Below are 128,574 nucleotides of genomic sequence, written 5' to 3' on the forward strand. Positions count from 1 at the left end.
TCGCCAGGCTTCAGAAGCTCAGGACTTCTCTGGCAAGTGTTTGCAGCTGGTGTGTGGATGTAATCTTCCCTCAGCGTGTGGAGGGTGCTTCCACATTGATTGTCTTGGTGGAGAAACAAGACCACCCCGTGCAGTTTGTCACACCTATGGGTCAAAACTCCCCCACAGAGCTCTGCACAGGGTCCACGATATCGGAGGAGTATCTGCCTGCCTCCGTACCAGACCAGTCGGTGATGTTTGTCCCACGTATCATTGCTGTTCTTCATAGTCAGCTGGGCAGAGCCGCATTTGTGGGTGGTTCTGTGTGAAGAAGGTTCTACCTGCACAGGACATCTCCACAGATGGTCTAGCGGCGTGCATGGGACCTGGATGAGCCCAGGTGCCTCTCCCCTGCCTCGAGCTGTAGGTTAGTCTTCTCCTACAGTGCCCAAGGGAAAGTGGTCCTCGGAAAGGTCTTTGAAGTGTGCTGGTTTGACTGCTGGTAATTTTGCAGATGTTTTGCAGCACTTCCAAAATACACCAAAACCTGGTTTGGAAAAGGAAATGTTTCACTGTACAATTGATTTAAAAAAAAAAAAAAAGAAGATGAAAAAAAGAAAGAGAAACCACATGCTCGATATATTTTGAGTACTGTGTTCTGTATTTTTGCAGCTTATATTTTCCAGATGAGCAGTTTAGAAATATGTGATGTGAAATACATACTGTAAGTTTGCTGTAAATGATATTAAAACCACTATTTTCATTCTTCTCCTGTCTCACTGGATGATCTCTTTGGTTCTCCCAGCTTGGCTGGCTGGGCTGGTACTCTGTCTCTGCCAGAAAGTTTTCAGTTTCAGTAAAAGCAGAGTTGAGGGTTCGGATTGGAGGTTCGATGTTGAGGTTGAAAGTTTGCTAGAAATGGCAGTGGGGCTGAACGTGTTCCCGTGCATATGCAGTGCCTTCAGAGGAGAGGTCCCGGTGAAGAAGTGGTTGTGACAGAGAAGGTAAGGCAGATTTTTGGAAAGGGCAAGACGAAGTTTAATTAATGTTTGTAGAAAAGCAGAGGGAGAACCAGGACATCTTAGATCGTTGCAGAGGGGGGGAACTTGAACACCTGGAAGACAGTAAGATGAGGAGGAGCTCAGAGGGAACATGAGTTGAGCAGTTGGGAAAAATGCTGGATGTCTCATTGGTAACGAATGTGTCTGACACTCTTTGTGTCATTTCAGCTGTGGAGGCAAAAAAAAAGAGCTTTTAGCTAAAATAGCAACAGCTCAGTGAAGTGGCTGAGCCCTGCAAAGCACCCTGAGCCCCTGCAGCTGGTTTTGCTCCAGGAGCTGCAGAGGCTTCTCCCTTCGTCTCCATCAAAGCACCCAGTGCCACGGGGTCGGGCCAGCAGAGCGACATGTTCGTGAGAATGTGATGCTATCCATTTCCACTTGTTCTAGCTGCTGCATTGGTCAGAATAAAAGTAAGCACTTATTTGACCCATTATTTTTAAATGTTTCAAATCTGTTGTATGAAAATAAAATCATTTTCTCCTGAGCTTCTACAAAATGATGCTAAATGAGGCAATTACATTCAAACTGAGTTGAATATTCAGTTATTCCTTGTTGTTTCATTTTTTATCCTTCCCTGTTCCAGTTCCCTCTTCTGGAAGGCAGAGGGCAAAACAAAGATTAAAAGTTAGAAAAAACCCTTACCTTTTACTGCATATAACTTGAATCCAGCCACTGTTGCTGTCAATTCGCTTTCAAACAACAGAAATTTTGGACAGCGGTTCAGAGGGAGGGAGGGAGGGAGGGAGGAAGGCTGGAAAAAATGTTTTGCTAAATGTCGACAGCAAAGCATCTTTTATTTATGTCATTGTATTGCTTTCCCTCAGCCTAGCTACTGCTGGTGTTGGAGACTACACAGACGCCCTCTGAAGGCATCACTCCTGCATGCTCCACTGGCTGTTCCTTACAGGTTCCCCGCTGTCCCCCCAACTGGTGTGCAAACCAGGACACATCACACCCAGCTTTCAGGGCCTCCCTTCAGCCATCCTAGATCTTGCATTTTGCTGCCGCCTCTGACAGAACCCGGTTAATTGGGTATTTACCGAGCTGGATTCTGTTTTGGATGCAGATTATTAACCTTTATGTCACCTAGAAGATATTATACCTGGTAAAGTTAATGTTTCAAGACCAGGAGGTTAATGTGTCAGTGCTCAGCCCTCCCTGATTAGCAGCAGGGCTGCGCGTGTGGCTGTGCTGTGAGCCCGGCTTTAATTAGAAAGGACGCACAGATGGGTCACATCAACACCATAAGTTTACCTGCCTCCTTCAGCCCTCTCTGATGCATCTCCTCCTTGCTGTCCCTGGACCTTGGGTGAGTCTTGCTGATATGGTGGCTGTCCTCCCCAGCCTCAGGGGGGGTGTGCTCCTGGCAGCCTTCCTAAGGCTAGCCTGCCTGCGGTCTTCTGAGCCTGGGCTCAGTCAAAGGCAGCAATTGGTGATGAAGTCTGGGGAGCTCCAAGCTGAGAAGGTTGTGTATGCAGGAATGTGCTTAGCAGAACGTCTTAGCTCTGCACCAAGTTTGCTCAGCTCCTGAAGCCTCAGGTGATCTTTATGGTGCCTCTGAGCTGGCTGAATGGCATGAAGTAGTTGTTAGGGCTTAAAAGAATTTGTTTGGGTTTTGTGTTCTGGTGTTCCTGTGCTTGCAACCAAAGCATGCTGTAGGATGTGTGCTTACTGCAGTAAAGATCATGCAAAGAGCAATCTGGAGGTCAGGAATGGAGAATATTGGAAGGATAAAACATGTCATTGGAATTGTGAACTTTTGTACCAGAAATCTTGTTTGAAGAGCCGTGCTCAGCCAGTCAGGGAAGACAGACAGATGTTGTTGTATTCCTTACAGGTCCCCTGCTGTCCCCCCAACTGGTGTGCAAACCAGGACACATCACACCCAGCTTTTCAGGGCCTCCCTTCAGCCATCCTAGATTGTTGAATGTTGTTCATGGCAGGGCAAAATTATTTATTCCTTGTCTCTGGTTTCCCCTCCCTCCCTCCCGTGACAAATATGGGCCAGGCAGGAGCATGGGTTTGTGCCTTGCAAGACCAAGAACTGCCTGTCTTCAGAGAGCTGTCTGCAGCTTGTGTCCTGGCTGACCCTGAGCAGCCCTGGACCATACTGTCTCCTCACTGCAAATCCATAGAGGTCTCGTTACCAGGAGAAAGGGTTTTTCAGCAAGAGGCAGCTGCCTGCTGATCCACGGCTCTTCCATTCGTACCTCCTGCTGTCTGTCTCTCAGCTCTGTAGGGACAGATCCTGGCTCATGTGGCTAGAACGCGGTAATGAGATCAGACAGGTACTTTCAGCAGGCTAGGAGCCTGAAGGGTTCTCTTTCAAATCTTGCTTTTAAACAGCAGGTATGTTCCTGACAGCCGCGTGTTGAATCACATTCCTGTGCCTCAGATGCTGAGACAAAGGGCTTAGGCACACGTGCATTTTGCAGATACCTACAGGCCTTCAAAATGCTACCTACCATTTCATTATTGTGGTACTATTGGCCATCGCTGCTTCCATAAGTGAGCTAAATTCCTCCCCATTCAATGCTCCCAAATGGGCTCATTGCTTTCTGTACGGCAAAGGACATTTTATGTCATGCAAGTGGCAGAGAGACGCGCACGTGGAGCTCAGTAAATACAGGCACCTGGCGTAAGGCTGCTTTTGTACAGGGCAGAAGGAAAGTGCTCGGCACGTTCCGAAGTGATGCTGTTACCCGTGAGCTGTGCTGCAGTAATACCTCCCGTCCCTGACGCCGAATGAGCCGTAACTGAAACAAGCGCTCTGCAAACTTTGACAACAGAAGTGCCTGTGACCCACACAAAAGATAACCAGATGGAGGCTGATAAATGAGGGATAGAGGGGGAAAAGGACTAATCTTTTCAGCCTGCTTGGCAGAGGTGCTGCACACCAAGACCTACCCTGGTTTTATGAGTCAACCTTCAGCAGCACGAGGAGGAATCTCGGTCCCTGGCAGGTATCTCCTCTGTAACGTGGTGGATTTCAGCCCCTTCATGACGTGGCACTTCTCCTTCCACACAAACGCCTTTGAATTGTGCAGGCGAAGTGTGAAAAAAAAACAGCTAAATACAGCCGGTCAGAATATTCCCCATGAGGAAAGAAATTTAACTTCCCTCAAAAATTATGACTTTTTGTGGGAATATCTCCATTTCGGTGGCATTTCATTCAAAAGAAATCTTTCGATGAGCTCGCAGTGTCTTGCTGGAATTGGATCATTCTGAGTTTTCTTTGGGAAACTGTAGCTTGAATTCTATCAGGATATGAAATAAACTAGAGCATTTGGACTCTATCAAAATGAAATGTTTTGATTGCCATCAAGCAATTTTTTCTGCTTAACACTACACTTCTGTGGAAATTTTGAAATTCAATATTTTGTTCTATTTCGAAATACAAGTGCATACAGACCTGGAATTTTTCACAGATGCTTCTCACCCTTCCAGACCCCACCGGTACCTACGTTTAGTACGTCACCAGCCTGATGGTTACCTGGGACATGGGAGCAGGCACAGCTGCTGTGAGGAAAATGCAAGTGCATGCAGTCACCCAACAGCAGGCCATGCTCTTGCCAGACAGCGTGAGGATAAATCCTATCCCTAAGCAAGTACAGGGTTATCCATCACTGTTTCCTTTTTCCATTGATTCAGTCTTTGAGAGAAGAATTAATGCATTTAAAAATCAAAGCCAATGGTGCATTTTCCCTGTTAGTCTGAGGCCAACATTCATTTTAAAATTGGCTTTGTGTCTGCTCCTTTGCAAATTTGCATCTCCCCCCTGGTGCTCCCAGCAGGGTCCGGAAAGATGCTGCCAGTGCTGCCCTGCCAGCACGATGCTTGAGCTGGGCTCATGTTCTGACCCAGAGCACCGAATCTGGGGGCAGATGTTGCTCGAGTCCCACTGCCTTTGTGCACGGGTGGGAGGAACACAGCACTGGCTGCGAAAGACTACATAGCTGTAGCTGATATTTTGCAGAATACAGAGGTCTCAGTGGGAAGATCCTTATTTTAGAGGTGAAAAATCCATGAAGGTGAAGAGCAGCTGTAGAAATCTGGTTTCACTGGCCTTGTAGGTAGGGAAAACTGCGTATGAGCTTGAGGAGGACAAAGTGCAGATCAGGGGGGTTTGTTCCCTGTCTGAGGTCCACAGGGCTTGCTGGCTGTTGTGAACATTAGGTCAGCACATGGACCTTGCTGGCTGCCACAGTGCTTTTCAGCAGAGCCATTCTTCCACCTCTCTGGCTGTTTAGTCCATTAGTCACCTCCCTGCCTTAAACAGAAGGAATTTCAGGTTTTCATTAAAAGCCTTGAGCCTGGGATAATGTTGCGCAGCAGAGGTCTCATTTTCACCTTTAGGAGACGGCCAGAAGGAATAAAAATGGTCTCATTATACAGCAAGTTAGGAAAATTTCTACTGAAAGGTGGGAGAGAAAAGGGGACAGAGACGTTTACCTTATTCTCAGATGGACTCAAGATGGCAGTGAGGAGTGAATGTGCCCCTAAAGGCTGCAGGATGGCCTGTGCAAAATTAGCAGGGGTCCTCAGGCTTCTTCCAGCAGGCAAGTGCAGAAATTTGGCAAATTCAACAACCAGACATTCAGAAGGCTAAGAAATGCTCAGGCTGGAGTGGAGCCTCATCCTGCTTTTCTCTCTTAGAGACGGTTTCTGGGATTAAACTTGTTATGTCTTCAGCCGTCTCTTCATATGCAAGAAGAAAGGGACTGCTGAACCGGTGATATGAATGATTGATACGATGATGATGATGTCGTGGCAGCCCTTACAGGACACTGAATGCTACCCTTCCCCTTAGATTAATTAGGAATGCCTTTACCTGAAATCCTGGAGACCTCTTTCCTGCAAGCCTTGGGTGTATACAAAGCATATCTTCCCCATTCAGAACATGTACTAATTCCCCACTGAAGTCAGTGCTCATCCAGAACGAACACCCACACAACTTCTAAATGCCTCTGGAAAGGAGAAGAGCAACTTGAAAGACATCTAGATTTCTGGATGAAGCCAGAAGTCAGAACACAACCCGGCCTTTGTTGAAATGACATTTGAACAAAAGGTGGGTGTTTTGTTTTGTTTTTTCCCCAATATTGTAAGCATGCCGCTGAACCACAAATGCACGTGGAGATGCAGAAGAGGGTACTGAGCTGCAAACCAAAGCCTGCTCATCACAGGAATGCACTTTGCAGCTGAAGACGAGGTTTGAGGGGACTCTCTTTGCCCTTGCATCATGTCTAATCTGTTTTCACTGCGGGTCATAAAGCCTGGCGTGCCGAGTTTTTCAAGTGCCATTAGTTTATGGGCTTGTTAACAGAAAGGATTTTGTAACCTTTCAGGGTCTGATTCTCAGTGAACCAGAGATACCTCGGTGTAATTTTGATGGCAGAGGAGAATCAGGCTAATAACGTTTGGGATTGTCTTTTCAGCAAATATTATTTGAGCTGGTTCCTTTTTAACCTCCTTCCTTTCCCTGCTCAGTTGTTGCCATCACTGGAATTAGCTACCTGGTATTATTGTAGCTGTATTTCAATGTTGTCATCGCTTGGGTTGAGGCTTTAGAAACAAGTACGGCAGCAGCCTTTTGGGGGCTGCATTCAGAAGAAGGTGAAGGTGTCTGCAAAATGCATGTTTATTTGTCTTTGCGTGTGTATCCCTATACAAAGCTGCAAAAGGGAATGCAAGGGTATTTAAAAGCCAGGGGAGACAGAACAAGTTAGAATTTTAAAGTATTGTTAGAGAATAGCAGGCTGTATGATAGTGGAAACATGAGACAATAAAAGGGGGCATCAGTTAATTATATGTTTAGTTAATATACTGCTACAATCAAAACTATTCTACTAGCAATGCTGCCTTCCAGTGTGAATGAAGTAATTGTCAGAGACATCTGAGAAGGAAGGAAGTGTTGTGGGGGTCGGGAATAAAGCTGCATGTTTCAGCAAGGGCAGGAAAAAATATCCAGAGGAAAGTCTTCAACAGTGTTTGCACCTTCTAGAAGGGCTGGAGTTGGTAGGTAGCTCTTGATCCACATTATACGTGCTGACTTGGACTTTTTGTAATGCTGCTTCCGCTGGAGAAGCCTTTTAATGGTTAAAACTCAGACAGCCTGGCCTGGCATCATTCACCTTTTATCGCCTCTTTTCCAGTTTCCTAGTTAAGTGCAAAGCTGGAATGCACCAGGAAGGAAAGCTTTGGGTTATTTCTGGGGAAAACAGACTAAGAACCTACCACCCGCTTTCATTCATCAGCTTTGTCATACGATGGAGAGAGCAAAGACCTTGCTGATTTCAGTAAGACATTTCTCTTAAAAGGTAACAACCTTTACAGCAGCCCGTGTTTTGATGGGACATTCTTAAGATCTAATGCACTGATATCTAAGACCTTTCCTTTCTTTAGAAAGGTGAAAACGAGTTTTTACCTTCTGGAAGCTCAGTATAACTAAACAACCTATTGACTTCCCTGCTACAAGATGTCTGCTTTCTCAAGATGCATTGAACATGACAGATACTCCTCTAGTCCCAGGCAGTGCGTCATTAACCCTGTCTGTGCACCGCCTCTACTGCAGGATGCTCTTCCCGATGTCCAAACTGATGTGAAGGAAGAGAGAGATGCTGTAGCTACACACGCTGGAGAAATAGGTCAAAAATAAATGCTTTCAAGAACACAGTAAATGACTTCACTCTCAACTATACTCCCTGACACACCACTAACTCATCAATATCTTCCTCTCTGTGACAACCCTGAGAAAAGCAAGACAATTGGAGAGCGAGAGAGGTTATTTAAACAAGTATGCCAAGTGGCTTTCAGAAGTAGCTCTTGTTTATTATAGATCTGCTGGGATTTTTTGGAAGCACTCTGTAGAGCAACAGCTTTAAAAAAGAAAAAAAAAAAAAAATCCAGCTCAGGTTGATCAGAGCTGCAAGTCGCTATAGAGGAGCTGACTGAGATGCGATGGTGGGAACAGTCTGGGGTAGGTGTGTAAGGGTGTATCTGGAATCATTAGAAATGTCTTTTAGACCTCTTCCAGTGCAGATTTTATTCCATCTTTAACTGTTGCTTTTGGCTGGGCGTGAAGGTGTTGTCTTTCTAAGAGCTGTTGTCTCCCCAGTGTTAGGTCAGAGTGGCTTTGGCAGAAGGGTCCCGCGGAGCTGCTCTCCATCCCATATAGGAAGTGCCTCTGCAAATCAAGACGTCTCTGCCCTGAGCTCATAACTTTTCTGTATTAAATGCTATACTCTCACTAAGCCTAAACCCCACTTCTGGAGAAGGCGATTCTCTCTGGCGGTGGGCTGTGCTGCTGCCTTCTGACATTTTGGCCATCCTGCTGGCAGGTTCAGCTGTCTGGGATACCTTGGGGTCCCCTTGGTGGCCTAGTCCCAAGCTTGGGCACCACGGACAAAATCATCACTGACGATGCGCCTCACCAGCAGAACAAGGTGAAAAGCCCCCCCCGAAGATGTTCCCCAGCTTAATAATGTGGAGGGCTCAGCCCAATGGAGGTCACGTCCCTGGCTCGCGCCCCTGTGCATGAGGGCAGGAGTGCACTACTCCGCAGTAGCGAAGTTCCTCTTTAGCTTAAGCAACTTCATCTTTTCCTTTTTTTGTTTAAAGGGCCTAGGTTGAAACACTGCCGCAAGCCTAGACAGGTGGCCATTTCATAGTTATAGTAAATAATTTACATGACAAATTCAGACCTGTCGCTTGGTCCTGTATTATTCATGAATGAACGGGCTTGGTTTTTATGACAATGTTCCTTATTCAAACACGGTCTGTGATGTATTTCAGTCCTCGAGTTCGTTTCAGTTGCGTCTGGTTGTTTGCCAGCCTTTTGTTGCTATTTTATGTTTTGCAAAACATATTACCTAGATTGTATTACTTCTATTTGCTTCCTGAGGGACTGAAACTTTTATATGCAGCAAAGAGGTTTCTGCATGGCTGTATAAGTGCCTTTGTAGTGAAGCTTTACTCAAATGCATATTTCTGAGCATTTCACCTTGCACAATTGTTCTTGCAAACAAAAATATCATTTGTATGAGCATTCATGGCAAAGGTCAGAAATATCTTCAAGGAAAACACTCAAGCATCATTTATATAAATCTTCACAAACACTTCACCGTTGTTTGCTCATTTTGGCTTGCATGAGTCTCACCCACGGGGTTTATGGATGTGAGGGTTTGGCTCCCTGGTGACCTCTAGGACACCTGTTATCTTCTAAATCCTATTTGTTTTGTTGGAGGTGGCGAGGGCAAAGCTGCAGTTTCCCAGCTGCTCGCTGAATTTCTGAGGTGTAGAGCTTCTCAAGAAGACGTAAGCCTTGTGACTCAAGCACAGTGCGCTGAAAAAACAGGATTCACTTCTCAGTCCCTTATACGCTTTCCACTTGCCCTTGCTTCCTTAGGCCTTCACTTTTCACCTGTAAAATGGGAATAATAATAACGCCTTCTTTCCCAGGTACCGTTTCCTTGTCCTGCAAATGCTACGAGCCACAGATCCAGTGTCATCTTTATGCCCACTCATACAAACGAACCCTCATCCCAACAATGGCAAATAAAGATGCCGTATCTACATAACATCTGGCAACTGCAAGAGCACTGAACTATGAATCCATCCTTTTGTATTCATTTATATACTGCTGAAATATCTTATATAGGGGGATAACTGACCCTGGCGCTCGTACACAGCTGATTTGCTGCATCTGTGCTGGATTGAATAATTGATGGTGTTGACTGTTTTCATTCATTCCCTGAAATAGAAGTGTGTATAAAAATAATTTATATCTGCTTCATCCCCTAAAAAATAAGCCCATATAAATTAGTGAGAAATTAAAGATAATATCTATTTCTTCTTCTGTGAATGTGTGGTCACAGCCTTGAAAAAGTTGAAATCCAAGTGAGAAAACTGACTGAGCGTGTCGTTAATACCCTCTATGTCTTAAAAAAGGATTAATTTGCTGCTAAGATCCCTTTGGATGAAGAGGGTCATGGGTTATTTACAAAAAAGTGTTATTTCTCTAGCAATCATTACTCAAAACTGCGAGGGGAGGGGAAAGACTTCATTGTCCTTATATTTCTTTCTGCATTCAGGGAGGCTCCAGTTTATCAGATCTCTGGTTTTAATACAGAGTTCCTTTAAAAGCCGGAGGATATACCAAGCCCTCTCAGGAGGTGACAAGACTGCTGATCTAATTAGGAAAGGATTCGGAGCATTGCAGCCTCCTCGGATGACTTCACTGGAAGTTGTGGGTGCAGAGACGCTTTTGAAATTCAATCTGCACATCCTTTACATGTGCCTGGTCCAGGGACCTCCAAGGAAGCCTCAGGACCCTGCAGAAAGTGGTGGTGTCAGCACAGAGCTAGGGGAATTGATTGTTTCTGAAGATAGTTTCAGCTTTCATGTGGGACCAAATGAAATGCCTTGATCGTTGACGATCGTGAGCCGTCCTCTACCATTTCTGACAAGTGCCAGGTGCTAATTCTGGAGTCCTGGCTTAAAATGCCCTGCAGTGGCATCTGAATAATTTATCTCCTTGTACATGATGTTCTTTGTGCTTTTGGGCAGTGAAGCTACTTCGGTTACAATAGTGCCAATGTTTTTTGGCCCATGGAGCTACTTTCCAGCAATGGACAAGGTTTGTAAGGTTTGTTGAGTATTTGGGGTCCTTGTACAAAACATCTTATGTAAATCCCAAATCCGAGCTGCAAAAGTCAGATGGGGCATCCTATCCATTTAGGTATTTTGCAGATCTATACTGCCATGCAGCTTAGCTGAGTTCAGCAGCACTCTTCTTTTGGGCTTTGAAGGGTGGAAAGGATAATGCAAGTCAGGACCAAAGGGCAGCAGTAGAGACTCGGAGAATCAGGTCTGGAGCAAGGCTGAGGTGCACTGATAGTGTTGGTTTGGGATCTTGGAGTTGAATAAATATAGCAAATAATTTTGCTTCAAGCTTAGATGAATGAACAGAGCTCTGTAGTGCTCCAGGACTGGAGGAGAAAGGCAGCTCAGGCACTGTCAGACCAGAGAGCACGGATGATAGCAGGAACAGCCAAAGGGTACATGTTAGGAGTGAAGTACATCTGCAAGCTGTGGCAAGTGGATGATTTTGCACAGAACTCTATATATTCCAGCCTGTGCTATTTCTCCTTTCATAAACAGCATCCAAGCAGCAAAGTCAGCAGGCATGTGTGTTTGCTCAAGGCCAAATACAGCTCTGCTGTCATCACTGGCAATAAGGACTACCTGCCTAATTCATACCCAGCCGTATATCCACAAAACCACTGAATTTTCAGGAGCCTTGAGTCCTTTCAATGCTCCTGTGGACTCAGCACCAGAAATCAAAATCCAACACTGTACACAAACATCTTGTGCTTTCTGCTGCTGGTCTGCTAACCAGATTAGGTTCCCCTGCTACCTTATTCATTTTGCACTCGTTAAAGCTAAATTTAGAAAAGAAGGCAACTCTTCTCCCCTCTGGGAAAGGTAGTAGGGAGAGTCCTTGTTGCAACAAGCCATGAGGAAGCAGAAATAGCGTCTAGATTTTGTCTCCTTTGAGATGGAAACATGCATGGTTCTGCTGAGACACAGAAAGAAATTTGCACTCAGTTTCCTTCTGCATAGGACACTCATTGGACCCTGGGTCTAAAGAAATTTGTGCAAATCGTTGTTGAAAGTATGCAGAAAAAGGTTTCTTTGACCCAAATCACAGGCATGCAGCAGTGGCAAGAGATATTATTTGCACTGGCCAGGTCTAGTGGAGTGGTAGCTTGCTGCTGGGTTTGGACTGTGGGCTTATCTCCAGCATTACCCTGGCAGTTGGGCAGTAGCTCCCAGATTTCAGCTAAAGAGACTAATGCAAAGAGGTTTCTTCCTCTCATGGACCTTTATGCTCAAAGATGTCAGCTTTTTATGAAAAAATAATAGTGGTGTAAAATCTGCCATCAGATTCCTATGAGCAGGAATCGGCGGGCAAGAGGCCCAAAGAGAGCTGAGCTCAGTGTGCAGGATCTGCTCCTCTGATACCCAACCCCACTGGGCATCCCTTCAGCTGTGCCTTTGCTAGCAACACAGCTGGAGTGAGAAGGAAGAGCTCAGGTCTTTGGGGCAGTCAAATGCCATCATGATAGTGGGGAACCTCAGAAGGATCTCAGAAAACTGAGTGAACAGGTAAATCTGAGCTTTGGTGTAACTGGCCGTAATGAATCTAGGGGGAAATAATCTGATCCATCTCTACGTGCGCTGAGCTTGGACTGGGCATAGTTGGATTTCACTCTTGACAGTTCTCCAATATCATTAGTTCAATGTGCAGTGGCAGCTAAAAAAAGCTTGTAAAATATTGGACATCATCAGGAAAGCTATTGAGAACAAGACATTTTGTCTTTTTGCCTCCGTATGAGACCTTGGGATACCCCCACCCTGGGCGTGGGATACCCCTGGATGGGGGTATGGACTCCAGGTACTTAGCTTTGCCTTGCAGCTGCGTACAGCTGCTGTGTCCTGCTTTCACACAGCAAATTGGGAAAAGGATGCGTTAATCTTGGCTTTGAGAGAGAGGGCAGCCAAGCCTGGAGATGATACCGTAGCTTATGGCATTCACAGAGGCTCTGACCAGGAGCGATGGGCTGTCACTAGCTGTTAAACCTCAGAAGGTGGAAGAAGCTTGTCAAAAGGCAAGCTCTGTGTCTGCATCTGTACGAGATCCCAGAGGCCTGGTGGGAAGTGCTGCTCCTTTCCCGAAAGATGCAGGCTGAGAGCCAGACCCTGGGCCACCGCTGAGGCTTGTGCGATGCAGCTGTGCCGTGCAGAATTGCAAGCAACATCTTTTAGGAGCAAAAATGACATGTTTGACCATCATGGGGGAAAAAATAGTTAGGAGGTCTGTCAGCACTCGATTAGCGAAGTATTTCCCTGTGGAGAGATCTGTGCACATCTTCCTGCCAGGGACCCTGGCAATGCCAAGAATGAGACATGGGATCAGCACCTCTTCCAGAGCTGAGAAATACAAATCCAGCAAACAAACAGAGCCAGCTTCACTGATAACTTCCAAGGGAAATTGCACTTATCAGCACAACTTGTTAGGCAGTAAAAGTTAGAGCAAAGAATATTGTTGGGTGAATAGTGTCTTAAGCCCAGGTTTTAACAATAATTTCCAGTTTATTTCGTGGCCGGGGCGAGGAGGCCAGTGCAGACCCTCTCATTCAGCTTGTTCCAGGTTAGCCTGAAGGTGCATATTTCGACTGATGTGTAACAGCGGATTTAAGTCAAAGGCAGCGGCTGGGACCACCTGAGCCTTGTGCCCACCCTCCGTGGGAGGCTGTGTCCCTCCAGGCAGGGACAGCAGATCATCTCCCAGCACACCATGGCTTTTGGCCACGTGCTCGTGATTCACTGATCACAGTTTCAGTTCAGCTTCACCGCAAGGCTGAAAATTTCCCTGGCTCAGGAGCTGGGTCACAATGGGACAGGCATCCCTGGCTTAGCGCTTGATGGCTGGAGAAGTAGCGGATTCCGACCATCTGGTTTTGATCTGCTGCCGCAAGTTGCCTGGAGCCTTTCGGCAGCCTGAAGTTTTCTCACTGTGTGATGAACTTCCTCCTGGTCCATTTACACTTGGTTGGCACTGGCCTCCAAGATGGGCTGTGAGTGCCAATGAAGCTCCTTTTGTGTGTGGGGGGGAAATCTGCTTTGACTTCCAGGCAGAGATAGTGATTTTATTTCTAGAAAATAGAGCTATAAACCCAGCTTCTGCCAAACAAACACTATGCAATGTCAGTATTAAGCTGGGGTGTGGGGAGTTATGTCAAAAGATGATATTTGTCAGTCACCTGTCTGAGTGCTGGGAAATGCTCTTTTCTTTGCGTATTGAATGCTTGATTTTCATCATGCCTGCATCCTGGCCTCACTTTTTGCTCAGATGAATTCTGATCTCAAGCCTGCAGAGCTCAGTAGAAAAATATTTCCTTTTCAGCTCAGCACATAGGTCTGTAGCAAGAAAGAACTGTTGGCAAAGTTGCCTAACAGGCAAATATAGGAACATGTTTGTGATAGTTTATGCTCTCAAAAGAGCATGTATAGCAAGAAAGAGCAAGCTAAAAAATCATGTCTTTAACTGTCCATCTACCTTAACCGCACCTAGATAGGCACATTAGAAACCTGATGGATAAAATAGACAAGACAGAAGTAGCAGGCTGCTAAATTACATAAAGTGCAGCCACAAATTGCAGGCACAAAAAAAGGAAGGACAGCTTAAAAAAAAAATGATAGCTTAAGTATCCATTTCTAGACCAGCACTTGTGATGCTTGCAAACAGATATACCATTTGAGTCCAAAAAGAAATGAACTATTTATTTAGCCCCTGGCAATTGTGAATCGAAGGTTATCTAATGTCTTTGCCATAGGCTGTAAGCGTCTGGACAGTTAGCATATGCAAGGGAATTACTCACAGATAAGCATCCAGTAATTTATACAGAGCATTCCAGATAGAAACCTCTTCCATATCAATTTCTGCCTGCTCTGTAAACTGCTCCCATTTATCAAGCCAGACAAATTCACAGGGGGGCAATGAGGATGTGCCGAGATCTGTGTATACTTTATCAGTTAATATTCACTGAGGTCCCTTTGACATGATTGGAGTAAATCTTTCTCTCCTTTTCGTTGGTTATGACCAGTCTATAATCTTCCAGGCTAAACACCATTCCCATGAATGAAGAAGAATAATACTGAGACATAGAGGAAAAAATAATACGTAGAGAAAATGCATTTCATCTCACTTTAGAGGTAATGAGACAGTTTAGCATGACATGTCATTTAAAACCAGGTTTTTCGTTTTAATAGATTCAGTATCTCTGAAGAATTGACTGACAGATCAGTGCACGACACGAATTTCTCCCAGGAAAAGACATCTGAGGTTGACACAACCGGGGAGGCAGCAGAGTCGCGGTGATCTTCAGGAAGTCAAAGGGGTGAGTCTTTCTCCATCAGGTAAATAACACAGACCTGAAGTTATGCAAATTAAGCTAAAAGTTTCAAAACCAGTGTCTGTTAGATCAGGAGGTGCCTATGGTGCCTATGTCCTTTAGCTGCAACCTGTAAGAGGTTCCCTGCCCAGCTCTGCAGTGGAGGCAGCCCCAGCAGTGCGTCCCGAGCAGTAAAATACCCCAGGCTCCGTTTGTCCTTTCTGCGGGCTTTGTCTGCAACATGCCACCACTTGCCAGAAAATTCCTACTCCGTGCCCCGTTTTCCCTGTGCTGTGGCAGCCATGGGAATCTCAGCTGAGGGAGCGTTTGAGGTCTCCTTCGGCTGGGAAAATCTACCGAGACTGGGAGTCTACCGAGGACTGCATGGATCCCGGCAGCTTCATTTTGTGTAGGCTGCCAGCAGCCCACCCCAAGCTATCCAAAATGAATGCACAGCTGTTTACTCAAACCAGACAGATGCTTCGCTCCTTTTGAGTGTGAGTGAAGACTTCAGAGTGCATCGCAAATGGAGACAGCTCCTTTCTTGTATAACAAAGGTGTATCACCATGATCCCAGATGTGAGAGATGTTGCCACATACTTGGATAGAGTCCACACACAGCTCCAAAAAAAAAAAAAAAAAAAAAAAAAAAAAAAGCAAGCGCATAATGAGTCCTGGCACGTGTGTACTCAAGGCCATCTGTTAATGTGATCTGTTGCCAATTTGTAGAGCTAGGAACCAGTCTCTGCAGGTCACAGATGCCAAGATGAGATGGGATTAGAAAAGGCACTTGCAGAATGTGCTAATGGCCACTGTTTATCAGAAAAATCTTCCTAGCGATGAACACCATCAAAGAAGGACCGTGCTGCTATTTGGTATTTGGGACCACATCAGCTGATACTGGTGGAGCGTTCCTGCCATTTCCTGATGTCTCTGCCCCTGCAGTGAAAACCAGAAAGTTACAGTCTTTTGTAAACACAGCAAGAAGTGAACTTCTAAGCAACCTACTCTATAAGTTACTTCAGTATTTTTCCTTCTGCTGCATGACTGGATTCTCCTTCATGGGGCGAGGCTGGAGAGGAATTAGTGTATACCTGAGCATCCTTAGGAGCAAGAACAACACAGCTTACAGGGTGGATAAAGAGCCATTTTCGCCTGTGGCAAGCACCAAAGCCACCCTGACCTGTTCATCGGCCATGTCTGGAGTCTCACTTGCAGGGCACCCTCGGAGCAGGAGCCTTCCCTCCCCTGCTAATCTCCAAAGTACTGGACCTAACCTGAGGGGACAGCCAAATAAGGAGGAATGAGCCAAGGTTACAGCTACCAGATACCTTAAAAAAAACTTATATTGTTGATAAAAAGGGCCCTAAGCAAATCAGATTTATTTCCTAATCAGTGCCTGGTAATGTCATCATCATACATTTGCATAAGCAGGATGTTTTATGCATTGTTTTTCTTTGAGCAGGTACCTACTCATTTGTGTGCGCTTGCTGATGTGCTCTTTTAACCTGCCACAGGCTTCCCCAAAGCTAGTGTCTGTGAATGCTTCTCAGATAATAATTAGGAGTATTCACCCTCTCTACATTCTTTTTCCAACAAAGACTTGAAAAATGCAGCCTGATTTTCATATATTCTTTTTCCAGTTTTATCTCTTTTCTTCCTTGTTCAGGTACGGGCTGCATGGAGGGCAGGTGCCTTGTATCAAAAGACAAGGAGTCGTCTTCTCCTTAGGAAATGTTTATGTGCCTTCCACAACACCAAATTGAGAAAACAGATTACCTCTCAGAAAGCCATCTGTTTCAGCATCATGTGAACTCTCAGGTTGGTTCTTGTGTTTTATAAGACATTTGAATCCTCCTGTGATTTCTCCCTTTCACCTGTCTGCCTGTCATAAAAATTATTCCGAAGGTTCAGTGCACCCATTCAGACACGTCAGCGCCTGAATTTCAAATGTCATTTTAGGGTTGCATTATTAAAAAAACCAAACAAAAACAAAACCACCCAAACCCCTCCCTCCCCCCTTCCTATTATGCTTTAAGATGGATGAGCACAGATTAATGGAAACCGGATGAGAAAATGAGGAGAGGTGGAAATTTGGGAATTTTTTTTTTTTAATTACTTGATAGTAAACCAACATTTTCAGTCCCTAAACCACGAATTATGAGAAGAAATTGGTTTCCATAGACAAAACTATAGCTTTCCAATGAAAAATTGAAATTTTGGGAAGGATATGCTTTGCTGAGAACACAAAGGATTCTTCAGAGAAGGGCTCCAGCCTGCCCCAGCTCCCGTGTCTTGCTTGCGTACACACCGCTAGCTGCAGAGCTACGGGCTTTTTCTTGGAATAAGTTGTTATTGGGGAACGTGAAGATTCTCCAAACTCCAGAGTGGTTCTTCTTACAGTCCCCTTGCTGTCTTGGAAAGTTCATTCACTCCAATTACACTTTCTTCAATTTGCTCACCCTCCTCTACTCATTTCAAAGCCGCTCAGTCTCTCCTTAAAATCCAAGTGGCCATAAGATGGACTAATGCCAAAAAAGCACTCATTGTATACCAAAAATACCCAATAAATAGCTTTCCCAGCTTTAACACAATACATTTTTTATGGTAAAATACGGAGCGTTTAAAGAGCATATGCTGAAAATAGAGTTGTCACAAAGCACGTAGAAATTACTATTAATTTAAACATGTTGCTTATTTTTGGAGTCATTAGTTGATGCAAGGGATATGATAATGGGATACAAAACTTTCCCACTCTGGATCGTGGGTTACACTGTAATCCAGAGAATTAGTGACTAAAGTAATTAACAGCTGCTATCTGTTCAACAGCGTAACTGAAATAAGATTAAGTTTGTCCATCCGACTCCAAACAGACCGGTGTCTCCATTACCCAAAGCCACCAGCACAATTAGCACTAATGGACATCTCCTGAAGAGATATGGCATGTGCGCAGCAATTTTCTCTGTAGAAAAGTTAGTTAATTGGTAAATTTTCATCCTGGGATCTAATTGGGTCACTTTTCACTGAAAGAAAGGCTGGGAGTAACGCTCTGTAGTGCTGTGAGGAATATCGCAGCGTGGATGAGGGAGATGTGGAGAGGTTTTGTGATCTGGGGGATGGCCTGTCCTCCCAGGAGAGCCGGACACTGTTCCTACCCCTAGTGCAGAACCCTGGGCAAGCTTCGTCGTCCCTCTGGGGCTATTTCCCTTCGTAGCCTTGCTCTCCTCACGTCAGACCGGCAGCTATTTGCAAGGGAGACCCTTATGCCCCGCACACCCTTGTTCCCAACAGGAGACGTTTGCAGTTCACCTTCCTCCTGCCCAATTCAGCAGCGACCGCCTAACGGGGCCATTATTTTCATCTCTAATTGAATGATTTCTCTCTCTTCCTTCCTCATTTTTTTTAAAGAAGTGTCAGTGAAATCAGCACTTTAAAAAAAGAAAAATAGATGGACTGAAGCATCCTGAGCAGAAGTGCCAGTACTGTTATTTTTAGCAGGGCCTCCCGTGGCTCAGAGCCGCAGGAGGTCCTGGGGGGTGACCCACCAAATCCCGGGGGTGGGCGCAGGCTGCTAGCGGTTCGGCAGGTATGATGACCACCAGTCAGACAACGGCATTTTACTTTGCCTCAGATAAAAAAAAAAACCATCGTACCTCTGCAGCCCTCTCAGCCAGGGAGATGCCAGCACTTCGATTAAGCCACACTGGGTGGTGCCCACGTTATTATCTGCTTTACGGGCAGAGAACCCAAGATGCAGGGAGATTAATTGACTTGCTCGGATGAGGTGAGACCGGAGAGAAACCCCAGAAGTGTAATTGCCTGCGCTAACTCTAATTGCCAGCATGTACAATCACGTCTGGGAGAGGCATCTGGAGGAGCGGGGGATGTAGAGGCATCCCCAGAACAAAGCAAGAAGCCATGACTGAGGGTACCAGCGAGGTAGGAAATGAGGCTCCTCTTTCTGTATCATGCTATAAGCCTCAGCAGCCTTGTTCTGAGACTGCCTGATATCCCGAGCGTTGTTTGAAGTATGGGGATAGCAAAAAACAGATTTATTTTTCTTTTAACCAAAAAAAAAAAAAAGCCATGAGCTGAGCAGCCAGCCCTTGGCCCCATCCCGAGCCCATGCTCTCCAGGATGGAGGCACTGCTGCATCGCTTCTGCACCTCCGGAGCAGCTTCAGAGCTTCGTCAGAGTTAATCCTTCAACTTAAGTGTTTTGCCTCCTCCCAGGTAAAAGAGAGGAGGTTTTGTTATACTGTCAGGATCCCACTGAGCCAAAAGTAGCATAAAACCCACTCGCCTTGTAAACACGGCACAGCAGAAGCCGGGCGTCTTTGGGAGAGAGCCGTCAGACACGCAGCGTTGCTGCTGCCCACCCGGCCCTTTGTGCAGGGGAGGCGTTAATGCCGCTTTGGCAGGATAAGGAGCTTTTGTCACCGTTATTAAGCAAAGCCAATCACCGTGCTGCCAAGCATCTCTGCAGGCTGCAAACACGCCTCGTAACCAATGGGATATCTAAGCTTACACTTTCACTTGGGGGAAGCTTTGTTCTCCATTGCTGAACTGAGGTAGAAAGAAAGGAGAGAGGTTTTCTCTTCCCATTCAGAGCAGATGATGGAAGAGGCAAAAGTGAACATCAGTCCCTTGTCCACAGCAATAAGAAGTGATGGATGGTGGCCCCTCGTATCCCAGGGGAGAGCTGAAATCGCTGGGAGTTTCACGGAGGTTTGTCCCCATCTGAAATCCTGAGCTTTGCTGTGCAAAATGGATTTTGCAAGAGCTCTGTTGTTGTTGCTGCAGGGGCTGTGACAATGCAGGAGTGTTGGTTTTCATTGTACAGTATTATAATGAATGAATAAATCAATAGCAATTAGGGCAGATATTTTATTGATTGACATCCCAAGGCAAATGCTACATTTATTGCCAGGAGTAAAACATACTCCACCATATACCCCAATAACCACAGAGCCATAATTTGATAGCATTAATATATGACATGGTTGATCATGGCACTGCCTGCCCCCGTGGCCCAGCTCTGCACACAGTAGTACGAAACCTCTGAAAATATGACATTTGTCTATCTGAACGCAGCAGCTGGAAGCGCTGTATGAAGCCCTCAGGGACTTTCCCAGAGGCCAAAACATTTCATTATGTGATTGATCATGGTTTTTCAATACAAGATTTTGCAGAGGAACTTGCTCTTCCCTTTCACCCTTGCGAACCATTCCCCCTTCCCCTCTGTCAGCAGTCCCCTTCCCTTTCGCTGTTGCCGTACAGGATTTTGTCCCCATTCCCTTCAGCTTCCCTTTCCACTGGTTTCATGGTTCCTGATTTTCAGTCATCATTTGGTTTGGACAATTCTCATCTCTCTTCTCCATTCCCCCAATTTCCCCTTTATTCCCCTCAAAAGCTAACACTCAAATCTGTTGCTTTTTTGGTATAGCCTCTAGTATATCACTCTGACACCTCATACTCAGTGTATGCTATCTTTTTTTCCCTCTGCCCACTATCTTTCTTCACTGTCCATTCTACTTAGCAGGATATATCCACTTGGCAAGAAAACTGAGTTCTTAACTCGGGTTTTTTAGTTGGAATTAGCCAATCTTGGTTTTAGTTCAGGTAAGCAAGCAGTTTTCAACTCCAGGTTTCTCTGCAGGTGTCTCTACCACTCTCTCGTATCTTTTTTTCTTCATTTTTTATTAAAGTGAGTCCTGGCTTTTTTTGCTTCTTACCGCAGCTTCCCTTCTATTTAGTGAAATCCCTTTTCCTGCCTGACAATACCCTTCACTTCCCACAGAGCTTTTCCCCAGAGACCATTCCTCGATCTGTTCTTCCACCATCCTGCATCTTCCTTGCATTCCTGGTCCTGATTTCTGTCTTCCTCCATGGATGACAGCTTTGTAGAGGGACACTCCTTGGAGGTTTGCACCATCTTATGTCTGTGCAAGCCGCTCTAGAAGTGGTCAGTGTATAGCTGGAGCAATCACCAGCTCTTCTTGGCAGTGACAAGATGAAGACTTTTGGACACCACCATCTGCAGGGTTATCTTTGCTAGGAGCATTTGCAATACCTGTCAGGGAATTAGTTTGTTGTAAGTCACGTTTCAGCAGGGCTGTGGTGGAAGCACAGGACACGTGCCAGCTGCTTGGCACAGATCGGCAGAGGAAAGCTCCTCTTGCCAAGCCCTAGAGCCTCCCGCCCAGGTCAGACGCCAGCTAATTGCTCTGTGACCTACGGAAGAGATGCAAGAGCATCAGTATTTTACAGTGCTGTATCCCAGGGCGAGCCGGGTCTTTGCACTGCTGATTTTCCTCTTAGGCTACTCCTCAGAAGCCGGGAGGTGGAGGACATAAAGCAACAGAAACAAAGGGAAGAAGTTGGGAACCTGATCAGAAGAGGAGCAACAGAAGAAGGTGCAGATGGCCTCTGAGAGACAACTCCAACAGCTCCTTGTAAAAGCACACCCTCCCCTGCACGAAGGCACATCTGAGAGCAATAGTCCCTTTATCATGTTGAAGCAGTAGGGTGTGGGGGGGTTTAATTAATTTTTAATGGACACGTTTTGTTTCTAATTTACTTCCATAGCCTGGTGACTCAAAGATTTTTTTTGGTAATTTCTTGTGTTGTGGCCTCACAGCTGTGCACTTGAGAATGGTCCTTATTGGATGTACATGAGGGTTGTCATCTGTGGTCCCACAGCAACTCACAGCTGTATTGCAGAGACTGTATTTAAATAGGGTACCAGCAAAGAACAGATGTAACATACACACCAGTGAAACTCTGTTCTCCCTGTCCATCTTCTCTCCTATATGGGTAACCCAAGCTCATCTGCTCCTGGCTATATTTTGGTCTACTGTCCCAGATCAGGACAGGGGTCCTCCTTACTTTCCCATTTCAGCAATAAAAATTTAGAATAAATGGCTGCAGTATCTAATCCTGTGTAATTACCTTAGCTGGTTCTCGCTCAAAGCCACAGTGAGGGGGCGGGGGGGGAAAGTGCATTTCATAAGCTTAATGCCAGGTTTGATGTGCTCCAGCAGCAAACCCCACCTTGAAAGTTAATTCCAGTCTCTGTCCAGGGTATCCTTTCAAGTCTTGGTTGAACAACTCCAGCTGTGAATTTGACTCCACCTCTCTGACGCAGACTGACTTCTGAGCACTTGTTAAGTTATTTTAGATCAAAATATCAAGTTACTCATCCTACCCTTATGTCTAAACATTGATCAGGTTGTAAACAGATATTCTGAGAGTGTTCAAAAACTCTGTTGGAATAGAAATAGGGCATCGCAGTAGAAAACCAGTCAAACATGAACTACCAGCACAAAGCTGTAGCTAAAAGCACAAATATGAGCCATGACTGAATAAGGAAAGAGATTATAAGTAGTGCAGAGACGTTACATCTAAATGCAATGTCAGTGAGATCAGTTTTAGTACTTTCTTCAGTTTGGGCATCTAAAAATCAGAGAAAGACGCTGGAAAAATTGGAGAGAGTTCCAGGAATGATTTAAGATCTCAAAAACCTGCTTTATTCTGAGAGGCTTAAACCCTAATCTATTCAGCTTATCCACCAGAATGCAAAGAGCTCACTCAGTCACCATCTGCAGCTTCCCACTTGGGTTAGAGATTGCTCACATTTACGGCTCTTTAATCTTCTCACAGTGGGAACTGATCCTGGATACACTCAGACTAGCAATATGGTATACTTTAGCAATGCAGGTAAATAAGCCTTTCGACAGCTGACCTACAGATGTGATGAAGTCTCTGTCACTTGAGATCTTTAAATCAAGACTTAACATCTCTTTAGAGGGTATGCTGTAGCACAGACAGGACTTATAGGCATGCCTGCAGTGTAGATACTGCTGGAAGAGGTTCTGCGGTCTGGTTAACAAATGCTATATAAATAAATTAGCACAGTCATTGCTTCAGGCCTTAAAAATCTATTAATACTTTCAATACCTGATTTTTGAAATAATCATGCCTTCCTCTTACAAACCACAAGCCTGAAACTGCAGTCAGATGATGAGTTAATTATGCTTGCGAACAGCTCTGGATTGTACAACTGAGAAATCCGAGGCAACAAAAACTTAATTGGCTTTTCCAAGGGCATCCAGCAAATCACTGGCAAAGCCAGGCACTGAACCCAGGGGAGCTGGGGCTTCCTCCCTGCACTCGCTGCATCTCACACTTCTAGCTGCTAATAAAAGCAATAGCATCGAGTAAGAAGTCAGGGCCTTTGAAATCTCCTGAAGGGCATGGTTTTGACTCAGCATTATCTGATTCTGTGCCAAGGGGGATATCTCCCCGGTGACAGTCCATCAATGGTAATTGATGAGCCTGGCTCCTGACACAAACGTGCCGTATCTGATCACCCCACCCCTGAACTCCTGTTCTGACGGACAGCCTTTTATTTGGATGGAGGAGAGAGGGTCACGTCCTGGCCCCTTGCACCTCAATTTTAGCAGCTGAATGGACCTGCCATCTCATTCTGCTTCTTTTTGACCATATAATTCGTTGTGTTTAAGATTGTTCGATTCATTTCCCAGATCCACTCAGTCACCAAAGGTTAAACAGCCCTTGGTTTATCTATTAAAGAAAGCAGCAATTAGTTCCCCCATGTTGACTCTAAGTGAGAGTCGGGAGGGGACGAGGTAACCTTGTCCCCAAAACTGCTGCGAGAGGATGGCACAAACGCCCCAATGCCTTCGTACAGCTCCACAATGATCGCCCACCTTGGAGAAAGGGATTTCTTTCCACCGTGCAAGCAGTTGAGTGAACATCCCCAGGGGGCCCAGCTACACATCTGCTCTGAATAAAAGCTGGGGGAAAAAACTGCAAGGTTGGCAAGCATCGCTGCAGCCCGGGCAGGTGCCCGGGGGTTGCTTTGTGGAAGGACAGTGCTGGGGCCTCAACTAGCGCATGTCACCTCTGCCTGGCAAACCCGGCGCAGGAGAAAATGTCATAGAATTGGCCTGTCAAAATGATGAAGCTGAAAAAGCTTCCACGAAGCCAGAGTGGTGCAGAAATTCAAGCTGTCGACAAAATGCTTGAAGGAACCTGCTGGGACCAGAGCCCATGAGCGCGCTGAAACCCGGGCAGGGAAAACACTGGTCCCAACCCACAGCATTTCTCCTGGTCTGGCCAGGAAAGTCCCTCCTGTATATTTGGGGTTTTGTTTGCTGGTTTGTTTCCAGACTGATTATTAAAGTGAAAGTCTCACGTTAGCTCCTCTGACCCCTATGGAGACCATTCCTCATCTTACCACAACCTCCCCGCTGAGGAGGTAGTTTTGCCAGTGGGTCCACAATTTTCCCTGGCACACTGCCATGCACCCACCTGAAAGGTTGATCTTTGCCCTTGATATTTTGTACTTTTTCAAAGAGATTTCCCATTAGCACCTTCTTGCTTAGTTATCATTTAGCCAACGCAGGTAGCTCTACCTCATCTGTCAACGTAAATCACCTCCTCCAGACCTGAATATTTTTCACTCCCCTTCTGTGAGCTCTCCTCAGTTTATCAATATCTTCTGAGACTGGACTTTAACCATGTTCTAGTCTCCACTACAGCCACTGGGGATTACTTTGAAATAGTTTGGGGAAAAAAACCCAAACAAACAAACCAAACTTGTGACTGTTGCAAACAACCCCTAGGTTGATTGAATCTCTTAGGATTTTGAAAACCTTTGAAACTAAACCCTCAAAGAGTTCCTCTTGAGGGTAGGAAAGGGAGCTCAGTGTGGCATTTCTGACCCAGAAGCCCTAGTTTGAGTCATTAGGAACCCAGACCATATTCAGGTCCTCAAAAACTTTAGGTGCTTAAAGCCCACTGAATCCTACAGTAAAAGGAAAAGCCTAGTTGCTTTTGCAGATCGTGGCTTCAGGCTCTCTGTGCCTCAGCCGTCCAGCTTGGAGCTGAAATCAGATATGCATTGATTTGAGATCAAACACAGTTTTCCAGGAGGTCAACCAAAAGCAACAAGCTCTCCGAGGAGTCTCCATTGCTTGGTGGTGGGATGGGGTACCATGGGGAAGGAGGACAGCAGTCACACACAAAGAATTGAGGCAAGCGATGAAATGTCCCAATCTGTGTTAGGTTGGATGATGCAAAGTTCCCTTCTGGCTTTAAGCACTACTTCTCTGCGAATCTGTAAAATGGCGCTAGCAACAACCCCTTCCCCACGGGGCTATTCGAAGAATAAAGACTGCCAGGCAATGGATGGTAAACTAATCAGGGCTTCTCTAGATGCGTGATATAGATAGTTAGATTGACTGTGCCCCCACGAAAGGAGCAGAATCATTTTGTGCAAGACTGGTGATAAATTGAATGAGAAGGCTCATGCAGCCCATCTATTAACAGCTGGCCTCTGAAAAGGCTCCAGCAAACAAATGCTGCAAATGAAGTCGCAAGATGAACTCTTTTCATGGGAAAAGAACTTCTCTCTTTCCCTTTTCCCCTCTTTTATACCGAGGTCCATCAAAAAGCAAATGTACTGGCAGCTTTTTTAAAGCGGTTGTTTTTCAGAAATGCTAGCTCGCTTACCTGTTGGGTCTTCAGCTTGTTGGAAATGGGGTTAAATCTAGGAGGTGAAAAACAAAAAAGCAACCTGAAAGTGCTCTGACTATACGCCAGGATGAATGAGGAGCATCAGATGGCAAAACAGACGACATCCGATGTCGGCTCTCCCCTCCATCCTCTTTCTGAGCCAACCAATTCCCTCCAAATGACAAAAATACATGCTATTTTTGCCTTCCTGATTAGTTTGTTTCAGTAAATCCCACTTCACAGATAGACCCAGCTCGCTTTAATTAGCTTTGGCACATTGACAACGAGAGGGAAGAAAACACCGCAGGACAGTGCTGTCCGGACACACATCGCCAAGCAGTGACAAAAATAAACCATTTTGCTACATAACAGCTAAGTGCTTCCTGACTGCCTGCTTTTATCCCTGTAAGCCTTCTACCTAGCTGGTGAAATTAGTCTGACCAATCCAACACTTTACTGAACAAAATCTATTTTTCATCTCTTACTAGTAAAATTTTCTAAGCCCAGCAAAATGAGTGGCCATTCGGAGTTGGTTTTTCTTTGTTTTTTTTTTTTTTTTTTACCCTTCACAGTCTCTCCTCGGTTCCCGCATCCCATAGTATATTTTATCTCCTGCCTGTTCAGGGCAATCTGGTCATTGCTAGGCAACATGTCATCATAAATATTTCATCGGCAGAGGAGTGTTCAGAGCTGCAGCCGAAAATCTTTATCTGGAGCCGCCTCCCCGGTCCCTTTTGCTCGCGTACCCTCAGGGATGCACATGTGCAGCAGCACAGACTGGCTCTGGATGCCATGTGGTGAAGGGATGACCGGGGCTAAAGCAAGCCAGGAGCATCGCTGGGAAGAGGCGTGGGCTTCTTACCTAGCATCATGCCCGACTCGGCGCATGGGAGTTGTTGCAGGCTGCCCTTTATTTGCAGCAGCTGGAGAAAGCTGGTGCACCCTGCCCTGTGCAACGTCCCGGGGCTCAGACTGGTGATATTGGCCTTCGGAAGCAGGTTTTGGCAATTTGATGACAATTTTGTGCCTATGTATGCATAGTGGGGAGAGCTGGGGTGGGAAGACAGAGGGTGGGTGCTTGTAGATGAACACCGGGTTCCTGACGTCGCTGAGAGAGCACTCAGCATCTTGCAACAAAGCAAAATACAAACCCAGCTGTGCAGTGCCATGGGCAGGTTTGTCCTTACTTCGAGGACTTCCAGAGCTCTCTATCCCAAAATAGGCACATCTCTCATAACTTTCACTCCCTTTCCTCCTCGGAGAAGAATCCCATCTGAAAGGTGTCACCTGAGAAACACCAGCAGCTAAAGCTGTGGAGATGACTGAGCAGCTCTTGCTGGGAAGTTGCATCATTTTGTCAGTAGAGCCTTAACTGTGGAGAGAGACTCCCTCATGTAGCTGTCTGTCACGCTGTCATTTTTTCATGGTTACCTTATCTAAAATGAACCTGGCCTGCCTATCTTTCTGTGGCTCTGTGGCTGATTATTGCTGCTGTAAGAACTACTGTATCAGTATTGGGATAACAGTGGGACCGTTCTACCTGGTGGGCTGCCTGGACCCCTGTTTCTCAACCATGCATGGAGAATGTGGGTCCAGAATCCCTGGTGACCCCCAAAAGGGTTTGTGTTGGCTGGTCTCCGTTCAGAGGCTGTCTGGGACTATGGCAATGGATGGCATTACAAGAAAGCAGCCACATGGTGACTTCTTTATAGCAGAGGTTACCTACACGTGCCAAAGGAAATGCACTGAGGGTGCCTTTGGGTGGCAAAGAACAGCCGGGGGGTGAGAATTACAACATCTTGGAAGACATGTCAATAAGATGCAGCTGTTTCCAGTTTGATTTTCGCAAGCAGCAAAGGGATCCAACTTGGGTCCCAGCGGGGTCCAAACTCGGGCTGAGGTACGACCCATTGCCTTATGGAGGTGTCCTTTATACTGTATGTAAAGCAAAGTCCTGCTGCCCTAAAAAGCAACGTATCTATCCATTCACACTGGCATTAGCAGCTTATCCACCACTCCTTTAATTGATGATTTGGAAAAGGGTTTTGTGGTAATGGCACCCTGAAAGGTCTCAGCCCAGCTCCAGAGGAAGATGACCACTCTTCTCCTCTGCTTCCAGAGGAGACCTGCCACTCTCAGCCAGGACCTTTTCTGCAGGCTGCTCTGCAGTAAAGCCCCTACATCAGCCTCTCTGCAGGACTGAGCTACGCCTTCGAGGCACCAGCTCATCCAAGATTTGTTCAATGCATGGAGGAGCAATGGGAACTTGTCGGATTAACGGAGTACTCTTCTGTCTAGACTCCCTGTCAAGCCAAATACAATCTTAAAACAAATGACCTGCTGCAACAGACTAAAGCTCACACCTGGATGTTAGCAGGAGTAAAGACAAGGGCAGGGAGGTGTTTTGAGTTTATCTATTTGCTTTCTTCTTGCCCTATGAAGTGAACTTGCAGCTGTTTCGGTAGATCTGATGGAGCAGAATTTTGCCCACTAGAAGAGCAAGCTCAGCACTTGACACGTGCTGCCTCCCATGGGGGTGGGAAAACCATTACTCAGGCAACAGTGTTGTATCTCTGATTGGGATGTTTTCATCACATCTGCCTGCGATCATAAATCAAGACTTTTATTTCTTTGCAAGCCAAGAAATAGGTGAGGTTGGAAGAACTCCTCTGGAGACAGTTAGCTGAAAGAAGCAAGCAAGAAGGATATGAATATATTTCTAAGCATGTGGGAAGCGTAATGATTTCTGATCAAAACCTCAGCATTTTGTAGCTCTGTGATTTTTTTATTTTAAATGCTTTAAGGGAATTTTATTGCCAGACAAAAGTGCCCAATACTTAGGCATATGGAAGGGGTCTGATACAAAGCCACGTTTTCATTAAGTGAAAGATATAGAGACAGGGAATTCATCCTTTCCCAGTCTTTCTCCTAAGCTCTCAAGGACAGTGCTAGTGCAGTGGTACCTATTGGATGTCCCTAGCTAAATGGCACCAGCTGATTTCAGTCTAGCTAAGAAGAGCTAGCTGGTTAGTGAGAGTATTTCACCCTTGCCCACAGGAGGTCAACCTCTTGAAATGGCAACACCACAGCGAGCATAAGTGAGAGACCTGTGGCTGCCCCAAGACATGATTCACCTATGCTGCAGACAAAACATCTCCAAGTGTGGGCTTCTGATATGGTCGGAAGGTGCCCGCTGGACCACCTGGGACCTGCATGGCACCAGGCAGGCTGGCAGGGCTCTTGCAGACTGCTGAGGAGGTGGCTGTGCATGCAGAAACCACGAGGGACGTGCTGCTTGCCCTGCTAACCTTCACTCCTGAATTTGATGGTGCTGTGCTAACAACTGAAGCTGTAAGTCTGTACTTCTGGTGCATTGTTAATTCTGCTAGTCTTCCTCCTTACCTCCCCAAGGCCGGCAGGGAGTGCAGTAAGATCTGTCGAGATGGCACAGCCCAATATGGCTGTTCTTTGCAGTCTTTTGTCTTCACAGTTTCAGTGATGAGCAAAGGGGAAGCTCGACCTCATCACCATGTGCTTAAAATTAAGCAAAGGTGTGTCTCCATGGTGCAAAGGTGCAAGAGACAGCAAAGTAGCCCTGTAGGTGAGAAATAGTATATGTTGACTTCCAGGGAGCTCCATGTGCATGCAGCTCAGATGCCAATAGTGCAGATGCTGCCTGACACAGAGCTGGCTGGTACAGCTCTGCAGCGCACAGAATTATGCTGTATAGATGTGGCCACGGTGACAGCAGTAAAATGTCAGAGACCCAGGCAGCTGCAAAGCTGAGACAGGCTCCTCTCTGTCTGCTGGCTTGTCCTGAGGGACAGAGGAAATGAGACCCTGAATGTGAAGAGAAGCATGCGACACTATCCTGACTGCGTAAGGACATGGATGGCATTGCTAACATGGGGTTCATCTGTCCTGGAGTGCTCTGGTGGTGGGAAATCACCTTTAGGAGTCATGGTAATCCATTAGGCTACAGGACGACGTAAACCATGACAAGGGACTCTTGGGATTAATTGCAATCAGCTAACAAGACAGTCCTTGTCCAGCATCAGTCAAAGGCATATTTGATTATTTGATTAGTTTCCAAAATTTTTCAAAATGATATCTGGAGATTCTGAACTTCCCCAGAAAGGACAAGTCCATGAACAGAACTTTTTTTTTTTTTTAAGGATGTAAGAATGGTTGTATTCAGCTGAACCAAGCATCTGGTTTGCTCTGGCTTCTGTCTGTAACTGTGATCAGCAGCAGAAGCTTTTAGTATAGGAAGAGAGGAAACATCTCTCTGCGTCCTTTCACCTTTAGGCAGTAGCAGTGTATGCACTTCTTTGGGCAATGTTTAAGTCTTTATTTTTAATGGCTCTTGACAGTTTTTTCTGGCCATGAATATTTTTGGACTCCATGTATCCTGTGGCAATATATTCCACAGTTTGAATATGTGTGCAAAAGTACTTATTTTTTTCTTTGCTTAACTCTGCAATTTGAGAATTTCATTTGATAATCCCTTGTTCTTCTGCAAGAACAGTGAATAATTGTTTCTTACTCACCTTCCTTCTGGCACACTTTACAATTCCAGTTCTCCCCTGATTTTTCTGTGTAGCTATATTGCCACGTGGGCCGGTTGATCTAGCCACACTTAATCTACTTCGTGCAGGTACCAGCAGCAGTGACGGTGGAGGGATGTGGATGTTGCCATGAGTCAGTAGACCATGAGTTTGTATAGCTTACACAACTGTCTATTCCATCGGACCTCCACTATCATTGTTGTCTGTGCTGGATATGCCATCAAACTTGGCATAGATATGCCTCCCAAGACTACAGTCTATCTCCATTAGATAGGACAGGACTCCAGTTCAAAGAGTCACTCTTTTAGTGGTGGTGGCTGAGATGTGAATGTCTATTAGTGTGACATAAAGGTATGCTGAAGGCCCAGCTGATATTTGAAGATTCAGACTGGATATTGACTGCTAACAGCATCTCAACGTGGGAATTGTACGCTTTGAAAACCCCTAATTTTCAGAAGTCCCTGATGACTCTGTGCTAACCTTTAGCTGACTTTAAAAATTAATCCAGCCTGGAAGTATTCTGCAAGCACGCAGCCTATTATTGCCACCACTTTTTTTTCCCTGTACAATACCAAGAAGAATTAAAGACACTGGTAGTTTTTTGCCTCAAGCAATCATATATAATATATAGTGCAGGGTTGAATCCCTGCTTGCCTACTTTTGTATTGTCAGAAACTCAGCTGAAGTCAACACTTAGCTTTGCAGAGCAGAGTCAGCCTCAAAATACCGACAGCAATCTGTATGTTGTCACCTCCGGAGTTAAATGCCTCCAAATAGTGAGGGCAATTCAGTGCTGAACCCATCCTGTGTCTCAGCTGGAGAAGCCAGTCATGAATCATCACGGCTTAATGAATGCTGTGCCGAGGACTGTGCATTGATGCAGGAGGTAGCATCCAAATTCTCCGCCAGAGATGAACTGATTGCTTTGATTTTTCATTTTTCTTGAAAGATGCAAACGAAGGGAGTTCTCCCTGCCCCCAGAGTTCAGGGGAATATTTTTGTGTCAGGATTTCGGTTATGTTACAACATTTGATTTGGGAGGGCAGTCTCACCTGCTGCTAACTTTCTGAAATAGCAAAATACAGACTTACATGAGGTCACTATCCACTAAAATTTCTGTTTAAATTGTCACCTTTAATTAAATCATTTCAGGTATTTGGAGAACTTGCCAGTTCCAGTACAGTCTCTTTGAAGGGATTTTTTCCAAATATTAGACCATTAGACAAATGGTTTCATTTTATGCCAGCTGAGCTCATCTCTCAGAAGAAACACAAGAGAGCTTTGAGTTTCACCTAATTATGGGACATGGGAAGGCACTGGGAATGGCGTGGTATCGCTGAGCAAGGCATGGCATGTGATGCAGGCACCTCAGGAGAGGGTGTTGGGGAAGGACATGGTCTCTAGTCGTGTAGCACGTTTTCCCTTTGAATAGGGGAGAGCAGAGAAATTCTGGATGGAAAAGCGCCCATTGGTTCTGTAGTCCACCTTTATTCTGTCTGGTCTGGAGTCACCCTGATAGAATCTCCAGTGGTTTTGTCCCTTCCAGTTGCAGGGTTATGTCCATTTCCATCAGTTATAAGAATATTCCTTCATTGACTTCTCCCATTCAGCTCAGATTCATTTGATTTCATCTCACCCACCAGTGATTTTCTTCCTTTCTCTAAATAAAAATCCAAGCAGGGCAGTTTAGGAGCCTATATCGGCAGGGAAGAGATGGGATAAGAAGGGCATTAAAGCACTGAAATAATTGGGGAGAGCTCAAAGCTAATGTCGGGGGAGCGGAGAGCTTATTCCTGTGACCTTGTCTCAGGCCATCTTTGTTGTCAGTATTTCCCAAGCTCCTCCTGCTGGGGTGGCTGGGTCCCTCATCACTGCCTCAGCAGACCAGCAATGTTTACCAAGGACCAGTGTCTCAGATGGTTGACAAAAGGCAGGTGGTCTTGGATGTAAAACAACTGCCCTCCATTGCTGCAGCACCATGAAGGAGGGGTGGCATCCTCCGCTGCTAAGATGAAGTCAAAAAACACTTGGAAAACAAACTGACTTCCACCAGGAGAAGAACATCCTTATTTGTTACAAGAAAGGAAAAACCTTTTTAGCCACATCAGTGAAGTGATGTCCAAGTGTTCTCTTTAATCCTCCTTAATCATGGTGTTGCTGATTAACATTTGAATAGAGCTTCTAATTAGAAAGAAGAGACACACACACAACCTCACCCTGCTGAGGAGGTGAATTCTCAGCTCCTACCACTCATTCCTGCATATGCTGCGCTGATTAGGGCTTGAATGGGACAATGATTAAAGAGGCCACTGCCACTTTGCAACCTCTCAATAGCATAGCTACATTCAAGGATTTATTTTCAACTAAGACGTGAATAAATGTTTTGCAAATGTGAGCCACTCCTGCCAAATGGGAAGAGCTTTTAAACACTCACGAAGCACTATTCCATCTTGTTCCTTGCTTTATCGCACTGATCTCTGCCTATGTAGAACATGCCCTGTTTGACCATAATGTATTTCAATTAGGATCGTGGTTTAAGCCTATGTATTTCACTTGTTCATCTATTTCATTATTCAAAAAGCAGCCGAAGCCTGGTGAAAACCTGAAAAGTGTGCTATTGAAAAATAACTTCTACGTTCTTGGGCAGAAGTGTTTTGTTCAAGTTCTTCCATCCATTATATAATTTATTACACTTATTATTTTGCAGTAGGCCTAACCAAAGTCAGGGCTCTGTTGTGCTAGGAACTATCCACATTCAAAGAAGACCATAGTCCTAATCTCCTAGGAGTCTTTGATCTCTGCTTGAGTCAATTATATCAATCCACTTAGATAGCTTTTCTGTGCCCATCCCCATTACAGAGCTAGGGAACAAAATGATCGCAATTGACCTAAGCCTTGTTGGAAATGGGTGTACAGCCACATACTCATTAGGACCTCCTGGTTGCAGAGCGCTGGCAGATGAATTCCTTCTGCAACAGCTTAAGAAATTACAGCCTCCAGCCATTTTGCTGCCTATCTGCCAAAGTTTCTCTCCCCTCAGCTTAGTACCTCAGCCTCTTCTGCGCACAGGTCTGTATCTTGCAACACGTGGTGATGGTGGCTTTGAAGAAGGATGCCAGAACCTGCTTGGGTGCAACTGAGGTCCAGGTCCATGTTCCCCTCTGAGGAGGAGGCAACATCTTAAACCACGGCAGCAACATTCACATAAAGCCATCTTTCATGTACCTTTCTCTCCCAAAGATGCTGACTTAGGACACTGGGAGACCTCCTGCAGCACAATGCATTGTGGGCCTATTTTTTCCTGTAGACATTAAGTTAGCTAAAGAGAGATGGAAAGTGTTTTGTGGCCTGCAGCATGTGCAACAGATACTTTGTGGACCCTTCTGCACTAAATTCCCTTCATTGTCCTCATTTTCCTAAATGGAAGTGCAAAACCATCCTTCTCTCAGAACTAAAGACATTTTCATAAATGGGACCTTGACAATATTTTCCATCCAGGTACCCAAAATTAGGCTTTGTGATACAAGTGGACTCATCATGACGAGGCACTGAGCTATTGTAGCTTGAAATCATTACCAGGCCATGTGGAACAGAGGCAGAAGCAGGTGAAAAGGGAGAGGCAAAGCTTGCAGTGTAAGATCAATAGATCTGATTCAACTGTGCGGGAGAAGTAGAGATGTTTTACATAGAGCTAGGGAAAGAAACAACCTCTAAGGGATCCTTCACTTCAGAAGTGTCTTTTCTGTAGACCTGGGCCATAGGCACCTAAATAGGCGAAAAGGCAACTAGCCAGCTGTCATGGTTTAATCCCAGTCCGCAATTAAGGACCACACAGCCGCTTGCTCACCCTCCCCGCAGCCGGTGGACACCAGCTTTTTTTTTTTTTTTTTTTCCCCAGCCCATCACAAAAGCAACTTTGTAATAGATGTTTGGTGAGTGGATTGCAACTGGTAGCACTTGAGAATGGATATTCAGCTTGCACTGTGCTGGAACTACCAGCTGTGCCTGCTCCATGTGAAAGCTCAGCAAAAGGACGGTCAGCTCCACATCTCACCCGCTCCCCGTTCGTAGGCAGACGCCTGCAGTAGATAGACCTCCAAGGTATGTCTTGGGGTGCACTAACCCCTGAGCCTGCTCTGAAAAACTCATCTGTGGCTGCACATCCAGCGCCTCTCTTTTGGCTCTGCAACAAGTTCTGGTCTTGAAGGTGCCAGCGCAGCTGGACCCACCAGACAGCAAAGACCTCGACAGTAAATAATGGTGGTTCACCTCTTTGCCATTTATTTTATCTGGCATCCGGAGTGGTTTACTGAGCATCACTCTATTTCTGAAAGCAGGAAAGTGAATGTTGTCTGGATCTGAGAGCCTGTATCGCCCAGATCAGGCTAAATTCAGAGCCACAGCCCTCAGCTACAAATCCCTCCGAGGAAATGTCCTAAGCTGACTAGGAGGTGGCCTCTATGGCAGAGAGACTCCTCTGCCACGGTGCTCATCAGGACCTTCCAGCCACACCACTGAGGCTCATTAGAGAGGGAGATGGCGCTCCCTTGGCCTGGCCCATCTCTTGGTTCCACAGGAGCTCCAAGTGGCCTCAAATATCTGCAACTGTCAGAGCAAAATGGAAAACTGTTCAATTGACTTGACGTTTAATTTCCCACAGCAGCAGCACAGGAGGAGAAAGAAGGAGAGAAGAGAAAGGCAGGGGAGGAAGGGCACAATTTTTTGAAAGACCCTTTTTGATGGAAGAAGCAAAAAGCAAAATCAGGTGGCACCCACCCACATTTAGAGCTCATCTGCAGAAGCCTGAGTTCACACACTCCAGTAATGACCATCGTATAAATGCAAAGACATCTCTGCCATTTAGCAGCTGTTTCCTGGATTTCAAGATAGCTTGTTCCTATGGGCTAGAGAGTGACAAGTGCCTGCACAAGTGCAGCAGAAAGACATGCAAAAAGGCTTCTTCTCGGTCTCTCTCTGTCTCCTGAGAGCCTCCCAGCCCTGCTAACTGGATTTGCATCCAGCCTTCCAGCTCTGGGACTGCTCATGCTCAACAGCCAAGTCAAAAAAGGAGTTTAGAGAGACCACAATACACTGGAAACGCACTAACATCTTCCAGATCTGCTCTTGGGAAGCTAGCACTCATCAGCACCCTGCCTTATAACCTGCTAGGGGCAGGTGAATCGCCACTGTGATGTCTTGTGCAAAGGCAAGAGCCTGCTGAGTCCTGTGCTCAGTACATTACCTCTCTCAATATGCATGGCTTTGGGGGTCCTGGTGTCCCTGATTGAAATTCAAAATTCCCAGTGACTTCTTTCCCCTTCCGTTAACCTCCTAATGTCCCAGCTATTCTGGGATTATGCCCTGTCAGGACCAAGGGCTATTCTTGGACCACTCTGCTTATCACACCCAGCAACAGCAGTCTTCACTGACAGCTCCTGCTGTTGCAAAGCAAGAAAGGGCAGGCAGGAATAATTTCCCAAGGCAACGTGAGAAGAGCTGTGGCTCTGTTTGGACGATCTAGGTCCAGAGAGCAGCAGCTGAGATACAGCAGCAAAGTAGGGAAAGAGAGTTTGGAGTTTAATGCCTCTGAAGGCAACATCACCAGCAGTTGAAAAATTGATGGAGCACTGAAAAGTTGCTTGCTTCCAACCAGAAATAAGGAGAGTACCAGGCGTGTGACGAGGTGGAAGGTTTCTGTCTTAACCGTTCTGCACCCACTACGCATACAAGGATGCTTTTAGTGACAAACTCGCTATCTTTAGGAAGGAACATGTTTCCAGCCCATGCTAACAAGGGACCAAATTACTGCCCACTGGCACTGGGAGGAGGTATGAAATAAATTGATTGGGGGAACCCTTACTTTTAAAAGTCCAAAATAACGTGGCGTATAATGTAAAGGACAAAGTTGAGCATTGAAGACTAGTGGCTTGTACGCAATATAAATTCAAGTGTTATAACAGAGCAATAGCGGAGCAAATTGCTGCAAAATGCAGGACCTGGTAGGTAGCAGCAGGATGTTGAAGACAAAGCTCACATAGTGATTTTAACAGGTTTTGAAACCTGCTGCCATAGCTTGTTTTTTATTGCTGTGATTTTATTTGGGTTCATCAGAGTGTCAGATGCTCAGGCTCTCTGTGGAGGTGAGGGGTGTATTCAACTTATGCTCATTGTACAACCAAATCAACAATAACCTAATAAATAATAACTAATAAAACCAAGGTTTAATTATGTGAAACCCTGAGCATGTTATTAACAGAGCAATCCTCCCAGGAGCAGAGGCAGCCAGAGGAAGGATGAAAGAAGAGGACATGCGAGAAACTAGTGTTAAAATAGCTGCTTTGCTGCCATTTCATTGAGCTCTTTAGGTATGTGCGTGCCACGGTCAACTTGGCAAATCCCTCAGTACAAGACATTGAAAACACAACAAAATGCCTTAAAATGTCTGGAACAGGATTACAGGTACCCCAGTGAGAGAGCAAATGGGCGCATCTCAGTACTAGGGAGCATTTTTGGTTAAATCCAAGCGCAGCTGGTCAGAAATCCCTGCACAAGGGCTTTTCTCTTGTCTCCTAGCTCTAGGCAGGCTTGGATGGATAGAGGGAGGATATGTTTATTTTGCTGGAGGCACGCTCCAGGACGGAGAAGGGCAAGAGAGGTCATGTCTCCAAGTCCTGGCCTTGGAAACTGCAATTCTCAGGCACTGGCATTTCAATATAGCCTGTTATGAAGAGAAAAGTGATTAGAGAAACCCCAGTAGGTCCTGCCTGTCACTAAAGCTGGATCTAATGGCAGGAGAAGACGGAGCTAAAGTTACTGTGGGTGACCCTATTGCACATGGGATCAGGTTTTTCTCTCCCACCCCTTTCGTGCCATCGGTTGAGCTTTGTGCGAGCAAGAAGTAGCAGCTCTGGTTCTCACTTCATCACAGCCAGGACAGTGAGTGGTCCAGGCTCTGCCCAGCCCCGCTGCTCGGCTTCGATGCAAGAAGGTAACGTTTTTATTCCACACCACTTTACCAGGCACGCTTTCAAACTAATTAAGCTTAGCGTTATCATTGTTTTTATCACATTAAGATCCCACTTGGCTCTCAGCAGCACAGACCACAAAGTCAACACTGCATCTTTAAACAGAAACAACAGATTTTGGTTCAATTAAAAATTCATTAAAATGTAAATTAGTTTGTAGGGCTTTTTCCTTCTAATGCCTATTCAGTGTGGCACTCTAATGGTGCAAAGCATTAAGGGGAGGTTAACTCACAGCACAGAGACAAATTGCTCTCCATATACTCACCTGCTTAAGCGATCTTGGAAAAGAACTTAACCCTTTTCCCTCATCCACCAGGGTTTCCACCTTATTCCAATTGGGTTTTATGATCTTTCTTTGCCATGCTTTCTTAAGTCTAAACTGAATAATTGACCTTATCCTGCAGCTTTCCTTTCCCTTCTCCTTTGCAATTCTCCTACAGTTCTCGGGGAATTCTTTTTCCCAACAAGACCTATCCTGAAAGCCAATTGTTTCCTCCCAGACGCTGTTAGATGTGCCAGAATAGGTTTCCTGGTTGTTTCCCTTCCAGCGGCTGCATGAGATACAGTGATTTAACCACATACTTATTAAATCATTTGTCGCTTCTAATGCACTATGAAACCACGTGTGAGCATTATTATTATTATTTTCCTTATCATTGTAAACTCAGTCGCTATTGCAAGTTCATTAGGTGTCGTTAATTGCTAACAACACATTCAGAACGTATGGTAAACGCAATTTAATTGAGAACTAATTAACTTGTTATAGTTATCTCATTACATGCCAATTAAACTTTTTAACATTCCTTTTCAGTAGATAAAGGAACAGTTAAAATCCCAGGGACCAAATTCAGAGCCAGTGTAAGGGGGGTAGCTTTGTTGCCTTCCTCTGTAGCGCGTTTGCTGACAAGGAGTTTGTTTTGCATCTTGCATTTTTGTAAGATTAAGGGAAACCAAGGGAGTTCAGGTTAATTTAGTGTGTCTCTGAAGAGGCTGAGAACTTGGAAAAAAATGCCTCTGACGGTGGTTTTATGTTTCATGAGAGGAACCGAAGGACAGGGGACAGGAATTTCTGTTCTGCGGCTGAATCAATCTACAGGTTTTGGTAAACCAGCCTCCAGCTTTTCCCACATCTGCAAATTATATGAGGGAATATTTACATACTATGCCCAATTCAGAGTCTGTGCAAAGGCATCCCTTGATCGTGGGCTTTGGATCAGCATCTTTGTGCTACATAATTTCAGGGGACTCTGTGCAAACAAACTCCAGCTGATCTCACACAAGAGAGTTCAAGGCAGTGTGATTGACTGTACTTGCCCCCTACCAGCTCTGTGATCAAATCACATTTGCCTAGTTTATGTTTCTCCCCTTTCTCTGCATGAAAGTGTCAAGCAAACAAAGGAGAGAGAAGTAATGGAGAAAAAAAGCAAAGCCATGTGAGTACAAAGTGCTTCCCAAAGACACAAAACAAGCAGCTGGAAAAAATTGGGAACAATATTGCCTTTAATCTCTAAGATAACCAGGTTCAGCCATCTTAGGTGTTACTAGTAACATCTGTGGCTTTAAAAAAAAATAGAAATATCAACCTGTAGCTGAGCCGTTAAGTTCACAGTGTCACTGTAATATTGGCTTCAAAACCAAAACAAAATCTTTGAAAGTGAGAAGAATTCAAGAGGCTCTTATTAAAGTGAGAGGTAGCTATTCTGGCACTATTGAAGTGAAGGATAAAGTTGCTGAAGGGACTGATGATTAATTTCCGTTTTATTTGCTCACTGAAATAACTGTGTGAGAAACTTGGAAAATATGTGAAGGGACAAGTGGGCAGGTTCAGTGGCCAGCTACACAAGGCTTTGACCTAAGCAACTTTCCCCAGATAAAGGAGTTGCTGCTACATGGGGTGGGAAAAGAAGTCCGAGAGTGCTACTACTCCGCCACTGATACCTCAATGCAACACAGCGAGAGTCATCTGATATGAATCAAAACAGTTTGGGTGTAAAGCAGAGTTAGCATGGACCGGTATCTTTTGTCAGGGTGCAGAATCATCCCCCAGTCCAGGTGCTATTGCAGGTTCAGGGTGTTGATTCATCTACAGTGAGAGCAAACCATGCTCTGCCAGAGCAAGGATATATGAAAAAGTGTCAGGAAAATGAAACTAGAGCAGGGAGGCAGAGCGAGCTGTTTGCGTCCTTCAAAGTAAAGCAAAGGAGTGCCTGTGAAGATGAACTTTAATTTAAACCACAGGGAAGAAGAGTGTTAATACGACACCCATCTCATGCAGCTTTTCCAATAAGGGCTGTAATACAACAAAAGTGGCTGAAGAGGCTTTTCTCGCAGAATTTTCTAACCAACTTCATAAAGCCAAGAAGGCAAAACTCTTCTGGAGACCTTTCATGTTCTTAGTTTGCTGAATCCAAACGTTTACGTGGATCTTCCGTAACCGTTGTTGTTTACATAGATAGCACTCCTCGAGTGGAAAGGGGGGGTGTGATGTGGTGTTATGGAGGTTACTAGTACATACCAGAAGTCTCAAGAACGCTTCAGCATTTCTATCCAGGATGTGCTAAGATGGCAATGCTTGCATGGTGAATGTATTTTTACTGTGTGTTTTTATGATGTTTTCATTATGTGCTTTTATTATGTGGTTATAAGCTGCTAGAATGGAAACAGGAGCGATAAAGCTTGATTGATTATTCTATTCCCATATATAAATGGAGATTATTTTTTTCCACTAGGAATCTATGAATGACAGACAAGTTTGATTGGGATGCAAGCCCAAGCATTAAGTCCACTCCTGGAATAATTAAATCCAGTTCCTCAAGTCAAGTCAACGCTGATGCTTCTGAGCCTTCTTCAGGTCATCACACCCTCAGCTTTGCACAGCTGGAGAGGCAGCTGGGACACTTGGTGCCCTGTGTCCCCACAGATCTCCAGGAGCCTCAGGCCACCAGGGTTACCTCCTTCTGAAATCCCCAAAGTTGAAGCAGAAGCTAAATTCAGAAACAAAATTAGGTGGCCCAGGCTTTTGTTTAAGATCTTGTTTCTGATGAGATCTAATTTAGACATCAGAGTCAAGAGCTCTAAAGTGAGACTGTGTCCTCATTTAGGGCTTAATATTTGGTGATGTGAAATGTCTGACGACTGCTAGCGAATACCCTGTGTTCCCCCTTGCTCTTCCCCCAGCACAGTGCAGCCTCCTGCTATGCTGCTGCAGGTCCCACTTGTGACTGCACCATCCTGGTGAAAGCTAGGGTTTGCTCCAGTCCAAAGAGAAGTTGAACCACTTTGGTGACATCTGTTTATGGTGGCCACAGTAATGGACTCTTCATCAGGAGCTGCAGGGACTCAGAACCTCGCAGAATCAGGCCTTTCAGTGAGTTCAGAGTTAATCTTTGTGCAGTTCCCTCATGCAATACTGTACTTTATAAACGTTCCCATCAGCCAATGCAAGTATTCATCAGCCCAATGAACACTGCGACTGGTTTCAGCTGACACAGATTCTGCCTTTTTTTGTGCTATATCGGAGACCTATTCTCTGCAACGCTCCTTTCATTGTTCACCTACCCTGGAGACAGCAGCTCACTGTGAAATATATCTCCCAGGCATCTCGTTGCAAACAGAGCCTTTTCTCTTACAGACCTGAGATGGCTATCAGTATCCAAAATTCCCTGCAGAGGCCCTTGAATGAGCTGGCCAGACCAGGAGGAAAGCGTGGTGAGGTGTGCACTGGGAAGGGAAACACCCTGGCTTTCAATGAAGCAAAACCAAGAATCTTCTTGTAATTTATTTATAGAAAGAAGCAAGGGAAATCTTTCTTGTTCCTCCAAATAAAACTCTCTCATTTCCTGACACTAATCATTCAATAATCTCACAAGGAGTGGAAGCATTTCCCCATCGTCTGTAGATTTTGTGCTTTGTATTGTTGCTTGCTAAATATATGCGGGCATACCACTTACTGCAGCACGCAGGCTCGTGATCTTTGCATGGCTTCTTCCCCTCCAGGAATGCCATAAATAAATCACTAGGTCAGGAAGGCTGTTACATGCCTGTGGTCTCTCTCCCCAACCCTGGCTCTTTTTCTCTCTCTCCTTACTCCTTCTACATTTGTACAGACCACTTAAACCTGTCAGGAGTGTTATGTGCAGTCTCCTCCTTCTGCTGGTATCTCACTGTGCTAGGTGCAATCTGGCATGCAGATCCATCATTCATATTCCTCACCACAGAGGACACTAATGATCTAAGATCAGAGCAAAAATCACATTTAGGCACAAGCTGCACTAAAGTCTTCCTTCCCGAGGAACGTGCTCGCTGAACTGACAAATCAGGTTTCCAAAGAGGTGGGTTTTCAAGTGCGTGGAGCTGCACAACGAGGGTCATGTGTTCAAAAATATTAACTTAGCATCCAGAAGGGGAGTATGATATTGAAAATTTCCTGTCCCGGCTGCTCCTACTGTGATTGGGGTGTTTGCAATGCCCTAAGAGCTTTTTGGATCAAAAGTAGGTGATTTTTCCTTGGTGTTGGCCACCAAGAGGCAAGCTCTAGGCAAAGAAGTTCTGTACTTGCTCCCACAGGAGGAGCTAACCTGGGGGCCATGCTCTCCCTGCAGCTTCTGGCTAGACCTCTTTGGGGGAAATCCCTCTGCCATTCTTTACTCTTTCAAAATTCCCTCTATTCTGAAGCCTAAGCAATTCGCTCAGCAGCTCTGCCCACCACAAAGGACACGAAAGATGAGAAATATTAGTATAAAAGAGGAGAAAAAAGCATTTATTATTGATGGGGGGCAAAACGACAGTCACTGTAGACAGAAATCAAGTGCCTTTCTAGAGCTGAAATGAGGTTTTGCATTAAAGACCTTTTGCACAGCAGTTTTTTAGCTGTTAGCAAGAGGTGGAGAGAAGAAAAAGTTACATTCTTTACCTTGCCCCTTAAGATTTTGTCATTTTTGCTAAATGGAACATATTGTTGCATCTCATGTTTTACTTGCAGAAAAGTTCTCATTTGCAAAGGACCATGTGTGCATGCGATTTTTTTTTTCTTTTTGTCATTTTAATCCCTGTTGTAATCTGCACATTTTGCAAAGATTTAGATCAAAATTTTCCCAAGGACCATAAGAACACCAGGAAAAAACAAGACAGCCTTCTTGCAGGTTTTCTCAGGTGTGCTCATCACTGAGGTCATAGATTTTTTGAGTGGTTAGCAGCTCTGACTTCTTTATTTGGATGGCCCCAAAAGAGGGTCGTAAAGATTTCCTCCTCCTTCTTTATCTATTCTTGCGTCATCTTCTCCAGCCCTCTTTTTCACTCCAACTTCTCACAGGCAGGAACAATCTGAAGTCTCAAGTTAATCTTGCAAGAAACCCCCTCCCATACTTCGAGGTGCCCATAACATAGCTTATTTCTTCATCCTGCATGTAGGATTGTTTATCCAAACTAGGTAGATTTACCTCCTCGACACAGGTGTGGAGAGTAATTGGGTTTCTGTCAAGTATAAGACAAGATTAATCAAGCCTGCCAACTTGAAACAGGCCAAAACTAGAGTCAAATATGACCTCTGCTTTAAGGGCCATGAAATGCAGACAGAAGTACCGTGATGAAGGTGTACTGCAGAAACAAACCTAAAAGAAATGCCACGTCTTAGCAGCTTTGAACTGAGATAAGAGACAAAATTCAAAACCCGATGAGGTCTCAGTTTGGCATCTGAAACCTATATCTGTTTATCAGACGCTTACAATCTACCATTATAAGTGAGAAATACTTATCAGTTTGGAATTACCTTGGGGGGATGTGTTGTCAAATTCAAATCATTGCTGGTTGTATGCAAGAAATGTGCATGCTTCATATGCAACCGAGCACATATGCGTATTCTGAGTCATTGAAAATACGGCCTTGCTGAGTTAATTATTTCTCTATGGGGTGGGAAGAACAAGGGCGACGTGTGTGAGTTAGGGTAGAGGCAGGGAACAAGGCAGGTAACTCGTGTCTTTTCTGTTTCAGGACTGTCAGCAAAGGGCTGCTTTGTTCCTCTGATGACAGGGCAAGACAAATGCTGCAAGTGCAGGTCTGCAGGCAAGGCTGGGACAGCTCGGATCAGCCCGGAGTGCCAACACTGGGATTGACCCTCGGGCACTCACTCCTTCTGGCTGTGGAGTTTCGCACAGGTCGATGGAAATGCGGCAATCATCTACGCTCTTCAAAGCTGAAGCATCTTTCAGCCCTTTCATCCCCTGCCTTCTGCCTTGGGCACCGCGGTGGCCTTCAGCGTATCAAGGATGAGGAAAACATACCCAGGTTTGAGACACCCCCCCAAAACAGGGTGTCCCCCCCCATTATGTGTGTGTATATATACACATGTGCGCACACAGCACTGCCACCCAGTGGCTTTGCTAACCACAAAGGGGGGGGGGGGGGAGGGAACTTGTTTTAGGGTTTTTTTTTTCCCCCAAATGCCATTAATATTGTATCAATACTTCATACAAGCACGTACTCAGCTCTGCCTTCCCAACCTGGAGGTGCCTGGCTTGGCACACACACACAGCCAGGCTGTAAAAGCGTGCCAGCTGTGCAGCCGCAATTGGAAATATCAATACCTTAGCATCGGGTTCAGATAACAGGCAATTTGCAATTGTCACACATATTCTACCTTTTCCCTTTTTTCTACCTTTTCCCTTTTTTGTGTGTGCGTGGTTAATTGTGAGGGGGAGGACGGCAGACCTTATCTCTTGCGACTAGTGGTGGCAAAACTGAAAAATTGTTTTCATTACCAGGTGGAAGGCTTTTCACATGCAAATTATCAATATCATTGTGAATGTGGCATTTTTATTAATCCAAACCAGCTTATCTGACCAAAAAGAAAGAAAGATCATTCTTGTTTTATATCAAACATTTTGCTCTGACAATGGCAAGTTGTATTTGATGAAATGTTGCATGGATCACACCATTTTTGCAATTTACTGCAGGAGAGAAAGAAATAGAAAGGACTAATGGATGGGGTTGGATCCGGGGATTTTTGGGTGGGTTTTGGGGTGGGTTTTTTTGCTTTTGTTCTTTTTCTCTTTAGGACACTTCTCCTAAATGCCAGTCAAATGATGCCAGTCAAATGATGCCAGTTTATGTAAGCTTTTTAACTTCTCTTCTTCAACATCAAAGAAACTGATCTGGTTTTATAGATGTGAGTATTTTTGTGTCTCTATTGTGTGCACTTCCCCTTCAGACACTCGGAAAATAAGGTCACGTTCCCTACTGAGTTCATCCTTTTCTATTGATTTTACTTTCTTAAAATCCTAATAGAGCTTGAAATTAATACAGTTTAATTTTCTTCTCCCTTTCTTTTGAACAACCGAAGGTTTCTTGTTGCTGCTACACCACTCTGGGTATAAAGAAGATGGAGTCCTCCTTCCAATGGCAAAAATCCCTGAGAAGAGAAAATCAGGAGGGTTTTGGCTCTTACTCCAAGGAAAGCAAGGGCTCTCCCTTCCAGCCTAAGAGATGAGGAGCAGGGATGCTTCTTCACTCAGTTCAACAGGGGACAGACCACAGAAAGTTACGGACCCCTCTGATGTGGCTAAATTCACATTCACCGACATTAGGACATACCTAAATGCCTCTGCTAGGGTTGTATCTCAGTGCTGTCTGCTTCTTAAAAGCAAACCATATTCCTATCACCCTGCCTATAACAAACGCTAATTTGTCCAGCATTTGGAGTCCTTTAGTAAGACTCACAGCTCTTCCGGGAGGCAGGTGAATGCGCTTTAGTACTGGACCTAGCCACTTCGGGATCCAGCTGGAAAACATTTACCCAAGGGTAAATAAAGCCAGGTGAGGAGACTGAGCTGCTTGGTTATTACCAGTGTTTCTCCATCCATGAGCAAAGAGGCTGTGGACTCCTGATGCTGGACTCTCTGATCCCTTGCTCCATGCAGAGACCGGCAAGAGCATTCAGGAGAAGATGGAGGGCATCAAACCTACTGAATCAGCATCCTTCCTTCCTGCTAATGAACTTACTGAGGAGGAAAAGACACTTCATGCCCCTTGGGAGTCGCCTGACTTTTGCAGGATGGACCAAGGGTTTCATTGGAGAAAGCACCCAGAAGCAGGTTCGTTGTCAATAATGAGGCAATGAAATGTCACGACCCTGGTTAATACAGGCTCCCATTTGTCATGCCCGTTCATCACATCAGAGTACTGTTTAGCTGTATAAAATGGGCTGTAAACTTTGTTCATTTTGGCTGACAGATATGATAAAGGTTATGTGCGTTTTACAGCATTACGAATTTGATGGGGAAAGGTCCCCTGAGACCTCTCGCTGCACTAGGTCTCATCATTCGTCATAGCATGGCAAAGACTTCATGGGTCATCTTCTCCATCCCTCCTTTGCTTGTTCAAGAGCCACTACCTTTCTCAATGATGCTTCTCACATAGATTAAAAGCATTTTAAATATGTATTATTTTTGCACTCTCTGTGTATCTGTGCCTTTCATACCCACATCTTAAATTCATCACCTCTCTGCCAGTTGTTTGTAAATGTCCCTAGGTGTTTAACTCTTATTCTCTGAACCCTCTGAGCTATTGTTGGCAAATATGGGTATTACATATTCCTGATATTTCTCAAAGGTCAAAAGAAAATGTAAAAATGCCATTTCTTTTCTCTTCTCCCTTCAAAGCAGCAAAATGCAATATTGTTCTGGTGCAGTTACTTTTGCCGTTATGCTAAGATAGTTTTTTTTCAGTACACCTCATTGTATTTACTGCAAATGTTCTGGATACAAAATTATTTCCTCAAATTATTAGGAACTAGAAGATATAATAGCCTTTTATTCTGTTTCAGAACATATTACTCTACCACAACAGTCTATTCGTGACAGTTTGCTCTCGTCTTCCTGCAACCCATCTTACAAATGAGACATAAAATTGAGGCTCTGGACGCTTACGGACCCAATCCTGCAACATTTATGCACCTGGTTAAGCTGAATCATGTGAGGATTCATAGCAAATTGAATGTGCAGAATGACTAACGCTTGAGGAACTATAGCAATTGCTCCAAAGCAGTTTGCAGTTTTTCAGGATAAAGAGGAATGCATGAAACTAGGGTGCATCATTTCCTCCTCCCCCAAATCTGGCCAGGATGCTCTAAAGGACGGACTCAGAGCAAATGCAGAGTAAAATGTCCTCTCCTGCAGTCAGTACCTATTATATTCATTTCTTTCTATCGCTACGGTAAGACTCCTGATCGTGCAGAATTTAGCCCTCAGTAGTGCAACAAGATCTCCAGGTTTTCATCAGAGAGTCATGCTTGGTGATGTTATACAGCCTTGTTAATTGATTAAAAAGTAATTCGGCAAGCTGCACTGCTCCTGCATCTTCTATATAGCTTGCTGCCTCCTCATTCAAACCCGGCTGTACTTCAAGGTCCTGGTCCCCATGTTTGAAGCCTGATCAGCTGAAGAATGACCTTTCTCTCCAACTTACATCTTTCAGAGGAATAAAACAACAGATGACACCAAGTACAGGATTCACACAGCTCTTTGTGCAAGCCCTTAGCAGTGGAGCTCTCCAGTGAAGGGCATCAAGCTTAACTCCCAGCTCACCCTGCAAGGAGGGGTTTTTTTTTCCATTTCAGTTAATAGCAGCATTTCCATTGACTTACGCAGGAGCAGAGTCAAATCCCAGCATGTCTGTTAAGACAAGCTGCTCCTCGGCAGAAGAAACATCTCAGCAGATAGGACATCCCTGCCCCTGCGAGAGTCCTCAACCAGGCAAACCAACTCCCACCATGTACTGAACAATGCCCCCACTTATTGCTCGGCCTCCACCGAGATTCCTGTTCTTGCACATCGCCACCGTGATTGGCAACTGAAAGAGAAAGATCAGACAAAAGAAGCTGAAACACCACCTGGGATGGAGCTGAAAAAGATGCAGGAGCAGATATCTCCATCTGTATTCTCGAGGATGTGTAAGATGGGAAGCCAGCTGCGGTGTGGTGTTCCCGAATCACAGGGGACTGGTGCTCTGCCCCGCTGCATCTCGGGAAACCCCGATGTCAGTCTCTGCACCAGCAAGGTCACCTCGAAGCCTGTTTCCTCATCCTCAGGCCAGTCACACTGCTGTGAAACTCCAGAATAGGGTGAGCAAAAGGAGTCCAAGAAGAATAAAGCAGAAGGAAAATGAGGCTTTTCTTAGATTTATGCAGAAGGTAAATTATGGGGCTACTTACACCATCTAAAATCACTTTCTCCCCAGGGGCCTGAATATGCTCTATTATAAAAGCTGTATACTGGACTGTAAATTTGCCATATATACTACAGTGTAATTGTACCAGACTCACCTATGTTGTATTTTTTTACCTATAAATGTAACAGTGATTTGTTCGTCTCCTCTTTCTACAAGAGCTTCAGAATCCCCAGGAAAGCACATGGGCCATAACGGGCTCCTTCCACCATTTAATCCAGATCAAGAGAAAAGTCTTCTGCTGAGTATGCCTTCCCGTACGCAATACCGCTGTTATGCATCCCCGTACGTATGGACACGCTTACCCCCGTGCAAAGCACCTCCGCGTCCTTGGTAGAAATCACACATTAACAGCGTATCACGCCCTGAGCAACGTACTTTTGTATTGATGCAAAAAGCCGTGCACAGAAGGGAAAATGGCAGCTTTCCAAGTGGCCCCAGTTAATAGCTCTGTTTTGCTTAATGGTGCCTCCCATTCAGACTAAAGATGCTGTTTTAAATATGTAAGCAATTAGTATCTCTCTCTCTCAACACATCTGTGCTTCTTCTATCTGCTGCATTATAAATCCACTGTGTCCCTCTCCAGCTTGACGGTGCATATATCACCAGATTTTCTGATTTTCAGCAACTTTCTGGTCCGAAACAATTACTCTTGGATTTGGAGACACTCTGCCAGGCCAGCCTTGCCTAACCCCCGGTACAGCCAGCCTCTCCTTTCCAGGGCTGGCGCTGGACTAACAGGTAACAGGGAGGTAGGGAAAGGACCTCTTGGTCTTTTTTTTTGGCCGTTCTTTGGTCCAGCCAGTCCCTTTTTCCTTCTTCCCAACTTTCATATCCCTTTCCGGATAGAAACTGCAGCCTTTTCTCCCCACCACAAAATCTAAGGGCATGCCTCTAGCCTGCAGGAGGCTGCTGGCAGGGGCTGGAGTGTGGCAGAGACCCATCCAAGTGCCTCAGAAGCGGAGCCCCTCGCGTGGTTTCTGCTTAACGAATTCTGCCTGTTCCAACTCCAGCGAGATTAGAGTCATGGCAGGACTGGTGTGGTTATGACGGTCAGTATTTATGGTAATGTAAAGAATTATTGTTACCAAAACGGGTATTAATAGTAATAGAGATAGGTGTGATTAGTTATTCATCGTCTTTGTTTACAAAGTGCTTTTCATCCCGAAAGATCTGCTTTATTGCACGCATCTTGCAAGAGAGGAAAAGGTCCAGCCACCGCCATCGCAAACAGTAGTTACCTTTGTCTTATTTTATTACAGCTTTTGTCCTTTCGGGGAGAAACCGCCCGCCCGCCCGCGCGTACTCCTCCCCAGCCAGGACCGGCCCTGTCAACGCCGCGCCGGTGCCCGCAAGGGAGGGGACGTGCCACGGCCGCGCAGGGGAAGCGGCAACGAAAAGCGAAGCCCGCTCGCAGAGGGCACCTCCGAGGGCGGGGAGGCGGCGGCTCCCCCGCCACCCGCCCGCCCCGGGACGAGGGGCAGCCGCTGCCCGCCGCTCCCGGGACGCCTCCGGCCGCGGGGACGCGCCGCAAACTTTAGCGGCGGGGGGCGGCGGGGGCAGAGCCCGCCCCGTCCGCCCCCTCCCCGCGCCGGGCGGGGCGGGACGGGCGCTCCGCGGGCGCCGAGGGGCGGAGCGGCCCCGCCGGGCGGCGGCGGCGGCGGCGCCGAGCCGGGACGCGGCGCCGCGCTCCGCACCCCGCGGAGCGGCGCGGAGCGGCCCGGCCCGGCCCGGCCCAGCCCAGCCCAGCCCGGGAGCCATGCCGCTGCCGTGCCGGGGCTGGACGCTGGCGTTGCTCACGCTGCTTGTCGGTTTCCTCATCTTCGCCGATATCTCCGAGATCGAGGAGGAGAGCGGGTAAATACCCCCTTCCCCGGTGCGGAGGGGCGCGGAGGGGCGCGGAGGGTAGGGGTGCTGGAGGCGGAGGAGGAGGCGGCGGCGGCGGCGGCGGCGGCGGGGGGGGCCCGGACAGTTTCTTTGTCTCCGGCTCTCCCGGTTTCTTGCCGCGCCGAAGTGGGAAGGGAGCTCGCTCCGCTCCCGCGCAGCGCCGCGGAGCCGGCGGCAGCCCCGGGCGGGACCGCCCCGCTGCCGGGCAGGACGGGGTGCGCCGGGGCACGGGGCCGGGGGGCAGCTATGCCGGTCCGGGCAGGGGTGCGGGAGCTGGTACCGCTCCCGTTAGAGACGCTGAGGTGCCGGTCCGGGTAGGGATGCTGGAACAGGTACCGGTCCCGTTAGAGACACTAAGGTGCCGGTCCGGGTGGGGATGCTGAAGCAGGTACAGGTCTGGGGAGGGATGCTGGAGCGGGTACCAGTCTGATTAGAGATGTTGGAGCAGATACTGGTCTGGAGAGAGGGGTTTGGGCGCGGGCAGTGCTGAGGTGTTGATGGACTGATGGAGCAGGTCCCTAAGCGCGATATTGGTGCAGGCAGTTTGCTGGCCGGGAATGGTGGGGCAAGTTGCAGCCCAGAGGGCTTGGGTGCCAGTGCTGGACTGGATGGGCACAGTGGAGAGGGCTCCAGCCCTCAGGGGTGATGGATCTGCAGGGTGGGAGAGATTGAGCAAGGACCAGCTGGGTGGGGGTGATGGAGCAGGGTGGGAGAGCTCAACCCACTCATCTGTCCCCACGGGCTGTGCCATGGGCTTCGTGATCACCCCTTCCCGGTCACCTCCAGAGTGGGTGCTTACCTGCAGGTGCCCTGCATGGCAGGGGCTAAAGCAGCCCCTAAGTCTGAGGAGAGGAGCAACACCCTGCCCACCCCATAAACCCCATCTCTGAGGGCTGCTTGGAAACTTGGAGGATGAAAGAAACAAATGCAGAGAGGAGGGTTTCCATTAACTTGAGGAACTCACTATAGCAGTGTGGAAAGACAAATCAAATAATTCAGTAATGTGGGGTGCACTCATAGTGCCCAAATGGCACAAGGTCTTTCTGTTTAGGACCAGGTGGCATTGCCTACTGTGTTACATCAAAACAAATACCTGGCACTTGGGGCTGAAACTGTAAATGAAACGCAGTGATGTTTGTCATTGTTTCATTGTTATGTTATATTGGGTGCCACAGGCAAGAAGTGCTTAAAGGTCAGTAGCCTTGGCCAGAAACATCCAGCACCAGACTGTAGGTTACCAGGCTAGATGAATTGTTGCTCTGCAATGAGCTGGCATATCTATATAATAATAAAGGAAATGAAAAGCTACTGAAGCATCCCCCCCATCGGACAGGCTGCTCCGATCCCCTTGTTTTCCTCCCATCTTCTTTTCCGGCTTCTGTTCTTTCTTCTCTCTCCTCGTCTATCTGCTAGATCTGTCGCTAGAACTTGCTGTGCCCTTATTGAAAATCTATTGTGTTTTTTTACTTGCTTGTCCTGTTTCTCACCCTGGTTCATTAGGGATTCCCAGTGTTTGGGTTTTTTTTTTCCCTCCACTCTTTTCTGTACATTGTATGGAAATTGGATGTTTGCTGGCTGCTTATCTCCAAGCCCTGGCATCTGAGTTTGTTGCTGTAGTTCCTCCAAGGAAGTACTGCCAAGCAGTGCAGCGGCAGACGGCAACAGGGTCAGACGAGTTCTGTAGAAACAGCAAGCAGCTTGTTTCATACAGCATTTCAGAAATAACAGTGCACAAGATAACTAGCAAAAGAGAGGAGCACCCTACACCCCAGGGAGCGAAGGATGGGTCCTGCAATCCGATGCCCTCTGACATGCGTTAGTCCCAGACTGTTTTTTCATAGCTAAGTTCCCACATCAGCTGTGCTTCTGATACAGGGATGCACAGAGCAAAGGTGGGACCCTGCTATATTAAGAAGTAATCATGAAGTAAGGCAAACTGACCCTTTCTCTTGCTTTGCCCTCTCCCACCCACTTCTTTTCCCCATTGCATCTCCAAAGTGGTTTGGGTTTGATGAGCTCCTTCATCCCAAACTCAGCAAGGGGTCGAACACTGTTCATCTTACACCCTAAGCTCTTAGCACAGGAGCCTGGCGCAAAGAGCACTTCATCCCCATGTGCTGCCGTGGTACCAGGGATGGTCAACACGATGCTCTGACCTGGCTGAAGTATATTGCTGGGGAGATGTGGAAAAGCTGAGTGCCTGATCTGCAGCAGTTCAGGGGATGATAAAGGGCTTTCAACTTTGAGGGCCACATCATAGCAGCATCTTTTGCAAACAGGTCCTGTAGGGAAGGGGGACTGTGTGACAGCAAAAGTGCACAACAGTGTGGAGACCCTTCCAAAGTTTTCCAGGAGCTCTCTGTGTGTCCAGGAGGGAACAGCTCCCCTCCATGAGAGGTTTGGGAGGTCCTGGATATTTGTGCAGCTCTTCCCCAGGTCAGGAATATTTGGCTGATGGATCGTGTGGCTCAGCATCCTCTTCCACACCCCCATAGAGCACCTTTGCTTTGGTCAGCGCAGCCCAAACATTAAGGAAAGCAAAGAGCCAGCCAAGTGTCCCCTGGCAGGCTCACGGCACTGAGGGGGGCTGGGAAATGCAGGCAGGTGCAACTCTTTTCTTCTTTTCCCTTGGCATCGAAACACTCTCTAATTATTGTGAGGAGCGAACAGCTTGCCCACTTTTACACATACCCTGCCCCCTGCCTGTGATTTGGATTGTCTTTGGAAGAATATGCCTCATATGGGTGGGAGCAGAGGGGAACATATTTCTCTTACCTACAAATACTGAGAAATCGCAGAAAGAACAAAATGTTCATTAGGTACAAAGTAAGAGTATAATATTTCTGGCAAAAGGACAAAAAAAAATAATCATGCTGTTTCCCCGGACAATAAGTTCCCAGCATCACAGGTGAAGGGAGGTAGGAGCTGAGGGCGGCTGGAGCTGCTCTGCCTGCCAGAGGTTTCTGAGAAAGATGTTTGGTCCTTAAGCAGTCCTGTCTTGCTCCTCCAGATATTCTTATACCACCTCCTGCAGACGGGAGATACTGAAACAAAGAGATGTCAGGGCAAGGATGAAAATTCAGCAGTTTCTTGCTTCCGACGCTGTGTCGCTCTCATTAGCACGTTCCTCCCACCTTGCAGCCACCTCTGCGCGCAGGTTTTCATCCCTGTCGTTATATATACGTGTCACCTATACATGCATCGCTTGAATTGCGTGCTCGGCGGTGCTGCGGGATGTCAGCAGGCAGGCAGGCGCGCTCGTCCTGCTCGCCTTGGCTCGCTCCTCGCGCTCGCCGGCGTGTACTGCCACGGTGAAGTATTGTCGTTGCGAACGGTCTTGGCACTTTGTTTCCGAACAACCGCCTGGTTCCGGGCTGCTGAACTTTTCCTGCAGCCCAGTGGCGCCTATGTCTCCCTCCATCGCTCCAGCTCCGGCTCTTTGTTTCCCTGGAAGGAAACAAAAGACACATTCACGTCTGTCTTGGGGAACACTAATGCAATCACAGCCATTTCTTCATCCACCCCAGGACAGGGGAGCGGGCCAGACCTCTCGCCGCGGAGGAAGACAAAGGACTCGGCGTCGAGTGGAATAATTATTGCCGGTGACGAGGAGGAAATTCTGCTCCTTGGTGGCAGTTTAAAGGGACTCTTTGTTATTATGCGTCTGCTGTAACAGTTCTGCAGGGGTCCGGCTGTGTCCTGATTGTCTGTAGAGGGAGCTGGTGACCCGCTGCCACCAGGTGACTTCTCAAATTAGCGCTTGAGCCATCTTAGGGAGCACTTGACACTTGGTAATGGGTTGGACTTAATATGACTCAACCTTTTCTCTGCTAGTCCAGACCACATGCCTTTCCATCCTGATTACATGAGAAATTATATTCTGCTCTTTGTAAGTGATGAATTGGAGTATCTAATATTGCTGGCCTGACTGGAAGCTTGTCAGTAAATTGCCACTTTTTCCTCATGTGCCCTTTTCTAATGCCTGCCTTTCAAAGGCTCAGGAATGCCACAAAGAGATTTTGTGTCCTTTATGGTGGCTGATGTGCTTGCTCTGAGTGGTCTGTAGTGTGCTGTAGTCGTAACACTTCTTGTCAAGGTTGGTCCATGGAGTATAAATGTCCTGCTTAGGTCTTTTAGGCTGTGATTTACTGCGCCTGACCCAGAGTCAGTCTAAGACTTGCTCTCCACCAGAAAGTTTTGTTGAAAAAAGTGCTATATTCTACCAACATACACTTTTGTGTGCTCACACAGTGGGTGCACACGAGCCAACAATTATCCAGGTTGCTCTGGAGGAGTAATACCTCTCTGCAGGACAGAAGCCCACAGGCACCCTGTAACCATTCATGTAAATGGAGCCAGTGGAGCAACCTTTGTTCTCGTTGGGTAGGGCAGGGCTCTAACAAAAGCGCCATGACGCATCGGGCTGGAAAATAAAAGCAATGTTGGAGCACTGATTTGAGTAAGAAAATACTTGGTGTAGGCTTTGATTGCAACTCTTCTGACGATAACTTGAGCTCAAGCAGCAAATTTCAGGTTGGCAGCAGAGCTCCCCTTCTTCCCTGTAAAGCGCCCCTTCATCTCCTGCTGCCCTGGCAGGGGCAGGGGTGGCTGCCACAAAGATGTATCCAAAACCCCTGTGCTCCTGCCTAGAGCAAGTTAAGGAGATGAATCTCCATAGCTTGTTTCCCTGAGCTCCGAGGGAATGGCAGGAGCAGTGGTACCTGCAGGGAAATGGTGTCCGTGTTGTGGTTTAACAAGGCAGGCAGCTAAACACCACACAGCCGTTCGCTCACTCCCTCCCCCGCCCCAGTGGGATGGGGGAGAGAATTGAGGAAAAAAAATAAGAGTAAAATTCGTGGGTTGAAATAAAGGTAGTTTAATAGGACAGAAAAGGAAGGGAAAACAATGATAAAAGAATATACAAAGCAAGTGATGCACAATGCAGTTGCTCATCACCCGCTGACTGATGCCCAGCCAGTTCCCGAGCAGTGGTCAGCCCCCTCCACCAACTGCTCCCAGTTTATATGCTGAACATGATGCCATATGGTATGGAATATCCCTTTGGCCAGTTTGGGTCAGCTGTCCTGGCTGTGCCCCCTCCCAGCTTCTCGCTGGCAGGGCAGGAGAAGCTGAAAAGTCCTTGACTAGTGTAAGCACTACTTAGCAGCAACTAAAACATCGGTGTCTTATCAACATTATTCTCATCCTAAATCCAAAACACAGCACTGTACCAGCTACTAGAAAGAAAATTAACTCTATCCCAGCCGAAATCAGGACAGTCCGGCAGGAGGGCTGGGAGCAGCAGGATGGAAAGCACTAGCAGACCCCCGAGCAATCCAGTGGAACAAAAAGAAAACCCAGCACCGTGAATGTAACCAGTCCCTCTAACGGCTTTCCACTACAGTTGGTGAAAAGTTACTCTTCGGTCCAGTCCTGATTGTCAGCAGCTTGCAAGACCCCCAAGGAGGGAATTTCTGAGCTTGCCAGCGAGGAGGGCAGTGGCTGTGATAGGAGGATGCACTTCATCAGCCAGCGCTTCTTGGGTGCAGGGTTGCCAAAGCCATGGCCAGTCCCACCCCCAGCAACCAGAGCAATGAAGAGAGCAAAGCAGCTCCCACAAGTGCTCCAAGTTTCCCTTTTGCCCAGGTGGTCTTTTTGTTTCCCGTGTCTAACCCCGCAAATGCACTATTCCAGTCTGGAAGGCAAAGGAAACCTTTTTCTCCCTGCAGAGAACAAGGAGTTCCAAGTGTTGGTTCATTTAGCGAAGGCTTGTTGAGCAGCTAACGGTGAGGTTAAGTGATTCAGCCGTCAGCAGTACGGTGCCTGCTCCTCCGTGCTACTGCCATACTTGTGGGCAGAGAGTGAAGCCCTGGGACCGTGGCCAGCAGTGACACAGCAGATCCCGCTGCTGCCATGAGCCCTCCGGGCCTCTCCCGAACATGGATAAAGGGGTCAGGTTTTTTCTTGTATCCTCTGCAGCAACTGTGGTTATTCTGCTTGGAGATCTGTTCATCACTGCCTACTTGCATGCCAGACATGCTTTTTATCTTCCAGGAAAGCGTTTAACAGGAGCTCCCTTATCTTTCCTTGGGCTTTCAGGCTACAGGTATTTTGTTTTTTCATTCCTGAGACCAGCACTATTTAAATACATCTACAGGCACAGTTGCTATAAAACCCAGTTGTTCCAAAGACAGACTTACTCTAATTGCCTCCATCATTTGTTTTCCCTGGGCCTGGGTCATCCTCAGCAGCAAGAAATAAGCCCAAACTACAATATTAGACAATAATTATTTTGCCATTTCTCTGGTTTCCGTCCCCAGGTGCCTCTGGAAACAAGGGAGTTCCCTGACACAGTAAATTCACTGTGGGAGCAGAGTTTCAGGTGTCCTTCAGCAAACACCATGGCAGAGGCAGCTGGCGTCAGCAGCTCTGCCCCTTGCAATGCAATAGAGAAAAGAAAAACAAAAAGAACAAAAAACCCCCACATCTTTACAGCTCCTTTTTCTTTGTGCTCCCACTGTAAATCTAAACAACTCCTTGTCTTGGCTGAGCAGGAGCCTCGATGGTGGTGGTGGCCTTGGGAGATGCATCCTCATCAACAGCAGCAGCGCTGGCTCCAATCGGGAAGCGAAAGGGCTGATCCAGGGAGAGGGGCACGGGGCTGCCAAAACCCGCCGGGGTAGCGGCGATGGTGTGGGGTGAGAGGGCAGGCTGGGAGCGGGAAGGAAGATGAACTGGGAGGGCAGCACACGGTAAAGGTGCTTGGTGTGTGGGTGGTGGGACCAAAACAGTCCTCCTGAAGCAGCGAGTGATGCCACAGCACAAATGCCGTGTCCTGCCATCAGGTAACCCCGTTAGGAGGAGTCCCTGCACCAGCCCAGGGATGATCGTCACTCTTGGGGGTGACACTACAAGGCAGAAATGCCGTCAGCTTTAGGGACACTCCCCTTTGCCAGGCAGTCAGCAGCTTCATTGCCCTGATCCTGCTAACTCTGCTGGCCCCGCTATTGACCCTTCTGAGGTTCCCTGTTTGCACAGCATTTGATTCATCGAGCTGGCTGCTCATGCATAGGGTCAGCTCTTACCAAATTTAAGCGCTGGACTCTTTCTTATTGCTTCTGCAAATAAAGTCTGTGTTCTTGCATACAGAAATCCACTGGGAATATCGCAAACGAACAAAAAAAAAACCCCAGGCTGGCCATCTGCATGCTGAGCATGCCGTCCCTCCCCGTCCAGTGCTCTCCATGGGCAGGGCTGCTTTTAAAAGCACATATTGTCACAGTCACGACACAGTTTTGAAGTGCTCTTTCAAGGCCTCCCTCAGACAAACAGCATCACAGTGGGCTCCAGGTATCACCCACGTGTCTGGCAGCTCTGAATCAAAGGATGGTTCTTCCACCACCACCCATCACCTCCCAGCCCAGACTTTACCAGCATCCTCAGGAATATAATTCAGCTCTCAGCCAGTGGCTACAATAGGGGATATGTTTTCCCTGCGAAGGTTAAGCAACGTCATAAGACATCTCCAGCACCTTTTCAGACACCCAGAAGCACACTCGACTGTCAACCAGCAGCTGCTCAGTTGATAATTAAACTTCTCCTTCTTACTGCCGCCTGGATTTCCATGGTGTAGCTTTATGGGCCAGGGGAGGAGAGAGGAGGCCGAGCTCTGAAACCAGTAGTGACTTTTCAAGATTTGGCATCTGGACATGGTCATCTGGGGACTAAGTCCCTGCGAAGGTCCTGGGACAACTCCATTGCCGGTGAGTGCCTGTGATGGTGGGCAAATAGCTCAAGGAGTTGCTGGTTGTGGGATGCAGCTCTCATCCAGGCGCTCCCAACCCTCTTTGTGTAGGCACACAATGTTATTTTGAGGATGCTCATACAGAAGAACCACCCCAGGAGGATGTCACTGCCCAGGAGAGGTCCTCAGCGTCCACATCAACAGTGGAAGAAGAAACCACATGAGACCTCAAGTATTCCAAGGGGCTGCGCAGAGCAGTGGGAAAAACAGGCAAGAGACGGGTGTGGGAGGATGAGCCCGAGGACCCACAGCCCTTCAGCCACGATATCTTTTCATAATGCACCACTCCCATTTCCCAAGGTACGTGGCATGCAAGATGCTGCAGGAGCCACTGGGATTTCTACCTTTTGGGACACGAATGCTTAGGGTGACAGGATCTGCTGCAAGACTGATGCTCTGCTGTTTGTGCTCCCTGACAGCTCTGCTCTCTTGGCTGAAAAAATTATCTCAGGAAAAATGTATAGTGTAGACATGTTTTTTTAAGCAGTGAGGCTTTTGTCTCAGCTCCTTTCTAGGTCTTCGCTGGGCTCTTGGGGTTTTTTCCTTCTCCCTTCCAGAACAGGAAAGCTAAATACACAAACACACACACACACCCCCCAGTCCCAAGCCCCTCACTGGATCCTTTTTGCCTGCTTCAATGTCTTTTTCTCTGCTGGCTGTTTCATTAACACAGCCAAAGAAACTGAACCGATGCCAGGAATAAACTTCTAATGGAAGACCTGAGGTGAAGGAAGGAATAAGGTCCTGCCAGTACGCAGGATAGGAGAGGTGAAGTGTGTGACATTTGAGCCCTGTGAGCCCGTGAGTATTTTGTCTTTAAAGCAGCAATAAAACAAGAGCATCACGGGGTGATCGAGTCAGGCCGTGCTGACGTTATGGTGAATGCATGTGGATGTGAGACCTAACACACTACAGGTGCGAAAGAGGCTTTTCTGGCTCAGAGAAAGAACATGCTGGCTTGGGGGCAGAACCTGAAAGTCCTGGACCATGGCTCCCTCGCGGGCAGCAGTAACCATCAGGCTGCTCCGAGCATCCTCTTGCCTTTTACAGGTCCTTCAGAGCAGGTGGCTCAAGGCAGGGACAGGGATTTGGTTGTGGTGCTCTGGTTACCCCAGTGCAAAGTGATCCCCAAGCAGTGTCCTGGTTGCCTCGTGTCCTTTAGTTGTCGGAGCTGCACCGTTCCTGCTGATTCTTCACCAGTTTTGTCACATAAGCGTTTCAGCCTAATTGGCTTATTCCCTATTAAGCAATAGGTGTCTCTGTTTTGCAAACTCGTGGGTCTTGATTCCTGCATCCTCAGCGTATGCTTGCAGTGATTACACACAGTGATTTGCAGCCAGGCAGGAATCTTGGGGCCAAACCCTGCTCTCATTTACATGGGAGCTGATATGGAGTAACTGCCTGACAGGTACGGATGCTGAGCACCTCCGACCTTCCCATCTTGTTGTGGTCCCTGGGAAGGAGCCCACAGGATGAGTGACATGATGGAGGTGGGATTAGGACATGGGAGGAAGCGACCAAATTAGCGAGGCTGGTTTGCATGAGACTGACAGATCTGCGTTTCCCGTGGCAGGTAATAGCAAGTGCCGTGAACAACAGCGAGGCCATCGGCTGGTGCTTTTACACTGAGTCTCCTTGGCTCGCTGGAAGATGCTACGCCGCTAGCTAGGCTGCACAAGCACTGCCCCCGCAGCTCGTATACGAGAGCTGCAGCGGGACCCCAGCGGGGCAAGGTGATTTTCCTGAAAGCCATGATACGGGCACACTCTCCCAAATGTGGTCGTATGACTCGATAGAAAGAATGAAGCTTGGAGCAGTAAAAATAGCACCTGATATTTAGGAATTTTTTGACACTCAGACTGCCAAGCTGTGACAATATGAACAAGTGAGATTTTAAACACATCGAAGTGCGATTTCAAACATCTCATCAAGAGGTATTGCAGGATCTTTCATCCTAGCAGACAAACGTTTTAGAAATGTCTTCCAAATTAATCCCTATAGAAGGAACCTTGCTCGCCAGGAGAGTGTGGGTGCGCAAGGCTGCCCAACAGACACCGTTTCTCTTAATTGCAATCTCCTCCACACCCGGGATGAAAGCCTCAAAAACAACTGGTGAAATGTCACGGGGAATGATCTGCAAGTGTCCGATGTCCTGGCTCCTCCCGGTGTGTTATGAAATGTGATGCAGGAAGGCGAGATGAGAAACGAGCCTGTGAGAGCTGCGTTTCTGGATGAGGAAGACCGGCATTAGGGAGGGTGCGCAATGTTGTGTTCAGGAACTTGATCTCCGGGGTTAAAAATGCATCTCGGATCTCATCACTTCTTGCCTGGCTTTGGCTTTTTTTCCTAATTTGCAAGTTGGTTTACATGTGGGGCTAAGAGCAGTGAAGCCTTTCCTCTCCATATTTTCTATCTTCTGTGATAGCAGAGCATTTTATGGATGTGGGTGGGCTTTGACCTAAACCCCACAGAAACCACTTGAGTGTCTAGTGAGAAGCCCACAAGGGGACTTGCTGATGAACATGGCCTTCTCCCGTCTTTTCAGCGAGACTCTGATGTGCAGATGGAGAGCCAGGATGCTGTCCCTGGGTAATCCTGGTTTCCAGCCTCCGGGCTCAGTTCCTGCTCAGTTCAGGCTCCTGGGACACCTTTGCTTCTCCACCCTGTAGGACAGGCTGGACAGGTTGGCACTTGGAAGCCAATTATTACCCTTTCGTAGACAACTTGGAAATGTGGCAATTTTTCCCCCAAAGCCCTGGAGTCACATTCACTGCTCTGCCGGTCTCACCACAATCCCTGAATTTCAGGGAAGAGGAGGGAGGGTTGAAACCTGTGTCACGATGCACATTTCAGGGCTCTGGCCAGAGCGAATCCTGCGCCTTCCTTGAGGACTCGGGGAGCACATGGCTTATCTTAATGACTGCACTGCTCTTAGTCAGCAAAATGAATTCACTCACTTAATAGGGCAGTCAGTGCATCCAAGCCCATCTCTAACGAGGCGGCGTGCAGGTGCCAGCTAGTCCCTGACGTTGCAAGGTCTGGCTTATGCCCGTGAATGCACATGGATTTATATATCACTGTGAGCATCAGCAGGAGCAAGGCTATCAAGTTTGGGAGGAGGGGGGCGATCTATGTGTTTGTATTTCATTTTCAGTGGCTGGGCAGTGTCTCCCTTTCCCCAAAACTCTTAGTTACAGTGACTGCGTCCATCTGGCCACGAAGCAGCATCCTGCAGAGGGTCTGTGAGCATCCTGCTCTGTGTACCCTCTCCACCCAGCTGCCTCAGGGACAGCCCGTGGGTTGGGAGGGCAGTGATTTTGGGAGGGTGGTCCCTGACCGGGCCTGGCATCTCACTTGTGTGCTCTTCAGATAGAAAATAGCAATTCTGGTCTTGAAGACAACATCAGAGCAACCCTTAGAAAACAAAGTAAGTATAGCTGGCAATTTATTTTTTTTTTTTAATAGATGTGGGCTGCCTTATGGGTACAGCCTGCAGCCATTTCAGGAGACTGACGGCTACATGTGTTTTTCAGGCCAGTGAGACCTTTTCAGATCGATTCCCGTGGTCCTTTGGGTGACACGTCCTACCCTTTCACACAGCAAGAGCTGTACTCGCTCTCAGCAAGTAAAGAGCAGTGTTTTCGAGAGGACAGGTCTGCTGTAAGCCCATAGTGCCTGCTCCTGTCCTGGCTTGTGGGACTGTCATTTTTGGTGTTGCGGGCTAAGCCACTTCACCCCCACTGTCCCAGCTGTGAAACAAGGATCATAAAATGTGCCTAACACAAAAGCAGGTTGTGAAAACTTAATTAGTAGGTGTTAATCATTTGAACTCCTCAGATAAAAATTGTGGCACTCTGAACTCTCTTTCTGAGGAATTCAGATGAATAAATTCTGTTTAACAATCCCCCAAGGGATTACAGGGATGTTATTATCTCTCTTTTATGTGGAGGAGGGAGAAGAGGAGGACTTGGGTTGCCCAAGGTCAGGAAGAAGCAGAGGTTTTGTTCCACCAGGAATGGGCTCCACAAATGTGGCTAAATGGGTGATTGGGTACGGCTGAAATTTCTGGCTGGTTCATGCTTCTCCTACCCACTTCCCATGTGTATTCTCTGCCGCAGAGGCTTGGGGGAAGCAGGAATTGGAGGTGGGCATTGTAAAATATCCACGGAAAACACATTTTTTAATTTGTAAGCCTGAGAATACGGATGCATAATGCCTGCTTTTAGAGATCCGCTCGCCCAAAGAGGCTGTGTGACCTACTTGTTCAGTCAAAGCAGCTTTGATTTCATGTATCAAAATTGCTCGAAGCAAGACCGAACCGTACCTAGCAACAATTAAGAGAATCATTTAAGAAGTGGGAAATGATGAAAAGGGAAGCAAAAACCCTAAACAGCCCATTCATAGTGGGTGAATAGAAAAGTGTTCACGTACCTGATTTGTCAGAAATTATTCATCCAAGAAAATTTGGACCTGAACCATAAGACAATTTTTCTTTCTTATCCTCTGATATATGAATCAGTGTCACTTTACATCTGAGCACAGAATGTTTTGACCTATATAATATCTTAGATAGTGGAAATTCAGCTTGAAAATCTCAAAGCAAAAATGAGAAAGGATGGCATAAGCCAGTAATATGGCATTAGCACATATAGATGTGACTTATCACTGGAAAACATCCCAACAGAAGTCAAAAGAAGAGCATTTTGTAAATAATAGGATTAGGAAGCAGGTTGGTACTTTGTGGAGCTGGCTATACAATCAAACTGATAACAACTAGATTAATAAGGCAATTCAATCTAAACACGGTGTAGCACTAGAAAGCTTTTCAAAATCAATGCCTATCTGTGCAATTTTAATCGAGGTTGGTCTTTGCCTTTTGAAGCCAAGAGATTTGAAACTCCAGGTCAGCAAGGTATAACAAAATGGGCTGACTTTTTTTTTTTTTTTTTTTTTAACTTGTGCCTCTTAATTAGTGCCTTCCATTTCTTGTTTTCCTCTTCCCAGGTGGGAGAAGTGAAGCAGTACAGTGATATTGGCTTGCCTGTGTTGGTAATGAAGTATGGCAGACCTTGGAAAATACCACGCTTGGCTAAACTACAGGTGTTTTGAGCAGCTGGTTTGCCTGGCTGGTACCCCTCGGTGGGCTGAGCTGAGCAGGATGGCTGGACAGGGCAATACACCCCATGGTATCACATTCACAGCACACATTGTCTTCGGCCGCACAAAGGGAGATTGTAGGGAAGGTGTCCAGAAGTTGCAGTGTAGGACACAAAGGGCCCCACAGGAGCATTTTAGGATTCACTAAGCCAGCTGAGACCTTCAGCCAAGTATCATGTCCCAGCTTCAGGCAATCTCCGTGGCTCGGAGAGAGAAGCCAAGCCTGGTACAGGGAGAGCAGTGTCTCTGCCAGCATCTCAGGTGTCCACCGAGAGCATCCTGGATGCTGTTGGGCTGGATGCTGCCCTGCAGCAGTGGCTGTGGCTAGCAAAGCCCAGTGCCACAGAGCAAGTCATGGGAAGATGGCTAGCAGAGCCCTGCTCTCTCCTCCACCAATGAGCCACCCCTTCCATGCTCATATATGACAGCAGAACATTTCGTGCTCTGTTTGCATTACAATATTTTGAAATCTTTGCTTTTCACAGTGTGTGCAAGGGAGAGAGTAACCCCTGAAACAGCCCTTGAGGGGCTGCTCAGCAGGGGATCCGGGCAGCCAATCTCCTTCCCTACCACCTCTGTACACAGCGAGCTGGGAGATGTGCTCTCAACTTGTCTTTCTCATGTCCAGCATCTCCAGCCCCGATGCCTGCCTTAATTTCAGGAGGAGACATGCACAGACCTATCACTGGGGGCATGTAAAGCTAGATTGGATAAATGCATTTGAATAATAAGTTGTGATGCTTCGGATCAGTCCTGCTGTAGATGCAAAACATGGATGAGGTGGGAGCTAACAGGTCTTCTCCACTTCCTAATTTCTGGGAATTATTTTTTTTTTCTTTTCACAGAGGTTGTGAACAAGCACTTATTCAGGGAGCAGCATTTATTTTTCTAAGTCCTTACTCCAGTCCCTATCTGTCTTACAGCAAGTGTGAAGGAGTGTGAATCCCATTTGGAAGGCTCCTTCAGAGGAGACGTCTCTGAAAGGATGCATGGTTTGCACACTAATCCAGTCTACTCCCACACCCCGCGGTGAACCCCATTAAAGCAGAGGCTTGTTAAATGCCAGTAGGCTTTAGGAATAAGCTAGACCTGCTGTTCCCTTGATGCACCAAAAAATGAAACAGCTCGCTGACTCTCAGGTTTGTCAAAGGAAAGAGGAGAGTGTCAGAGGAAGAATTGCTCTGACTTGGCCGTAGATGGTCTCCAGCAGTAGGGAGGAAAGGGACAACCGTCACAGCATTTCCAAAGGTTTGATGTTATGCGGTGCTGAGGGCTGTGCTTAGCCTAATGAAGGGCTTTACATCACATCGTGCAAGTCTGAAAAATCTTTTTTGATGGCACCAAACATTCACGCGCTCTATTTCTTTTTCATTTATGTCTAATGCATTTGGGATTTTTTCAGGACTGGCAGAAATACGTGCTCCTGAGATACGTTTTCATTAAGGTGTATATTTCCAGGTAACAATATTTCTGCTGGAGGAGAATTTGGTTCTCTTTATGAGCATGTTCATTTGGATATCTGTGCAATGGAAGCAATAAAACAGAGCAATGAGCACGTGGCAGTTAAAATGTGTTTGACTAGGAGCCCAGCTCCCACTGAGCATCACAAAGTGGGTGACTGATTCTTTGTGAGCCCTTTGAAAATAGCAAGCTAAAGCAAGAAGGGGCTCTGCAGCCAACTAGATGCAGACCAATACTTGTATGTATTTATTTTTAACTGAGGATTGACGGGTCGTATGAGTGGCGTTGGTTTCTGAAGGGGCTTGGTCCCACCTATTCTTCATTATAGAATCAGTCTAGCGCCTGGTGCTGGGAACTTTGGCTCTTCGTTCCCACAGGTCTTGCTCAGGCAGGTCTGGCACCCATCCTTATGCAGTGGTGTCAGGCCATGGGAGTGACAAGGCTGTTGCTTGAGGAGGTCTCAGCTCCAGCATGCAAGTGACTGCGCTGAGTTGGCCTCATAGCTTCAGCCAGGTTACGCCACAGGGGGGACAAGGGGCTTCAGGGCATTCATGGGATCAGAGAGGGCTGGAACAGGGCCCCAGATCTGGCCTGGGTCACTGGGAGCCGGGAGAAGGCACACTGTGAGGATGAGGTCTCCATAAGTCACCCAGGAGGCTGGTGGCACGGTCTGGTTAAAACAGAGGTGTTGGGTGGTCTCAACAGAAAGCCCAAGATGAAGACAGTGGTGGGAATCCTGTCCAGATCATTCAGCTCAGTCCCCACCTGAGAAGGACAGGGGAAGTCCCTTGGCAACCTGGAGATGGAGGAGACCTTCTCTATGCACTGCTAACACCTGACTCGTAAAAAAAAAGTAGAGATGTATTTAATGCAACCTGTAGGCTGCATGCTGCTTTGATGATGGAGACCAGATGTCTTTGACGGCTGGTTAGATTGCGCAGGTATTATTAATTGGGTTGGTTAGGAGCTTTTTTGCCGGAATGATTTTACTGTCACAGTAGGGCAGCAATGACGATGGATGTGAAAAGCCCTTCACAGGCATCAGGACATCTCCCTTCTGGATGGGGTGGGATGCGAACGGCGCAGCAGTGTCTCCGTTCAGAGCCCTTCAGAGCAGGATCTCTTGACTGTTGAACAATGCTTGGCAAAGAGGAGCTGGGTTTATAAATAATGCATTTCCTTTGTCTTGCAGGAGTTCTGGAGGCAGAGGTACAATCAGATCAGCTGTGAACAGCTTACATAGCAAATCTAATAGGTTTGTAAATTAGATTTTGTGTTCATTTGTTTTTGCTGTAAGGCAGCTATTAATCTGCTTCTCCTCTTCGCTGGATAGTGCTGCTCTTATTTAGCAAATGTATCTGTTTCTTTTCACTTCTGCTTTGCATTTTCTTAATCGTTTCTCCCCCTCCTTCCCCCAGCTCAGTGCAATAATCATTTGCAAATAACCAAGGATCTGCAAGTTGCGGTGATTGAGAGAATGAGAAAGAGAGAGTTACTTATTGGGAAAATAAGTCAGTGATAGAGTTGCCATTTTCGTAGTTTTACTACGTTTTATTAGAAGAGCAATCGCTGTCTTTGGCATCAGAACTTCATTCGGTTTTATCGTAATGCACTTCAGTAACATCGCTCCATTGCAGACTCATTTCATGGCACCGCAGCTTCATTCAGTGTCTCTCTCTCTTATTTTTACAATAATTTCATGTCAGCCCAGCATTGCCAAGTGACATGGTTGCAAAGCCTGGTGACACCACACGAGAAAGGAAGGGTGATGTCATTCTGTGATGATGTCACCACAAATGATCAAAACACAGAAAATGGGCAAAACCAAAAAAGTTGTAGTTATTCCCAAGATTTCTTTACCCTATTCCCTTTATGATTTTTGACACCTTATAAGTAAGCTTTGCAAGACACGAGGTGATACGGCAAAATGCAAGATGCAAACAAATCCAACAGGCTCGACTGGCAGCCTCTGGAGAGGTACTGTACAAACACACACAAGGACACTGGCAGCCAGCATTTATAAACACATTTCCTTGCCTTTCTGAAACATTACATAGTGTGAGCCACAGTGGGTCCTCAGGAGCTCCTGCCCTGGGCTGGAGATGTGCTCCTGGGAGCTGGATGTTGTCCATGTGCTTGGGCCGCCAGCTCCGCCTCATCTCTCACTCTTCTCCCTCCTTGAGGTTTACATGCTTTTTATAAACGTATTTATTTACAAACCATTTCCCAGCTGGAAAAAGCCCTTTGCACTGGAGAGGGAGATTCCCTTTAACTGATAGCGAATGCTTTGGCTGTGTATTTTTCAGAGCGCTCTGAAGTGTGAAGGGTTTTTTGGGGCTGCAGACACATGCGCAGCTTCTTGATGAGATGCTTGGGTATTCTCTTTGGAGGGCGGCTGGCTGGAATCAAATATTCGGCGTCTCCCTTAATTCATGTCATTTGATGTAAATGGCACTGGAGTGCTGGGGCTGATTTGCTTCTTAGAGCAGGGATTAGAAGCTGGGGTCTCCCAGTAATCATCTCCAACCCACAGCATCTGGCTGTTGCCCATCCCCCTGCTCATTTCTGGGTCCGGAGCAGGCAATACGGATGCTGAAATCCTCATGCTCTCTTCTAACGGGGGAAAAGTTATCAGCGAGCCAGTCTCCCCCTGTCCAGTACGGGATGCTCATAGCCCAATCTCACAAGCAGCACCCAACAGCTCAGCTAAATTAATTTCTCCTTTGGGTGAAGTGAAGGTTGCACTCCTCTGATGAGGATTTTAACCTGCTCCAGGAGCTGAGCTGGCTCCACTTTGGGGTGCTCGTGTGCGACCATGAGGCAGCAGGTCGGCAACCTTGGCTGCCAATGTAGGAAATGTCTCGGTGAATTTTGGGGGCTCCCTGGGGCTCTGGGGTGCCTTGTCTGTGAGTGTGCATCTGCCAGCCTGTCCTTGCAGAGCCTGCTTGTGTTTTTGTGTGCATGCATTTCAACAGCTAGATGTGTAAGATTCTGTCTTCTGTAGAGCTGTGCTCGGCTGTAAGTCTGTGTTCGTGTAAGCGAACAGGTATTTAAGGATTTGTGTCTGTCTGCTTGAGTGTAGCAGAATACAAACAGGCTTTCAGTTCTTGTTTAGCTAATAACTACAATTTTGCTTTTCTGATGAAATTTGAATTCCAGCAGCCACAGCCAAAGACAGTGATTAGAAGTGTCATTGGGATGCTAACGGATCCTGTCTCTCTTCCTCTCCCTGTCTTTCTTTTCTCTAGAGCTGAAGTAGTAATAAATGATTCTTCGTCTCCAGCTGTTGTTGATAGAAGTAATGAAAGCATTAAGCACAACATTAAACCAGCCTCATCCAAATGGAGACACAACCAGACACTCTCTTTGAAGATCAGGTACTGGTAATTACCTATAGGACAAGAGACAGATTTGGTCCTCTCCAGTGCAAGCTGGCAAATTGCCTCTGTATATCATCTCAAGAAGTCGAGGAAGAAATAAAAGGCTTATCTCCTGCTGAGCTAGGCTTCATATCTGTAAGCGATCACTTGGAAATGAATTCCCGGCTGAACCAGCTGGCCTTGCAATGACGAAAGAAGGAGCACTTGAGCCCCCATTTTCCAGGCCAAGTGGAATTAGTGTGCGCTGGCAGTGGGTTGTGGAGGGGAGAAGGAGACCGCGTCCCCAGGGTAAATGCAGGGACCCCCCACTAATGGGCTGGCCGTGCTAGCCTGCCCCAGGAAGGGATGGGTGGAGAAGGAGCAGGTGTTAAGATGGAGATATCTGTTTGAAAGCTGTTCCTGGAGAGCATCAGTCAGAGCGAGGGCAGGCAGGAGGCAAGAGTTCGTCTTATGTACGACCCAATTTATCTCTGTACCTCACCTGATGGGGCTGTTTTCTTCCCTGTCCTCAGGAAACAGATTCTGAAGTTCCTGGATGCAGAGAAGGACATTTCGGTGCTGAAGGGGACACTGAAGCCGGGGGACGTCATCCACTATGTCTTTGACAGGGACAGCACCATGAATGTCTCGCAGAACCTGTACGAGCTGCTGCCCCGTACCTCGCCCCTCAAGGGCAAGCAGTTCCCCACCTGCGCCATCGTGGGCAACTCGGGGGTCCTGCTCAGCAGCGGCTGCGGCCCTGAGATTGACGCGCACAGCTTCGTGATAAGGTAGGGGCCCACGCCCTGCCGCACGATGGGGCTGGGAGGGTTTGGGGAGGGTTTGGAAAGGTGGAAAGTCCCAATCCATATGGTACAGCGCAGCCTTGCAGCCCCGTGTGCACACATAGAGTTCACCGATGCGAATGTCCTGCTGCAAACTCTTCTACCAACCACCAAGTGCTCCCCCACTGTCCTTGCAGATGTACCCCATGTGTTCTCACGGTGCACCGTTAACCCCCCAGGGCACCATTAACCCCCAGCACCCCCAGACCCAAGCACTCACTCCTCTTTTCCCACATACTTACCCTTTGCAAATAAACCCTGTCCTGGACTCTCCCATGGACACAAGCTCGATCCTTCCCCAGGTCAATTCTGCCCTCAAGCACCAGGTGCACCATGCGGTGCCCTGGCACCACACTTGTGCACGCCTGGGTCTGATGCTCCCCTGTGACCACTCCATCCCCAGCACCGATGTCCCCGCAGAGGCACTGTCCCATGGACCTGCAGCAGCAGATCCTGACCCCCACCGGGGCACACACCGAATTTGCTACAGAAGATGCTTGAAGTGGAGAGGAGGAGTGTGCCTGCCCTCCCATCCCCGACACCTGCGTACATCTGTTAGCTGAGGGGCTGTAGGAGTCCACTGATGATTTATGTATGTGCAGACATTTGCTTTCTGGCGAGTCTATTATGAAGACAGCCCAATCCATCAGCGGCTCACAGAGGCGGTCCCTGGCATGACGTGGGAACAAGGATAATGTCACCTCTGCCCCCCACTCAAGCCCAGCTGCTCCAGCCTGCCTGGCTGCTAGCAGCTCTGTCCTGTCCGTGGGGAATGGGGCGTTATCGTTTGCATCCTTAAGTGTAACCAGAGTGAGCAAAGGGAAAAATTGCTTATTGCAGTTCTGGCAAAGTTTAGGGAGGGGCTTTCATGTCAGGCAGCAAATTTGCAGGAGGAAAGCGTTTCTGGATGTAAGGATTGGGATTTTGAGCAACCTCTCCCCAGCCGTGTATGCTAGTGCAGGTCTGGCATGGATGTGCTCTTCCCACCATAGGTTATCTGAGCCATCACTTGAACCTGCATCTTCCTGAAGAAGGTTTGCTCCATCCAGGCAGGCTTTTCAGCGGGGTTGGCAGTGACCAGTGATGGGCACTGTGTCCAGGGTACAGCTTCGCTCTTCAGATCCAATGTTTATTTTCAGCGATTTTACTCCTGTGATGAGTGAATCAGAAGGTCCCCGCGTGCCAGTAGCTGGATTTTCTTTACACCATTGTCTTAGTTTCCCCATCCGTAAAGTAGGGAAAACAGTAGTAATGGCTGATTATCAAGGCAGATGGTTAGGATGCAATTCCTGCTCATTAAATACTGTAACTTCACTGTAAAACGCTGCAGGAGAGCACACAGTGTGCAAACACACGGGTACCCTCTGGTTTTCATCATGCTGGGGGAGCATCTCTCTGCATCCCCCCATCAGCTGGTCCCCAGTGCCATTTACCCAGCGCCATGTGCATGGCACGGCCACAGCTTAACGGCCGTGGATCCCCCCTCGAGGAGCTGTAGGAAACCACCGTATAACAAGGGTGATTTGTTGGCAGTTTATCCCGCAGCCCCTCAGTCCTCATCCCTGGCGTGACACAGGAGCTCGTGGCACGGGAGCTCCCGGGGGACCATGTGTGCCCATATCTGCATGCACAGCCTGAGAAGAGGCACCAATTAATACTGCAGAAAGAGATGTTTTTTGAAGGTCACAGCCTCCAGACAGCCAAATCCTGTGGAAACCATGTCCTGGCATCCACCTCCCACTGGTGTCATTATCGCTGCTGGTGCCACCGGGTCTGCTGTTAGCAGAGACTCACCAGGGTCTTAGAGATAATATTACCCCAGCAGGACTAGAATTAAGAGGCAAGCGCTTTCCTTGCGTGGGAAAGGCCGTTTCATTTCAAATCTGCCATGGCAGCAAAAACGGGAGGTTTGTTGCTACATGTTATTTTTGAACCGCACCAGAAGAGATACCGATCCGTACAAACCCGCCCACCAGGCACCAAAGTTATGTCTGTTATTAGCATGGCCCTAGAGGAATATGTGCACACGTGCCAGCATGTTGAGGAATGATGACCTGATATTAAGATGGCTTATTGTTACCAGGTCAGAGCCTCTCTAATTTATTGCAGAGACTCATTCTCCCTCCTCCTCCTCCCAAAAGCGAGGGCGAACAGGCACATCTGTCACTGGCCCCGGCTTTTGGCATCAAACACCCCTCACGTTTGTCACTGCCCTCTCTCACGTCCATTGTAAAGGGCTGTTCAGTGTTTCCCTTCGCAGGTGCAATCTGGCCCCTGTCCAAGAGTACTCACAGGACGTGGGCATGAAGACAGACCTGGTGACTATGAACCCCTCGGTCATCCAACGGGCCTTCGAGGACCTGGTGAATGAGACTTGGAGGGAGAAGCTGCTGCAACGCCTCCACAGCCTCAACGGCAGCATCCTCTGGATCCCGGCATTCATGGCCAAGGGGGGCAAGGAGCGAGTGGAGTGGGTGAACGAGCTCATCCTGAAGCATCACATCAACGTCAGGACTGCCTACCCCTCGCTGCGCCTGCTGCACGCTGTCCGAGGGTGAGAGCGTTTCTGGTGTGCTTGGAGCCAGGATTTCGTGAGCTTCCTGAGCTGGAGAGCGATCAATGGGTTTGTGCTGAGGCAAATGGCGTGAGCTGTTTCTTTCTGCAGACTGTGAGGAGGACTCCACGGGTGGTGGCTGGTCCCTAGATGAGAATTGGAGACCACCTCTCAAGCAGGGGCTCCCTGCTCTGCTCTTTGAGTGTGAGGTCTTTTAGCCATGCAATATAGTGAGCCTAAGTCTTCCAGCACTTTGCTGGCTGTAAGCCTGGGTGTCACCATGATAACTCCCCAACCTACAGTTAGGGCTCTCCTTGGAGAAATGTGCATGTATTGTGGTTTGCTGAGCTAGTGACAAGGTTTGTCACCTTGTGCTTGAGTGACACATGCAAATCTCGCATAGCTCCTCAGGTCAGGGACCTCATGGCAGCCTGGATGGGCTCAGTGGTGGCAGAGGACCAAGGCTGTTCATGAGTAGCCTGGATGTTCCTGTAATGGTACTAATTGCACTGCTCATCTTAAATTACCTGCCCAGGGAAGGGACTGACATGGTCTGGTCCTACTGGTCAGATAAATAGGGCAGGGTGGTGGTGAATGGATTTATTGAGAGGGACGGAAGGGGTCTTTTTGCTCCCTTATTGCAACTTCAGGCATGTGGGAGACACAGGTGTGGTGGGGATGGGGAGGTTATAAAAGAAAGAGAGCTCCAGGGGTGAGACTTCCATGTAAATAGGTTGAGGATGGGGTAGGCTCTTGCTTTCTTGCTTTATTTCTCTGGGGTTAGTCATGATTCCTTAGGCATTTAGGGAGCCTAGGCAGGCGGTGGCTCATGCTGGAGATGGCTTAGTGGCAGTAGTTGTCCTCTCCAATCCTGACTAGACTCTGTTGATCTCCCGGGGTGGGAATTCAGTCATGTAGCTGGTGCTCCCCCCCCTCTAAGCCTCAGCAGTAATGTTTCTTGATCGCTTTGAGCACTTCTTCCCCTACACACCTCTGAGCCTGAGCTCTTCTGGCCAGTTGGTCCATGCTGGGTGTTCCTCTGTCCCAGCTCAGGTTGTGTGTCAGTGCAGGAGGTGGGCACGGGACAGATTTTGGGGTCATTTGCCACAGGAGCAAGCCTAAGGGGGTGCTCCAGGGAGAGGGGTGTGAAGGGCGGCTCTGCAGGCAGGCTGGGAGGAGCGGAGGCTCTGGTGCTGCGGTGCATTGCAGGCAGCAATAACGGGCAAGAAGAACCATGCCTGCCCCAAGTGTCTGTGTTTGAGGCTTCCCTGGGCCGGAGAGGCATCTTACAGAGAAAGCTGGCTTTGAGGTAAAGAAAGAGAAGGAAACAATACCACAACTCACAGAAAGGAGGGGAGGGGTGGAGAAAAAAAACCCACAACCCAAATTCTGAGCTATTTCTAGCTGTAATTGACTTACTTTCATCTGTCAAAATAGAATTAAGCTCCTGTAATAAACCCTTTAAATCAACAGGCTGCTAATCCTGTGCTGGCAACCATTCACGGTGCCAGAAACTTCCCGTAGGAAGGTTTGCGGAGGGATTGGCAACGGCTGGGCATCGCTTTCCCACAGGGGAAGAGGAGGATGCCTCGATAAGCTCTGCTGCTGAGATTATCTTCCAACTCGTGGCACCTTCCTGGCCCTCCTGTGCTGCAGCCCTGCAGTCCAGCTGGGCTGGCTGGCACTCTGATTGTCCCCGTGCATCTCCCACAGAGCAGTGTTGGAGCCACCACTGGTGGCTGGCACGTCCTGCCTGGCTGGAGGGGATGCAGGGATTTTGAGACATGCCCAAGGGTTCAGCACTGTCTCTCCGTGCATGGAGTGATGCACCCCTCTCCCCCATGGCTTGGAGTAGTGTCTTCCTTTTGCACGTGTTAGTGTCCCCATGGGTTTTAATGGGGTCCCATGCAAGGAACATGGATTTGGACTTCTGAAAACCTACTGGGGCTCAGAGGGACGTGACCAGTCAGACCAGCAACCGAGTGAAGTAGCCAATGTTGGTGCGTGTCTGGGATGGATATGGTACCAGCGCGTGGTCGGATGTTGGATGATGCTGATGACAGGCTCTAAGTACCCAGTCTGAGCTACAGCCGAGACCTCGATCCTGTCCTTTGGGCTGGTCACTGTGCTGTGGGGCAGTAGGGAAAGGTGGGTCATGGCTGCACTGAGGCAGCACTAATTCAATAATAAGTGCAGAAGCCAGTGCTAATCCTCGTCAGGGGTTGCTCTCTAAGCCAAGGGAGCTGCTGCCTGACCTGTCCTTCTGCTCTCACACTTGTCAGCAGGAAAACAAGGATGCCTACTAATTAACGATTAATATAATATAATATAATATATAATAATATAATCAAAACTGCAGCCCCCTCAGAAAGCCAGAACTGATGGGAGCACTTCAACACCTACCCAGTGTGTTGTGGCCTGGCCAAGGAGCCATGCAGAGGGACCACCCACAGCTGGGGGGCAAAGGGCTGTGCTGTTCTGGGGGAAGGCTAGAGTCAATGTTAACCCTTTCCTTGGTGCAGCCTCCTCAGGTTTGGACTTGGATGGATTTAAGAGTGATTCAGGCAGTATTGAATGAACTGGCCACAGCTGAGGGAGGAGGGTGTGCTGATGCTCTTGGTGCTATATAGGAAGTCTCTCAGGTACCTATAGGGTTGCCTTGACCATCTGCTCAGGGTAATTGATATGATGTAGTTTGGGACGAAGAAGGAGCCTTTCCTCAGGTCAAACTGACCGGAATCACTGGGAGTTTACTTATTCATCTTCTGTGATACTGTCTAATTCCTACGATCATCCTATATTTTTGCTTATGAGCTCCTTGCTGTTACAGGGATATGGTCTCCAACGACTTCCTCGCTCGCTCCAGCTCTCTCTGCAGCACATGCCGGTTCGTAGCATTACACTTTTCTTTGACAGATCTGAGATTTGTGAAACAAATACATTTTGTGGCATGTAGCATGCAGCAGACAATCAACAATCCACAAAGCCCCAAGAACATCCCTCTGTGCTGCAGTGGGCTGCAGTTGCAGAGATGTCCCGTCTTCTCCTTTGCTGGATAAAGCTACCCTTTATAATCTATCCTAAGTTGATTTGGAATCACAAAGAAATGGAGGAAGTCTTTCAGCCAAGACACTCTTTTTTATATTCTTTTTTTTTTTCCAAGGAATAGCACTTTCTACAAAGGCTAACATCTCAGCCAACTTCAATTTGGCTACAAAAGCTTTGCCTTTTCTCTTCTTCCTTCACTACCAGCGAAAGACATTTGTGAGTTCTTGACTCCTTCTTGAACCGCAGTATTTATTGTCCTGCTCTGCTTTCTCCCAGACCAGAATGCATTTCAGTGGCAACTGAGCATTTTTTCCTATAATTTTCAGTGCATTTGGGGCATTTGTAGAGTGTGCATTGCTGAGATGAGTAAAAAGCATTTGGTTTTGTTGTCCTTAACAGCATCATTTGAGACATCACCCTCCTAGCTGTGAGGGTGCCTTAAATGTTTGCTGGTAGCTTTTTGTGTTGATGATTCTGGATAATCTGTGCAATAGGACGGAGGCTCTTCTTACACGGTTAAACTCACCATCTTCACGCCAGGAGGGGAGAGAGCCATCAGCATTTTGATGGAGGAGCTCAGAAGGAAGCCAAGTCACTACCTAAGGCTAAGGAGGAAAGCTGTGCCATGGCAGGGAGCCAGCTCGCAGGGACGGGGACGGTGCCATGCGTTTCGGGGGTGCGTGACTCACACTTCGGAGCGATTCTATAAAATGTCTCCTGAGCAATTCATCTGGCAAGTGCAGTGCTCATCTCCTGGCTGGGAAGCAAGCAAGCCCCTTATAAGTCATCTGTTAGTGTCTCCAAAAAGCCTTGTAATCCCTATTGCCAAGCAGCTTTTGTCAGAGAAATAACATGAAATGCAGGAAGCAAGGGAAAATAATTGTGTCTGGAGGTTTGACTATCACTCCTTGCGGAGAATTCATGGACACGTTTCAGTTTGCCTTGTATAATCTAGTCTAGCATTTCTCACTGTGTCCGTCACAAGGGTCTCTTGGCAGTAACCAATTCTAATCCCAGAAGATTTTGTTAAGAGCTTCTTGAAAGAAAAAAAAAAAAATCAATAAACCTTCCAGCTCCTTGGCTAGGTCTCCCATTAGGTTTAACATCCAAATAGCCCTGACAGTTCGCGTGTGCTCTTCACAACAGTGATCGCCTTGCTCAGGGTCCGTAGCTTGCATAGTGCAGCTCTGCCACGCATCCTCAGAAGTGCAACCTGGTGGGACATAAGGTGGATTCATCTTTGCCTCAGATATCTCTCTGGGTCCTCACACCCAAACAACATCTAAGCCTTTGCTGATTTTTCAGGTCAATGCTGCTCAGACGCTGCCTTTCCGATCTGTGAGCCATGGTGGAAACCCTCCCCTGGTTCCTCCTTGCCTGGCGTCCTGATTATGCTGCATCCTTTCCAACAGCCCTGCCTTACTTGTAGCCATGCAGGACAAAACGTGTACAGGTTATTCTCCTAACCTGTTGCTTTGATTGCATCACCCCGCTCTTTCATAGACCCATAGAATCATTGAGGTTGGAAAAGACCTCTAAGATCATCGAGTCCAACCGTCGACCCAACACCACCATGCCCATTAAACCATGTCCCTGAGTGCCTCATCTACACGTCTTTTAAATACCTCCAGGGATGGGGACTCAACCACTTCCCTGGGCAGCCTCTTCCAATGTTTAACCACTCTTTCAGTAAAGAAATTTTTCCTCACGTCCAATCTAAACCTCCCCTGGCGCAACTTGAGGCCATTTCCCCTCGTCCTATCGCTTGTTACTTGGGAGAAGAGACTGACCCCCACCTCACTACAACCTCCTTTCAGGTAGTTGTAGAGAGCGATGAGGTCTCCCCTCAGCCTCCTCTTCTCCAGGCTAAACAACCCCAGTTCCCTCAGCCGCTCCTCATCAGACTTGTTCTCCAGACCCCTCACCAGCCTCGTTGCCCTTCTCTGGACACGCTCCAGCACCTCGATGTCCTTCTTGTAGTGAGGGGCCCAAAACTGAACACAGTATTCGAGGTGCGGCCTCACCAGTGCCGAGTACAGGGGCACGATCACTTCCCTACTCCTGCTGGCCACACTCTTTCTGATACAGGCCAGGATGCCATTGGCCCTCTTGGCCACCTGGGCACACTGCTGGCTCAAGTTCAGCCGGCTGTCGACCAACAGCCCCAGGTCCTTTTCTGCCAGGCAGCTTTCCAGCCACTCTTCCCCAAGCCTGCAGCACTGCATGGGGTTGTTGTGGCCGAAGTGCAGGACCCGGCACTTGGCCTTGTTGAACCTCATACAGTTGGCCTCGGCCCATCGATCCAGCCTGTCCAGGTCCCTCTGTAGAGCCTTCCTACCCTCGAGCAGATCAACACTCCCGCCCAACTTGGTGTCATCTGCAAACTTACTGAGTTTTACTCAGTACTTACTTGATCCCCTCATCCAGATCATCGATAAAGATATTGAACAAGACCGGCCCCAAAACTGAGCCCTGGGGAACACCGCTCGTGACCGGCCGCCAACTGGATGTAACTCCATTCACCACAACTCTCTGGGCCCGGCCGTCCAGCCAGTTTTTGACCCAGCGCAGAGTACACCTGTCTAAGCCATGAGCCGCCAGCTTCTCGAGGAGAATGCTGTGGGAGACGGTGTCAAAGGCCTTACTGAAGTCCAGGTAGACCACATCCACAGCCTTTCCCTCATCCACTAGGCGGGTCACCTGGTCATAGAAGGAGATCAGGTTGGTCAAGCAGGACCTGCCTCTCATGAGCCCACCCGTGCTGGCTGGGCCTGATCCCCTGGTTGTCCCGCTCATGCCTTGTGAGCGCCCTCAAGATGAACCGCTCCATAATCTTCCCCGGCACCGAGGTCAGGCTGACAGGCCTGTAGTTCCCCGGATCCTCCTTCTGGCCCTTCTTGTAGATGGGCGTCACATTGGCAAGCCTCCAGTCGCCCGGGACCTCCCCCATTAACCAGGACTGCTGGTGAATGATGGAGAGTGGCTTGGCGAGCTCCTCCGCCAGCTCCCTCAGCACTCTCGGGTGGATCCCATCCGGCCCCATAGACTTGTGAGCGTCCAGGTGGCATAGCAGGTCATTGACTGCTTCCTCTTGGATTACGGGGGGTTCATCCTGCTCGCCGTCCCCGTCTTCCAGCTCGGGGGGCCGAGTACCCTGAGGATAACTGGTCTGCCTGTTAAAGACTGAGGTAAAGAAGGCATTGAGTACCTCAGCCTTTTCCTCATCCTTGGTGACAATGTTCCCCCCCGCATCCAATAAAGGATGGAGATTCTCCTTGGCTCTCTTCTTGTCATTAATGTATTTGTAAAAACTTTTTTTGTTGTCTTTAACGACAGTGGCCAGATTGCGTTCTAGCTGGGCTTTTGCCTTTCTCATTTCTTCTCTGCATGACCTAACGAGATCCCTGTACTCTTCTTGAGTCGCCCGCCCCTTCTTCCACAAGTGGTAAACTCTCCTTTTTTTCCTGAGTCCCAGCAAGAGCTCCCCGTTCAGCCAGGCTGGTCGTCTTGTTCTTCTTACGGCGTACAGGGACAGCCTGCTCCTGCACCTTTAAGACTTCCTTCTTGAAGATCGTCCAGCCTTCCTGGACCCCTTTGCCCTTCAGAACCGTCTCCCAAGGGACCCTCTCAACCAGCGTCCTGAACAGGCCAAAGTCCACCCTCCGGAAGTCCATGGTTGCGGTTTTGCTGCCCCCCCTCCTTACTTCACCAAGAATTGAGAATTCTACCATTTCATGGTCGCTAAGCCCAAGACGGCCTCCGACCACCACATCTCCCACCAGTCCTTCTCTGTTAGTAAACAGCAGGTCGAGCGAGGCACCTCCCCTGGTAGGCTCACTTACCAGCTGTATCAGAAAGTTGTCTTCCACACACTCCAGGAACCTCCTAGACTGCTTCCTCTCTGCCATGTTGTATTTCCAGCAGGTGTCCGGGAAGTTGAAGTCCCCCACGAGAACAAGGGCTAGCGATTGAGAGACTTCTGCCAGCCGCTTGTAGAATGCTTCATCCGCCCCTTCATCCTGGTTGGGTGGTCTATAACAGACTCCCAGCAGGATATCTGCCTCGTTGGCCTTCCCCCTCATCCTTACCCATAAACACTCAACCGTACCATCATCACAATCGTTGAGCTCTAGACAATTGAAACACTCCCTAACATACAGGGCCACCCCACCGCCTCTCCTTCCTCGCCTGTCCCTTCTGAAGAGTCTATAGCCATCCATTGCAGCACTCCAATCATGGGAGTCACCCCACCATGTTTCTGTGATGGCCACTAAGTCATATCTCTCCCGCTGCACAATGGCTTCCAGCTCCTCCTGTTTGCCGCCCATGCTGCATGCATTGGTGTAGATGCACTTGAGCTGGGCTATCGATTTCGCCCCCGGCATTGGCACGCCACCCCTAGGCTCATCTCTAGTGAGCCTGGTTTTATCCCCTCCCCCCTTCAAACCTAGTTTAAAGCCCTCTCAATGAGCAATGATCCTTTTCCCCCTGTGAGATAGCTGGACTCCATCTGTCGCCAGCAGGCCCGGTGCCGTGTAAACCTCACCATGATCAAAAAAGCCAAAATTCCTCTGATGGCACCAGCCCTTGAGCCACGCGTTGATCAGGTGTGTTTTCCTGCTCCTTTCAGTATCCTTCCCTGCCACTGTAGGGATTGAGGAAAACACTACCTGTGCTCCCGATCCTTCAACCAGTCGCCCCAGTGCCCTGAAGTCCCTTTTGATCACTGCAGGACTTCTCTCTGGAACCTCATCACTGCCAGCCTGTATAACCAACAGCGGGTAGTAGTTGGCAGGCCGTACCAGACCAGGGAGTTTCCTGGTAATGTCTCTGACCCGGGCCCCAGGGAGGCAGCAGACTTCCCTGTGGGACGGGTCCGGTTGGCATATAGGGCCCTCCATGGGCTCCTCTTTTCTCTAACACGTCAAACCTAAGCTGCTGCTTTTCCTTCTCCCAGCTCTCCCAGCTCATCTTTTCTCACTCTCTGTCTCAAGATCAGTTCTGCTGTTGATTAGCCAGTGTCACCCAGTTATGGAGTTTCTGAACCAGCTACGTCATGCTTCCTCCCTTGTGGTCCCTTACACTTACAGGGGCTCCTCCAAAATATCTGCCCCCAGGGACTCGTGCCTTAAAGCCCGTCCTCTCTGGTCCCACAGAAGGTTTAAGGACAGCAGTCCTGCACTCAGGTGAAGGATGAAGATGATCAAAGGGTGTAGGGGGTGGAAATAGCCATTCACAAGTGTGTGACTGGGGTAGGACGTGGGGGACTACGAACACCCCGTAAAGCCACGTGTGGGTTTGATCCGTGGATATCCCACAAATAAATCCTTGTGTGAGCAATTACTCTCGCCCGTTCTGCACTTGAGGCACATTGTACCCGAGCTGTGGCATGTCTGCACTGGGACCCCAAGGCAGTTAATTTGTTCCGGTTAATTGGGAAGAAGATTTAGTCTTTTCTTTGTCAAAAGAAGGGGAGGGGCATAGGAAGGAAAGGGGAAAGAAATAGGGTAATTCTCTTCCCAGTTACTTTCCTCTTCTTCTGTCTGTTTGGAAATGCTTTAACTTGTGGGCGTTGAGTACCGTGTGTTTGAAAGGGCATCGCAGAGCTCAAGACCTGGAGGAGAAAAGAGTTATTTATCCGTGACTCAGCGTTGATTTGCTTGCGCCGAGTCACCAAAACCAGACCACACGGTACAGATCCAGTCTGGATACAGAGGCTTGATTTGGTGTTTGGGCTTTGCCCAGCCTGGGGATAAAGCCCAACTCTGACTCCAGATCCAGCTTTTGGAGTCAGCGTTAGCATGAATCTGGATGGGGACCAGCCCATTCCTACCCGTCCAGCACAGATCTCATCACTGTACATGGCTCTCAACTATTTTGGTGGAGGGGAGAGAGGAGACTGGATACATGGACAGAAAAGGCCTGGGAGAAGCTGGATGGGGGATAGTGGTTGCTCCCTGGGCTCCAGCACTTCATCTGCATCCACCCAGCAGCCGGGATACATGCTGTGCCCTGCCAGCACCGGCGGGTCCTGTCCTCGCCTGCACTAGCATGAGTGGGGAGCACTGTCGGGGCACTCGCTCTGATTATCTGTAGCTGTTTTTTCATGAGTATTAATGGGAGCAGGATTTGTGTGGCAGACTGATAATATGCTTCTGACAGTCAAGGACTAGCACTTCCACAACAGCTTGTGTTTGTATCACACTTTTATGAATAAGCTGTTTTAAAAGGGTCTGAAATTGCATTATTTCAGCTACTCTGATTTGTATCACTAAATAATGCAGCTGATACTGCTGAAACTTGATTTCTTCATTGACCTGAGTTTTTTATTCATTTCATCAGGGCAATGGATTTTCTGTTCATTTTATCCTGCAGGTTAACCCTTACCAGGAGGGTACAAGTTACTTTGGGGTTTTCTCAAACACGTCAGGAGATGATGGGTAAGCACAGGGTAGGACGCTACCCTTGCTAGCGGTCCTCAAACACTGTCTGCAGGGAGGAGTTTTTGCACCCAGCGTTTCAGCCCAAATCAAGGCGAGGCTCTGCTCCCTGAATTCGGTGATGCCGGGGGAGGACAAGCTCTGTCAGCATGGTGGGGTGTGTGGTCCAGATGTGCCATGTGGAGGCTGCCACCTTCCCTGGCTCAGGTGGGAGCTGCAGCTTCCTAGGGGAAGTTTCAGAGCATTTTGTCTTCTGAAGGATTCCCACTGGGCTTTAAGGTCCAAATACAGCGGTTGCTTCCCCTGTGGCTGCAGTGCAGCCCCCTCGCAGGAGGCATACACCGATGGTCAGGCAGCCGGCAGCAGTGCTATGCAGTTCTGCTTAGGAAACTTCTTAAGTTTGTTGGAAACCTTTTGGAAAATTGATGTTGCTGAAGAGCAACCAGAACCACCTACCAGCTAGGACGAGACCGTCTGAGCTGCTCTTCTTGAAGCCTCTGTCCTCGGCTAAGATCACGTATTAGTTCATATAGGTGCTAGGGCTTGTGTCTAGGCTGCCTCCTTACAAAAGATGGCCTTGACGATCTGATGGCGTTTTCCATCTGTCAGTCACTATCATGATCTAAAACGTGAGCTGTCTCGGACAATTTTTGCCTGACAGCATCACAATTCCTGTTCATAGCTGCATCCCACTCAGGCACCAGCTTATCTCTGTAGCTGCTTCCACCCCTGAGGGTTTATTTACAGAAACAACACAGCACCAGCTTTGAAGGAGGTCCATGCTGTGAGAACGTCTTTGAGAAAGGAGGTATTGGGTTTCAGAACTGCTCTTTGCTCCTCTCTTTTAATTGCTGTCTCTTTCCATAAAATGTTGCAGTTAATAGTTATGGTGATTGGTGTAGCCAATTTGAAAAATAATTACTGCCTGCTTCAAGATTATCTTTCCTCCTAATTAAAATCCTGGACCTCACATATTAAAGGTGTGCTGTTGACACAGCATCCCATGTGCGCCCAGACAACCTCATTTGGATTTACAGAATTAATTAGGTTTTATTTCCATCCCCAGCTGTTCTCTCCTGCACCAGAAATGTGGCCGCTGTCTCAGTTGGCCAGTGGTGGGAGAGATAAGAGGGAGATCTTCTTGCATAGCTCCCACACTCCCATCACAAACCAGTCATTAAAAAGTATTCCCCAGACCTCACCGGAGGATTTCCTACCTTCACTGTCCAGGAAACAAATTGCAAGCGCTGTGGCATGGCCTATGCTATGGTTTGGGCATTATATATTATGTGTGTCATCTGTGTGGGTGGGCTGGGACAGCCTGGAGTCCATCACCCCCTCCCAAAGCTGCAGCCAGCAGCAAGAATTTATGATGCTGTAGGAGCAAGGTTTGTCATCCTTCTCATTTTCACAATGCCATGCCTGCAATAGAGGGAAATACAGATAAAAGAGCCAGGGGTTTAATTTTTATTATAAGAAACTGAATTGTCATTGTTCCCTACCCCAATATTATTGAGTGAGTGCTCACTAGCTGCATGTGCTGAGGTGGATACGCCAGGTTGGTTTTGGTAGGGCTGCTTTTGGATACTGGTTGTGCACGCTTGTTGGTCTTGGTAAGGCTGTTTGTGCGTGCTGGGTTGCAGAGGACAGCGTGCTTCTGTAAGGCGCTTCTGTGTTTGACCCAGGTCATTTTTGTCATTATTAATACGCTGCAACATTGGTGGTCACATGCATGTCCTGTACCCGCGTGCAAGGGTCACTTCATCACGCTGTCAAGGTCGTTGTACGTTCATAAAGTTTTTACAACCTTTCAACAAAACCTGAAAGTTAATATTTTGGGTGGGCGTAAGGTCACCAGTATGTTTCTGTGCTCCAGCTGGTAAATTGATAAAAGGAGAGTTTTAAGGCTAAAGCAGCTGCAGGACAAACCCAGACAGTTGTCTTCCCCGAGAGCCAGCCGGTTAATGTGGCTTGACAGTTCTTCCCAGGTAGTTTCCCTGCTGCATGAGGATACCCTAATTCACAGTGTTAAATGGTTGTGATAATCTCCCATTTCTCTCCGCATGCCAGGGGTCTAATGAGCTTACCTGTAAACTCATCAAGGAGGCTGTTTTACGGCTACCTGTGTGAGAAGATTGCCTTGGCACCATAGCAAGCTTTGCTGTGTCCCCATAGTGCAACAACCCATACGGCTGGGCAAGCCCAGAAAATGCTCGTGCTGTGCCTCTGAGATACTGGTTCTCACCAGTTTTCCCCCAGTTTCTTGCTCCTTTTTCATGCTGGACTTGAGGGGACGAGTCAGGCAAGGAGGACCTCCCCAAAACATCGTACTTGTCTTTTACTAAAGCTACGGGCGCTTGGACACCCCTGGGGTATGAGACCCCAGTAAACCCTGCCATGCCCTTCCTGCACACGCCAAGGCAGTCACTCTGCTTTCAGGATTCACCAGAAAAGTCAATTTTTCTCTTATCTGGCTGAGAACAAGCAAGTACATTTTGTGCCTTGGTTGCTAAATTTTAATGGCTTTCGTGAAAAGCTAATTTGCAGGATTAAGGCTCAGCTCTCCCAAGGGTTCCCGTTGTCTGAGTGCCAGACCCTCAGGAGCCTGGCGAAAAGTGCAAATGAGGAGCAAGACACTTTGCGTGGCTCCGCATGCAACAGCAGGACCCAGCTTAGGATCCCAAACCTCTGGGTGAGAGCACAGAAGTGCCATGTGCTTTGCTCCGCTTCCTCATGCTTTTTATCCAAAGTGCTGCCAGTCACTCACCTGAACTCAGGCCCTTTGAAATAGCCATTAAAAATAATCCAAGGGCTTGAATGGGCTGCGACACGGTGGGATACACTGCCTGCACCATCCCTGCCTGCTGTGGGCCAGCGCTGGCACCAGAGATGCTGGGGGAGAAGGGAGGGCACCCAGGGGGGGACATCTTCTATCTCCCCCAGCCTTTTTTCTTTCTGATTTTGCTCTCTGACAGTGTCTTTCTGCTGAGCAAACCAGATAAATTGCCTGTGCAATAAATACTGGAAACATCTTCTTACAGGATGTTGATGCTGCAATAACTTTTATCGGCAGCCCAAAATACAACTGCTGGTACCATTTCTGCTCGTGCATCACTACAGGGTGCCTCCTTCCCCTGTTCTTTTTGCCATCCCTCATAAAAACTAATGCACTTTTCAGCAGCGAGCACAGCTGACCTCCGCATCACATATTTTATATTGCAATATGCCATATTGTGTATCTCATGGACTGATGTTGCGACATGCGGTGATGTATTTTGGTCCAGGATTACAGTAGCAATTGCTGGGTGTAATGGGAACACAGCAGTGTGTTTTAGCTCTTTCAGCCTGGTGACCCTTTATTCCAAGGCAAACATTTTTACAGCCCTGTTGTGTTTACTGTCAGAGTAAAAATCTTCATTCATCAGTGAAAATCATCAGCGCGTGTGTGTGAGAGTGTGTCTGCTTCAAGGGGTTGCTGGAGCCTACTTGACATGTGGATGGTTTGGTCTGTGGTATTGATCTCCTAGGCTGATTGGAAGATAATTGTAGGCTGAAGTACTGAAGGCCACTGTTGCAAGCAATTTGTTTTTCATAAAGGATTGCTGAGGCATGAGATGCTTCAATGCCATAGCAACAAGTGTGATGTAATCGCCAGACAGAGAGCAGAAGGATCCTTATTCATGAAGCAATCCCTAGAGAGGCTTTTTCCTGGCATGGAGAACTCTTCTGCTAGTCAGAAACCTCTCACTTTGAATCACCAATATATCAGTCAGAGGCTGGAGGGAGAAAATGTGCAAGACATGAGCTTCGTGTGTGTGGGGAATAACATGCTTTCCTCTACTGTCCCTTTGCAGGTACTGGCTAACGAACAAGGTGCACATCAAGCGACCCACCACCGGCCTCCTCATGTACACCTTAGCCACTCGCTTCTGCAACCGGATCTATCTCTATGGCTTCTGGCCCTTTCCCCTGGACCAGAACCAGAACCCAGTCAAGTACCACTACTACGACAGCCTGAAGTACGGCTACACCTCACAGGCCAGCCCGCACACCATGCCCTTGGAGTTCAAAGCCTTAAAGACGCTGCACCAGCAGGGAGCCTTGAAGCTGACTGTGGGGGAGTGCGATGGGGCCACGTAGGGTGGTCCCCGGCCATTCCTGCACAGCCATGGGAGGAAGGGGAGGGGGCGGAAAGGACGAGTGGTGCCTGGTGGGGTTGGTTGTCTTTGTTAATGCGCAGAACAGTGACACAAATATATATACGTGGTACCTATATATATTGACCTGAGTATTATAACTGTTTGGTGTTCACCAAGGAAGGGGCAGGAGAGATGCGGGAGCATCTGGCGTGACTGGCCTGGGCAAGACCCCTTGCCGTGGGCTTGCTGGGCTTGGAAGGGCGTTCGACCTACGTCCGAAAGGTGTGAAGATGGCCTTGGTTTTTGAGGGTATGTTAGGTGATGGGTAAACGTTAAGCCATTTGTCGTGACTGGTCCAAGGTTGGTAGTTAGTTTGTTTGGCCAAGGACGCCGGCGCTGGCGCTCTGCAGCGAGGCATGTTCTTGGCCCCGTGCTCGTGGTGGGGAGGGGAAGGGGCAGGGAGCGGGGTGGGAAGGGAAGGTTTGTTGGCGGCTCTCACAGCCCAGGGACTGCCTGCGGCACTGAGAAGGACCCGTCTCCTGCCCAGCAGGGACCAGTGCCCAGCAGAGTCGTGTACAGATCCATCTGAAACATGGACCACCGGGCTGAGTGCAGCCTTAGGAGAGGCAAGGGAGAAGCCTCCTGGGCTGCAGCTTGATCTCCAGGAGGTGGTGGGGAGCTGTGCTAAGCTGATACCGGTGACATTTGCTCGGAAAGGAGATGTGAGGGCCTCCAGAGAACTGACGCATCGGAGTTGAGCCGGGCGGACGGTGAGGAGGATGCCGAGCATGTATTTTCTCTTCCTTACCTAAGGAGCTATTCAGAAAGGAGCAAAGGTGCTGGAACGTGGCAGGAAGGAGGTTTGCTGCTGCAAACTGGCACCATTAGTATTAAGTGTCTTACTGTGCCACAGTCGAAGACACTCAACATCTGTCAGGGCTCGTGAAAACCATAAGTACATCTAGCTCTTAATTCCCAAATGCTACCTGCTAAGCAGCCTGCCTTCTCTCCCCGTGCAAAAATAACTGCTGAAATACTGGTGATAGGCCTGAGACCCAGCCAAGCAGAAAGACCGCAGGACTTCGAGGGACTTTGTCAAGTCTAAATAATTTATTTTCACTTTCTTCACAGAGAACCAGTACACAGCGCTGTATTCCTGAAGTCCCGCTCTCTCCTTTCTTTCAAGCTCTGATTAGCTCTTACTCTGAACAGTTAAATAGGATGTCAGATGGATCTTGATGGGATGCTTGCCTAGTGATGAACGTCAAAGAAATTATCTTTGCCCATTGTTTTTTTTCAGAGAGAACCCAAAATATAAAGAAGTTTTTATAACCACATTTGCTTTTCTCCTAAATTTTGGGGGTTTTGAGGGAAACAACTAGATTGTTCTGATTAGCCTGTTTAATTTTATGCTTCTGTAGCCTACTCTATTCGTGTCCTGATTAGCGCTCAGTGCCAAAATGTGGGTGAGTCCGGGGTTCAGTGAGTGCAGTGGGAGAGCAAATAACACTACACAGCCAAGCCTCGGACATGTGCTGCAATGCTTTCCTGACTGGGTTTCATCACCTTTGTGCCTCCTACTGCTGTGTTTTATAAGTCAAAAAGTGTACAGTTTGGGGCTGAAATACTTGACATTGTCTCTTTAAAAACTGAGTGCTTCAAGCGGTAAAAGGAAAAACTCGCTTTCATGTTTTGGGACGTAGAAGCTACTGTACCCGTAGGAGCCTCCAGCCTGCTAATTAGTGTCAGATGAAGATGCCTAAGATTAAGGTATAAGCAACATTATAGTGGATAAATGTGGGCTAATCTGCCACCGAGGGGATGTTTCTTTCCAACTCCAGAAAATGATTTCTTTTATGTTTTTTTTTTAAACCTGTTTTTGTTTTTTTTTTTTAATTTTTACTTGAGTTTAGTTGCACGATAAAGCTAAACCTGGCTGTGAACCTCAGCTTAAGCTGATGGGGTTTCCTGAGATAGGAGGAGACAAAGAGTAAAACTGCAAGATAGAAGAAGTCTGCAATCCCAAGGAGCTTCCCACGATTCAGGAGAGGTTGTTAAAACCGGATAATTCCCTGGTTTGTCCCCAGCGCGGAGGAGGGACAGAGTAGGGATGAAGTCAACTGTTGTATTGAGGGGCCTGGGCCACGGTACTGATTGCTGTTAGCAAACCTTCTTTTTAAATAAAAATACAAGAAATGAAATAAATGTGCAGGGTTTGGGGTTTTTTTTACATTTATTTATTATCATTGACTAGAAGGGTGAGAAGTGGGGCAAGACCATAAAATGCCATGCCAATTAAATGGGGAGACTGTAACCTTCTTTGCCAGTGAATGAGAGGGGAAGGCTGGGCTTATTTACCCATCTGGGGTGGATGTCGGTGCTCTGCAAGTGGGATGTCCAAAGCCACCAGGATGCCCTCGCTGTGCTTACTGAGCTGAATCCAACAGCAGCACAACGGGGGTGTGCTGGGGGGTGAAAAGGGGATGGGAGAAAGGGTTTCTGGTGCCCTTGAAGCAGCTTCTGGGTCAAAGCACAGGCAAGTTATAGGCAAAGTTATTCAGGGGGATGAAATTGCTAGTGATGTTTCTATTCCCAGAATGGGTCCTGCTCACCCCAATTTTAAAAATACGTTAAACCAAGAGTAAGATCCTGCAGCTATTGGAATCAATGGCTGAGCTCCCATTTCACCTCGATGCCGTGCGGGTTGGTCCCTGCTGAGTTCATATGCACAAAACAGAATCTAGAAATTTCCCCTTGCTTTAGTGGGCTGTGAGCAGCTCCTCAGGTTGGAAACACGCTTTATCATCTCTCTTTCCAGCAAATAGCTGGGACCTGGCTTCACCAAGCCGCAGCCCCTGCAACTCGGCAAGCCGTAAAGCCCACATGCTGTTTATGAGCAGCAGGAGCGGAGTTTTGGGTGCACCTTCTGCTCTGCACAGGGAGCGGCAGTGCTTGCAGTGGGTGGATGCTATTTGGGCTATTTTGGGGCAGCCGCCAGCCATCGAGCAGCCGCGGGGCTGCAGCAAGGCAGCTGCCAGATGCTATGGGGACCCAACGGCCGCACCAGGCTGCTGCTTGATGAATTTCTTCATGCCCAATTAAGGCTCTCCTGTCATCAAGAGTGAAACAAAAAAAGAGTATTGATGCTACTCAGGCAGGGATGCAGGTGCATGTGTTGCACCGCGAATGTACTTAACCGCCCTGGATGACAGCAGCAGCTCCCTTCGGTCTTCACTCCTCTGTCCCACTACTCTCTTCAGCAGCAAGGCCAGCCCAAACTGGTGATGCTGGTGGCTTTGGGACGAGGAGCTCCCCCTCCTGGGTTAGGCACATTTGTGCCAAAAGGCCTTTGGATGGTAACAAGTGACCTGAATTTGTAAAATAGAGGTAAACTTTAGTCTCCACCCAGCTAAGCCCCCAGTTTGGGGCTGTGTTTCTCAGCGTGTCTTTTTAGGGCAATAGTTTAATGGGTGCTTCTGGCCAAACCCAATGTCCTTTTCCTCACCGTGTGCCTCTGGTGCATTTTCCCCTTACAACAGCTTGGGGATAAGGGTCTGGTCTTGCCTGCTCAGCCGAGCCACGGCCAGAAGCACAGCTGCCTGCATTGCTTTTCTTTTTAATCGTGGTTCGCTTGGTTACATCCCAGCCTTCAGATCTGCCACATGCTTCTTTGTGTCTCCGGGCTAACAGCCAGCCCAGCCATGAAACCTCACTGCACCGTCCGACGCTGCAGGGCATCGTGGCAAGCGCACGCTCACTCCTGTTTTCCTCTCCCCTTGATTACTCCAGTGATTTTGGTCCCTGGTGAACAAAGCTCGAGGAGCGAACCTGTCATTACAGACCTGTCCAGGCTGAACAATGATCCTTCAGACAAGAAGTTTAATTTGGCTCTCGCTGCGCTCGTTGCTCTGTGCGTGTGCTGCAGAGCCATGCAGAGGAGGAATGCACTAGCACAGCACTTTTGTTCTTCCTATAAAAGTGTATATACATATATATTGATGTGGCTGTTGCTCTCCTGGGGGAGATCTTGCCCATATCTTGCACTGGCACGGAGTACGGCTCCTCTGGTCACGCTGCAGAGTCCGCAGGCTCCAAGAGCTGCCAAGCTCTTCTATAATTAATGCCTTATTTAAAGCTGACTTGGGTGAGTTGCAGAGGCTCCTCTGAACTGCGGCGCAGGACCCCGGCTGCCTCCCGCGCTCTCCAGCCCCTCGCCCGGGCAGGGCTGGCAGAGGCACAACATCCCTCCCAGCCGCCGAACAAGAGGGATGGAGGAGGGACGATCGCCTTCCCCGGAACGCTTCATCAGCCGGGTCTCGGGGCAGGGTCAATAACCAGTCTTCTGCTTCCATCACAGCCCAGATAATTAGTGAACAAAGTGCAAATAGTCCTTGTGAATCAAATTACAAATTTTTAATTTTTTTTTCAAGCTGAGGGTTATTTTTAGTGCTAAGAAACAATGAATCATCTTTTTTTTTTTTTTTTTTGAGATACCAGTCTCACAAACCAGAAAGACACAATATTTTGTTTTGAAGGTGTGATGAAAATTGCTTTCATTTTTACATTCCATTTTGGATACTGCTTGGAAATAACACTGAATACTGTGGACTTCAGTCAGTCTCACTTAAATGACATAAATGGTTTCAGTTGATCCCAAAACAAATTCATTTTTAGTTTTGTGCAAAATATTCTCAGAAAGGTTGCACCATCTACAGATACTGATATATAGTTGTTATTTTTTGACCACCACTCCTTTTAAAGATTTAAACAATACAATTTCATGCTAGAGAGGCTTGAAACTGTGGAAATTAAAGCTTAAAGCTTTGAGAGACCCACAGGGGACAGCAGGGAAGTGGTTTGCTCCAGAGTGCCCCTCAACGCCAGGAGGTAAAACCAGGCGCATAACCATGGTCTCCACTGTAATGCTTTGTTAAACCACATATTTTTTAGCTCTTTCAGTGTTTTGGTTGCTTTCCTTGTTAGGTTTTTGACATTTATGAATGGTTTATTAACACATATTTTCATCTCTAAATGTTACTCCATTGCCCTCGGCACCGGACAGCATAATTTCACTTTGGGGGCCCCCTTTTGACCACATCAAATGCTTTGTAGCTTTCCTTTTCTTCACCTCTACTTAATCTTATTTTTCCCTGTGAAAACAACTGAGCACCCACGAGCTGGCAAGTCTCCTCTGTGACTCCGGTACTGTCACGGGATGGCTCGTGTCCATGCTCCATGTTGGCTCATCTCACTGTGGAAACTACAGCACTCCCAGCTTAAGCTCCAGGTTGGAGAGGCCACCACCAACGGGGAATGGACTCCATCTCTTATTTCTCCCCACCCCAGACAGTTGCGTGTCACCCATGTATGCAAAGAAAGACCTTGGACAGAGGCCTGAATGATAACCAAAAAAATCATCATCCTCTCAAGAGGATCGACTTCTCTCCCAGTATTAGCAACATCAAGGCATTTGGCAATAAGCTCCTTTTCCAGCTGGGGATAGCTCCTGTTCAGCTCCATCAAACCCAGCCCGATGCACGAGCAAAGCCGTCATATGCCAATTACGTTCACAATCCAGCTGAAGGCAGATGCATTTAGCTGCTTAACATCACCTCCAAGCAAACCTACAAGCACTTCTACAAGAATCACAGTCAGCACCCACCAACCCTTCCCACAGGGATGCTCTCACAACCCTGTGCCTGAGCTGAGAATAAACATGAAGTAACAGCACGGATGGAAATACCTCCCTCTTGGTTAGCATAGGAATCCCCAGCACCCAGCCAGCAGCAGCTATCACCCACCCCCTAAAAAAGACACAGGGCAGGAGGAGGGCATTCACCCCGGCCCTGCATACGCCAGGGACAGCCGGGGAGATGCCATCTTAAAGGAGATACCAACCTCCTTTAAGATTGCACAGTGCAGGCACTGAATTTACTGCTCATGTGCTCAAAACAGGGCCGAGCTCTATCTGTTGCATTGTATCGATGGGAAAAACGCAGAGTTTGAGCATGGATTAGGCACTAGGGCAAATAGTGTCCCTGAATGCCGAAAAGCAGTTGGGGGTGTTGTCCCCCCGCAAAGTGCCTGGCCAGAACAAACCTTCTGGCGCTGCCAGAGGAGCACAGCCAGCAATAAAAGTTAAGTCCCTCTATGTTGAAATGGTGGCAGGCCATCTGACACTAATCCTGTGCCTCCAGCAAACAAAACCTCCCAGGCGTTGTGAAATATCCACAGCTATTTGCTGGTTTGGTTGCCTGGAGAAATTCCTCCAGCGGGGGCTGATGAAGCACTCCATGTTCTTGCACAACCCAGGCAGCAAAGGTTAAAGCACATTATAGGAATGTAATGGATTTTTTAACTAGCACTCTGGAAAGCCTGACACACTGCTTTCTAGAAAATGTTGCAATTTAGGCTTCAGCAGGAACCACAGAGCAAGGAAAACATGCTTGGACCATCAGTCTTGTAGTGTCTTGCTGCACAGGTTCTAGATGAACTTGCTTAACTCGGCTTGTGTCTGAAAATGACTTTGGATTTGAGATTGCTAGAAAAGAGGAGAAGAGGCACGCTCTATTCCTGGACTGCACATTAGTGTTCCATATGGGTGCAGAGCCAAAGCATATGGACCTCCATCTGTTAGGCAGGCCTGGCCTGGCCCCATGGATGGTTTATAATGCACGTAGATTCATCCAGACTTGGGATTCCTCCAAAGCAAGAGGCGAGCCAATGACTCAAATATTGTGTAAAGCCATTGAAACTAATGGCACTAAACAAGTCATTTGTCTCCTGTTTGATTTTACTTGCTGTAAAATAATGAATTAGTTATGGGGGTGGGTGAATGTTGTGTTATGGATGGAAGCTTTGAAAGAAACATGGTTAAAAGAAAACAAAACAAAAATCATCCTAGTTATTCTGTATCAGCTTACTGCAATGTATTTTTCCCCAGAAGGTAAGCCGTGTCCTTCAACTTCAATAACACGGAATTTATGCTCCATTTGTGATCAGATTTAAAGAGGTTTGCAATCATATTTCACAAAACCTTCAATGACAAATTCAAGGAAGCTGGAGAAAGGACTCCTGAAGTTCTTCCATAACGAAGACAACTCTAGGAGAACTAAACTTTGCTCCTACAAGGTCTATATTAACCACAAGCACTGGACTTGGATGTTTTCTTTTCTTTAAAACAAATGATGAGCCCCAAAAGACTCCAGGTCTTAGCATGCAATGCTGTTCCTTGCATCGAGAAGCCAGCGTGTGGTGGGACACATCCTGATCTTGCTGAAGTCAAGAGGCAGCTTCCACCAAGCCCAGCGGCTCCACGATTTCATCCACCACTTCAGAAGGTCACATCTCTGTTTTGAAGGATGGACCTCAGCAGCTCAATTTCAGGCACCATAATGGAAAAATTTCCGCTGAATTTTTCTGCAGGATTGTGTGGGACACATGATTAAAGCCGTGGGATGACCGCCAAGGAGATGGGCTATTGTGTCAGCCCCTGGGAGAGTTCATAGCAGAAAAAAAACCTACCTCCACTAAAAGAATTAATTACCATGCATGTTAGCTCTGTGGTTTGGGGAAATTATGGTGGCCTGATTTCCTTCAGTGCTTTCGTTCCTGGCTGGAAACCAGGGGAGTTGTTGAGGTTGCTGACTTAAGACACCATAAAAAATGCCTGGAAATGACTGGGCAGGCGTTATGATTTGTAACCTATATGTCTCACCTGCCTTGAGTACGGCCTTCACGGCATCTTTTCTCAGGATTTTATGGAAGGGGCTGATTTACAAACACGCCAGCCTGCTCCCGGGCTTTCCGGGAGAGACCAGGAGGGCACAAATTTCTTGGCTCAAAACTATCTGAGAAGCCATGCAGCTCTGAACACCCTGTGGTTTATTTTTGGAAGAAGTCATTTTAGTAATTGAATGTGTTAAATGAAATGCAATTAGGGATGGAGAGAAGGTGTTACATGTGTGTTGGAATAGGAGCCAGTTCCTTGCCAAAGGAACTGTTAAAAATGTCGACCCCTGAGTGTGCTGCAGGGCAAAGGGGGCAGAGAGGAGGTTCTGTAGGGGTGCGCAGTTATTTAATGAGTGTTTAATGAGAAACAGGGTATGGAAACACTTGCATCTGTGATGTGTCCTTTATGGTCTTCCCAAGTTTTTAATTAAAAACGCAATAAAAGCATGACTATAGGAAACCAGGATGTTTTAAAAATCATCTGCTATAAATTGTTTGGGAGGGGGGGAGAAAATGAAAGAACAATTGTTTGTATAAAAGCATTCAGGACACTGAGTTCACATGGAGAACTAAACCCTTTGGGAAAGGTTTTCCTGTCAGGAAGCACGTGCTGCACAAGACAATAAAGTGCAGGGGAGCTTCTGTGCTGCCACGGGGACCTGCCAAGTGGCTGTCTCCCCATCGGATACATCTGGCCACCAGAAACGCAGTACACGCCAGAGGATGGGGAGCGTAACCACGCACCAGGAGGTGGGATGTGGAGGACATTGGGATTTGGGCTGGAATGATTTTTGGATGGCTCAGAGGGGTTTCAGCTGTAATTTCCGAGATGATACAGCACGATGCGTTTTGCGCTTGGTGACAGACACCCTAAAAACATTTTGTGCAGCACCTGTTGCCTCTGACAGAGGCCATGGGAGCAAAACGCTGGCGCATGATGGAAGGGAGTTAATGAGGCCTGGAGAGGCTGCTGCAGGGTGTGCAGGCATCATCTCGGGCTGTTTTAACGGGGTTATATGAGTTTGGGGTGGTTCATGGCCTTGGAAGGGATGAGGGCTTTGCTGCTTACTGCTGTGGATGCCCAGTCCATCTGGAGATAAATGCAGTGGACATCCCTGTGAGCCGGACCCCTTCCTCATGCCCCTGTGTATGCACATTTCTCAGCAGAGAAGGGAGCCCTGGGCACACCTCCGGTGCCCACCGAGCCTGCTGACCACCCCAGCACTCCCTGACTCTTTCTTCATCTCTCCCATGACCTTGGTGCCTTTAGATCTTAGTTTTTACTCTGTGTGCTACTTTGCTTTTTGCAAGAAAAGAGCTGCCTACATCCCAAAATGGTCCTTGTTGCTCTTGCAGAAGCATCCTGGATGGGTTTTCTGTCTGCTTTCCAGGTGAGTTCAGTGAAAGCCCACAACAGCCGTGGCTCCAAGCAGCCCCCGAGGGCCACGGTTCCCTGAGCTTGTAGCTTAAACGGAGATTAGCTTCTAAAATTTAACGAGGATCTCTGTGAAAACAGAGTCCCAAGGATAAAACAACAACCGAAAAAAAGAAGCCCATTGAATACCCATCCAATTAGGGCTTCCAACTGATCCTCATTAAACAGCCGCTCCTGACATTTGACAGCGCAGTTTAGATTAGAGCAGTGAAAAATCCCCTTGAAAAGGCAGATTGACATTTTGCAGAGGAGTGTTTTCCTGGTAATACCACTGGCTTTAAACCCCCAGCTTTTACCCTAACATGGAAAGAAAAAAAAAAAAGCCCTGGGCTTGGGAAAGGGGTAAGGAACAGCCACGCTGGCTGGCGGGGAAACTCCCGGTGACCAAACTCCTCTCCGCAGTGAATGCAGGCAACCCCTGGCCTTGGCTGTCCACGCGTAGGGTCCTCGAAAGGGAGCATTTAATAAGATACAGAAGCTCAATTTTTTTGGCTCAGCTGAATATGAAATCGCCATGGCAACCTTTCTTCTGAGGTGATCCAAGTCAGGTAGCAACAGCAGAGATGAGTTAAAGGTCATCCCTGCAGAGGAAGATGGGCACGGATGAAGCACTTTAACAAGTCCCAGGGGAGGTGGCATTGAAAAGCCACCCGAAGGGCTCAGCCAGATCTGTGAAGGGAGAGAAATCCGGGCGCAGCAGTCATTTGGGATGCTCCTGGCCGAGAAGCCAGCAACGTTTCCCAGCCAGTCAGCAGTGCCCAGAGGTCACTCCCATCAGGGCACTGGAGCCATGAGATGTGGGTCCAGCCACAGGTCTCCAGGACCTGGAGAAAGGCTGGCTTAGTGGCTGGGTAGGAGCTGGGGAAAACCTTTGCAAGCAAATGCTCCTGCTCCGGAGTGAAAGCAATAGCTGTGTGCAAAAAGTGAGACCTCATGCTCCAGTAGGAAGATACAGGGGGGAAATAATTTTTAAAATCATCTAAGACTAGTTACAAACTGATTTGCACCAGCACTTACACTTCCAAATGCCTGAGGTTCTTTGAGAAACATCCACTCCAGCTTCGGACGAAGGGCTCAACGCGGTTTATGACGATGAGCCAATGCTGTTGCCCTCACTCCGCAGATGAGGAAAACAGAGGCATGGAGGGTTTTACCATCATCTCCATAGCTAAAACCAGGCACTTAAAAAGCAAAGGCGGGTGCCCTGTATTTCTGCAAACCATTTAGCCAAGTGCTCACTCACAGTGTTTTGGGCATTACAGGGCTGGGGTGGCTTGGTCTAAGTGACCCACCGCAGATCAGGCAGCAAGTTAGTGGCAGGGCCAGAGACAAAACTTCAGGTTTCCTGGCTCCTGGACCTCTGAGCTGCTCCTTTTATCATACCAAAATACCCTTTCCAGGTGGCAGCCGCCAGACAGAGGCGTGTGGCAGAGACAGCCCAGCCTCTGCCAGACCTGGGCGTGCAGCAGATCTGGGGACGCTCACCTCCACTCCGGCTGGGTCATCGCGACCCAGAGTAGGGGTGGGAGAACAGGGCAAACACCCATGAAAGGCTCCTGCCATTTCAAGATGCATCTCTCTCACAGAAGGAAGTACAAGCTCTGGAGCTGGTAACTCCAGAGCTGAATCTTCCAAATCATAACATTTTTTCAGCATAATACCTCTGGGACTCTTTCTGTATGCCATCTATTTTTAATTTTGTTATGTTTCTCTGGTTCTCAGGGTCTTTTTTCAAGCTTTTTCCCTGTAACCATGAGGGCTAGAAACTCACAGCTTTTGTTGTATTAATGAAAGCTAGGCATCTCAAATAATCTCAAGTTCAAGAGCTGTGACTTCAAAAACGCCATGTATCATATGACTGGTGAAAAAAGTTGTGCAAGCTCACAGCACTCCTTTTCCCCATCCCTGCAGAGCTCAGCTTTTACCTGGCGCTCACATCACGCTCTCAGCCATAACTTACTTTCATCTCCACCATGGCTGCAGCTCCTAGGTCAGGACCTTCACTGTTAGAAATCAGGTAGGAAAAAAATCTCCTTGGGGTAAGCTCAATGACTGGGAGAGAAACCAGAGGTTCAGGAGATCTTAAGGGCTTGGTCTCGCTGCTGTACTGCTGGGAGCAGAGACCTTAAGAGCCAGAGCCCTCACCAGCAGTTTTAGGCAAGCCCCAAGTGGAAACTCCTACCACCTCCAGCCCTGCTGCCTCTAAGCCCCTTTGCTTGCTACACACATTTCAAAGCCTGCCTGCACACATTACACTGGTGGATTTGTCCAACCCAATGTGTATTTACTTCCAACAAAAATGTCTCCCTAGCTCTATTTTGGAGGGAGGAGATCAAGAAAACGTGGGTCTGAAATGAAGCCCAAAGAAAGGGCAGTGGGGAGACTGTGGTCTGCAAAACACGTGGAGGTTGCAACCTCCCCAGACCCCAGGAGTTTGCTGGTTCTTGCCAAGATTTCTGCTTCTCTAACCAAAGCCACGTGCTCGCTGCTGGCCCCAGACCTCCCGGCTGCAAAACCGTCTGAACACAGCGTTATACAACTGCTTTGTGCCCGTTCCTCTTTTCAGAAATTGGGTCAAAATAAACCATTCTGCTCTGCTTGTGAGAAGGGTCAGCCTGCACCTTCCTCAGCCATTAGAAGCTGGAGTTGCCGTTCGACTTGTCATCAGAGCTGCTCTAATTTGAACTAATGACTAGGAAACTCATTGCTGATTACAGGGCACTGCCAGGCTCCTCGCTGCCAGCGTGCAACGGCAACAAAAAAACAATCTCCCCCCCAACCTGGTAGGATAATATTTCATAGCATTGCCAAAATAGGCTTCAGCCATTTATTTTGACAGCTGTAGTTTTAATTATTTATGATAAGACTTTACAATGTGCTGGTAAATGGACTGCAAGGCATTTCATAAAAAAACAATGAAGTCTTGCAGTGGGCTTGTCTCAGGGCTGTAATAAACCAGGAGGGAGAAATGGGGAAAGGCTGTACCAAAGGACCCGGACTAGCAATCTTCTACAGACCACAAGGAAAAGCTGTTTCCTTTTGGGCAGCTCAATAGTTATAAAGCTGAGCGTGTGGATAGCTGAAAACTTTGAGGCAGGACACAAATTTACTCTTTTTTAAGAGCACAGACTTGTTGCAGGAGGGAGGGGACCTGTCAGCAGGAAAATCAGTGTGCTCCATCCCTCTGCAGCTTTAATCCCACCCTACCCACCGGGCAGGAGAAGAGCATTCCCACCCTGCAGACAACTCTGGAGTCTCAGCATTCGCTTTCTTGGGGAATAAAGACAAAAGCCACAATTTTCACAGAAGAGAAAGCTACACAAATGCGCACACACGGGGATTTAGAAAGACTAAAAAGCTTTCAGCCTGTCCAACATTCACCCGTGTTGCTGAAATGTTTGGCATCACAGTTTGGATATAACATGCCCTGGTGCTCCTCTGTTAGCCGCAACACTTCACTGTGGGGCTGCGGGGTCCACGAGACACCTCGTGGGTTAGATAAACGTGCCTGAAATTTGCAGGATGGGTCATCTTGACATGACTTGGTTTTTCTCAGTCAAGAACATCTGTAAAAGTCATGTTGTTCCCATGAAAACTTCAAGCACACAGAATTGAAAATTTCATCAGAAGTATATTTAATGGGAATTTTTTTCCTGGTGGTACTAGGCAGGCCTTAAAATGTGTGAACTTAAGGAGATAATTTAGTATCTCTGCTGCAGCTCTTCATTTTCTAAAGGAGGAGAGAAACAGTAGCCCACCTTGTTAAAGCTCTTGGAGATAGATTGCTGGAGAACATTAAATAAAAGCTCACCGTTACCGTTATACGAGGGAGCCTTCGAGGTCTTGCCATTCTCTTGTGAGGTTGAATTTGCACCATAACTGGTGCTTGATTAATCTGTGCCCATCACAAAGGTTGTGCCAGAGATACCGCAATCATTACTTTAGTACTAGTCTGAGGGGACCCATCACTTCAGAGATGATTTTAAAGAGGAACATGAAATGAGCTGAGACTTAACACCTGCACATCAAGAGAAGATAGATGTAGAAAATAAATTGGTATCTCAGGCAGAGGGTCAGGCTAATCACCTGCAGGTTCTGTTTGCTTGTGTTTCTAACACAGCAACCAGACTAGATTTAGTCCATGTTAAAAATAAAAGCAAATTAGTATGTCTGAATCTTTGAGACAGGATTCAGGAGAGATCCCTGCTCTGGCAAGTGCCTTCTGCCATGATTTCCCTAGTATGAGACATCCCTTTGCAGCGAGACGCGGCTGTGCCGTACCCACGCTGAAGGACAGCAGCTATGCTCCAACTCCGAGCCAACCAAACTTCAATAACTGGCTAAGCCATCCCTGAACAGTGTGTGCCCATCTCTGCTGGCCTCCCTCTTCTGTGGTCATTTACAGCAGTTTAAAGTCCCACCGGGTCATTTCCATGGTCATACTGAATTAATATAAATGACTGCAGAATATGCAGGGCAGAGGAGACAGGCCGGCACTCGGCAGAGCGTTTTGCAAAGAGGATTAGCAGCTGTGGGGGGATGATTATTATCATTAACGATGTCAGAAGGGAGGCAAGCGGAGAGTTCAGTATTTAGTATTTTGACAAAAGCCCCAGGGTCCAGATTTGCAGTCAAATTCTACAAGGTGTTCTGTGCTGAGGCTTACAAAAAACAAGGTAGAATGTTTATTACACTAATAATTCTTCAGTTAATGTCAAGACAGGTGAACAGGGTATCTAACACTTGATCCCCCGATAAGGCTTTGGCAATTGCAAATGCTAAAATGACCGATGAGACTACACAGGTTGCACAGAGGTAGCAGCACACAGGCTGCCGGGGATTCAAAAAGGGCTAATTGCCCAAACCTGCCAAGAAACTGTCTGTGCCCTGGCTCTTGACCTCCACACAGCCTGAAATCCAGCGTGCTCTGTCTCTCCGACATCAAACACACACCGAGGATGTGTCTGGACTGGCCATGGCAGCTCCGGCTCTCGTGCAACACGTGAGCATGCCGCACTGACGACCTGAGCACGCCTCTGCAGAAGACCGTGATCCTCCTCTGAGCCTCATATTGCTTCAAAGGGTGTTTTTTTCTGCAGCTCCAGCTCCTGAATCTGAGTCCATGCTCAGTTTTTATTTTCAAAACCCTAACTAGAAGATCTTGCAGGTGGCAGGGTGTGCAGAGAAGTGTGCAAACAGGTGTCTACTGAGACATTCAAAATAATTAGGAGACAACCCTATATAAAACACAATAAAGTACCAATGAATAAACAAATAAGCTTAAATTTGGATCTTTTCAAACCCTTTCAAGCCAGTGTTTTGGCTTTTGGGTGCTTGAGAGCCTGAGGAGGGACAGGAGCAGCAGTAGTGCAGAACACGGGTCTGGAGGCAATAGGTGGAAGGGAAACTTAGAGCTGTGATTCAGAGAGGGGAGCAGGACTTACCGTTTCGTGCTCCCTAGAGGGAGATCCTGGTTCACTTTGCTCTGCTAAAGAGTGGCCTGCTTGGCCTAGGACAAGCCACTTAACTTTTTCCATAGTAGTGAGCCTTGATAGTTGCTGAACGGGTGAGATGTACATCTCCCACCGGCACCCCAGGCATCCTTGGTTCCTTACACAACAGCCACTCCAGGGTGCTCACAGCCCTTTCAGTACAAGCACAATATCGGCTTGCAAACTGTATTTCCAAGCCAGTCTAGTGCATCTCAATTTTCCTAAAATAGGACACCTCCCCCCCTGTTCTGGACCTTTGAGGCTGGTTTCCCCCATCTCAGGGACAGCAGCAGGGCGCTCGCAGGGCTCGCAGGGCTGTTACTTTACTCTGCAATTTCAAACCTGGGAAATGTAGGTCACTGATCTTCAGCATGACCTACATTCACAGCTCCAAATAAGCCCCTTTTGCCAGTGCTGATGTTTTCTAGCTTCGGGTTGAATCTGGAATCCACACATGAATGCCCTGTTTTGCCTGGGTGTCCAAGGAGGGAAGTTATGACCGTGCGCAAGCAGATGCTGCCTAGGCCAGCCATGTCCTGCACACATGGCTGCAACGATGCTCTGCCCAAGCCAACAGCAAGCTCGGGTCTCTGTGTGAAGGTATCCGCTCGCACAGGACTGTATTTTTGCCTTACAGGAGAAGGATGGACAACAAAAGGAATTTCATCGTTCCTGTTGTCTTTCTAATACATTGAATGGGGCTGGCAGGAGCAAACGAAGGCGCACCCACCGCGTGGCAGCCCCTGGCAGAAGCACGGGCAGACTGCAGCTGCGGCAGCTCCAGCAGCGATGTCCTGGCTTGGCTGCCATCGGGGGCACTCCTGCCATTGGCTTGACTGGAGGCAGGTTTTTCAATCCAGCTCCTCCTTCACATGGAGAAGGAAAAAAAAACTGGCAGGTGCTTTTTGTGAATACGGGAATTCTTCGTATGCTTCATCCATCCCTTACAAAAGTGCCAATTTCACTGATCCTTTCAGACCTCGTCTTCACTCCATCCATCATGTCACCTCAACACCTAGAATATCTTTAGTCTTGAGACAATATGAGTAATACTGACTGGATTTTGTGCACAGGGAAAAAGGGAAAGCCCTCACATGCCTGCTACATTCCCCAGGTTTCGGAGGACACTTAAAATGGTGCTAGACTATTATTAGTAACTCCTTCCACAAGCTAAACATGAAAGAAAAGACAAAATAATCTGAAGGAAGAGGAATTAGGTAAGAAAAGGGGGAAAAGAGAAAAGGAGCATCCTTGTATGCCCTGGGACAAGGTATGGGAGAAAACATCATTCTTGGTGCCCACATACCCTGAGGAAGGCGTGTAATAGCTAACAGCAGCCACCCAGGTCACCTAGCTGTGCTTGGTGGCCTTTGAGTGACATAGTAACATCTGAAAGGACAACGGTGTTCGCCAGGGCATGTCTCCAAACGCAGGATAGCCTGGCATCAGGGTCACAGCATGGCTTGAAGAGCTGGGGGAACACAAATAGCCCAAACTCTCTCCTGAACTATTTATTTCAAGACTCAGGTGCATTGGACAAATCACCAACGATGCTCCTTTTCTCTTCTTCCCATCAACAGCTTTCTGAGGCTGCCCAGGGAGAGACGTATTTGTCACTGATTTCATCTTACTATCGGCTGATGGGAAACAGGTCAGGCACTTCTGTTTGATTTAGGACCAGCACACTGATCCCAGCACCGAGGGTCCGGCTCCGACCAGCGCAGCCTCCCAGAGCCTTCCCGGGAACCACACACCACTTCTGCCCTTCCCCAGCTCTTTCATCATGTCTTGTTTATGTTTGGGTCCCATATATAATGTGTGAATGTAGGTCATTGCAAAGACTGTGTCTCAGCAAACTGTGAAATCTCAGCTTAGCCTCTTGTCTTATGTGCAAGAGGATTTTCTCACCTCCTATGGCTCCGGGCTGCTGCTGCACTGAGTTCTTCCTTCTCAGTGAGTCCATGCTCCCCAGCAAGTGTCAGGAAAACTCATCTCAGCAGTGATGGTAAATACCCTCTGACAATGTAAACATTGCAGGCTGCAGACCTCCTCGGGAAGAAAAGGAGGTTGAGTTGAATATCTTTCATGCAACCACCCATCCACTATCCCCAATGCCATTAAAACCTCTCTATCGTGTCTCCCTTCTGTGCACTGGGGTGAAAAGAAAATCAATCTCTCTTGTGGCATCAATATTCTTGCAAGCAGTGGGATAGCTCCACATTTGTGTTGGTGGCAGCGGGAGCAGGATCCGTCCTTCTGGCTCTTTATTGCTGGGGAGGCAAAGTCAAAAAAGCAAAACAACGCATCCATATACTGAGAACGAAATAAGGGCTTGTTTGCTGGGAACTGGCAGCACACGATACCCACCCCGTTCTCTCGGCAGCACCGCAGCTGAACTGGCTGTATTTTTGGCAGGAACCCTTCCTCCTTCTTTCACTCGTGGTCAGTACGCACTTCACCAAAGCCTAATGCAGGCTGAATGACACCAAGCTGTGAAACCCCCGGGGCTCTCAGAGGTGCCACACTGCATTTCCAAACACCCCACTGACGAGAGCCGGCCAGCAGGACATGACGAAGAGAGAGATGTGAGTGAGGTGATTTAATGTATTGGCCATGTTAAATGTGTAGGGGCAGGGTCTGAGCCGACCTCCACAACGGCCAAGGTGGCAGGAACAGATTCTTCCCCCAGCTCTTCAATCCATGCTGTGTCCCCTGCGCCTTCCTACCTCCATCCCAACAAGGCTTCTAAGCCAACAGGGCAGGTTTTGCTCTGTGCTAAATAAAGGTAGCTCTTAACAAGGGCTTTTGGTCTCTGACCTAGCAGCTCATGCATTTTTGGGAGGGTCAAAGATGTGGGGTGCAAAAGCTGAGCGCTGCAGTATCACAACCCCTGACTAACGCCCCACCTGCTAAAAACTTGTTATTTGTATTCTGCATGCAGGTTTCCTCTGTTTACACACATTTGTATTAGGCCTTATTAGGCTTCATTGAAGTATTTTCAGGTTCTGCAGAAAAACAAAATGCCAAAGGAAGCCTAAAATGCTGGGTTCCTAATGTCCTTCCTCAGATTTCAGCTTTTTAGACAGCACATCAAAAAAGGAACATAATGAAGCTGCTGTTATTACTAATGCCTTCCACATTATGAGAGTTGCAGGGAACAATTAAACGGCATAAAAGATGTGCTGCTACACTTGGGTACGCTGCCAAACTGGCTCGATCCACCTTCTCTCCCCTACTTCTGTTCTTCCCCACCTGCTCCCCGTCAGAAGGCAAGGCACAGCCAGTTTGCTCCGCTTCCTCTGAAATTCAAATCAAAGAAAACTCCAAACGCTCCGAGTTCCTTTCAGAAAAAGAAAATAAAATGAGTGCAGAAAACGTCACCTTCCAGAGGCTTTTGGCCCGTAACAGCGGCAGCCCCTTGATGCCTCCGGTGCAGGGCAAGTTGCACAGCAGCTCTCCGTGAAGGGAGGAGACGCACCTTGCACCCGGATGCCTGTTCTGCTGCTGAAAAGCCCAGCAGGTCTCCTCAGTTCTCTGTCCAAGCTTTTATGAGCCAGACTCATTAATCACCTCTCCCTTACCAAAAGAGACCTTGCTACACACTCCCTGCTTGCCAGCTCTGGATCGAAAAGAGACGGCTGCGCTTACCAGGGTTTTGGCCTGAGGTTTCTTGGAGCTTTAGGTTTTGCAGCCCTCTGTGCAGGATGGTTATGTCCTGCTCGACCTGTGAAGCCCTGGTTAAGAGATGGACCTCTGTGAGGTCTTTCCCGTGGCTCAGGCTGCACGGGTTGGCAGGAGCTGCAAGTTCAGCCTCGCAGAAAGCCAGCCGGCTGTGCAGTGGGCAGCAACGCCAAGCCCAGCCACACAGTTAAACGGCTGAATAACGCTGCCCTGGCATGGGGGTAGCAAGTGTCATTCATTTTATGGCTGGAAGCAGCCAGGAGAAAGCATCTTCTAGGGCTAGGAAATGCACACAACACCACTGAAGCTGTTGGAGGGTTTTGCCTTGTATTGTGAGGCTCTGGACACACGGCTACCAAAAACAGTACGTTCCACCAGTGCCCTGGGAGAAGCACGGCCACGGTGCAAGCACTGGGATAGCCTCAGCATCCTTGCACTTAAAGGGCTGTGATTCAGGGAAACTCCGTAACTCAGAAACCTTCAGCCTACAACCAGGTCTTTACGCAAGCTGCCAACTCTGTTTTGGATCTGTAACCTTGTGCCTTCTTCATTGGGCTTCCTCCTCCACCTGAGTCTGACAGATGAGGACTGGGGTGGAAGTAGTATCTTTAGCAAGGAAGGCACCTGGCAGGCCTTGGGTCACTTGATGGGATGCTGGTCAAAACTAGAAAATTACAAAGGGCACAAGTGGAGTAATCACTGCAAGTGGTACAAGGTGGCTGGGAGATGCCTCATTAGCAAAGAGCTTGTGGAGATCAGAGCAGCTCGATGCTGTTGACAAGGATGCATCTCCAGGGGCTTTCTAGAGACAGGTAAGGTTAAAAAAAGGAGTTCAGAGGGTTTTTTTGGAGTACCTAGAGGGTGTTTTATTTTTATCTTTAAGTGAAGTGGTGATGGTGTCGGAAAATATCTGTGTACACGTGCCTGTTTGCTGCTTGCACCTGTCTCTGAGCATCTTTTGCCTGCAAAATCCAGCTTTGATACTGGCAATGGGTGAGCAGTCTGTGACTTCCAGCGTTAGCAGGGTGGGGTGTGGGGAGGTGATGGGACACCTGTATCTGGTCTTTAGGCTTGAATCCACCAAGGAGGGTGTCAGCACTCTCTTCAAAACTCCTGAAGCTTAAAATAGCTGGCGATGAAGTGGCTGAGTGCAGTAATGGCAACTTGGAGAGTGAGCGCAGGGCGTGTTGGACCAGTGCTCTCCTACGGCTGTAGGGCTGCGCTATGTTCTTCTGGGTTTATAGCAAGCAGAGCAGGGAATTGATACATCTTGAGTGCCATGTTCTGTATTTGACATCTAATGTGTTATTTTTGAGCCATCTTGCGTGTGTATTTTCATTCTCGCAAAAGGCTCTTGCCTGTTTGCTTTCACACTAATGAGATATTCTCACTCATTTCTTTGTTACGCCAGCTCTAATTTCCAAGTCTTTGACATGAGCAACCGTTTTTCTCTGAAAGGCTGGGATCACATGGCAGGATTATAAATTTACTCCTGAAATGCTCCATTAATAAATAATAAAGTGTTTATAAATATGCAAAATAGATTATTAGTCAATTCTACAAAATCTTGGCTACAGGAGCATAAAAGTGTGCCCTGCAGCTTGTATATCTATTATAAAAAAGAGGAAGAAACTAAAAAGAAATTCAGGTTCCCTTTTTAACTTCCAAGCAGCAAATGCTGAATAATTTACTTCTGATAGTGATTACGTTAAAAGCAAATCATTTATTTCCTTGAACAGTAGCAAACAATGCGCTGCAAATATGTGATTTTAAAAATATTACATATACTCAGAGGGACAGAGTAAGTTGTTTGTCTGAACAGCTCGTTAAGTAGCAGCTCTTCAGCAAAAACCTCACCCTGTCTGTAAGTATCCTGAGTGGTATTATTGTTTTATTTAAGCTTAGCAAGCTTCAGGAATGCTAATGCTAATACCACTTAAATAGACCTGACTCTCAACTACAGGAGCTCAGACTGGAACCTTGAATTAAGTCACGCGGAAGTTTGCTCGTTACCACGCAGTACCACCAAAGGGTGGCCCATGGCCATGCAAGAGGAGAAGCGAGCGTGCCTGGGTGACCTGGGGCCACGCGCTTTGCTGTGCACAGACCATGGCGAATGTCACCTCGGAGTGTTTTGATTTATGGTGTAGCACAGCCTCTGCATTCCGCACCTGCAAACTCCGTCCCCAAGCATAGGGTGGTTTTAGGGACAGGGTTAGAGCCTGGAGTGCCAAACAGTTGACCTGTGCTGGGGGATGGATATTCATTGCTGCTGTACAGGCTGGGCACGTGGATTTTATTAGCTGGAGGGTTTGTGTCGCTGAGTCAGCCTTGGGGATTAGTGGGTCCCGAGGATCTCAGGAGCGCCCTGGACAATGTCTGCTTGTCTAGCAAGACCCATCCTTGTCAGTAGGCTGTTGCAACAATATTTTGTCTCGTTACTCCAAAAGAAACAGCCTTATTTCTCCTTCGCCGTAGCTTTATCCACAAGGGCATTGCTGATCTGTAGCTGCAGGTAGCCCACACCAGTTGGGGATGGGAGTAAGGTAACTGTGAAGTTGGTGGCAGAAATATCAGTGTTGTGGTTTAACCTCAGTCGGCAACTGAGTTCCACGCAGCCACTCGCTCGCTCACTCCTCCCTCCCTCCCCCCCCCCGGTGAAGAAGAGCAGGAAGAGCAGAAGTGAGAAAAACTTGTGGGTTGAGACAAAAACAGTTTAATAATTGAAATAAAATAATAACAATAATAATAATAATGTAATAATAATACACAAAGCAAGTGATGCACAATGCAACTGCTCACCACCCACCGACCAATGCCCAGCCAGTCCCCGAGCAGCGGCCCCCCCGGCCAGCTTTCCCCAGTTTATGTACTGAGCATGACGTCACATGGTATGGAATGTCCCTTTGGCCAGTTTGGCTGTGCCCCCTCCCAGCTTCTTGTGCACCTCCAGCCTTCTCAGTCGGTAGAGCATGGGAAGCTGAAAAGTCCTTGACTAGTGTAAGCACTGCTCAGCAACAACTAAAACATTGGTGTTTTATCAACATTATTCTTGTCCTGAGCTTTGATAGCATTGTTTCACCATCAACAAGAGCAATTGGTCCAACCCAACAAAAAAATTTATCAGATCAAGGAAAGGAAACAGTAGAAATTGCCTAAAAAGACTGTTTTTTCTGTTTACCTGAGAACCATCTTGATGCCACCGGGATCTGTACCGTAGGAGTCCCTACGCAAGGAGCGGGAGAGAGCTGGGTAATTTCAGACACTGTCCAAAAGGCACAGCTGAGAGAACTCTGCTGACAGCCAGGCAGAAATGAAGTGGGGAAATATCAAACGTTCTTGACCTGAGCTTAAACCTTTATGAATTGAGGGCAGGAGAAGAGAAAAGTGTCTGTAAAGAAGAGCTTCTTTTCAGCTAAATATGTTTGTATCAGGGCAGAGGCAGTCTGGAAACTCATGGAGGGGGGGAAAAACAGCTGAGGGGGGAGGCAAAGGTTTTCGAAGTGATGCCTCAAGGAACTGATGATGCTTTGAAACTTTTTTTTTTATTTTTGCTCAGCAGCAGCGCAGTGATTATTCTGGGCTGGCATCAGAGCTGATGAGGACCAGCCACATCAACCCGGGCCCCCTTGTATCAGCCCCCCTTTAACAGCCTTGTTACCTGGCAAGATAATGCACACCTGAAATTCGCAGCTGAGGATTTACTGTGAGCAGGGCCAGCAAGTCTGGAGGAGAGAGTTTGGCTTCTGTGGTCCTATAGCCCGGGGCGAGTTGCTCTCCTGCCTGTGTATAAGTGGGAGTGCTGCCACAGTTATTTCACTGGCTTTTAGACTTGGTGGAGGAATCCCCAAGGATGCTCTGTGCTGCCTAATGCAGGTCAGAACAGATGGCCAAACTGGCTCATTTGGGTTTTGGAATTGGTAAAGGTCCTGAGCAGGTATCTGTTGCTGAACTGTTGCTAGGCCAGAATAACAACATTGGATTAAATTATTTAGAAAGAGCCAGAGGAGTCAGGAAGAGCTTTATGTAAATGATATATGCTACCCTTCATATAAAAGCCTTAAAATAAATTGACCTGGCTGAAACGGTGCAGTAGGTCATCTAATCTTTATCCCTCCTCATCTTTCAAACCAACAGTGCCCCATCTGCACAGTACAGCGCTGAAACCCTGGCCAGGGAGTCCTAGCCCTTGCTTCATGTGCAAATCAGTGGGTCCCCTCCATCACTGGGAGGGATGGAGTCAGCAGCAACAGGCAACAACTAGTAGTATTCTCACGTCAGGGCTGGCAGCCTTTGAGGGCTGGCATTTAAGATTGTAATTTCTTCCAAAACAGAGACTGAACATGCTGGTTGAAGCTGCGAAGCAGCTGTTCAAGCCTCTCAGGACCTGTCTCCCCCGCCTCATCCGCCTGCAGCCTAAGCAGGTTCTCCCCCTGGGTCTGGGGGTGCTGGGCTCCCCCGTGCTGCCAGTCCCCCAGCGTGGAGGGATGCAAGTGAGCAAGGTGGCTTATGAGAAACCAGCAGGAGGGGAGCGAAAAGCCTAGAAACCAGCTCTATGCCTCATAAGCCACCAAGAACTGCATCTGGATTTTTAAGACCCTTTCCTTCTTAGCTTTAAAAGCAATGGCCATCCCTTCCATACTGCTTTCTTGAACTGAAGAGTTGTTTTTCATGAGATAAAAGTGCTGTTTTGAATTATATTCAGCTCATTTAAGATGCCATGAACAAGCGGTCACGAGAGAAGTGAGCCAACCGGGAGCTTAGTTGGCTGAGCTCAGAGGAGTAGATGCTTGTTAGAAACTAGAGCTAGAAGAGTTTCTGGTCTCTTAGAAATTGGTAATTGCCAGCTGATAGGGAGATGAACTATCTTCAATGATGTTTTTGTGCAGCCTAGTTACAGACTACTTGGTCTTAAGCAATTAGCGCTATTCGTGTTTCATACCCTTAACAGAGCTCGTTGTCAGGCATAATTCAAATCATCTCGGTGTTAAGCTAACGTCTCTCTGATAGCACTTGCCAAACATCGCTGACAATTTTGCAGTTATCAGTATCAAGGCATCCAAAGATCACTGACAGTAAGAGACACAGGAAAGGCACCCCTCCCTTTCCCAGGGTTATAAATGTGTATTTGACAGCTCTGTTCAGTTAACCTCACACTTGCGCGCAGACTTGCTAATAAGAGCAGCAGCTTGTACGAAGGTGGCAACAGCCACGTACAGGAGAGAGGGGAAGTCGCGTTATACTCTGGCCCATGCAGAACTCTTCTAGATATTGCAGAAATAACCCTTTAATAGGATCCATTAAAAAAAATATCTGAAGACTTGTCTGAGAAAATCTTTGCTGTGCAAGAACTTAGTTGTAGCTTCAGGCTTCACCCACGTCAAAATTCAGGAAGAGCTAAACTGAGCCTCGGCCTTTCTGCCCAGAGCCCTATCTGCAATCATCTTCATCAAGCTCTAGCTTTTCAGCTCTTACTTAGCTAATAATTTACACCAGATTTTTGATCATTTGCTCATCTTCCACTTGAGATCTCATCAGAAAGGTAAGTACACCCAGAGATTGCAGCTGCTGCCTTTCCATTACATGGCATCTTCACTTCTGCAGCCTATGCTAAGGGGAGCCTGTCCTATTTAGCCACAGCCCAGTGTTAGGTTGTGGCTCACCTTGATGGGTCTTGAACTTCCTACACAAACCACCTTTGCTGCACAACAGCTGGCTCACGCCTGCAGCCTGACAGCATTTTGTTAAGTATTTTGAATTAGATCGGGCTTTACTTTGCTGGCAGGACATAATTTAAAAGGCACCGGCTGGACAGCAGCTGCTTTGTGTCTGCAGCACTGGATTACTCTTAAGACTATTACTGAAGAGATGAAGACATCAAGGCAGGAGCAATCATGTGTTACGTGGGAGAGGAGAGCAGCAGAGCTGATTCATGCAGAGGCTACTGGCTCAGTCTGTCCTGTAGCTGCTCCAGGGTCTAGGAGTGTCTGCACTTCATGTGAAAATAGCATAAGAGGGAAACAGTCTTCAGAGTACTGCTAAAACGTGCACAACAAACAAGCAAGCCTCAGATTGCCCTGTTCCTTATCTCTAGCACTTCAGCATCTCACCATGCCCTGAAAGCCACACAGCAAAATTGCTTCAGAGACAGGGAACTTGGTCAGCAAGACTGAAGTGGAAGGAAGTCTGTTTAACGGCTGTGGCATGGCCTGGCCACCCCAGGGAGGGGATGTGGCTTGGTTCGCTCAACTGGGCTTGGAGTCTGGGACAACAGGTCTGTAGTTTGTGGGCTCTAAGGTACTGAACATGGTTGTAGTTGAGTGTTTTGCCCTCTGAATCCAGGCGTAAGCCTAGCTTCTTGATGTGGACTTTGTGTGATTAAACATGTTCCTCTTCCATGCTGCTAAAACCAGTTTCTCCCCTTGTCACACTCCGGCTCAAGATCACAGGACAAAGGGATTTGCACTGCAGGAACGCGCAGCCCTCTAACGAGGGATCACACAAGGCGCTCAGATTCACCAAACTTCCACAAGCAACAGCCCCTTTCCTCTTCCCTCCCTAAACATAACACACAACACAAGGGGGATTTCAAGAACATGTTTAATGATGGCAGTTTCCGCTGAAACATCAGAAGTCCATTCAAACTAGTCTTACCAATTTTTTCTTAAAAAGAAGCTTTGGTCACAATGACAAATTCTCTTAAACATTTTTAAACAAAGTACAAGCAATTGCACAAAACGCATGGTCCTGATAACTCCTCACACAAAAACTGCAGCAGCAGAAACTCATCTAACAGAAGAAAAAACCCTTAATGAAAACCATAGCCTGCCACCCTGCAGAGATTATACCACGTACAGTGAATTGGAGGGAACTGTTACGAACAAAACGTTCAAATGCATTAGTGCCTGTGTGTTCAAGCTTCATTAGTGCTTGTAGACTTCTGCAAGTCTGGGCTTAGGATAAGCATTAGAATAACACAAGTTAGCGTGCTAAACAAGTGTTTGCAGTCATCTCCACGTCTTCCATGGGGAAAAAACAAAAAAAAAAAACCCAACAAATACAAAGCTATCTATGTATTTCTGACAATTCTGCAGGCAAGCATGGCACACCTTCTGCTTCTCAAATGTAATCTCCAGTGACAGCGCTGTGGTTGGAGTAAAGAAGCTGCAATTCTGTGCAGGGTTTTTCCTCCACAGCACAGCATGCACAAACAGGAAAGCCTCTAATTTGCTTGCTCTGTTTGACTCTGCTACCAGTCGGTGGATTTTGTAAGCAGTGAGCGAGCTACAGGCAGACATCTGTAATAACATTTCTCTTTTCATTTTCTGTAACAAAAAAATACGCCTTTAAAAATGCTCTTGAACAAAGCAAGTTTGACTACGCAACACAAAAGAGCGGCAGATACTAAGACACATTACAGTCACAATGATATTAAATCTGCAGTGTAAGATACACAGAACATTAAGGTAAAACATTCATGTAGTGGTTAATGGCTATTTCTTCTCCAATGAACTCCTAGAACTACCTGAACCGAACAGTCCAAATTATTAAAACTATGTTTTAAACTAATTCCTACCATTAAAAAAATATTCATATATATACTATTAGATGAGTCACATCAAGTGCTCTTAAAATCTTAACTAAATATAGCTATAGAATATTTAACCAGACACTTTAAATCACATACAGCAACTTTTGTAGAGGTAAACATTGCCTCACATTTGCAACAGCAACTGAGTATCAAACAAAGCATTCGGATTATTTTCATGACCATGAGCAACTGGTGAGGTTGGCCTTTTATTTCCACCAAGCAGCTGCTGCTTCTCTGTAAGTACTTTTCAGCTTATGGCACACGGTTTAGGACCTTCTCGAGGAGCCAGAGCATCCCAGTGGCAGTTGGGCACCTCCATCTTCAACATCTTAAATACCTGGTCCCTGTCCACCACTGAGATTTGGCCACATTGTGGAAATGATGGGATCTTTTAGCCACAAGCAAGGAAAAGTGGATGGCCTTTGCCAGCCTAACTCAGCAAGTGACCTGAAGTTGGTGGAAAAACTCCTGATTTCAAGAACTGACTCACCCTTGGAAAGGAGAAGTGTCCTTTATGCACCTTTTCCTCTCACCTCTCTCCTGCATAACTTGGTCTCGCCTTTCTTTTGTGCACAGAGAAGGTTTCATTCCCTTTCCACCACTCTTCCAGCGTGCCTGATGCTCAGCTTAATGAGTTTGGCAGAAGAGTGGACAAGAACATGTTGCCATGGTGTCTGCTCAGACAGGGCAGCCACCTTACTCCATCGCCTCCTTCTGCAAATGCAAACAGAAGCTTTTAACCTCTCTCTTTCTCTCTCTCTCTCTCTCTCTCCTCTCAGCATTGCCACTTCTCTGACTTCAAACGGACTCAGTCTGCCTAAGAAGTTCAATTCCTGGTCTTCAAAGTACTTTAGTCCTGAAGAGACACAGTATTTCCTTCAGAATCATCCAGCCTAAGTCTGAAACCTGTTTTACCTAGGCGGGGAAAGAGCCCCAGATCTTATCTCAACCCACAGCATCATTCAACTTACTGGTCCCTGCGATTCCTACCAGCCAGAACACAGCCTGCTCGGCCCCATCCTCACCTCGCAGCTGACACGTTAAATATTGCTTAGTAACAGTAATACGGAATGACTCAAATTCATTCCATGAATGAAAATAACATAGCATTTTTATATTGCCTTGATGACTAATATTAACACAACAGTCTGCTGTGGGATTTTTCCATCCAGGCTGAGTGGGCTGTTTGTAAAGCCTTTGCTGAGTCACGGCTAGGGAAAGCAAGCTGTGTTATGGGAGCTGCTTTGATGAAAGCGCAAGGCTGCTGGGGGAAAAAAAAAAAAAAAAAATAAATTCCCCTTCACCTCCTTTTACTAACTGCAGGGCCCAAGGGAACAGCACAGAACTGGCATAGGTCATGGTATCATGACAAAGCAGTTCAGTGTTCTCAGCAAGCCTCAAGTCCCCATCGGCCTTCAAAAAAAACCAAAACCCAAGACTGGCAGCTTGCTGCAAGGATGGTGCTTTGCCAGATACTCTGCAGTCTCCTTGAGGGATTGTAACTGCAGGAGGCTAGTAGAGGGTCAAGCAAACAGTGGGACAATCCTAAAACAATTGGAAAACATGCATTCCCCAAGAAAAGCAAGGTTCCAGCCATCTTAAAAACCCAAAATAAAAGGTGTTAAGGGGTGCAGTAAACAGAGAATAAACATGTCAAAGAGAAGTCTGAACTGCATCTGTGGTTACTTTAAAGGAAAACCACAAAGTAAAAAACTAAACCACTTAGGTTTGCCCTTTCTAACAACGGCCTGGAACCTGTACATGCTTGTGGTCTCCTAAACCCAATCCATGCAGATGCAGCAATCTAATTCTCTTAGTGTCATCCCGCAGCTCTGACCTCTGCAGCACAAAGCACAGCAGGGAGCGATGGTTAAAAATGCATCCTTGAGTTAAATGGGATTTGTCAAGCAGGTGGTAGGGGAAAACTTCCAGTTTGATACAGATTAGGATCACTTACGTGAAGAAGCTTCCATGAAAAATAAGAGGTGTTCTTTCTACAACCTAACCATTCCACATGAGGACTTACTTTGCTTAGAAAAAAGGTAATATAGATGAATTGTAGACAAGTTACAGTAAGCACAGGACAGTACAAAACACTGTTTTTACTCCCTGTGGAAAGGCAGAAAATTACAAAAATATATCTTCTTTAATCCAAGATTGTTGTAGTTTAGGGCATGCCTGATTCTTCCTATTTCCATGTGGTCTCGTCTATACAAGTTGGTCTGATCAGAGCTCCTTGGGACAATGAGAATGTCATCATGAAAGCTTAGTGCAATTGTTGTTTAAAAAAAAAAAAATCAGTAGCAAGTCAAGAAAATTTTCTACATGAGTCAACCTCTCACCCCCTCCCCCAAAAATCCTACACTAAACATACAGTGTGGCATTTCAGCATGGCTTGCACTTTTACCACCTAAAGCTGTAAGTCACCTCTGCAAGGCCCAAAAAATACACTTCTTGATATTTTTTTAAACACATGATCTGTTTAACAACGACCAAAGTTTAACAGTGACTGAAGTATTGAATTAGGATTTTAGAAAATAAGTCCTTGGGGCAGCTTGGTTCAATCTTCCTTGTCTTCTTCCTTCCGCAAAACTTATTTAGACCATAATGAGCTGCAAGTCGGTACACAGGGCTACATCTTGTCATGCTTTAGTGACACCGTAGCCCTCCTAAAGCAAGAGAGAGCTGAGTTCGCAAAGAGGAACTCTGGTCATTCCAACACAGCAGTTTGGAAACCAGGGAACCGAATGGTGACGTTTTGGTCAGAAGATCCATAGCCTGCTGTACAAACAGCACCTCAAGAGGTGAGGCTTGGTTTGGTTGTAACGCTGCAGAGATGAAAGCCTCCCCTTTCACAGTTATGGCTTCAGCAGGTCCCTCGACAGCAGAATGACATCTTGTAGGGCACCAACGCTCCGCAGAGCTGCTTTACCTGGAAAGCAGGAAGATTAGTACAGCTGTAGATTTGCAATTAAATAGCTCACAGGCAGAGATGAGAACCCATGTGCAAAGTGGAAAAAAACCCAAAAAGCCACAAAGGAAAAGGCAGCATTATTCACTGTGATTGCCATCAGTTCCCTCCAGCAGCTGATTTCTATGGTGACATTGGGCACTGACATGATGTTAACACCATGCCAGGAGAAGCTAGACCAAGAGAAGAAAAAAGCAGAGTTATATCAGAGAAAACCCAGATGCTGAAAGATCCTGTGACCAGCCACTGTGCAGACCAGAGAAGGGAGTGTGCACAGGGGGGCTGCTATTTCACTGCACGTGAAACAGCATCTTGGACCTCACAGCTTTTTCCACACCAGTGCAGCCCCTTACTAACCAACATGCATGGACTATCCTCCTTGCTATGGATTCTCCTCCTGACACCCTACTGCTTTAACTGCTTCAGAGTTCAAAAAAAAAAGGTCTTAATAGGAACTTGTTACACTCCATGAAGGAGGTGAGAACCCTCCCGTAGGACTGCACTGCCAGCATGTAATCGACTCAACGAGCCAGCAGAATGTGGTGTGCTCTGTAACAACTGTTACAGCCAAGTGAGGAAAGAATCTGGCCTTCAAAAACCAAACAAAAAAATGCTTTTTGACCACCTCTTTCATCCCCTGCTGTGGACCCATGGGAAATCCTTAACAGCAGCACCAAAGCTTTGGCAATTTGTTGTATTTATAGTAAGCAGCTGACCGTGTTAGTGATTTGCACCCCGTTCAGATGACGATAAATGATACCCCTCCATTTAGACACAACTTGTCACTGCTGCCTGCTGGAAAAAAAAATGAAATTAAGCTGCTACAAACCCCAGCGCAATTCACCTAGCATCATCCAGAACGGCCTGCGGCTTTTGCTGGCAAAAAATCCATTAGAGCTGCTCCCTTGAGAGTCAACACCTTGCTGTAACAAGCAGACAATACCATGCTCCATTCAGAGCTGCACACACAGTCAGGATCTGGAAAGGACGTATTCAAAGAGAAGACACTGATAGTGTAGCTCATATTTTACAGAGACCCCCAAAAGACTTGAGCACATCAAAGGCTGAGCCTTGCAACTGTGATAAAGATGTTTCCACACAGTTCAATGCTACCAGCGCCTGAAAAAGGGATAAATCCAGAATCCAGCCTTTCCATACGGTGCATCTTTCCTCTAAAACATCCTGCAAGCTCTCAAAAGCCCTTTAGTCCCACGATGGTTGAATAAACGTTACTTCCTCTTCCCTCTGCCTGCCACTACTCCTTACACATAAATCTTTCTGCTTTCAAGAGCACTTTGGAAGATGCATTCCTAAAATGCTTCTGCATTTTGCTAGTGCTGCCACTGTTAGAGGGGAAAATGACAATCCGTGTGGAAAACAAACTGAGGAATTTCACTTAGCTGACAGGAACGATGGAGGCTTCAATCCGCCCCAAGAAAAACTTTCTTTCAGTACTTATTTAGGAGCCTGACATCAGGGTTGGGACAATTCCCACTCTGGCATTTAAATTCCAAGTTCTTCCCTGACTCCGGGCTCTCACATGGCACGCATCACCCCGGACTCGAAATGCTCTGCAGGGATGGTTATGAAATTCACCCAGCTGGGCTCAGCAAGCATAGCAAGAGCAGAACGCACTGCCTCCAACAGCTGCAAGTCAGCAGGGAGAGGGGACACTGCTGATATCCCAGATTACTGAAGTGCTTTCAAAGTCTTTCATGTGCAAGGCACCACAGAAATTATTCAGTACTTGTTTTCAGTCTTCTATTGAAGCTGACAAGAAATCCCTCAATGAGCTATGCTGGAGTTAACAAGCTTAATAAGCTAACAATTTTATTTACCTTTTCAGAAACTGGTTCTTTTTTGCAGCTGTTTTATCACTTTTCTCTTATTACACAAAACAAGCAGAGTGCTCTGTGATGGGGTGTGGACACTAACACCAGTTTGTTGGGGACATTTGCCTGTAATCTACTTTACTTTGCTCCTCTCTTCTTGAGTATCACACAGTGCCAACTGCCTGATGAATCCTTAGCTCAGCCCCATCAAGAAGATCATGAAACCTGTGCAATGTTCCCTTGCCTTCTTGAAAGAAAGTGCTAAAGCAGCAAGGAGGAGAGGGCAATCTTAAAATCAAGATCTATTGGTGGGATGAGAAAAAGCACACTTGGAGGATGGGATTTAGCTTTCCACTAACTCGTTTTTCAATATATGCAGCAAGTGTAATCCCATCATAAAACACGAAAAAGTATCTGACATCTAGAAAATTATGACCAGTACAGTTCATATGGTCCAAAAATCAGTTGGACAGGGATACTTTTTGGCCTTCAGCAGCACAGATTGAACTGGCGATCAAGAAACAAACACCCTTTCCATGTTCAGTTTGCTTTCTTTGTGTAGCTCTATAATAATTTCAGAAAAATTCCTGAACTTTTTATCCAAATGCCTCTTTCAACAGCAGAGCAAATGCACACAGAAAAGAATACTCCATATTAAAAAATGGTTTCCATGAAGCTTTTCAAGGAGGTGTTAATGTCTAAGTGATTTGGCATCTTTGCTCTGTGACAATCTTTGATACACACTTTCAGTCTCTTGTCACACAGAAATTGTGCTTGCAGGATTAGAGAAGCCATTGACAGAACTGCTTTGCTGCTACTGAAATGAGATCGCAAAGGGGGCATCTAGTCCAGTGCACGCACGCTTCTGCATTTGTCAGAGGCAGGCAGTGGGTGGCTTTTGCATCTACAGAAAGGACTGTTTCGTTAAGATTTTGAAGTGGTCTCATTAGCCCACTTTACGGGAGGAAGGTGGTTATTTCTCATTGCTCCATGGCCCAAGGGAAGTGGGGGTGGGATCTACCAGGAGCCCAAAACCTTAAAGTCTCCTGAAAAAAAAAAAAAAATTAAAAAAAAATTAACAACCTTCATCCAACAGCCCAATTTACACTGTCTGCTACTCTTTGATGCCTCATGGAAGACTGGAAACAAATACACACAAGGACAAAGCATTAAAGGAAAGCAAATTAAGTGCATGAGAACAATTGGAGAGGTATGTGTCGCTTCTCTCCTGTTGCTGCTAGACACCAACTGCCTTTTAATTAGAGTGCTGCTTGCATCACATGGGGGAGACAGCACAGAATCTCAATTACTCCTCCAGACACAGATGCAAGTGCCAGTACAGATCTTTCAACGATGGGAGGGGACCTCAAACAAACCAGCCCAGAGCCTACCCACATCATCCTCAGCAAAGACTTACGCTACAAACCCAAAGCAAGACTCTACTTATGCCCCGCGTATCAGTCAGAGTACATTAGTATTGGGGTAATGTACTTAGTATTATGCACAGGAGGTATCTAATGTCGTGGCACTCCAGGACAGCTCTTCGGATTTTTCCCTACTGCCAAGCTGGTGGTAACCCTAGAGATGTGAAAGCATAGGATTGTCTTACAGTACATATAAGTAACACCTGAATTGAATAATGCTTATAGTCCATCACAGCCAACATGTCCCTACTGCATTGCTCTTTGGAAAACTGGTTCCCTTTCCACTCCGTTCCCATGTTTTCTCAGAAGCCTGTATTTTAAAAATACTTTTGGTGCCTTTCTAGTGGAAAGCACTGAGCAACCACCACTGCAAATCATGACTTTATGGAGAACGGACCATTTTCCCCATAGTTTCACAGCCTTTAAATCAAAAATGAACAGGACAAAAGATTCCAGCTAATTTCATGTGATATTCAGGAGCCAGAGAGACTTTGAAAATTCTAGGTTTCAATGGCTATGGAAAGTTGGTTTCTGATGTAGATATGGCAGCACGTATGTTACAACACTGCATGATGGGCAGTCCAGCCCATAGGCTTATCTTTCAGTACCAGCATGTCGCAAAGAAATAAAGAATTAAGGAAATCAGAATAATGACTCTTGTCAGCCATGGCACTGCACCAGTGGATCCTGCCGTAGCACTGGGCTGCATGAGGTTTAGCCTCTCTGAAAGTAATCCCAGTAATGGTGCAGTCACCAAAGCAGCACCTGGTCAAAATCCCCTCACCAAGACTTGGTAGCACAGATGGGCCAGAAGTCTGTCGTGCCATAAGCCAAGTAAGTGCTGCTGCTAGGAGACTGCTTGAATAAACCCAAACAGCCGCCACAACTGATACTGACTGCTGGCAAGGATTGACCTTCATTTGTATTAAAAAATAAATAGATAAAAGAGAGAGTGCGGAATATTCTAGCCCATGGGTACTTGTCAGAAGACACCTGTCACTCCTCTGTCCCCAACTGCTTCCAGGTTGCTGCAACTCATGTTGTGTTGCTTTAGTTGGCTAACAAGCTGAAACAGCAGTATCACCCCATTCATAGAATCATAGAATCATTAAGGTTGGAAAAGACCTCTAAGATCATCGAGTCCAACCGTCGACCCAACACCACCATGCCCGCTAAACCATGTCCCTAAGCGCCTCATCTACACGTCTTTTAAATACCTCCAGGGATGGGGACTCCACCACTTCCCTGGGCAGCCTCTTCCAATGTTTATCCACTCTTTCAGTAAAGAAATTTTTCCTCACGTCCAATCTAAACCTCCCCTGGCACAACTTGAGGCCATTTCTTCTCGTCCTATCGCTTGTTACTTGGGAGAAGAGACTGACACCCGCCTCGCTACAACCTCCTTTCAGGTGGTTGTAGAGAGCGATGAGGTCTCCCCTCAGCCTCCTTTTCTCCAGGCTAAACAACCCCAGTTCCCTCAGCCGCTCCTCATCAGACTTGTTCTCCAGACCCCTCACCAGCCTCGTTGCCCTTCTCTGGACACGCTCCGGCACCTCGACGTCCTTCTTGTAGTGAGGGGCCCAAAACTGAACACAGTATTCGAGGTGCGGCATCACCAGTGCCAAGTACAGGGGCACAGTCACATCCCTACTCCTGCTGGCCACACTATTTCTGATACAGGCCAGGATGACATTGGCCTTCTTGGCCACCTGGGCACACTGCCGGCTCACGTTCAACTGGCTGTCAACTAACACTCCCAGGTCCTTTTCTGCCAGGTAGCTTTCCAGCCACTCTTCCCCAAGCCTGTAGCGCTGCATGGGGTTGTTGTGGCTGAAGTGCGGGACCCGGCACTTGGCCTTGTTGAACTTCATACAGTTGGCCTTGGCCCATCGATCCAGCCTGTCCAGGTCCCCCTGCAGAGCCTTCCTACCCTCGAGCAGATCAACACTCCCGCCCAACTTGGTGTCATCTGCAAACTTCCTGAGGGTGAGTCCTCATGCATCAGCCCTAGCAACACCTCTGCAAGTTCACCTGATGCATTGGCACAATTTTTTTTTTTTTTTTTTTTTTTGAGATAATGGAGAGCGGAAGTAGTTTTCCTGACTTAGCAATTAACGAAGGCTCTTTTAAAACTGTAGGCACTTAGTGAATATCCAAAACAAACCTATCGCTCCAGTTGTGTAGCTACCTGCATGTATTTATAACTTCCATTAACCACAGAGAGGGACAAAGTTACGTCTCCTTACCCTGTCTTCCTAGAATCTGCACACAGCTGCAAAAGACAAAGGAAGCCTTAGATGGAACAAGGCAACTATTTCCTGACTGTCAATTTTTTTTTTTTTGGGGGGGGGGGGGGGGGGCAGGCAGGGCAGGGGAAGGAACCCCAACAGAAGACCTGGTAGAAGTTAGTTCACTGACTTACTGCACACATGTCCAAGATGCCCTTTCTGCAGCTCTAGCCCTCTCTTCCCTATGAAGAACCTCCTGACTGGTTTAATGGGGATGTCAATGGTCAAACTCAGCAATTCAAATTTGCAAAGAAGTGTCTTTACTGGTAACAGGAGATTGGAACTGTTTGGGGATGTAGTCTTCGAGCCGCACAAAGCTTGATACCTTTTACAGAAAATGTATCCTCAAAGCAGCTTTCCCAAAATCAGTTCTGCTAAGGGGCTGTCTGTAAGATGATCTCTCCCTCTAAACTGAGGTAGTTCTGTTTGAGCTAAAAAATGTATGTCTGAAACTGCGAGGACTTCAGAAAACATGGAAATGCCACTGTTGCACTGTGGCAGAAAGGAGGAATTCCCACAGCTGAAGAGAGGACTGGTTGGCTAAGAACCAAAAACCCCTATGGTCTCTGAACAGAGCATCAACAAGGTGAAGAGCCATTTGTACTGCTAAGGAACCCATGAAGCTTTTGTGAAAGCATCAGCACAGTATGTGCTCCAGGGAAGCAACGTCAGATAACATGACCACAGCTCTCATGAGTTAGATGGTTTCCAGCAAGCTCTCTCCTTTGCTCACCTAGTATTTTATTATTAGACATCTTATCCTGAAGCACTACCATGATTGAGAAACTTCTGTTCTCAGTCTTTGGAAAACCCCTCTGATCTCGCTACCAAAAGTTCACAGAGAAAGTACTCAGTTAAGAGGAAAAGGGGCAGGAGACACGGGCTGTTAAAGTAGGCCATGGCGAGACAGATCTCTGCACTCTGAGTTTAACAAAGCTTAGTCCCAAAGTAAAAACTGCACAAGCTGAAATGATTAGTGCAAACACAGGGCAGCTACAGAGAATGGCAACAGTCATGCAAGGACTGATAGGAGTCTTTTAATTCAAGAACTAATTATCTATGCATAAAGGCACGACTCACACCCTTCATTGTTTCATGGCTTCCAACTATTGCCTGACTTTTATAGAAAAATAACGCAGTTATTTTGAAAACGACCAACAGAGCGTGCGGTGGTATGTGTTTTAGATGCTGGCACACACGTGCTTAGAGCAAATGTGTTGTTCCCCCTTTCCGAAGTCAGGAGATGGGCAACAAGAGTAAAGTCTGTAAAAATCTCCACTTAGGAGTTGTCAAGATGTGTGTTTTTATAATTAGGAGAGCTTATTTCAGCCAAAGTGAGACAGATTTTAAAGTAGGCCTTATTTGGATGAGAATGCAACTCAAATGCTGTGGATGGCTTGATGCAAATAAAAATAAGAGATGCAGATACCCCAATGCCATAAATCAATGTGCAGCATCTTTATGTGCCGAGTGGTTGCTATAAATCTCAGGCCCAGAATAGGCACCAAAAGTTTTGGGTTGTCACAATGCTTCTATCTCAAAAAGACAAACACTTTTAAGGAAAGTTTGTTGCTAAGGGATAACTGCTAACAACATCAGCAAGGGACCACAGTCCTCTCTTTGTCACAGAACAACATGAGAGCGCTCTGGTACAAACCCAGAGGTTGGTGGAGATTCGCCATCATTTCCCTCCCAGGCTCACAGCAACGGCAGCGCCTGGGAAAGCAGCCCTTGATCCACAGCCCTCCATCCAGTGCACGCGTAGACACTGAGAGCGCACAGGAATGACTGCCAACAGCTGCCTGAGAGGGGAAGTTCAGTCTGTTAAACCTTGTTAGCTGTTTGTGGCACGTGTATCCCATTGTGCTGCTCTGCAGAGGAAAGAGGAGGGCAGACAGCCTAGGGGTAGCGACGCGGTTATTACAAGAGCACGAGAGTATAGAGCAATGTGTGCTGAGAAACCAGGCAGAGGGACTGTAAAGAGTGATAATGCTTGGGCAAGGTGAAAGAGAGACTGTGACTGCCTCATCTCTGCCACGCTGGCCTAGCAGAGGAAAAAAGAGCTGTCTTCACTAATAAGAGCTCAGTGAGCAAGCCTAACTGGACGGGCTCACAGCAATACCTGTATTTCACATCAAACACTGTTGAGTCTTCGTCCTCATCATCTTCTTCATTCAGAGGAGCCATTTCTACCCGCTCGGCTGGAGTGGTGATTATGTCGTACTTCCTGGTCTTCTTAATCCTCTTGCCAGACCTGAAACAGAGGTGGGGAGGGAAGCATCATCTTTATACAGTATTCCTTGGAGAGGCTGAAGCTGTTCCCACCAACACTGAATCACTGCCCTGTTTGATTCAGACGTCCCCAGACACAAAGGCTGTGGAGCCAGCCTGCATCCCCTCCCGCTGCCTTTCCAAGGCCACCGTTTGTGCCCGTCAGTGTAGAGCACAGTTTCTTGTCAACTGCAATCCAGATCAACGTCTGTCCTTCAGCCGCTGACAAACCAGAAATCCTCTGGCATCCGGGGCAGGCATATGAGCGCAGCAGCTCACTGCGTCCTCCTGCTGCCACGCTCAATAAGTGAGACGTGGGCTTAATCAGCTGAAGCAGCCAATGGTTTAGTGAACATGTTTAGATGAGAAAGCCCAGGTTAAGCCCTGCTGAGACAAGGGAATGTTCTAGGCAGGATTAGGAGCAAAGGGGTGGTGATGTTAGGGTGCAAACAGCCTGCACTCTTTTCTTGCTATCAGGCCAAGTTCAGGACTTCCAGAGCAACAGCCTTGAGCCTTGTCTGAGAAGTTTCATGCTCTACGCTGTGTAAGTGCTATCAGAAATAATCAAATATCATTTGAAGCTAACTGTACCTACCACCTCTCCTCCTATAGATGCCAGTCTTACTTTCCTTTTGAGATGGGGATTCTCAAGCGCCTGTGTCCCCCATGGTTTTGAGACACCTATTTTCTAACACTTGCTTTTACTTTCAATTAACAAACACTTGGTGCACGGCTTTTCAACTAATTCTCTGCCTCTAGCTTGAATTGCGTTGGTCCTCTTTACTTCACCTACTCCTTTCATGCATATTAGGAGGGTCACACTGCTCATGCATGAATCCAGTTTTGTGATGATACATTAAAGAAGGCGCTGATGTGTATGGCTAGCCTTTGGGGAGAAAAGTGGATGTTTTTGGTTAACAAACTGCAGAATTTTCCCTTTCACCTTTTATAAAACAAAACTGGCAACTGCCAAACGTGAGAAGGGAGCTGGTGCAGGCACAAGCAAGCAGCCCCTAATTTTTGGTAATTGCAACTACTGCTCCGAGCAGACAGCATGTCATGAGTACACTTTCACCGTCAAAAAGTCTTGCCCTGGCACGTCATGCAAGGTGTGCCGGATTCAACATTGCCATTTTTGCATCAAGAACAGATGCCTTTTAAAGAGTTACACAGCAGCAAGAACAGAGGTGTGAGCATTACAGAGAGACTGGGACTCAAGCCCTGCATTTGCATCTCTACCGCAACGGTCCCTTCCAGGCTTAAAGTAAAAGAAATTTAAATCGGTGAACAGCTCCGACATGGAAGTCTCAGTGCCTCTGCCTAGCATTGCTTTTGGGCAGTAGTCCAAGGCTGAACAAACAGGTCCCAGCCCTGGGGATGGAGCAGTTTGCATTTCCTCCCTGTTCTGAAGGCTAAGGTTGCATCAGAAGCCAGAAGAAAGTCATCTCCTGTCGTCTAATCTTTATAGCAATCTGTGCCGCTGTGTCACGTAGAGCACGGGGTGGTTTGTTCTATTACTGCTGTTGTTGAAACAAGCAATTTTATATCCAATACAGTAGGACTCTTAACCCAAACACTTGAAAATCCTTTTGAAAACACTTCTCTGTATTATTCTGCTTCTCAGCCAAGACCTAGCAGCAAAGTGATGCAGGGAGGTCTCATCTTACAAGTAATGCATTGCTTTTACAAGAAACATTTACTTGCGCTGTGAAGCCTAAACATAGACCAAAATTAACCTGTGTCTACCTGTCAGAACAAACCAAGCACAGCCTTACCACTTTGCCTTACACGTACAGTCCGCAGGGGGTTTCCATAGGTTCACCCATTTAAGACCCCACCTGCATATCAGGCCCACTTTATTGAGAGACATCCTCCCTAATTCCGTCCATTAGAAAAGATAACTTACTCTATGGAGTTCATCTTACAACAGTTAAGTTCTTCTTCCTCAATTAATTCTCCACCAGATTACCTAGCTAATTTGTCATTAATCTGTACTTTTCAGTGGTCCATTTTCTCACATTTGCTCGTTTGAACGACTCCCCTAGGCTTCATAAATACTAGAAGAATTATCAGAGCTAACTTTAAAGGAAAGCCTTGGGAGTGTCGCTACACACACGCAAAATAAGCCTGCCCATCGGGAAACAGTTGCACATTAAAACTCCATAACCTCAGTAGGACCCCTGTAATCATCAGTGACGACAATGCAAAAGGAAAAGCATTTTATCCAGCGGGTGGGACCAGGCAGCATCTTTTGTTTGCAGACAGACAGCAGAGTCAGCGGAGTAGCACAAGGCAGGAACTACAGAATATAAATGTTTCACGAACTTTGGAGACCTCCTGGATACGATCAGGACACGTTAGCCCTCATGGGCAAAGAGAGGATCTCCCTTCCAGCCACGTTTGTTTTGTGTGGGTTTTTTTAAAGCAAACAAGAAGCGTGCTGGAAGCTGTGGTCAGAGTATGCCCCTTGCATAATGACAAGCTGAAACGCTCCCCGAGTGGTTTAGCCAGAGTAGAAGTGGTACTGGGTATTTCAGTGCAGAAAACTGTCTTCCACTTAAATGTGGTTTTGTTTTTTTTTTTTTTTTTCTTCTGCTGTCTGATTTCAGCCACTCCCCGTAATTAGAAGGGGATGCTACAGGTCTTGCACTGAATCATCATGAGGAAAAAAAAAAAAAACTTAACTGCAGCCAGGGATATTAACCTTTCACCTTAGACCCAGTGCTGCTCCCACCAAAACCAACTTGCGGGTGTTAACAGAAGGCAGGCGTACTGAGCACAGCGCTTAATAGGGAGAAGTTGAAGAATAACTTATTGGATGTGGGAGCCTGTTTACAGTTCCTTCTGAGCTGTTCAGCCACAGTGGTGTTTGCACACCGGCACTGCCCTTGGGCTCGAATGCCTGCGGCACTGCGCACTGCGCCAGGGTCAGGTCCATCAGAAATCAGATTTACTCCCTCCACCATGCTGCCTGGGGAGGGACAACACAGAGAGATGGGCTGCAGCAGAATGCTGACTTTGTGTCTCTGTATTTTGACCGGGGGCTATTTTGATCAAGCACCAGTCATATCCAGCTCTTCATCCTCCTTTCTAAGGCATCATGTGGTGGAGTAAATGCTCAAGTCAACTCACTAGTTCATTGTATTATTTACGCCTCCAATCTGTTTTAGTCAACAACCCTGATATTCAAAGATAATGCTTTTCTCGACCCCGAGAGAGGTCTTGCATTTCTAATCTAGCATTAAAACTTCCTGCCAACAGATGCAGAGGGAGTGGACCATCCCCTGCAAAAAAAGAAAAACCAAAAAAACCCTATCCCTTCTTAGCAGAGTGCTTATTGGAAGTCTAATTAAGCCAGCTACAACCTTCCTCCTAGAACTGCAGCAGTGTTGTATCGGGAATGGAATTGGGACTAGTTTATTTGCTGTTAATGGGCTCCCTTAGCAGTTAAAAAAAAATTACGGAAATATAAACCTGGGGAGACTCCAGGCTTATTACCAGCTGATGAATTAGATCAGCGATATTTCATTACTGTTGATCTGCCTGGGTATCTCTGCTCTCTGGATGGTGCTGTATACAACGAAGTTAAACCATGAAGCTAAGTCCTCACATGTTTTCTGCGTATATATTTTGCTGTAGCAAACTGCAGGTGCTGTGTTTTCTAACAATCAAGTCCTTAAGATGGAATATACGCGGCCACAAAGAGCAGAAGCGTCCCCTTGTTCAACTGCGCTGCTAATAGGAGGGATGGATCCGAGACTGCTACTGGGAATAACTTCAGGAACACCTAAATGGGATATTGTTGTGGTTCAATGAAGCAGTGATGTCTGTAAGTAATTAAAATACAGCCGCTCACATCTGGTGGTCAGTACCAGTGCCAGCATGCACTTCCAAACATCATAGCACAGTCAGACCAATATCGTCTGAGATGTGCTCGAGAAGTATCCTTGTTTTATAGGGCTGAGCTATAGAAACTTTTATGATCTACCCAAACTCTTCAAGGCAGTGAATCCTACAACAAGAAACAGCATTCATCCTCTGTTGTGACTGTTCACATCAGAGCTGTAAAGAGCCCAAGACAGTATTAGACCGCGATCCCCTCACCCTTTCTTCTGCCAATTTGCTGTCATGCTCACATTAAGACAATTCAGTCTTCCCAAAGACAGGACCTCCGAGACCCAGGACAAGTGTCCCATTTGTCATTCTCTGTGGCCCTAACTAAACTACATGCAGCTTAAATGAAGCTTTCAACATGGGTCACAAATATGTTTTGGGGTTGGTTGTTTTGTTGGGATTTTTTTCTTCTCCGTTTAAGGTCATTTTAATGGTGAGTTTTTCTTACCTGTTCCTGGCAGAGGTCTTGTCTTTGCTGGAATACGCTAACTGGTTATAATACAATTAATTTTAAATCAGTCAAACTCTCTGGGGTTAAGCCTTGGATGGCCTGGAGCAATTGCCCAGCTCATAGAACAAAGGGTCTTGTATCCTATGATCATATGCTTGAACCTCTCTCCTCAATCTCAGTAATTTATACCAGTTTTGCAATTACTGGAAAACTAAGCTTAAAGTGGTATTTGAGGAAGAAATCAAAATTGAACAACAAGCAACATAACAAAGCAATGAGTTACAAAATAAGCAGGTAACTTCTCTCTAAAAATCTAGGTAAATAGCAGCCATTTCTAGCCTGGGTTCTGTTCATTCAAGGACACATCAAGACGTACCAAATGCTTATAGCACACAGTTTTCTGCAACTAAACCTTTGGGTTGCTTTCAGCTGGCCCATTTGAGCAGAAGTAACTTATCCAGTTTCCCCAGAAGGCATGTGGTCTACCAGCACAGATAGCCACATCTGAAAAATTACGTTTCCTGGGAGCTGATCCCAAGAATTGCATTGCAATGAAATGAACTGAGCTGCACCAGGAGAGAGAAATAGCGCACAATATGGGGGTAGAAAGACAATATCAAAAACACAGATCAAAGAGTGAATTTAGCCACATGAAGTGTTCAGAAGCCGTTGCAAGACACCGTGTTTCTTGGTAACGCAACTTACGCAACTATTTGATTGAGAATAACATGAAATTTGGTCTGCTGTGGAAATGGTTTTGGTTTGGGAGCATGCAGTGCCTAGGGGTATAGGAAAGAAAGCAAGCCCAGAACTGAGCTTGCCAAAAAAAAAAGAAATACTATAGCAAATTGGGCCTTGACACATGTAGACAAGTAGCAAAGTCTTGGGTGGCCTTCACAGTCCCTAGTAGTCACAGAGAGAAAGGAAATTCAGACCACTTTGGGCGATATCACATTCTGAATCACAGGACCATCAGATGGATTCAGAGCATAACATTCCCAAAAGGCATGAAGAGGAATCTCTGAGCATTGTCTTAAAAACAGAGCTAGAAAGCTGGAGAAATATATCTATCCCTGCTTGAACAAATGAAAATAATATATACATAAAAATATTTTAAAATGAGATGTATAAAAAAATAAAATGTATTAAAAAAAAAAATCCAATGCCTGTGACAAGAATATCTGGCCACTCACTAGTTCATTTCATCTCTACAACCCATATCTAAAAGGGTAATTTACTTCCAGCAACCCAGAGCAATTTCACAGTGAAGGTTTAATCAAAGATTGGATTTCAGCAAAATCTCCTTCATAGGAATCTGTGACACTTGAGAAAGAAAATCGCAATGTTTTTGACTAAGTACGAACAAAGCTCTTATTCTGATGGAGAAAAGCTTTACATTTATTGAGGGTAAATCCCTTATCTCTTCTGCAACAGAATCTCCTCCGATCTACGTTGTCAGCTACAAGTGTGACACTGTACAAACATACCTGTTGGTATTCTTGTCTCATTTGCAGCTGGGATAACTGTTTAGAGACAACTGCTCTGTCAGATAAAGAAATGTACTCAGAAGTCGAAAGCTTCATTCTCCATTTTCCTTGCAGGTTCTATTAAAAATATAGGAGACATCTCAGAGGGTGGGGTTTTTTTACGTATCTTTAATTCTGCATTAACTCTGATCAGTTGCGTAACAACGACTTTGGCATGGGAGAATTAATCCATCATTCCCAAGGTGACTTTAACCTGGACTTGTTTTTGCTGATTATGGTATAGGGAAAGGTTTTTAAAGGCTATCCAGTTTGCTTTCTTTGGCTAGAAACATTCAGCCTTACGCCAGGTCTCCTTGACACAAGGTCTCGCTTTATACCCAGAAGAAACTGAGGCAGAGGAAATAAACTCTCCAGGATCAGAGAGAACTAGGAGTAGAAACTTAAGCTTTTCATCCTGCACTTAGTTATAGACTTCCTAATTCTAGCTCATATACCTACTACCAATTCTGCTGTGTTTGTCCATGACAACTTTATACAGCTGCAAAGTGGTTATATTGATTAAAAAAAATTCCCTTCAATATTTTACTGGGTTCTCCCAAACCACCTCACTTTAATGAGCAAATTTATTTGCATTGTCTTTTGCCAGCTGCTGCAACACATAAGAAGAATTTAGTTAAATGTCAATTTCTTCAGGAAAAAAATCAGTTCTTACCATTTTGGTCTTTAAGACCACACTTCATAATACTACCGTTGTGAACATTGCCCTTCCTACATGGAATTAATTCAGAAGCAGGAGGAGCAGAGCATTCAGCTGCAGCCATCACGTAAATACAAAGGAGCTGCTTGAAAACAGAACAAGGAATAATTCACCAACTCCACTTGTTCAACTACTTCTGTCACCTGAGACATGGTACACACCTTCTCCCTGCCGACGAGAGCCTGCTGCAAGCCTGCTGCTCCACTCTGCAGGCTCTTTCCTGCTGCTCCTATCTAGAAGTCAGATGACTGTTAACTACTGAAAGTTTGCAGTCTTCCCCGGAAAAGCTAGGCACAAACAGGCAACAACTTTTTGTTTGTAGACTGCACGAGACAGGGACAGCCTCTAGTGTACCACAGGCACTCTTGCCACTACCCTGAGATAAATAATTAACACTAACAGTGCCAAATGGAGCTTTAATATTTGCTTTTCTTCTGCTCCGGCAACAAGCAGAGGGGAAGACTGGCTTTCTAAAGGGATTGAGCTTAATTTGCTCATGTCCCTCGCAGTGGGAGACGATATGTGAGTTTCAGGGGCTGCCTGGATAACTCAAGCACACGCCAGCACCAACTGACTTCAGCAGCATGAAGGGCAGTGAATGAACTGGCCCGCACCGGTTACACCACACTAAATGGATAAGCTACAAGCACCAAGCAGATGCAAACCTCTGCCCAGCTTCCTGCTGCTCACCAGCACCTCTCCCAGCTCTGCTAGTGACCGGGAGCGTCTTCCCTTCTGTGCTGGGAGCAGGAGCTTGCATCCATCAGCAATCGACCCGACTGAAAAATTGGGGAGTTTGGTTACACATCACAGTTCCAGTCAAATCAGGGCTGTGGTCTAAACCAACATCTACTTTTGGCTATGCTGGACCTCCTCAAGCCTATAAGCTTAAGCTTCATTAAAAGGAAAAAGAAAGATTTCTCCTTTTTACCCAGCATGAGTTACTACAGCGGTGGTATCTGCATTATCCCACGGGTGCACACAATGCACATGGTTGAGGCTAGATGGGACCTCTCGAGATCAAGCAGGGCCACCCGGAGCCGGCTGTCCAGTTGGGCTTTGAGTATCTCCACAGATGGAGACCCCACAACCTCCCTGGGCCACCTATCCCAGTGACCCACCGCCCTCACAGCAAAAAAAACCCCATGTAGTTTCGTACGTTCCGATGGGAGTTTCACATGTTTCGGTTTGTGCCCACTCCAGTCCCCAGCCATCGCCGTGGCCCCAC

At 47.1% G+C, this 128,574-nt stretch overlaps 2 protein-coding genes and 1 long non-coding RNA gene across 3 annotated transcripts in view; 2 read left to right on the forward strand and 1 right to left on the reverse strand.

Annotated features, from left to right (window-relative positions):
- The first annotated feature begins 2,238 nt into the window (after positions 1-2,238).
- On the forward strand, positions 2,239-45,557 carry LOC143165245 (uncharacterized). Its single transcript, XR_012996224.1, has 6 exons — positions 2,239-2,349; positions 14,874-15,001; positions 16,665-16,816; positions 43,118-43,411; positions 44,181-44,291; positions 44,466-45,557. It is a non-coding gene; the product is annotated as an uncharacterized LOC143165245 (long non-coding RNA).
- Positions 45,558-49,064: 3,507 nt separating this feature from the next.
- On the forward strand, positions 49,065-84,177 carry ST8SIA2 (ST8 alpha-N-acetyl-neuraminide alpha-2,8-sialyltransferase 2). The gene is made up of 6 exons (XM_076347968.1): positions 49,065-49,204; positions 64,849-64,911; positions 66,905-67,033; positions 67,549-67,806; positions 70,121-70,414; positions 83,757-84,177. Exons 1-6 carry the CDS (start codon positions 49,107-49,109, stop codon positions 84,040-84,042), a joined length of 1,128 nt encoding a protein of 375 aa, XP_076204083.1. The 5' UTR covers positions 49,065-49,106; the 3' UTR covers positions 84,043-84,177.
- Positions 84,178-108,966: 24,789 nt separating this feature from the next.
- FAM174B (family with sequence similarity 174 member B) overlaps positions 108,967-128,574 on the reverse strand; it is a 20,348-nt gene continuing 740 nt past the window's right edge. Inside the window, exons 2-3 of the mRNA XM_076347969.1 lie at positions 120,609-120,740; positions 108,967-112,903 (exon numbers count right to left, since the gene is read on the reverse strand). Of these exons, the coding sequence (XP_076204084.1) occupies positions 112,900-112,903; positions 120,609-120,740 (136 nt within the window). The 3' untranslated portion in view covers positions 108,967-112,899. The remainder of the gene's footprint in view (positions 112,904-120,608; positions 120,741-128,574) is intronic.

The sequence above is a fragment of the Aptenodytes patagonicus genome, chromosome 10 (assembly GCF_965638725.1).
Source record: "Aptenodytes patagonicus chromosome 10, bAptPat1.pri.cur, whole genome shotgun sequence".
Lineage (NCBI taxonomy): Eukaryota > Metazoa > Chordata > Aves > Sphenisciformes > Spheniscidae > Aptenodytes > Aptenodytes patagonicus.

Bases quoted from the DNA above. Each gene is read 5' to 3' on its own strand.
- ST8SIA2 (XM_076347968.1), top strand. From the start codon at position 49,107: ATGCCGCTGCCGTGCCGGGGCTGGACGCTGGCGTTGCTCACGCTGCTT. The intron at 67,034-67,548 runs GTACTGGTAATT...CCCTGTCCTCAG, and splicing joins ACACTCTCTTTGAAGATCAG to GAAACAGATTCTGAAGTTCC. The intron at 70,415-83,756 runs GTGAGAGCGTTT...GTCCCTTTGCAG, and splicing joins CTGCTGCACGCTGTCCGAGG to GTACTGGCTAACGAACAAGG.